Raw genomic sequence first — 128,543 nt, forward strand, 5'->3', positions numbered from 1 at the left:
TTAGTTTTCCGTGCCGTATATATGTAACATTGGCATGTAACAAAACACTTCCCATCTCCTGATGAGGAAAATGTGCTGCTTTCTCGGTGCTATCCCTGCATTCTGCAGTGAGCACATACATAGATCAGTCTGGCAACCCGTGCCGCCGAACGGTTCTCAGAGTCTGCAAGTCTATGAATTGATTTAATCATGCAGAGGATGGTCTCCCGAGTCACGGGGTGAACCACCAAATTTTTGTGTTTAGGATAACCATATAAGGTCCTATATCATTACCAACATTAGCAGGAACCGTGGTTGCATAGGCCAGTCAGGCAGTATGAAATGCCTGAGGCGAGATCTTGCCCGACTTTTTGCAAGACCGGACTGATGGGGCAAAATGGAGGAAAGACATAAAGAACATTCCTCCTCAGTGTAGCGAGAATCCATCTATTGCCACTGTGCCACATATTTTTGCAATGGTGATAGAGCCTGGATGCAAAACATATTGATATTCGGTGTTCCATCGAAGCACAATGTCATTAAATATTTTGTGATACAACATCCATTCTGTGTTGTCATGGATTTTTACGTGATGATACACCTAATGTCTTATAGGTAGTTGATACCATCTTTGAGTACGAGCATCAGTTTGTAATATAACTGAAGAGTTACTGAGCAATGTTAGTTCTGATAATACAAAGGCCCAAATGCACGGCTGAAAACGCAGCCGCTATATTGCCAATTACTCTTGATGAATAGAGGCTGCTTCATAACAACAAGGTTGTTCCAGGCTTTAATTAATTCCAATTGCTTACCGCAGGGCGGAGTCACAGCAAATTAATAGTTAAAGGTAAATCTCAATATTCAATAACTCTAGTTGGTATCAATTTAACTGGATGGATGCCGAAACAGTTAATTTTAGCAAAAGACAGTGTTTTAGAATCGTGTAGCTAGGCCATCACAAGTGTTTTTGAGCTCTAAGCAGTCCAAGCACCGGTTTTGCTATATTCACTTTGTCATTTGTACAAAAATAAGTATTACCAACTTGTAAATGGTCCACATACCCCATGTTTCGGAAAGAACCAGACCCTTCATGGTTACTGGTGGTCTAATGGTAAGCCCAAAGGCCCCTGATGCGGGTTCTATTTCCGTCCTTGATTGGAGAGTAGGACTGGCAGGGTACGTGGATTCCATATTTTTCCTGAAACCGGCTTGGGCCTTGGCCTAAAATCCCTCTGCCTAGCTTGCTGGCTGCCACCAGCTTGAGTGAACCGCTTACTGCCGATGGAGGCGTGGAGTGTATTGTCACCGAAACGATGAGGCTGTTCTCGTAGTTCGACAGTTTTAGTTCCCTTATGTTGGCCTCACCTGTTGAATAGGTTTACCTGAAGAGAAGATTTGGCAGCTGGTTTCCTGGGGTCCATGCCCCTCCAACATCACCCCTGATAACGCTGTTCACTGCCGGTACTTTCAGGAACTCCAGTATGTGCCACGGACATACACTGAGTTTGGAGTCAGTTACACAATGACCCCGACTTCTCCCTTGCTCAGAGAGGGAGACAGTGTGCAGCCCTGTACACAGGTGCTATTGCCGCGGGCCCAGAGGAGACCTGCGCTGATATGGCCCCTCCATGGAGCATACCATTGTGGTATGCTCCTGGCTATACCTCCGATCTCCGAGTCAGACAGAACTGGCCCCGACTGCTCCCCTCCTTAGAGAGGGAGACAGTGTTGCAGCCCTGTACACACGTGCTGTTGTCGCGGGCTCCGCAGACACCCGTGGTGATATAACTCCCTCCTTGGAGCACACCGTTGTGGAGCACCTCTCCATCAGGTGCTCCATGTGGGTTAAATGTCCGAAGAACGCTACCCATTGAAGGAGGGGATCCACTTCATCAGGAATCTTCCTGGCCCAACTTGTTTGAGTCTTTCTCCGTGGCTACCCTTCAAGCGGGGTTGCCAAGGTGATGCCAGCACCAGTCTGAATCCGCTGGCTCCACACCAGCGTCTCTGAAGGTGAATTAGACCGCCGGCGCTACCCGCACCACGGTCTCCGTAGCGGTCCGTGGCCGGGATTCCCCTCGTTCTGTAGCCGGGATTCCCCGCAAATCTGTGGCGGGGCTTCCCCGCAAAGCATCTGGATAAACAGGGTCTGATTAGGAACAGTCAACATGGATTTGTGCCTGGAAGGTCATGTTTAACTAATCTTCTTCAATTTTTTGAAGATGTTACTCGGGAAATTGATGAGGGTAAAGCAGTGGATGTGGTGTATATGGACTTCAGTAAGGCCTTTGACAAGGTTCCTCATGGAAGGTTGGTTAAGAAGGTTCAATGGTTGGGTATTAATGGTGGAGTAGCAAGATGGATTCAACAGTGGCTGAATGGGAGATGCCAGAGAGTAATGGTGGATGGTTGTTTGTCAGGTTGGAGGCCAGTGACGAGTGGGGTGCCACAGGGATCTGTGTTGGGTCCACTGTTGTTTGTCATGTACATCAATGATCTGGATGATGGTGTGGTAAATTGGATTAGTAAGTATGCAGATGATACTAAGATAGGTGGGGTTGCGGGTAATGAAGTAGAGTTTCAAAGTCTACAGAGAGATTTATGCCAGTTGGAAGAGTGGGCTGAAAGATGGCAGATGGAGTTTAATGCTGATAAGTGTGAGGTGCTACATCTTGGCAGGACAAATCAAAATAGGACGTACATGGTAAATGGTAGGGAATTGAAGAATGTAGGTGAACAGAGGGATCTGGGAATAACTGTGCACAGTTCCCTGAAAGTGGAATCTCATGTAGATAGGGTGGTAAAGAAAGCTTTTGGTGTGATGGCCTTTATAAATCAGAGCATAGAGTATAGAAGTTGGGATGTAATGTTAAAATTGTACAAGGCATTGGTGAGGCCAATTCTGGAATATGGTGTACAATTTTGGTCGCCTAATTATAGGAAGGGTGTCAACAAAATAGAGAGAGTGCAGAGGAGATTTACTAGAATGTTGCCTGGGTTTCAGCAACTAAGTTACAGAGAAAGGTTGAACAAGTTAGGGCTTTATTTTTTGGAGCGCAGAAGGTTAAGGGGGGACTTGATAGAGGTTTTTTAAATGATGAGAGGGATAGACAGAGTTGACGTGGAAAAGCTTTTCCCACTGAGAGTAGGGAAGAATCAAACAAGGGGACATGACATGAGAATTAAGGGACTGAAGTTTAGGGGTAACATGAGGGGGAACTTCTTTACTCAGAGAGTGGTAGCTGTGTGGAATGAGCTTCCAGTGAAGGTGGTGGAGGCAGGTTCGTTTTTATCATTTAAAAATAAATTGGATAGTTATATGGATGGGAAGGGAATGGAGGGTTATGGTCTGAGCTCAGGTATAGGACTAGGGGAGATTATGTGTTCGGCACGGACTAGAAGGGTCGAGATGGCCTGTTTCCGTGCTGTAATTGTTATATGGTTATATGGTTAAATCTGTGGCCGGGCTTCCCCGAGGTCACGACCGGGATTCCCCACGGTCCATGACTGGGACGAGGTCCATAAAGGTTTCTCCGCGGCCCGTCCCGACTTCGTCCCCAAATCCAGCAGGAAACTCTGTGAGAAGAGATTCCTGTAATGGAAACATAACCTGGAAAGTTTAAAACTTACCTTGCAGGTTTAAACTTACCGCTGGCAGGAGCAGCTCCTGCCAGTCAGCGTTGCGCCATGCGCCAGACGTATTGGCGCGCATGTGGGTTGACGACCTTCACGGAGTCACTTACGTGACTCCGAAGTAAAATAGCCATAATCAACCAAAAATGAAAGAGAATGTAAAGCCAAAGCAAAAACCAAGTAGCCTTTGAAAGAATAGTCGAACACCTAAGAGACTGAGAGCAATGTGATATGAACACAATAGGATTAGAAAAAGCAGTCACAATGACATAAAAGGAAAATTAGAAGATACTTACAGATGATAACAGGATTAACACAAAGCTGTCCACGGTTATATTAGACGTTTAGGCTAGGTTCTGGTAACCTTGCTACTTAAAAGAAATGCAAATGGGAATATACATTCAAAATGTTAAATAATTACCCTTTGCCAAACTCGATATTAAAGGTTGAGAATACCATTTCCAATGTGCCAGAGGAACTGATCATAAATTAAGGACTGGGACTCACTGAAGTTAACAAACAATAAAAGAGAATTAGACAAAAATAATGCAAAGACAGGACCAAATATCTTCAAACCTTGTGTTTTAAAGGAAGCAGGCATATGTTGCAGAAGATATAGCCATAATCTTCCAAACTCTCATGATTCAAGAATGATCCATTATATACAATAGTCTTTTATCCATTGGATCTGTGTTGTTGAGCATCAGACCCAGTCTGGACGGTTGAAGAAACAGAGAGAACGATTGTAAGGGTTATATAACACACACACTCCGGCCCACAATGTCCTTCCTGAACATGATGCCAAAACCAACTTTTATCTGCCTGCACAAAAGCCATTTCTTACCACCCTCTACATATCTATATGCCTATCCAAAAGTCACTTAAATGGCAATATTGTATCCTTATCAACCACTGGCCCCAGCAGGGCATTCCAGGAACACATTGTATGTAAAAAAAATAACTTGCCCCAGACAACTCCATTACACTTTACTCCTCTCATCTTAAAGCTATACCCTCTAATATTTGATTTTTACATCCTGGGAAAAAGTTTTGACTGTCTATCCTATCCTGAGAAGATTACGGAGAGTCGGCATGTCAAGGAGGATTCTCTTGAACTTCTACAGATGCACAGTAGAGAGCATACTGACTGGCTGGTTCGGCAACTTGAACATCCAGGAGCGAAAGAGACTGCAGAAAGTTGTGACCACTGCCCAGTCCATCACTGGCTCTGACCTCCCCACCATCGAAGGGATCTATCTCAGTCGCTGCCTCAAAAAGGCTGCCAACATAATCAAAGACCCACACCATCCTGGTCACATACTTATTTCACCATTGCCATCGGGAAGAAGGTACAGGAGCCAGAAATCTGTAAAGTCCAGGTTCAGGAACAGCTACTTCCCCACAGCCATCAGGCTATTAAACACAACATCAAATAAGCTCTGAACAATAACAGACTATTATTATTATTGCACTATATCTGTTTATTTATTGTGTATATATGGTCTATATCCACACAGGACTTTTATCTTCCATTTTGCATTATGTTTTCATATTCTGTTGTGCTGCAGCAAGTAAGAATTTCATTGTCCTATCTGGGACACATGACAATAAAACTCTCTTGACTTGACCCTTGAGGTAGATTTTTTTTCCAGAAAATGATGAGTACTTGGAATACAATGAGAGAGTGGTGGAAGCAGAGTTGCTGCCATGAGTTATAAGGTCATAGAGTCATACAGTGTGGAAACAGGCCCTGTGGCCCAACTTGCTCACACCAACCAAAATATTCCATCCACACTAGTCCCACCTGCCTGAGTTTGACCCATATCCCTCTAAACCTGTCCTATCTATGTGCCTGTTTAAATGTTTGTGTCCAGACAAGCACTTGAATCCCCTTCGCATAAAAGGTTACAAGCCATGAGCTGAAAGGTGGGATTAATATAGATGGGTGTATATGGTGGGCCTAATTGCCTGCTGCTATCTTGTATAACCATATAACAATTACAGCACGGAAACAGGCCATCTCGACCCTTCTAGTCCGTATGACTCTATAATTCTTCTAAGTTCAGCACCATGCACACCAAAGGGCCTCCAATGTATGCATGTATTTTGCACAATTAATAGTTTATTCTCCAGACTTTAAGATTGAGGATGACTTACTTCTACTCAGACGCATTAGTTCACAAGTCTTTGGAGCAGAGTAGGCTATTTGGCCCATTTAGTCTGGTCCGCCATTCAATCATGGCTGATCTATCTTTCCCTCTCAATTCCATTCTCCTGCCTTCTCCCCATAACCATTGACTCTTTCACAGATGGGGCAGGTAGTGGCTGACTGGACAGTGAGTGGGTGGTTTGTGAGCTGCTTCACTCCTTTAAGCTTACAGTAGACTAATATAAGAAATGGTCATGTTGTCCCAGGTCTCACCACATCCCTCTATTGCTGGACGCAGCACAAATTTTTAAAACAGCAAAAGCAATGCACAAATGATAGCAATTCACATTATAAAATTCACAAGATTCACAAGATGGTGCCCCTCTGAAAATATTTTGAGCACAGAGTTTACGATACAATATGATAGAACTTTATTTATTCCAGGAGGGATATTGATCTGCCAACAGTCATAAAACACAAGATGCATGAAACATGAAATTAAAGTGTTGAGAAGAAAGGATTGAGGATGTGTAGATTGGAGAGGGGGAGGGGGGAGATGAGTCAGTCTACCCTATGACAGAAGGGGGAAGAGTTGTATAGTTTGATAGCCACGGGGAAGAAGGATCTCCTGTGGTGTTCTGTCCTGCATCTTGGTGGAATTAGTTTGTTGCTGAAGGTACTCCTCAGGTTGACCAGTGTGTCATGGAGGGGGTGAGCTGTATTGTCCAAGATGCTCTACAATTTGAGGAGCATCCTCTCCTCCAAGACCACCTCCCATGAATCCAACTCCGCCCCCAGAGCATAGCCAGTCTTCCTGATGAGCTTGTTAATCCTGTTGTCTCAGCACACAATGGTGAAGACGATGGCACTGGCTACCACCGATTGGTAGAACATCAATTTTAATTATCTAGGTATCTAGTTACAGAATAATAGCTAGATTTTAAAACTGATTAAAAGTGACATGGAATGTCACTTCAATCTATGTTCCAGTCTCCTCAATGTATTAATGATTTAGAAATCGTGATGAATTGTTGTCAATAACAAGAGAATGGGTAGTAAAATGTTATAGGCAGGATCAAAGAATTATATATCAACAAAAATATTTTTTAATGTGACCAATCAAACTGTCCAAAATAAACCAGATGTTACCATTGTTTTGGACCAAATGGATAGAATGGAGTGTTTTTATAAATGGCAAAGTGCTGCAAACTGCAGAGATTCAGAAATTTAGGAACACATGAATGAAGCCCGACAACTGGCCCATCAAAACCTAACAGCCAAGTACAAAATATATTCAAAACAGCAGATAAAACATTCGTAATTTAAACTGATGGAAAACATAAAGAAAAAGGAGTTTTGGTGCAGTTGTACAAAAACCGAATCTGGATTAGACAATAGACAATAGATGCAGGAGTAGGCCATTTGGCCCTTCGAGCCAGCACCGCCATTGAATGTGATCATGGCTGATCATCCCCAATCAGTACCCCGTTCCCGTTCTTGCCTTCTCCCCATATCCCCTGAGTCCGCTATCTTTAAGAGCCCTATCCAACTCTCTCTTGAAATTATCCAGAAAACCGGCCTCCACCACGCTCTGAGGCAGAGAATTCCACAGACTCGCAGCTCTCTGTGAGAAAAAGTGTTTATAAAAGATTATTCATAACAGTTCTGGGCCTCACAGACTGTAATGGATATATTATTTTGAACTTTAGGAGTCCACCACAGATCCATGAATGATCGACTTTCCACTAATCCAAGAGATGTTCTTAGTACCCTTTCAACTTGGTTACACACCACACTGACTAATGTTTGAATCTGTAAAGGCTAAATAATTGGAGACAATGTCTATCACATATTATACCACTCTACTCTGCAGTCACGTCATTCTCGTAAGACTACAAGGTGGAAGATACTTCTTAGCAACCTAGAAGTGGATACTCTGACCATCTCCATTGTTTATGTTGCTCATTTAATGTTTATGTGTTGAACACTTGAAACAGCTGAGGATTTTTGGTTCTGATGTCCATTTAATTAGAGAATACTTTATATCATGTTCTCATAAGTAATAAAGTTAATAGAAACATAAATTAAAAATAAAGTAATGAAAATGCAAATGGAAACAAATAACTTAAATTATCCCAATGTTTCATATAAAATTACTATTTTCATCCAGATCACCATGATAGATGTAGAAGGGAAACACCATAGATTTTTCTTAACTGCACTATTCTGTTGTAAAATGTATTTTAAACATTCAAGACACCATAAGCTAACCCTCCATACCTAATGCTGATTCCAAATACAACCTGCACACCCTAGATATACTGGCACAAGCAAATGATAACGAACATCTTTTTCACTGCATAAGTAAATATTGTTCAACACGTTATTTTCAATCTTGCCGATTGTATTTCCTTAAATAGCGATTTAAAATAAAATATCTTTATTCCAATGTTGTCTTTTAAGGTTACCAGAGAAAACAGCCTTTATTTGAGAATCTACTTTTTATAGATATTATTAATAGGCTAATTTCATTCAGATATTTTTCACAATAACAAAACGTTTCCTCATATTCCAGGCACCGACATACGTGATCTGAATGCTCTATTATGTAACATACCGACACATTGGCTTACTTTGACTTAACACTTTCCCGTTAAACATTGAACGGTTTCACGCACAATTTATTTAGACCTCAACAATAAATTGAAGAAACGTTTTTTAGAAAATGTGAGTGTCTGGGCAGTAAAAGATTCTTATATTTTCACACGTTGGCATAGCAAATTCATCAAATAAAAGCATTTGCAAATATGTTTACCTTGTGACTGAAATATATGTAGTTAGAATTTCAAAAAATAAATGTAATTGTCAAGGATGCGATTGATATTGACATAATAGTGGAAATCCTAACAATAATCACGTTGAATATTCTATCATGAATGGCGTGGAAGTGTTTTAAGATGAGGTGCTGTGAAATCGGAATGTTTGCACGTTTCTTTCCCTTGCATCTGACAGAGTACATTTCTGTCCCATCGTTGCATCGCGGCTGAAACTGACCATCTCAGGCAGCAGCAGATCCTTCACGGGAGGCGGACTTCTTTTGGCCGCGCAGACTCAGACCATATGACATCAACTAACCACGTTACTACTTCCAAAAGAAAACGAATATATGGAGTGTATGATTCACGGGGACTGACGCTGAGATTCGCTCCTGCTTTAGCAGTACCCCCATAATTCAGAGCTGACGTGAGCCCTGTTGAACAGAATACACACAGTTCCACTGGACCTGCATCAAACATTGTGACTCAACCATTATCATTGTTTTTAACTCGAATGGTTGGATTCAACTGATTTCGGATCTAGCGAAAAAGAATAACTGCAGATTTTTTTTTTAAACACCCGTTTCACCTACAAAGGTAAGTGGATGATGCACTGGACTGAAGCAAAATGTTGCACTGAGCGCATGCTGATTCAGACTGCTTGTTTAAGAGCTGCGTTTTTATCGTCACCGATAGCAATGTTATCTCTACCCCCTTCCCCCTGTTAACCCGTGCAGTCTTGCCTAAAGCTCGCATCAGTAAATCTGGCATGTCTGTGTGATATAAAATGGCATTTATAATGACCGATATGTTGTTGGAGCAGGAATCATTTCAGCATTTCACTTTCTCATCAAAATTGAGCACGATTTCTGGCATCTTGAGAGTGAGCACGCTGCGTTAATTGTGTACATATAAGCATGGAGAAACCCCCGAGACGATGCATGATTACCCTTCTTTCCGTAAAGGTGTAGCGTTGGTAGTTGGACCATATTTATCGATGCAAGGTGCATGTCATTTTCCGCCGTAATTCCATCGTGAAATGTGATTCGCAGTCGCGTGCCTGCAAAAAAAAATCAACGAAGGATCCGGAACGCATAGACATCATTATTCATCAGTTTCCTAAGCCCTGGAAAAGATGAGTAGAAGCATGTCACCCAAAGGCTTAGAAGTGTATCCGTAAATAAAACTGCTTATTTTCTGTTTGATTTTTTTTTTTAAAGTGTTGGTCCCTTCACTGTCCTTAATGCAAACAGCAAAGCACAGGTTTGTGCAATTGCAAAGGTCGATGAAGTGATAATAATCCAAAAGCGACTCGTTAATGATCTCGTGGCTCAAACCTGAGGCGCGTTGCAACACTATCTATCCCCGCCTACTGCCCCCAGCAGGTTTGTTTTATTTCTACAAAAGAAAGCATATGTTGCTTGTTGGTGAAAAAAAAACCTGATGAAGCTTCATTATTTCTAGGGGCATAATATTTTGCCAGTGATGATAAAGAACATTATTTTTAATTTTGATTTGGTGCATATTATTAAGTATTTTACCAGCTAATAAGAAATGCGAACACATCAGTGCGTCGTTTAATAACTGGAAATAATTCAATTTCATCAATACAACAATGACTCGAGCAAAAGTTGATATGGCGTGGATAAACGTACCTCGTTTATAACATTTAGGTAAAATAAATAACATTGACATTTGAATTACAGACTAGATGTGGTTCTCCTGGTAATGTGTTGTGATAAGATACTTATGCTAAACTCCAAACAGCTTTCAGAACTGTGTATTTTAACAGTTGCTAAATCGGCATAATGTTGTGACTGGCGAGATTTGCTCTCACAACGTGAAGCCAGATTATATGAATGGTCAGTTTCGGCAGCGGAATGTTATCTAGAAACACGATTACGGTCAAGGAAACTGAAAGGGCACAGATTTGGGCATTGATCTGTGAGCCGATTTGATTTTCTATGAACCTACTCGTAATTCCAATGTTAAAGCGCCGATTTTCGACAATACTAAAAATATTATGAATGTATTAATCAATCTTTAAAATCGAATACCAAAGGATTTTAAAAATTGCAGGACTCAGAGAAATCATTGAATGTAGATATAGCTATAATTTATATATTATATCCCACTTTTAAACTGCAACGACTCATCAGTTACAAAGATGATTTTTTTTGTTGCTGTACCATTTTGATTTTATGCAAAATAATCTTTCTCTACTAAATTGAGTATTCTTCAAAGACATGTTATCCTTTTGGCACGAACAATAGACATGGTTTGTACAATAGGATAACTGGAGTGGGGATTTTATATGCGGCGTTAAACGCCCAAAGGAATTTTGAAAGTGGGCATGAAAGCGTTCCATCATGAAATCCTAGCATTGACAACATTGCGTACAACAAGCTGGATAATTTCCGCAATGCAAAATCCGAATGGAGGAATCGGAGAGGTGTCACAAATAGTGGATTTTCCAGATTTGGATAATCTCTTTAATCTGTGACATGCAAATTAAATGTTTACACAAAAGTAAATTTTCTGTTTTTTGAAAAATTGTCTTGTAATTTTGTAAGATCACCCAGAGATGACTTGGAACTTTTCTGATCTGAACTATGCAGATGGTAGTTCTCCATCTAGCAATGAGATATGAATGAGGTTTCAGATAATCTTTGCATTTTGTGCTGCAGAGGATTATATTACTTTGGTAAAATAAGACACTTTGTCCCACTGTCGATAACATTCATAACCTTGCTTCCATGATAGTGATATTGGACTTTTCTAAACAAAGTGAAATAAGCATATGCTGATTCTCTGCCTATCATAATTTTGAATTACATGCACCACAAATAAAGCCCCCTCCCCCCCATAACATTTAATAATGCATGTTGGATAAACATTCCCCCTGAAGAGGGCATGACTTGCTATAGAATAAAATGAGGAATTGGTGTAATCTCTAATATCTAGAAATATAACTACCTGCACTGTTTTATAACAACCTCTTTCAAATATTACTTCCATACTAAGCTCATGTCTATGTCAATATTTTATCAAATTATTTTGTGATTGTTACTTATAAGATCATGTTTAAATATGAAATAACTAGATTTAACTGCACTTTGCACATACATGTGAGATTACTAACTATTGACAATGATACATTTTTTACCTGTAACAGCGGATAGTCCCTGTTCGGAATCAGTCTTGCTTCAGAATGATAATTAGGGTGGCCTTTCCGCGCTCAGTTTGATATTCTCCACTGTATTCAAATACAGGACAACAATGTGAAGCGAAAAGCGCGTTTGTAAAATAAAAAGCAGGCTTCTACAGAAGGGCATTGGTTGGAACGTATGGGGAAAAAAAGTTGATTATACGTTTAGATGGTTTCGTTTTTATTATTGTGCTGTGTGATATATTGATTATTGTTTTGCTGTAATTCTTAAGTAAGTTATCGGAAACACATTCGTAAATTTACCGCATAGACATCAGTTATAAATACTCTAACTTTCTATTACAGCACTTCTGGTCATCCCCCTCTAGGAATTACGCTGCACTGTCTCTGAAAGATCTGTTGCCTCCATTAATTGCTATTAAATGAACCTGCATTTACACCGTCACTTGTCATGGCCTCAATGTCCTAGAACACGTTACAATCAATTAACTATGCTTAATAAAGACAACACAATGATGTTGTGTACCAAATAAACCCGGGAGTAAATGAACGTTTATTGCCAGGTAATCTGCATTTTTATTGGTTGGAGACTAAATGTTGGTTCTCAGAAAATCTCCCTCCCTCCTGGGTCAATACAATGCTATGGAATCTTTTATATACAACCTAGAACAAAGATGTGGCCTCTTATAACACAAATCAAAACAACTGCAGATGCTGCATATCTGAATTTAAAACTAAACAGGAACTGCTAGAAATACTCAGCAGGTCAGGCAGCATCTGTGGAAAGAGAAACCAAAATAATTTTTCAGACCAAATGCTACTTGACCTGCTGATTACTTCCAAAATATGCTGTCTCCATTTAATATCTGGACCTACCACAATGTAGATTTATTTTCACTTTTAACCCAGAACCTCGGGTCAAATAAGAAAGCTGTGGTTGAACCAAGAATTACTGCCATTAATTTGATGTCATGCTGAGAGATACAGCATGAAAACAAGCCCTTTGACCCACTGATTCCACTCTCACCACCAAACACCCACCTTTGCATTTGAACTACTAGCTGAGATAGACACAAAGTGCTGGAGTAACTCAGCGGGTCAAGCAGCATCTCTGGAGAAGAGGGATAGGTGATGTTTCAGTCAGGACCTTTCTTCAGTCTCAAGATAGGCTCTGACCTAAAACGTCACATTCATCTTCTCCAGAGATGCTGCCTGACCCACTGAGTTACTCCAGCACTTTGTGTTTATCTTTGGTATATACCAGCACCTGCAGTTCATTTTTATTACATCTGCTAGCTGTGTCATTGTGCCACCACCAATACTATTATAACATTTTGTAGCCCTAGTTTGAAGACCACAAGGTTTTCTCAGGAATTTTCATGCAAACAGCAATTGACATCCTACCACCAATACTGAAACCGTTCTATAATTGTACATTGTGAGGGCGATAACTTATCAGAAAAGCTCGGTCACAGCATACAGCCCAATGGCAGTGTTTACTATCACCTTTTGGGATGGGTGGGGGAAGGCAATGAAATTGGCATTTAAAACACATTTATTCATGCAGCAGTAAAAACAAGCTGGATGAAAAATTAAAAAAATAATAATCCACGTCTTTGGTAAAAGAATTGATGTTAGAGATTCATTAAAAACAATTCAGAAATGAAAATGCATTCTACCAGAAGTAGAACTTTGAGAGTTATAGAGAAGTAGACTTGTCAGACACTTCCCTGGGGAAATTACAAAGGAAACTTAAGTATAGTATATTTAAGAGTTTCTTTCCAAGCCTGTCTCCAGTCAAAATAAGTCTGAACTATATTCGAGAGTCGCAATTTGCAAGTAGAAAATGCAGCAAACTGTCTTATAGTGACACATCTAAAGGTGTTGAGATAAATTAGTTAAGGTTACCTAGAAGCACAAGGATAACAATAATGTGACTCTCCACCGAGTTGTATGCCAATTTGACTTGGAAAATAATACTATCCTAATCTAGACCATATGCATGCATCATTCTAGCCACATTTGTAAGAACATCTTCACATGGATTGCATCAGTTCGAAAGATGACCTACAACTGCCTTCTCGAGGCAAAGTAGCCAAATGCTTGAAGAAAAATTTAAATGCTCAAAAATAATGCATTATTTACTGTCCTGTTCAAGAATGCCATTTAATTAAAATTAATGACACTGGGATATAGGCTTCATTTCCAATTGTCCTTGAAAAGGTAAGTGGTGAGTCGGCTAATGAAGTGTGGCAATCCTTTTATAAGTATTCCTACAGTGCTGCAAGGTAAAGAGTTTTGACTTGTGATCCAATTATTGTGAAGCAGTCTGTCTGGATGATGTCTGCCTTGAAGGAGAGTGCAGGTGATGGTGTTCCCTTGACCCTGGTGCTTTTGCTCGATACTGTAGAGATCACTAACGTAGTTAACTTGAACAAAACATTGGTGATTTCCCAACAGTGCATCTGGTGGGGAAGTTAATTACTTGGAATGGCAGAATGCATGCTGATTAAGCAAACTAGAAGCTTTACTCTCATTTTACAATTGAGTGTCAAATGACTCATTAATTTAAAGATAGCAAAGACCCTTTATAGATCTAGGTCTATGATTAAGGTTATATCTAACAATTAACAATAACAATTAGCTAATTTTGACTTGGCAATGTTTGACAAATCCAAAGGAAACCACCAAGGCTAAGATGCTCCTTACTACTTTGCCTCCAGGACCAGAGTCTTGTTGTGCTGAGATTCCCCAGCATTACGTGATCCTCCTCCAGCCTGACTTGAAATTCCCATTGTTTTCAAGGTAGACTTTTAGGAAAAAAATCAGCTTACTTGGTTTGCTACCTAGTTCAATTGATGTCAATGTTCCATTGGTGTTTTTATTTTTTAAATATATTTGTAATAATTTAAAGCCACTTGAATGATAATATAAAAAGCTACATAATGGAGAAAGGTTATTAATCTCAAGACCTTTAGAGCCATGATTTTGCAGGCTCAAAGGGCCGAATGGCCTCTCCTCCGGCACTTATTTTTCTAGGGTTCTATGTTTCTATTGACGGACCTTGGTTTACAGGTACACAACCTTTTTGAGTAATTTAGAATGATACAGGTGACATGAGACTGTAGATGCTGTAACCTAGAATAAACAACAAACTGAAAGAACAGTATTTCGGGCAGTATTTATGGAGGCAAAGTTGGCATCTTGAGTCGGCATCAGGTCTGAAAATATAGAGGAGAGCGAGTCAATATTAAAGAGGGAGTACAGAGAGTTGTGAATTTATGGAATTCCCTGCCACAGAGGGCAGTGGAGGCCAAATCACTGGATGGATTTAAAGATAGAGTTAGATAGAGCTCTAGGGGCTAGTGGAATCAAGGGTTATGGGGAGAAGGCAGGAACGGGTTATTGATAGGGGACGATCAGCCATGATAACAATGAATGGCTGTGCAGGCTCAAAGGGCCGAATGGCCTCCTCCGGCACTTATTTTCTATGGTTCTATGTTTCTATGATGAGACCTTGGTACATGGTCTGAAGACCCACAACAATTGGACCCACATCCACATCAGGCCAGTAAGTACTTGGAAGAGTGAGTTTAATCAATGGGCAGATGGCAGAAGCACACATGCTTTTGCCCATTAACTAGATTAGTAAATTATGCACCTTATTACAGTAGAGAAATTAATAATGAATTTCAATATCAATAGAAATGTTTGTCACCACATCCCACTTGCCCAAATTGGTACTTTAAAGAGCCCATTTACTTACAAATTTGGCCTTTTGTATAACAACCCCTAATTCTAATTACAATATACAGAATATGGTTCCTATTTTAGCAGAAATTAATATCCACAGGAAAATGCAACTCTAACACAAGCATAAAAGGATTTTTTTTTGTCGATGCTATAAATGTAATGTAGTGGTAAGGAGCAGGATGTCTCTGGCGGCCAGAGTGATTATCTAATTATTTTTACGAAGATAGAGTGGTGTGACTGTACAATGATCCTCCAATTCCATAACCTCAGTACGAGCTTGGGGTTCCCTTGAAAATAAATCTGGACCAATTCTTCTGTGTAGTCTAACTGGACGCAAAAAGAACAGTCAATTTTATTATGCCTTAGATTTATTTTTAAAGTTGAAAAGCTTTTAATTTTCATTGCTCAAATAAATTTTTTTTTCTCTGTTTAAAAGAATGACTGTCAAGTTTTTCCCATGAGCTGCTAATGAATTTTGGCAATAATACATGTAAAGCTGTATAAACAGTATGTTATTGAAGTTATTGGATTTAACAATGCACAGAACAAAATACAAACTTTTTCTATAAAAATAAAAAATAAATCTGAGTGATGCTTTGGAAGTACCCATATCCTAAAAGAATCCCAGTATGGATAATTCAATATTTTATTGAATACACCCGGGTCACCAAGATCAAGGACAGTGACAATTATCGACCATTGGTTTGTAAACAATTCAAAAGATGAATAGAGCGGATTCTATTATAGACTGTGTTGTTTTTGTAATGTTATTGCTTGCCAAAAAAAATTACGACTTGAAAGCAAATTCTGAGCCAGTGACTCTTGGGTGTTCTTGTATATTTTTCATCATGCTATTCTGTTTAGGAAATAAAGCCTCATCAGGTTTTCTGCAAAACTCAAACTAATTAAGGTCTAAATGGGGAATGAGCCAAATTTAGCAAGCAGACAAATAAATTGAAATTCTTTATTTAGATTACTTGGATTCAAGTTGAACTTTTTAAAGGAAAAGGCAACTTTGTTCAACATTTTGCATAATAGAGAAAGGTTCAACAATTTGCATAATGGAGAAAGGTTATTAATCTCAAGACCTTTAGATTTTATTGAGTAATTTAGAATGATACAGGTGACATGAGACTGTAGATGCTGTAACCTAGAATAAACAACAAACTGACAGAAGAACAGTATTTCGGGCAGTATTTATGGAGGCAAAGTTGGCATCTTGAGTCGGCATCAGGTCTGAAAATATAGAGGAGAGCGAGTCAATATTAAAGAGGTGAGATAGAGGTGACGCAGGGACTGGCAGGAAATGGGTGAAACCAGAAAAGGTGCAAGATGAGGGGCAGATAGAGTCGGGTGGTGTGGAGTCAATGGCTGGTTGGTAGATGGTCAGAAAAGGAGAGAGTGGGGAAGGGAGGCAGATGGAGACAGGCTTATGGTGATGTGTGTATGGGGGGGGAGAGAAGTTAAGGGAAGGGTGAAGATAGCGATATAGCTGGAATGTGGCAAGTAGAAACACAAGAGGATGCCAATGTTGGAGTCTGATAAGTAAGGAAGGTGATAAGTGGAACCGGATAAGGGCGAATGATAAGCGAACGGAACCAGATGGAGGAGGGAATGAAACGGGCTGATTGGAAGTGACAGGAACAAAAGGAATGAGTAAATGTTGCTACTTAAAACTGGAGAGTTCAATGGTCATACCTATAGGGTATAGGCTACCCACGAGGAATATGAGGTGCTAGCATTATACAGCATTCTTCTTTAAAACAGCTTTGGAAAAGAGGTCTGAAACCCTTTAAAAAAATTAATTAACTTTAGACATACAGCGTGGAAACAGGCCCATCGGCCCACCGAGTCAGTGCCGACCAGCGATCACCCCATACACTAACAGCATCCTGCACACGAGGGACAATTTATAATATACAGAAGCCAATTAACCGACAAACTTGTACGTCTATGGAGTACAACTCCATACAGACCACCTGTAGTCAGGATCCAACCCTGGTCTCTGGTGCTGTGAGGCAGCAACTTTACTGCTGCGCCACTGTGCCACCCAATATCATCGGTTTCATTGCTTCACACTGAATCCTATATGATTTTTGGAATAAAAATAGCTACAGCAGACCAATGGCAACATTTTTCCAAGTAAATTTCTTTCAACACCCAACCATAATGGACCTGGTGTGTAAGAAAGAACTGCAGATGCTGGTTTAAATCGAAGGTGGACACAAAATGCTGGAGTAACTCAGTGGATGAGGCAGCATCTCTGGAGAGGAGGAATGGGCGACATTTTGGATCGAGACTCTTCTTCAGACTGACGTCAGGGGAGGGGGTGGGACAAAGATAGAATGTAGTAGGAGACCTTAAGACTAGTGGGAGAACTGGGAAGGGGAAGGGGATGGAGAGAGAAAGCAAGGGAAATCTGAAGTTAGATTTTTAATCGGAGGGAAGGAGGAATCACAGAGGGGAAGCAGTGAGAGAGATGGACCGGGATTGAGTTGAAAAGCTGCAGATATTGAGCTTAATGCCATCGTGTCAATTCTCTGCCTGATTATATCAGTAAGAAACCTTGTACGATTCTCCCATTTAATTCAAACAAAACTCTTAAATCTTTCTTGTTTTCCTGTTTCAATTTATACTCCTGTTTGATTGCCTGAACACCTTTTTTTCCATTTCACAACAATATAATTAGTTTGTTGACAGATATGAAATAATCAACTCTATGACTATCAAAATAGGATTAAAAAAAAGAAAATTTTAATTGGTTTTCTGATCTCCAGCTGACTTTTTGAATGTCATAGCTGCAATATTCTTGGTTTAGGAAATATCTTGTGTTGTGCTGATGTTGTTCCAAAAACACAAATTAGAACAGGTTAACAGAAATATGCTTTTTGTGCTGATTGGGCAACATAAATACCAATTGATTCCTCAAGGAGTTGTTCGAATTGCCAAATTTACACCTGCGATTTTTAGAAGTAATAATTGCAAAAATGATAATTGACCAATTCTCTGAAAGAACAATTCAACGGTCTAATTTATCTTACTCTTCATATTCTCTGCTTCCGTTTTAGTAGTTTGAAGATGTTATGACGAGGTCTTGCAGGTATCTGCTCAGCCCACAGTGAAGCCTTCTAATCCTTGAACTTGATATTCCTTGAAGAAGGGCTCGAGATGAAACGATTTCTGTCTATTCCCCGTCACAGATGTTGCCTGACCTGCTGAATTCCTACAGCATTTTGTTTTCACTCTAGTTCTTGGATACTGTTTTTTGCAAACTACTACTTTCAAGTACTTAAGTCCACAGTTTTCACCTACGCATCATATAACCCTAGTTCTTGACCTTGCCACAACTAGACTTTGCTTAAAATTGCACTCTGACCCTTTCAGAAATGAACTAATTCTTTGTAAGCCCTCAACTCTGTTTATGCTAGTTTTATTTTGTTGCATTTCTAAAATATTTTCTTGGGACATTCATGGCACTGGTGAGGTTGTGTTGTTGTCTATTGCTGGTTGGAAGACAGAAGTAAAGTGTGGGAACGAAGATTTAACCCACAGACCATGATGTTGTAATACCCACCTTATTTTACGCTTGCGAGACATAGACAGTGTACAGCAGATATCCAGATAGCTTAACCATTTCCAATGAACCGTCTGCACAGAATACTTCACATTAAGTGGCAAGACAAAATGCCACAGATTTCTCTCCCAGCCAAACCTCTGCAGCATCCACACGCTGTTGAAAGAATCACTATTCAGGTGGACAAGAACATGTCAGAATAATGTCTGATGCAGCTACATTTTGGAGAGCTGACTGAAGGTAAATATCACATGGTGGACACAGAAAAACAGAGACACATAGACTCTCTTAGAACATCCCTGACAAGTTTAAACATTTACGCACACCAATGGCAGCAACAAGCATGGATCGTCCTCTTTGGCACAGCCATATAAAAAAACTGGCCATTCATTTGAGGATGCGAGAATGGAGGAAGCAATGAAGAAAGGAGAATCTTGAAAATCAAGAACCGCTGATGTTGTACAGCATTCCTGCACCTCTGTCATGTGTGGATGGAACCTTCAAGCCCAGATTGGTCTTATCAGCCATCTTTGTATGCATGCTGCACTGTAGACAAAATGTCATGATCTTACTCGCGAGCGAGTGATGAACAACAAAGTTATCCTGAGGATTATTTTTCTTTTTTTTTGCAATTTGCAGACATTGTAGTGATGGTATTCCTATGTGATATTGAGTATGATTTTGCTGAAGGTTTTGTGGGATTATTGCTGTACCATTTTGCAACATTATGGCTCATTCCATGTTGTACTTTTTGCCTTTGGTTTATTGTTAGATATTTTAAGTGTAGCTTCTGTTCTTTCTTTGATTTATAACAAGGCATCTTCAGCCTTAGTCAAGTTCAACAGTTGTCTTTTATTTTGTCAGTTGTATCTCAAACGTTCCTTTTCAAAGTCTGTGCAGCCTTTTCCATGAATACACATTCCTAAATATTCAGACTATCCTCTATCCCTCCTCAGTGCACCTGGCCTACAACTAGTGGGACATTTTACGCTTGCCTTTTCAAACTTCATGTGATTTAGACATCCATGATTGTTTTGGATGTGTTCTTTATTTTAAAATGGGTTCAGCGCAGTGGTACAGATAGCACCTTGCAGCACCAGAGACTCGGGTTCAATCCTGAACTTTTTGTTAATTGTTTAATTAAATTCATCCTACTGTGGTAAGGGAGTGGATGTAGAAAATAGGGCAAACGTAGAATTAGCGGTTGAAGGCGTGCTTGATCGTGATTGAAGGCGTGTGGACTTGGAAGGCCTGATTCCATGCTGTATCTTTTAAAACAAATCATTCAGTTACTCTTCCATGATTTTTAGCAATCAAGTTGTGCAAAACCTGTTTCTTGGTTTTGCTGATGCACACTGCTATGAATATTTCCTTTTTTTTTTGTTTCTACTTCAAATTTCCAGCTTCTGCAGCATTTTCCGCTTGCAGCTTTGATAAAATAATTCCCTTCTTCATTATTCAAGGATGTTTTTATTGTCAACTTTCAATAGATTATGAACAGAGCAGTAGTCCTTCATACCAGGAACACGTTGATATTGCAGTCTAAAACAATTCAAAGCAAAACCCCAGAAGGCTGCCAGCGGTGATGTATCCCTGCTGCCTACGGGCTATTAAGTTGTTCCTTGCACCTAGAAGGTTAAAGGTGCAGGTGTTTTTAATAATTATATTTTTGTCTTTAAAATTGCTTGGCCCATACACATATTGGCCATATGGTAGATCTCTTTCTGCCCCATTGTGAAAAAAGATTAGTCTTTGCAAGAACCTCGAGCCCCAATCATACGATGTGTCGCACCTTGAGAAAGAGCAACAGGCTAATCATATTTCTTGGCACTCAGCGATCGTCCCACTGCCCACTGCAGTTTGTGCTTCTTCAAACACATCAAAATACAACTTTTAAAACGTCGTAAGGATTTTCTGCCTCAAGCATATTTTAAACCAACAGCACCCTCTAGGTGCAAACATTTTTTTCATCCCTCCAATAATCCTTTCAACAATTCCATTAAGTCATTGCATTTTAACCCTCTGTTTAGGGAATGTGTTATCCAACTCTTACCCCACCTCCCCCTTCCCCACCTACACATTTTCACTGGGCTGCCTTTTTTTCTAAATAAAACAGCCTCAGACTATTATTTTTTTCTGATAGGTTATGTTCCTCCTGACCTGTCAGTATCCTCCACAGTGTTATGTGTTCCTTTTCTACTTCCCTATTGTATAATATGACATTTTATTTTCTAGATTGAATTATTTTTACCACTTCTGTGCTGAATCCACTGACATCCTTCTACTTGTGAAGTTTTTCACCTCTCTGTCAGCTAGTTTTATTATCATGTACAAACCTCCTCAAAGGGCGACACGATGGCATAGTGTTAGAGCTGCTGCCGTACAGCGCCAGAGACGTAGGTTCGATCCTGACTACAGGTGCTGTGGAGTTTGTACGTTCTCCCGGATTGGTGGGATTCCTCTGGGTCGCGGCAGTTTCCCCGACCACTGCACAGGGGGCACAGATTTTGAGCGTTATTGGGGGGTGTTGTGGTTCGACGTTGTAATGTGGTGGGGTCCTGGTGCTTTAGGTGGTTTTTGGTTTGGTGGGGGCACAGAAGTTGGTTGGGGTGTGGTTAGAGGTGAGGGTTGTGTGGAAAAATTATGTAAGGAGAGAGGATGGGGGGTTATGTCGTCGGATGGGGTAAGAAAGGTTAGTCCTCTAGGTGATAGAGTTAGGTACTGGGAGATGGATTCTGGTGGGTGTAAGAGAGTGGAGTGGGAGAAGAGGTTTGGGGGGAGGGGATGTGGAGGAGGTCTCATGTGGTGAGAGTCAGGGGTGGGTAGTCAGGTGGCGGAGAGAGCGGTGTGAGTGGTTAGGAACGGAGAGGTGGTCGGATAGGATGGTCCCCTGGTCCCACCTGAGTGAGGTAGATAGTGTAGGAGGGGAGAGCTCCAGTGGTGATGTCCTGTGTTGGTGGTGTGGTCAGATGGCGAGAGAATTGTGGAAATGTGAGTAGGGGGGGTAGAGCCGGTGTGAGAGAGGGAGGCGGGGGGGTGAGGAGATGGAGTTCGGCCTGGAAGATCAGAGGCTGTGAGAGTGAACCAGTCTCTGAGTAAAGAAGTGTGGTTGGCCCGGGCGGGGTTGTCGTGGGGGGGTTTTAGGAGGGGAGTGAGGGGTGGGTGTGTTGGGGAGTGGGCAAGTCTGGGTAGGAGGTCCAGTTCTTTGTCGCCTGCCGTGGCAGGGGGGTGTGTTGGGGGGGTTGGAGGTCTGGTGGCGTGGGATAGGGTGTGGTGGAGGGTGACCCCGTATAAGGGGAAAGTAGGAGGTGGGGTCTGGGTGAGGGGGGGGGGGGGTTGGGGGGGTATGGTTTTGGGGGTGGGCGTGTGCGGTAAGGGTGTGGGTGGGGTGTGGGTGTATTATGGGTGGGGGAGTGAGGGGGGGTGGGTGTATGGAGATGGTGGGTAGGGGTTGGTGGGTGGGGTTATGGTGGGAGTGCCAGGGTGGGTGGTGGTGGGGTGGTGGGGGATGTTGATGTGGGGGGGGCGGTGTGGGATAGCTTGGTAAAGGGTGTGGGATGGTGTATTGGTTGGGTGGGGGTGAGATGGGGGTGTTGGTTGTGGGTCGGGCAGGATAAGGGGGGGGGGGGTAAGGTTGGTCGGGGTGCAACAGGAGGGTTGGTGTGTTGGTGGGGGGTAGGTGGGGGTTGTTGGTGTTGGTGACTACGGATGGGGGGGGGAGGTGGTGATGTGTGTGGCGGGGGTGGGCAGTGGGGGGTGTGGGGTGGGTATGTTGGGGAGGTGGGGGGTGGGGTGCGGGGTGTGGGGGGACGGGGTTTGTTTTGTTTTTTTTGGAGGGGCTGTGGCGAGGGTGGAGTGGGGTCGGGGGTGGTGTGTTTGTGTTGGTGGGGGTGGTGTGGGGGAGGGGATTGGAGGTGGTGGGGTGTTTGGTGGAGGGGTGTGAGGGTGTTGAATGTTGTGGGGGGGGAGTGGTGGGGGGTGTGTGAGACGGACGGGGTGGTGGGGGTTGGCGAATTGAAGAAGGGGTGGTTGGGGGGGAGAGGGTTGGCGGAGGTGGGTTTGCAAGATGAAAGGGTGGGGGAGGAAAAGGGGAACGGTGGGTGGAGGGGGTGGTGGTAAGGGAGAGTTTTTTTGGACGGGAGGAGTGGAAAAGGCGGGGTGAGATGAGGGGGGGGTGGAGAGCAAGGGGAGGTGGCACTGCGGACGGGGCGAGGTGAGGGGGCGGGGCGGGAGAGTGAGCCAGGAACGGTGGGGGCAGAAGAAGAACGGAGTAGAGGGGGGGGGGGCAGAGAGTGTGGAACAGGCAAGAGAGGGGAGGGGGGAAGAGAAAGGACCCGGGGGGTGAGAAGGGGAGGAGGAAAAGAGAAGTAGCCGGTTTTGCAAAAGGGAGGGGGGGAGAGGGGGAAAAAGAAAAGAGGAGAGGTTGATGGGGAACGAGGGGTGGGGTGAATAGGGAGAGGGGGAGGAGAGGGCTAGGGAGGTGTGAAGGGGGGTGGTAGGGGGAGGGAGAGGAATCTCTCGGGGGTTTATTTCCATATTTGTTTTTATGTTTTGTGGGTTGTTGGTTGGAGCGTGGTTTGTTGGAGTAAGGAGCAGGAGGGGTGTTTGTACGTTGGTGGCTGGAACACAAAGGGATCGTCTGCAAAATGGTTTGGGTAGGTTGGGGGTGTGGGTGGTCAGTAACTGGTGGCGTGCAGTTACATGGGGTGTGTGGGTGGGGGTGTCCACTGGTGGGTGCTGCCATGTGTGTGATTCTTGGGTGCGCGAGAAATTGGTTGTTGTGTGAATGTGAGGGTGTGTTTTGTTGGGGGGTCTTGCGGGTGTGGAGGTGTCTGTGGTGAGTGTATTGTGGTTGTGAGGTGTGTTTTGTGCCTTTGGTTTTTTCGCGAACATGGGGATAGTAAAAGGCCGGGTGGGGTGGGGGTGTGTGTGGGTGTGTGGGGGGATGGGTGGGGTGGGGGTGGGGGTTTGGGGCTGAATGAGGGAGTGGTATGTGTTGGTGTGTTTGGGGATGTAGGGTGAGGTACCGAGGGTGTGTGATGGTGTGGAGTGGGGGTGTGGGTGGTGTGTGGGGTGTGAGGGGGGAGGTGTGTAGTAGAGGGGTGTAGAGGGAGGGGTGGACAGAGGTCACTTGTTTTTTTAGTTTTGTAAAGTTTTGCCTTTTTGACAAACAGGTTTGTGGTGGTTTTTGGACGGGAAGGAGATTTCTCGGTATTAGTGGAGAGACTTTTTTTTTTTGTTGTCGCTTCGGGGTTGAGTCTAGAAAATGAGGGTGCAGGATTGGCCATTTGGTGGCTTGGTGCCTGCACTGCCATTCGAATGGTTATCATGGCTGGATCTTTTTTTTTTTGTACCCTTTAGTCCCTTTGCTTTTTCTCCCATCTTACGGGTTTCCGAGTTGGTTTGTCCCTTACAGCCCACGTGGCGGCGTGATCCAACTCCCCTCTTAAATTTTGAGCCAAGTGACTGGCCAGGAAGCTAGAGTTCTGTCATTTTTCTGAAATTCATGACATTGGTCACCATGTCTCTGTGTACAATGAAGTCAGCGGGAAATGTGGGGAGGGGACGCACGGAGCAATGAGTGAGCTCGAGATAGACGAGGGGATGGTGGAAGGGGAAGTGGAGGGGAGTTTTGATGGATATTTGTCTTTGCTTATCCATTGTTGCATGTATGTTGGGTTTTATGGTTTTGTTTGTTTTTTCGAGTTGGGGAGGAGAGATGTGTAGGAGGTGTGAAGAGGGGAAAGGAAGCGTGAAGAGGAGAAGGTGTGGGAGCTGGAGCGGAATGCACCAGGCACAAGTGAGTGCTGAGAGGGGAGGGACGAGAGGGAGAGGAGAGAGATATGTCCTGAGAAGAGGACGAAGAGGGTAGAGGAGAGCAGGGAGGAGGTGGGGATGAGAGGTCAGAAAAGAGAGGATATGGTGAGGCGATTAGAATGTGTGAAGGGGAGGCGATGGGAGAGGAGGGCGGGGAGAGAGATGAGTGGAGAAGTAGGAGCTGTGGGTATGGGCAACCATCTCTCTCACGCTCCCTCTATGATGTCAACCAGATCTTTGGGCTGCTTTGATGGTCAGGGAGATAGTGTGTGGGGGGGGGTGGGGGGGGGGGGGGGGGTGTTGGGGGTGGGGGGGGGGGCAATAGGAGCAGGGGATTCGTACGTCACAACGCAAATTGTTTCTTCTACTAAAGGGGGGATTACTTTCCACCAGGGGGTGCCGGCACGATAGTCCCCCACTCACCAGGAGCACTGGTCTGTCCTGAGCTTTTCATACCAGCTATTTTTTTTTATTTTTTAGTGGAGCGGGGGGAAAGTAATTTGTTAATGTTCCCTGGTTTGGTTTTACGTGGTGGGGGGTTAAGGGGTAGGGTGGGAAACACTTTGTCAATCTCCTACCTTGCAGGGGATGAGATTGTTTTGCCGGATAATATCTCCAGTCGCTCTGTGGCCTAACACCATGGAGCAGGAGGCCTTGATCGGGACTGACTTTGAGCCCCGACCCACGCGGAATGACGGACTCAGCATGGGAGCCTGATGACTTGCCTGGGATCATCCCTACGCAAATGCAGCCTACAGCATTTCTCTTCATCACAGTCGCGGGTAGAGACCGATGTCGGGAACTCAGTCAGAAGCAAGGTTTCGTCGACCATCCTCGAACCACCCGGGGCTGAGGGGGACCCGACGCGTAGGACTGTGGTTCTCCCCAAGCATGGGACTAGGTGTGACGCGACCCGATGCGGTGGGCCTCGTACCACCGAGCTACGGCCGCGATCGCAATCCGATCACCCCATTCTCGACAGGAAGAATCTCATTGCCCACGACGGGGGAGCGACAACAAAGGACGTTAGGTCTTCGCCTTTTTCTATTTTCATCTTCGAGCATCAACGTGAGATCTAGGTAAGCATCGGAGAACATCGCCGCACGGTCACTGGTATGAGATGGATGTTTTATGTTAAATGTATTATTGGGTGTGCTGTTTGCTTTTCACCGGTCTACGTAGAATCGACGTGTAGCGGCAAAATGAAATTCGTCCACCCGATTGTTTTGCAAAAATCCTTGGCTAATAAAGTATGATTATGATTATATTTTTCATATCGGTATTATATGTTCAACTGTGTCTCTGACGGGGACGAGTGGGGGGGGGGAAGTGGGCTGCTAATAGAAAGCAGGTGCGCCATGCTAGGTAGGTGTGGCAATATTTCTCATATGAGAAATTCCCTCCTGCCTATTCAGATACTCTGACTCTAAATGGAAAGTTCGAGGGATATTGTCACAAATGTAGAGAAAATGTGGGAACATTGACCCTCTTTCACAATCAAATATATTTGTAATTTGGTGTAGGATCCACTGAAATACCGACAAGGAAAGATGAAGCAAAGACCAGAACCGATACTTATCGGAGCCAGACACCACATGTCATGTTTTTTCCAGAAGCCCGTGTTACATACATTCTCACGCACTCAATCATAACCAGTGTGTAGATAAGTCAAATTACTGCCTCTGACCTTGGAGTTGTTTATTGAGCTCTTGTGGGTTGGACCACTTTTTAGTGAGCTGTTGGAGTCACCAGTGTGCTAGGCGTGCTGCAGAACCAAGGTGGCGTGAAGGTTCACATTAGATCCTGACGGACCCGCAGGTGCAGAAGATTTTTTGTAAAAAGCAATGTATTTCGCTCTGGTGAAAGAAATAAAATGTGCTAATGCGAGGGTGTCCACTCTCTTGTCCTTTATGCGCGGGATAGGCTCGTTATGCTATAATGTCTGTTCTATAAACAGGGTATGCTCAGCCTTTCTTTTGGGTATTCTTGCCACCATCAGGAGAGCTCTTTAAAGGTAGCCTTAATATTCTTTTACTCAGGCAAGTGGAAAAAAAGTGCCACCTCGTGATCGAGCCTTGGAAAAATACAGACTGCATCTCAATATGCATTCTGGATAAATCTATATATTGAGTTTAAAGTGGAAGCAGATATCGCAAAAGTAAAAATAGGAAAAGTAAATTTGCACTTCATGAATCAGTGACCTTTGAAAATACTATTCATTTGACAATTTCCACCACTACCCAAGTATAAGTACAACGCCCCACCCTCTTGCGCACAGATTCCTCTAGGCTCATAATAACGTGCTCAAATTGATTCAACTCAATTATATTTGAAAAAACATTATATATTCAAACAAATTAAAATTACTTTTAGGATTTTTTTTCAAAGTTTAGGGTTCCAATCCTCCTGACTCGCTAATTTGATTTGATTGTTGATTCGATTTGATGCCTTCTCTCCATTTGTCCATGACAGGACTGCCTTTGTGTACATTCACGATCCTGTGCCCCGAATAAAACTGCCTCATAACTTTGTTTGGGCCCCAAGCTTCATTAACGTACCGTGCAAAATATCTGTGGATACCTCACCTTGCAATGTTTCATTATAACTATTCCGTCAGAGTATGCATATGCTGTGAAGTGGCGGAAGTTCCAGCTGGTACGAAAGCCCCAAACTCGGAGCTCGTGAATTGGCTGCCGTTGTCCGACTGCAGGCTGGCCGGGGTGCCAAAGGTAGAGAAATGGCAGCGCAGCTTATCGACAACGGCCGAAGAGGTGAGGGAGCGCAGCTGGTCAACCTCGAACCAGTTGGAGTAGGAGTCGACGAGGACCAAGAAGTGTTTGCCTCGCCACTCGAAAATGTCAGTGGCAACCGCAATCCAGCTCTCTCTTGAAAGCATCCAGAGAACCTGCCTCCACTGCCCGCTGAGGCAGAGAATTCCACAGACTCACCACTCTGTGAGAAAAAGTGTTTCCTCGTCTCCGTCCTAAATGGCTTACTCCTTGTTCTTAAGCTGTGGCCCCTGGTTCTGGACTCCCCCCAACATCGGGAACATGTTTCCTGCCTCTAGCGTGTCCAAACACTTAACAATCTTATATGTTTCAATGAGATATCCACTCATCCTTCTAAACTCCAGAGTGTACAAACCCAGCCGCTCCATTCTCTCAGCATATGACAGTCCCGCCACCCCGGGAATTAACCTTGTAAACCTACGCTGCACTCCCTCAATAGCAAGAATGTCCTTCCTCAAATTAGGGGACCAAAACTGCACACAATACTCCAGGTGTGGTCTCACTAGGGCTCTGTACAACTGCAAAAGGACCTCTGTGTGCAGTTTTGGTCCCCTAATATCCCGCGGTCTAGGCATAAGCTTAGGAGCGACCGCGCCTTTGCGGTTGCAGCTCCTAGACTGTGGAACAGCATCCCCCTTCCCATCAGAACTGCCCCATCCATCAACTCCTATGTCAAAACTAAAATCTTATCTATACTCCCAAGCCTTTCCTGACATCCACTGAGCGAGGGCTATATGTATATATGTATGTAGTTTGTTTGTTTAGAGTCAAGAGTCAAGAGTCAAGAGTCAAGAGTCAATTTAATTGTCATTTGGATCCCTAGAGGTCCAAACGAAATGCCGTTTCTGCAGCCATACATTACACACAAATAGACCCAGACACAACATAATTACATTTTACATAAACATCCATCACATAGCTGTGATGGAAGGCCAAAAAAAAACTTATCTATATTATATTATACTATTCTTATAACAAATGTAAAGCACTTTGGCCAATGAGAGTTGTTTTTTTTAATGTGCTATATAAATAAATGTGACTTGACTTTGCTCCGATATTCGATTCCTCTTGTTATAAAGGCCAACATGCCATTTGCTTTCCCTGCTTGCTGTACCTGCATGATTTCTCTTCATGTTCACTTCTGATTTAATATTTTTACTTTTTTTTGTTCACCATCCATTTTCTTTACACTTTCTTTACATCATGTGGGATGGTTTAGAGACACACTTTGCAAATCCTTCTAATCATCAATAAAATGTGCAAGGTATTTGCACTTACCTTATTCTCATGTTCTGCTCTTAACAACATTTCTACTGAAATCCACCTATGTTCTCTGTTTATTGATCAGCATCTAATGCAACAATCATGTATGTATCCCAATAACTAGCAATAATTTTGATTATAGCATTTTCCATCAAATATTATTTTATTTTTGCAATGCTGCCAGACATTTGCCTCTGCACAAGTTAAAGCATTACTGCTGTTATCTGTTTCAGTTTCTGATCCCAATATTCCAGATCCAATAAGCCTCGTTTCATTTGCTTAAGTGCTGCTCCATAAACCTAGTTCTATGATGGGCATGTTATGTTGAATTGCAGGGATGGGATTGTCAGTATCATCACACAAATCATGTGATAATCCTGAATGTCAAAGTAATGTCGTGTGATTCAACAAGGACAAGGCCTTGAAATGTTTGCCCTGCTCCAAGAGAGCAAATCGGCCATTGTGGTCTTTCTGGGATCAATGACCTTTTCCTTACAAAGCTTTGGTTCTTATTACAGATTTCAGCTGGCAGGAAATTGAATGTTTGAGAGCCTAAGAGTAGAATTCCAATAATAGCATGAGAGCACTCTTGCCTCATCCCCTTTACAGAAGGGAATGGATGGATAATTCTACCTGAGAAACAGCTGGCTGAGAAATGTAGAGCAGAATTGAGAGACCATGTAGGCTTTCTCCTGGACTTCAGTCTGGGGGTTGTAGTGGCTCTTTCAAGGTTGGCACCACTGTCACTATGACTAAGATAGTTTTGCCTTTGCCATAGCAGTAGTCCATCATAGAACTAGGTTTATGGAGCAGCACTTAAGCACATGAAACAAGGCTTATTGGATCTGGAATATTGGGATTCGGAACTGAAACAGATCACGGCACAATAGGTCCATTCTAGATCTAGGTTATATGGAGCTCTGCAAGATTTCCCTAAAATACTGGGTTTATGAATTGAAGCAGATAACGCCAGTAATGCTTTAACATGGAAGAACATTTCTGGAGGTATAGCAAAAAAAACATTTTTTGTTCATATAAAAACATGATTTAAACAAGTATTTCAATGCAGGAGTCAGGTAGTTTTCCCGACCTGAAATGTTGTCTGCCCATTGCTTCCACAGATGCAAGCCCAACCTTGGCTCCAGCCTTGTTTTTATTTGTATTTTAATGCAAGATGTATTCATGTGCATGATGCTGCTGTACTTGCACTGAATGCCATCAGCAGAAGTGGGTGTCAAAGGTATTCCAAATTAAAATGACTGTTGCCTGACTACTTCCAAACTAAAATATTCAAAGCCTCTGTGGCAGATGAAAAAAATCCAACCCTATTTGACTGCTTAGTGACTATTCGATAATGGCATCATTATGCTGCCTGTTGAACTGTTCTTATTGAAGCAGCTTGAATGCCATGGAGAGACCAATTATTTACAATTCTGCAGATGTGCTTCTCTGCTACATGAATGTGAATTAGTTAATGGTTGCATAACGTGAACATCCTGCGAATTAGTTAATAGCTCTGTGATTCAATAGAAATAGAATGCCATACTGCTGCAATTCTCATTGTCTCTTTCAGATACTCCGTCTGTCATTCTGTTTCTCTCCCTCTCCTCTCCCTCTCCCTCTCCTCTCTCCCTCTCCCTCTCCCTCTCCCTCTGCCTCCGCCTCCGCCTCCGCCCCTCCCTCTGTGTCTCTGTCTCCCTATCTCTTCCAGACTCTATGTCTCTCTGTCTCTGCCTGTCTTTCTCTCTCTGTCTGACTCCTTGTCTCTGTCTCTGAAACATTGGTTATACTGTGAATTGTTAAATCATATTGAGGGATAATATTGGAGTTTGCATATCAAGGGAGTGCTGGTATTGCCACCAAAGTAATTTAAAGTAAAACAAATTGATCCCATAATTTAAGTCATTGCACTACTTTATTAGTTGAAGGTCCATTATAAAAGAATAATGACTTGTCGTAGACCAGCAGTTCATTGTGCTAAATTCCCTGATTTAGGACTGTTTAGTTTTCTCCTACTGATTTGATTCAGTATCCTGACATTTTATAGTGTTGCTTGCATAGTACTGTTTACTCCGAATGGCACAGCGAGACTTGGCTCGGCACGAGAGTGTCTATTCTGCCACCAGTTACCAAATCAGCAATAATCGTGTTGATCAGCAAGGACATCCAGCTGTATGAATATTGATTTATTTAACTTCAAGTAACCCTTGAATCCCCGTCCCTCCCCATCCTTGTCATCATATCAGTTTTACTGCCATCCTATTGTTCCTCTGTTTACTCGTTGTGGCTATGGTGTGCCCAACATTTCCTTGATTATTGGTGTCTTTTGCATATTTTCCATTCATTTCCCCCAAGTACTGTCTTTCTCTTTCATTCCCCTTTCCCCTGACACTCAGTCTGAAGAAGGGTCTCGACCCGAACTGTCACCTATTAATTTTCTTCCGAGATGCTGTCTGACCCATTGAGTTACTCCAGCTTTTATGTGTCTGTCTTCAGTTTCAAGGTTCAAGATTTTGAGGTCAGTTTATTGTCACATGTACCAATTAAGGTACAGTAGAATTTGAGTTGCCATACAAAGTGAAAAGCAACGAGACACAAAACCACATAAAAGTTAACATAAACATCCATTCCTTGCTGTGATGGAAGGCAATAAAGTTCAATCTTTTTCCACTTATTCTCCCGCGGTCGGGCCACTCAAACCATCCGCAGTCGGGGGGCGATCAAAGCCCCCGCAGCCGACAATCGAAGGGGTGATCGAAACTCCCGCGTTGGGGTGGTTGGAACTCTCTCCGCAGTATGGAGCTCCCTAGTCGGCCTCTTCAAACCAGAGACCGCGGGCTTCACATGTTAAAGTCCACAGGCCCCGCGGATGGAGCTTCAATCCCCGGGAAAGGGATCGCAAGCTCCGCGATGTTAAGGTCACGGAGACTCCCGTATCTTGGACCACCTGTTGGTCTCCAGGAAAGGCCGCCAATTCCACGTGGTGAAGCCACAGTGGGAACGGAGATACGATATGGAAATAAATCGCATTTCCATCGAGGTAAGAGACTGAAAACAAAATTCCCCCAACACCCCCCACCTCCCACTTAAAACTAACCAAGGGACACTAAAACTTACTTTTTAACACACACTAAAATTAACAAAAAGAAGAAAGGGCAGACAGACTGGTGGTGAGGCAGCCACTGCTGGTGGCGCCACCCGGTGTTTAATCCAGTATCTGCAGTTCTTCCCCACACGTTCAAAACCTGGCTTCTTGAAAAATAACTGAATTAATTATGGTATAGTAAAGCATTTCATTATTTGGGATGTATCACACTGTGATGCTGATGTCATGCTTGCATCTAACTCGTCTTTATTAACACTAGTTACACATTAAATGCACTCCTGCATTTTGCTCTCTTCACACCCACTTCGAAAGGGAACTAGTCTATTGATATCCAATCTCTGGAAGTATGGACACAGACATTGATTAATTTGAATAGATGCTAGAGAGACAAATCCTAGGTAAACAAACCATATGTTGGTTATTCCTACACTTGTCTCTTTATCACGTGCAGTATTCTGGATTTCTATAATACACCAGCCCTGATGCCTGTCTTCTTATTGACAATCCTAATTTCAACACAATATGTTGCTGGGCTCATGATTTCTGCTTCTTTACACCTCCCACCCCCACCTCCCTGCCACAGAGATTGACACAGATTAGAACCTCGGTACGTGATAACTTATACATAGAACTAAGCCTTTACACTTCCATAATTTATGCTGTCTGTTTTTTCAGACAATGCTGAACATGCTAACTAGCTAAAACATGTTTTAGAACATTTGGAACAATGATAAATGGTTTGACAAGACCCTGTGCCATCCAGCAAGGTTTTGGATTGACAAGGCTGCCCATTATTTCAATAAATTCACAAATAAGAAATTCTGTATCCTTCGTGGTACTTGGAGCATGTTGTTCTGTGGAAAGTGCTGCAGCCATGTACCTCTGCATTTGATAAAGTAGATTAGTCCTTGATGAAAAGAGAGAAGAAGCCACAAGGGAATTTGCGCATTGACTGCATCACAGGGTTTTCATGGTCAATTCCTTTTCCAATCAGAGCAGTATACATTTTATTTTCAGTTTTGTTAGCTTACCAGGCCTGTCTGAAACGTTGAACTGTACAGAGTCATACAATGTGGAAACAGACCTTTCGGCCCAACTTGCCCTTGCTACCCCATCTACACTGCAAGTCCACCTGCCGGCGTATGGCCCAATTTCATCTAAAGCTTTCTTATCCATGTGCTTGTCTTTTAAATGTTGCTTATATCACCTGCCTTAACTACTTCCTCTGGCAGCTCATTCCACATACCCACCACCCACGGTGAAAACGTTGCTCTTCAGTCTCCTATTAAATGTTTCCCCTTTTACCTTAAATGTACAGTATGTCTTCTGGTTCTTGATTCCTCTACTGTGTGTAAACGTTTCTGTGTAAAAGACTCTGTGTATTCACCCTATCTAATCCCTTCATGATTTAAATACCCCTCTATAAGATCACCTCTGTCCTGCGCTCCAAGAAATATTGTCCTAGCCTGCCCAACCTCTGCTAGCTCAGCCCCTCAAGTCTGGCAACATCCTCGTAAATATTCTCTTCAATCTTTCCAGCTTAATGACATCTTTCCTATTGGCAGGGTGACTAAAGCAGAACACAATATGCAAATTGTGGCATCAACAACGTCTTGTACAACTGGAATATAACATTCCAACTTCTATACTCAATACCCTGACTGATGAAGATCAATGTACGTCTTGACAACTGTACCTACCTGTGACAACACATTCAGAAACTATGTACCTGCATTCCTCGAACCCTTTGCTGTACAACACTCCCCAGGCCCCTACCATTCATTGTGTAGTCCTGCCCTAGCCCAGGATATTTATCTACATTTATATGCCATAGGACATTCAGCACCTCTGTATTTTCCTTAACATTATATACCAGAGCTATCTCCTGCCCCATTTTGGCCTCCTGATTGGATTAAGAATGCTCCTCAGTTCCCCAAAATCCACCAAGGATACACTTAATCCAGGCTGCCTATACCTTTCCCACCTCTTTTTTTTCCAGACCAGAGCTGTTCATCATCCAATCTTCCTTACTCCCACCTGCCTTGCCCTTCACTCTAAGAGGGACAGGCATGCCCTGAACACCTGTCAACCCACTTTATAAAGGCATTCCACAGCCTGGACGCTGAGGAAACTTCCTTGAACGCATTTGACAATTTCCACCCCATCCAAGATGTTGGCACTATGATAGTGCCAGTATATATTTAGAAAGTTAAAGTCCCCTACCCTGGCAATCGTATTCATCTTGCAGTTACCTGCAATCTCCTGGCACACATTGATAAATCTGTAGATAATCCTAACATTTTGGGAATTAAACTTTTATGATTCATAATGGTAGACTTTAAGATTGCACTCTCTATAACTGAATTATACAAATGACTTCCAGTATGAATTTTTCAGCTGGTCTTTTTTGCTCCACTGTTGGCTTTTTAACTCTCTCAAGAGTTAGTGTCAAGAGAAGCTTGACAATTTCTCATGACTCATTCATTAAACATAGATATTACAATTAAAATCTCACTTTTAAAGCCTGACTTTTTTACATATATATATGCATTATTGCACGGAGGAAGTCTGCAGACAACCGCCATCAGTGACTTGCATGCTTTGCTATTTCTTTCTTTCGTCCATTGAGCTGTGACTGACTATGTTGGGTCGATGCAAGGTCAACATTTCCACTCGTCTGGTCATCAAGTCTTATCATGGCATAAATTTCTCATTGTACAATGATCCATTGATTTGTACAGTTGCCTATCATAGCATAGGTTATATATTTCCAATATTAGGTAATTAAGCATTTTAATATTAAATATGATTATCAAAAGAGGTTTAATTTGAATTCATTTAAATTAACTAGCAGCTTTTGGATTTGTCACATTTCAAGTTTACCATCACCTTAATTTCTTATATGATTAAAGTTTCAGTAAATAATTGAACTTCCTGTTTCTCTTTCACTTAAGCCCCTGCCCCACTTAGGCAATTTGTTTGGCGACTCCAGGCAACTAAGCTGTCGGCACATGGGGTGACACCTGTATGGTTGTGAGTAGTCTCCTCAAGTCGCCTAAAGAGTCGGAACACTTTTCTGGTCGCTGCTGGATTTTGAAATGTTCAAAACTTTTCGACGACTGTGGGCTTGACGTAGCTTGGCGTACCTTGTCTTCTCCTGTTGTAGGTGCTGTCGTAGGTTGTCGCCAGGATGATGCAGGTTGTCGCCAGGTGACGTTGGTTGTCGCTGGGTGCTGACTTTGGTGAATTCCATTGGCGACTACCTATGTCAACCAGCGACAGGTACCAGCCACTGAATTGTCTTCAGTTGTCGCCGACAGGGTCGTAGCTTGTTGCAGGTGGACGTTTGTTGACTTTGGTTGTCGTAGGTTGTCGCCTGTGTGATCGTAGGCTGTCATAGGTGTGGTCGTAGGTGGACGTCCTAAGTCGCGACGATTGTGTCGTCGGTTGTTGGTAGCTTGCCGTAGTGTGACGTTGACTAGATGGTAGGTTGTCATAGCTTGTCGTAGACATTGTCAAAGGGGGGGTTCCAGTCGCCGCTATTTTAGCAACCTGCTACGACTGCGACAGTCGGCGAAAAAAATCAGGCCCTTTAGCAGCTCATTCCTTTGCTGCACTTAGTTTCCTCCCTCATTAAATTAATATTATAGAAATCCATTTTTTTCTCACTTTATTCTGCAGTGATTAGGGCATGAAATACATGGCTTGGGAAATAAACGCGATTGGTATTGTATGCTTTTGGGTCTCTTTGGTGTATTGCATGTTATTTTTCCCATCTATTGTCCATTTGACACATAGAAACACAGAAAATAGGTGCAGGAGGAGGACATTCGGCCCTTCGAGCCAGCACCGCCATTCATTGTGATCATGGCTGATCATTCCCAATCAACAACTCGTGCCTGCCTTCTCCCCATATCCCTTGACTCCACTGGCCCCTAGAGCTCTATCTAACTCTCTCTTAAATCCATCCAGTGATTTGGCCTCCACTGCCCTCTGTGGCAGGGAATTCCACAAATTCACAACTCTCTGGGTGAAAACATTTTTTCTCAGTCTTAAATGACCTCCCCTTTATTCTAAGACTGTGGCCCCTGGTTCTATTTATTGCCCTTGAGAAAATAATCTGCCATCTCAAGCCATTTCTCACGGTGCGACCCGACGTAAGACTTAACAAGAGTTTAACATCGTGGGAACTTCATGTGATAACAGTACGGCATTCGTGGACCACCGAGGACCTCCGTGGCGCTAACGGCAGGCAGTCGTGTAACTTTGTAAGGTCGGGAGAAAATTCAAACATTTTTGAATTTCTCCAAGAGTGACTTGAGCACTTTTTGGTGAGCGTTGCAACATTGTATGAACGCAGATGCCAGTGCGATATCCGTGCGATATCCGTAATGACTCTTGCGGGTACCGTGAGAACTCCTGCGAACGGTAAACCCGGAAGCTTGACAGAGGGGACATAAGGTGAGTAAAAAAGGTGGTCTCAATATCACCAATGGACCATGTGTCCATCAAGGACGTCCCACCTAATTGTCATTGTTTGAGAATCTTTGTCCAAATTGAGGTCTCCGTTGAAACATGGGCTTAACCCAGTGAGACTTCCTCTTAATCCTCTTTTTAATTAATCTCACCCTTCTGCCTTCACGCAAGCGTTTTCGATGCACATGTTGTGCTAATGCATACAGCGCGTCAATGAAAATAACAACCAGCCTGTACTGGAACCAACTTTGTATAGGCATGTCTGCAAATGAGCCAATTCTACGAACGGAGGATATTTATATAGTGTGTGAAAAAAAGTGACATCATTTGTGCCACGTCATTAACTACACTATAGTCCACGATGTTCATTCACGATTAATGGGAAAGATCGGGAGACGGACAAGTCACTCGCACAAATGACAGAATTGCCGAGTACCGTGGGAACTCTTTATCTACCCCCCGTTATATCGTGCGGAACTCGTGCTGGACCACGACCACTTCACTCTGGTGACATCTTGGGTCAGGTCGCACCGTGAGAACTGGCCATTAGGTGGGCACTTCCATACGAAGGATCAATGATGCATTTCCAGTCCAGGAAAGTGTGTTCTTGCAAATCATGCAATCTCCATATGCCTTTTTTCCTTAGTCAGCAGAGGTTGGCCATTTGGGACTTGCTGCAGAAATGCCTTTGTGAATTACTCCAAGTTGCCTTTTAGATGGAACCCCTCGTGGCGGAGACGGTGTGCTCATTTTGGGGTAACCAAATATTTAAAATGCCGGATGACATTTCAATAACGCAGCTTTCTCCTGGATACTAACTACTCGCCTTGTTAGATCAACACTTGTCACAGCAAGTGGAGATATTCTGTGAAATCCTAACAGTGCAAAGGTTTTGGTGAATTGGAAGGTGAAGCATTCTCTCCTGTCTGACCTGTCTTAGTAGCCAAAGTATTTATACATGTGTAGGAAGGAACTGTATATTTTCGCCAAAGATAGATACGAAAAGCTGGAGTAACTCAGTGGGTCAGGCAACATCTCTGGAGAAAGGCGTGTTTCAGGTCGAGACCATTCTTCAGCTGGTCTTATTTATATAGCCGGACTAGTTAAATTCCTAATCCATGGGGACCTCATCCCATCTCACCATTAGGTACTAAATAAAGGGACAATATTAATATCATTGAATGCTTAGAGTGGTGAATAGACTTAACAATAGTCATTGCCTTGCACTTGTATGTTACAAATTTTACTTATTCTCTCCTGCTTGAAAGTTGTGCAGATCTGTTGCTTGCAAGCAAGGTCTGCTTCATCATTGGAGTTGCAAATATAATAACACTGATCAGTCAGTGAGTCATTGTGAGTCACCATCTGGATAGGTGCTGGAAGTTACCAAAAGGGAATTGATGCAGTAGCTGAAAATGGTTGAAGGCAAGTTGCTAACCCTTGAAGCTCCTGCAACTTTCAATTACCATAACAATTATCCTCTTCCGTTACATCTGACTCCAGCAAGTAAAAAATATTATTCACGGACTCTTGTATCATCTTGTATTTGGATCCAGTGCCAAGTAATCTTGGCAAAATCCAACGGAGTATCTGTCAATATGTTATTGGTGAGGAGGTACTGATTGATGGTAGACTGCAGAGAGCAATTAGATGGAATAGATTTGTTTAGCTCTTTTTTGGACAAGACATACTTGGTCTATTTTCCATATTGCCAGATGGATGTCAAGGTTGCAGCTGTACAAGAGCAGCTTGGTTAGAAGCACAGCTGTCTTGGAGCGCAGTACAATGGCTGGCACTCAACCTTTTATGTGTCTGTTGTGCTCAAACACTTGTTGGTATTATGTGAATTGAATCAAACTGATTGGCTTCTATGAAAATGGACACTTAAAGACACTGAGATAGATCATCCACTTGGCACTTCTGGCACAGATGGATATAACTGCCTTGGCTCAGGCTTACCATTGTTATTGTCCACCATCTGTTTATGGCTGGATGTGACAGACCGCAGAGCTTTGTTCTGATCTAGTGGTGTGTGTGGGGTTACTATCTCTGATAATTGTATACAGTTTCTGCAGATAGACGTGTTGTGAATTTGGCAAGTTGATCTCTAATTTTCAAGTGTGTCTCCTGCTTTTGTTTTTCTGTTTGGTTTATTGCACTTGAGTTGCACTCAAGGTACTTGCCTTGATCGGAATGTTAAAGCACAAATGTGTTACGTCATGAGATTACTCACTGATTGCTATTTAGACTTTACTTTAGAGATACAGCACGGAAACAGGGCCTTCGGTCTGCAGAGTACCAGCGATCTCCGTGCACTAGCATTATCCTACGCACGAGGGACAATTTACAACTTGTACCAAAGCCATTTAACCTACAAACCTGTATGGCTTTGGAGTGTAATAATAATAATAATAATAATAACTTTATTTATAAAGCGCTTTTAGACAACATCAGTTACCACAAAGTGCTGTACATGGGAAGTCAACAAAAGTTATTACAAACTACTAAAACCATTAAGACGACAGGATTATAAAAACAGTAAAAATTAAAAGACATTAAAAGCACTAAAACAGGAACAATGTCTCAGCCAGTGTCGAAAGCCAGTGAATAAAAGTGAGTTTTTAGGGAGGATTTAAAGATGTAGGAGGAAACTGAAGCATCCGGAGAAAACCCACGCAATCACAGAGAGAACATACAAACTCTGTACAGACAGCACCCATAGTCAAGATTGAACCTGGGTCTCTGGCGCTGTAAGGCAGCAACTCCACTGCTGCACCACCGTGCCACCCATGATTCTGCTGCTCATGGTCCACACCTGAATCATGGATGCTTTGATTTTGGCTGTGAAACCTCTTCTGAATTCATCCCAGTTACCTGTGTGATTGTGGGCCAAACTTTTTACACAAAGGGTGATGGGTACCTGGAACACATTACGAGGGGTGGTGGTGGAGACAGAGATTATCTTGCCTATCTTGGCATCATGTTCAGTGCAGACATTACAAACCAAAAGGCCTGTTCCTGTGCTGTACAGTACTATGTTCTAGACTGTGCAGTGGTTACCTCCCGGTGTAAACTGAGGTGAACCAATATGTATTGATTTATGATGGAGGAATCTGAAATATTTGCTTTATTATGATTATGATTCTGTGACATTGAGGGAAAAGTGGGTCCACAAAATTACAATGGGTGGACAAGATTAAGGAAATCCCAAATAATTTTGTGACTATATTAAGGACAAGAGATACCAGGGGAAAAAATAGCCCAAAAGATAAGAGAACATGGGTTAAATCTTAAATTAATATTCCCCATCTGTATTCCCTGAGGCAAAGGGCATTGCAGTTAAAAACTGTAACATTCTGGAACAAGATACCACTACAAGGAGAAAGTATTAATTGGCTTAGTGGCCTTAAAGGCAGACATATTCCCATGGCCCAAAATGATGTATCCCAGACTGCTATGGGTGTTGTAAATCTTCATGGGTCATTCGTGGGGTGCCAGATAACTAGCAACTTTTATTGAAGTGGGGCAGCACGGAAAAGCAAGAGAGTTTAAAGTTGCTGGGAGGTGTATATTGGAAACTCTCTGAAGGGCAGGATTAAAGCACATTTAGAAAGGCAGGGTTTAATCAAAGATTGTCAGATCCAGCCTGACCAATTTGAATATATTTTTTCAAAAAGGTATCAAAGTGACAAGATCTCACATGGGAGCTTGTTCAAAAACATTGGAGCCCAAGAGATCCTGGGCAAGTGCAGCAGGGTGGTGCAACGATAGAGTTGCTGCCTTCCAGCGCTTGCAGCTCCGGAGACCTAGGTTCGAAGCTGATTACGGGTGCTATCTGTATGAAGATTGTACGTTCTCCCTGTGACTGCGTGGGTTTTCTCCGAGATCTTTGGTTTTTCTCCCACACTCCAAAGACGTAGAGGTTATTAGATTAATTGGCTTGGTGTGAATGTTAATTGTCCCTAGTGTGTATGGGATCGTGTTAGCATGTGGGGATCGCTGGTCATTGCAGACTCGGTGGGCCGAAGGAACTGTTTCCGTGCTGTATCTCTAAACTAAACTAAAGTGGGCAAATTTAATCCCAACGCTGACTTTGGAATATAGGGCAGAGGGTTATGGTAGAGATTTGCTTCTGATATTAGAAGCCAATGAGCAATGGTGTGCAACAGTGATCATTGCTAGGTTCCTTACTGTTTGTGGTAATGTGAATAATTAGTAAGTTTACAAATGTCAGGGCTGCCAACTCTCACGCTTTGAGCGTGAGACTCACGCCCTCAAGCAAACTCTCACGCCCTCACGCTCATCAGAAATTTCTCACGCTCAGTGGTGAGAAATTTTGTGATCAACGGAAATTAAAAAACTCGGATTAACTGCATGGTCCGCGGGTGTTGGAGAGCCGGGGTTGAGGGAGGGATGGGAGCAGAACCAGCGGCGGGAACAGATGCGGGGAGCCGGGACTTGCGAGTGTTTGCGGCGCTGTCGAGTGTTTGCGGCACTGATGAGTCGCTCGCTGCAGCTCTGGCCATGGAGCAATCCGGACAGTGCGAGTGTCCCGGGCCGTCGGAAGTGCCGCTGCCACTGCCGCGAGAGTCTCTGGGCCGAAGGGACAGACTCTCAAAGGGAGGTGAAGAGAGAGAGAGAGGGGAAGGAGACAGGGAGACAATGGGGGGAGAGAGGAGAGAGAGGGGAGAGACAGAGGGGGCGTGAATGTAAAGAGAGAAGAGGGAGTGGGGGGAGAGAGAGCGGTGAGTGGGAAGAGAGAGAGGGTGGAGAGGGAGGAGAGGGTTGGAGAAAATGGGGGAGAGAGGGGGAAGAGAGAGGGGTGGTAAAAGAGAGAGGGAGAGAGGGGGAAGAGAGAGAGATGGGGGGGGCAAAGAGAAAGAGATAGAGACAGAGGAGAAAGAGAGAGGGGGGAGAGGGCAAGGGGGAGAGTGAGGTGGGAGGGAGAAATGGGGGAGAGAGAGAGAGAGAGAGAGAGGGGGGAGAGAGAGAGAGAGAGAGAGAGAGAGAGAGGGAGGGGAGAGTCTGTAGAGAGGGGGAGAGAGGGAGAGATAGAGAGAGGGGGAGAAAGAGAGAGAGAGAGGGGGGAGAGAGGGGGAGAGAGATAAGAGGGGGAGAGAGAGAAGAAAGAGAGAGGGAGGGGGGGAGAGAGTTAGGGGAAAGAGAGGGGAGAGAGTTAGGGGAAAGAGAAGGGGGAGAGGGGGAGAGAGGGAGGGTGAGAGTAAGGTGGGAGGGAGACAGAGAGGGGAGAGAAAGAGGTGGAGGGGAGGAGAGAGAGGAGAGGAGGAGAGGGGGATAGAGAGGCAGGGCTGCCAACTCCCATGCATTGAGCGTGAGAATTACGCATTTCACCAAATTCTCACGCTGATAACAAATTTCTCTCGCTCTGTTGTGAGAAATTCTGTGATCAACGAAAATTTCAAAACTCGTATCAACTGCATGGGCCGCGGGTGTTGGAAGCAGAAGCAGCGGCGGGGACAGATGCGGACGGGGAGCGGGGCTGGCGAGTGTTTTCCGGGCTGGCGAGTCGCTTACTGCAGCTCTGGCCATGGAGCAGCCTCAGTGCAAGAGTCCCGGGACGTCGGAGGCGTCGAAGCGTTGCGCCGCTGCCGTGAGAGTCTCTGTGCCGAATTCGCCCAGGTGACCGGCATGGATCAGGCTGCGGCTCGGTGCATCCTGGAGGACAACCAGTGGCTGCTGGAAGTAAGTACCAAGCACTGGGTAGATACGGTGGAAGATAGTGGACTTCAAATGGGGGTGCTTGGTGAAAGCATCCTGCTTGCCTGCTAGATTTTCACTTACTGTAACTGCAGGAAAAATGTTCCCGATGTTGGTGGTGCTCAGAACCATGGGTCACAGTTTAAGAATAAAGGGTAGGGGGGGGGGGGGGGCATTTAGGACTGAGATGAGAACAAACTTTCTTCACGCAGAGAGTTGTGAATCTGTGGAATTCTCTGCCACAGAACGCAGTGCAGGCCAATTCACTGGATGTTTTCAAGAGAGAGTTACATTTAGTTCTTGGGGCTAACGACATCAAGGGATATGGGGAAAAAACAGGAAAGAGATACTGATTTTAGATGAATAGCCATGATCATATTGAATTGCAGTGCTGGCTCGAAGGGCCGATGGCCTATTCCTGCACCTATTTTCTATGTTTCTATGCTTGAGTATATGGCAATAAAACTCGATCACATGATTTTGAAGCATTCATGCATGGCGGAAGTATAATGTAGTCATAGAGTGATACAGTGTGAAAACAGGCCTTTCGGTGCAACTTGCCCACACCCGCCAACATGTCCCAGCTACGCCACCTGCTTTTGGTCCATACCTCCAGACCTGTCCTGTCCATGTATCAGTCTAACTTTTTCTTAAATGTTGGGATGGTCCCTGCCTCAACTACCTCCTCTGGCAGCTTGTTCCATACACCCATCACCCTTTGTATGGATAAAGTTACCCCTTAAAAGGTTACCTCTTAAAAATACTTCATACAAAAAACATTGAAATCATACTTCTACAGTGCACTAAAACATGATTTTAATACGTCAAATTTCAAAACGTTCCTACCCTGGGAGGGGGGGACCCCTTCTTCCATACCCTCTCCCCACTCGGTTGCTTCACTCCCTCACCTGGTACCCCCAAGGCCAGTGATCAGTGATCGCACAGCCTCCTCCCTTTCAAAAACGCTCCAATCCAATTTAAAGCATATATATTGCATTCAAGTGTAAGTTAAAAGACTCGCTACAGTATGCACCATATTGCACAATTTCAAGCTGAAAAATGCAAATGTTCCGCACCAATGGGAGGGGGACACTCTCCTCCTGGAGAAGGTTGAGGGTGAGTTGACTGAATTATACAACAAATATTAGAAAGGACAGATCGCAAGAAAATCTAGCAAGATCTAAATGAGCACTGAATGCCAAGGCACAGAAAGCTAGGAGCCATGCGCTGGAAAATGATTAATATTGGTGGGTACTTGATGGTAAAGACATGGTGGGCTAAAGGGCCTGTTTCTGTGCTCTGTGACTCTAGGACTCTGCAGGATTGACCTGCCTGCAGTTCTCCCAATTTTCTATGTAGGCAGATGTTTGTGAAGAGGATTTGCAGCATTGATTTGACTGTAATTACCTTCATCGTGTTTAAGGCATACGATGATGCTATTTTAATTGATGCAACAGATCTGGTGCGTGTGGTAGTGTCGTTGTTATGGCACTGAAGTGTTATGGCAGCTTTAAAGTGAATATAATCAGGTGTTGAAAATGTTGGTCTGGCACAATATTATCTTCATGAAAGTTGCAGGATTATTATAAATGTTGAATGGGTTCATTGGAACTTTATTCCTTTATATGTTGCAATTGACTCTTAACCATACAAACAATCAGACGGAAATACAATTATTTGTTGGGCCCAGTCACTGGGTCTGACCGACACTTCCAAAGTTCTAATGAGGAAGAAGACAATGATTGTTCTTACTCATCTGTATGGCATTGTTTAAAGTTGCTTTATGTGTACTCAATCAAGCTTTAAGTCTATACCCAGTGATTTTTGACTAATTTGGAGAAAGGCTGTTTAAAATATCAGTGTCATGTGACCATGGATGATGATTACAAGCAGGATTTGTATCCTGGGCAGCATAAAATGCCAAATCTGACATATTCAGACTTTATTGCTTTTATGGTGATAATAGATTTAGCCAAACTGAGCACTCGCATGTACACGCTTATCAGTAACAAGCTAACATTTCATCGGGAACCATCCACTAGGACCCAATTTGAATAGACTATTGAAACGTGTTCTTGCATTCAACTGGAGATTTTGATTGCTCAATGGACAACAATGGGGAAAATGGTGTTATAGCACCATCTCCATCTTAACCACTTTATAACCACATTTATTCCAGAAAGTGGGAGATAAAGCTATCCCCTATCACAGACCACTTTTAAAAAAGCATGATTGGAAAATGGTTTAAACATCAATGCAGTAAGCAATCTATCTTCGTAATTTTCAAGTTTTGAACTGTTTTGTATTAATGGCATCTGTGAGCATGATTATATATTTGAGCTAGGCTGCCTAACTGAAGCTGGATGGGATTGACTATGTGTTGGGCTTGGAAAGGGAGCATATCCTGATAAAATGTTTGGAGTTGGGCCTTTTCGAGGATAGGATTGATTTGCTGACAGCATGTTTCAGATTTTTTCAATTATGGCTATATTTTGTTTGAATTTGTCTGCTGCTGCTTTAAATGGGAGTTGGGCCACTTGAGGATGATAATAAGTGACTTAACTCACATTCAAGGACCCCTCTGGCATTTTCTTTCTCTCTGGTGAGCAGGATGCTATAGCAATTAGAACATAGAACACAGGAGCAGGCCCTTCAGCCCATAATATATGCGCCGAACATAATACCAAGACCAACTCTTATCTGCCCGCACATAATCTTTGGCTCAAAGTTCACATCATCAACAAAAGGTAAAATTTATTGCTTTTAAGTGTTTTTAGTTTTAGAGATACAGCATGGAGCCCACCGAGTCCGCACTGATCACGACCCCCCCATACACTAGGTCACAGAGACACTAGAGACAATTTACAGAAGCCAATTAACCTACAAACCTGTATATCTTTGGAGTGTGGGAAGAAACTAGAGCACCTGGAGAAACCCCATGCGACCATGGAGAATGTATAAACTCGATACAGACAGCACCTGTAGTCAGGATTGAACCCGGGTCTCTGTAAAGGGGCTGACCCACTGCGGTGACCTAATCCGCAAATTCAGAAGAGTGTCTTCCATCTTCAAGCTCAAGGGCACTCGCCTGAAAAACCTCGAGCTATGGGAGAGAAGTGGAGAGAAGGGGGGGGAAGGCGTGGAGACACTTTTAAGAAGCCAGACAACTTATAATAAAGTTTAATGGGCATTTTACTTACCGGTCGGCTTTCCTTGGTCCTGAAATCTCCAATGAGCCAATTAAAACACCCGGTCAGCGAAGGAGATTGCCTACGGCTGCCCTCGACTGCCTGTAACCACATAGCGACCCCACTCCACAGCACTACGAGTTAAAAATAACCATGCCAACCAATTCGTACTCGCGAAAAATTTATCAACATGCTGAAAAAATTGCTGCAACCTAGCTGAGGCCCCGAGTATTCGGGAACTTTCCTCGAGCATGAAGGAGAGTTCCAGTGACCTCATAGGACCTCCTAGGACCACGTGTCGACCATGCTGTGAGTTTGAGTCAAGGGCAAACTCGTCTAAACTCACAGATTAGGTTGCCGCAGTGGGACAGCCCCTTAAAGCAGCCACTCTACTGCTGCACGTCCATTTCTTGATAGGCTACTTTTCTCGGTGCTTCTGTAGAAATCGGTAAGAGTTGTTGTTGGAGACACGCTGAATTTTCTTTAGTCCTCTGAAGAAGTAGTGGCGTTTGTGTGCGTTATTCACCACACCATCTACAGTATGTGGTGGACGGAGCAGAATTTGGCTGCGTGGTCATGAGTGTATAGGGAGGAGCATAGGGGGCTGAGAACAAGTCCTTTAGTCTCCTCTGCCTACTGATGGTGGTCTAGGAGTCAGCAAGTCTTGGAACCAGTTGCAGAGGGGGTGCTGAGTCCTAGGTCCAGGAATCTGGAGCTGATTTTGGTTGGGGTTATGTTGTGGAGGGTGGAGCTATAATCAATAAATAAGAGTTTGATGTAGGTTATCCAGGTGTTGCAGAGATGCATGAAGGGCACCTTCCATGGACCTGTTGCAACATTAGGTGTATTGCAGTGGATCCAGGCTGTCTGGCACGCTGGAACTCACTATCCTGCCATTTCACATGGCCTTGACCATCTTCTCCCAGTACTTCATAATGATGGGTCAGAACCACTCTACGTTAGAACATGCCACCGTGCTTTTCTTTGCCATCGGAAAGATTGTGCTTTTCTTAAAGCAGATGTGATCTGTTTTATACCCTTTATACATATATTGTATATATAAGTCCTGATCTGAAACGTCACCTATTGATGTCCCACAGAGATGCTGCCTGACTGCTGAGTTACCTCGGCACTTTCTGTCTTTTTTTGTAAGCCAGCATCTGCAGTTCTTTGGCTTTATGCTGCTTTACATATGTACTTTATACACTTTCAAGTATTTTTATCTCCATTCTCCATCTCTTTTGTCCCCCAAAAGATTAAACAATCAAGTACAAATGTATTATGTAAGTCAAAAAAACATTCAAAATACTTGGTTCAAAATAATGGTATTTTATGCTATTGAAATTTACTCTTGTTGAGAAAGCATAATTGAACTAGAAAAATGAAAAATAAGCATTGCACGAGGTTCAAAAACAACTTGCATAACTCACTATAATAACAAATAAACCCACTTGCTTTGTAAATATCAATTGTAATAGGTTCCATTGAAACATCACAATGAAATGAAAGGAAACTGCTATTTAGCATTTAAATTTGTTTTTTCAATTAGGATATAAATCTTTTATCACAATTTTTCTTGTATTCTCCCTAAATCTTTCCAGTTCTTATTCACGCCCAATCTCTAGCTCTCAAACAAAGGCTTTTCACTGTATTACAGTGCACATGACAATAATAAATCAATAACACACTATCCTGCCATTTCACATGACTTTTGCACATTTATTGCAACTATAGTTGAAAATGCAGTCTCTTGTTTCTGTCTCTATACCCAGTTTCCCCTTTCCACTTCATGCCCCACTTTTATTTCAGTTTGCCTGGGAGGGGGTGGGGGTGCAGGAAAATTAAACACTCTCTTGGAAAAGTTCTTTCAATTCTGAACTTGCTGTTCATCATGCGAATGGGGTCAATGCAACATAGACTCTCAAAGATTTCAAAAATTTTTAAAAAGAGGACATGTTGCATTATTGTTAGAAAGCAGAGTGGACTACAAAGCTTTTCATGATGAACAGCACGTTCATAATTACAAAGCTAACAAAAATACTACAGACATTCAGAATATGAAAAATGATGTTCCTAGAATGGGATGTTTTACATCCCAGGATTTAGAAGGAGATGGATGAGAAGCTCCCAGATGCAGGAGCAGACAATGAGGTACATGGAGTTTAATGGGAAGGCAAATATGGCAGTTGGTTTCTGGAATATGGTAATATAAACGGTTGTAGAACATGACGCTATTACTATTCATGTCATCGGTAATTTGAGTCTCTTGTTAAGAGCTTTGAAGTAGGTTTATTTTCATGACTGTATTTTCCAGTAGCAACTATGCGAACCCGAGCATAATCCAAAGTCCGCTTAGGATGCATCATATTTAGTGCATCTTAATATTTTATTGTACCTACGAATCGCCGTACTCGTGTTTCTGACAATAAGCAATTGTCATCTGACAATTGACATATGTCCCAGATAGAATAATGACATTTGTACTTACATATTCTGTTATGCTGCTGCAAGTAAGAATTTCATTGTTCTATCTGTGACATACAGTGCTCTGCATAATGTTTGGGACAAAGGCACATTGTTTATTTATTTGCCTCTTTACTCCACAATTTGAGATTTGAAATAGAAAAAAGCACATGTGGTTAAAGTGCGGAGTGACAGATTTTAATAAAGGCCATTTTTATACATTTTGGTTTCACCATGTAAAAATTACAGCTGTGTTTCTACATATCCCCCCATTTCAGGGCACCATAATGTTTCAGACACATGGCTTCACAGGCGTTTGTAATTGCTCAGGTGTGTTTAATTGCCTCCTTAATGCAGGTATAAGAGAGCTCTCAGCACCTAATCTTTCCTCCAGTCTTTCCATCACCTTTGGAATCTTTTATTGCTGTTTATCAACATGCGATCCAAAGTTGTACCAATCGGGGTTTAACTAACCCTAAAGGTATTGCACTTCTGCTGATGAAAGGGAGAGACAGGAAACACAAGAGACTGCAGATGCTGGAATCTTTAACTCAAAATCAAAGTGCTAGAGGCACATTCAGGCAATATCTGTGGAAGGAAATGGACAGATGACATTTCAGGGCGAGATCCCTCTTCAGCCTGATAAAGATGGGGTAGAAAGCTGGAAGCGAGTGTTAGCAGAGGGTCAAACCCTTGCAAGTAATGAGTGGATGCAGAGTGGATGCAGGTGTGAGGGGGAGGTGCGATTAGCAGATGTGTGGACACAGTGACAAAATAGTGCCACCATCCTATGCCATATTGATTCCAGCTGTTTCCAGACATCCAAATTTGGACCCAACCAGGTTCTCATATACCTACATTTAATCCACTGCAACAAAGCAGTCTGATGAAGTATCAAAGCTAAAATGTTTCCTATCCATATTCTCCAGAAATGCTGCCTGACCTGCTGAGTTTCACCAGCATTTTGTTTTTATTTGTAAACCAACATCTGCAATTCCTTGTGTCTCAAGATATCCTGCGTTTAAAGGTTATTATACCTTTTGAGGGGTGGATCCATCATTAAGGATCTCTACTATCCGGGCCATGCCCTCTTCTCCTTGGTGCAGAAGCTTAAAGTTCCACATGACCAGGTTCAGGAACAGTTTTTCTTTCCTCCAATTATTAGATTACTGAATCAACCTGCACAATCCTCATCCTACCTCAACAACAGAGCACCTCTTGCACCCCCATCGTCTTCTAATTGTGTTTTGCAGAGTGCTTCATTGAGAAAGTTGACATGTAATTTAAGTATAATTTGTTTTTGTGTGTTTGTCTGACTCCATGTGCCTGTAATGCTGCTGCAAACGCAATTGTTTATTGTGCCTGTACTTCACCGTACTTGTGCAAATAACAATAAACTCAACTCATCTTGACTTATGCCGCCCACACTTGTACCTGCATGACAATATTAGGCTGAATCTGGAGAACCGAGATGCCATGCATAAAATTGCCAGTCAACTAAATACCTGGCAATGGACCACCACAGCCCTTTTACTTGGGAGAACTGTAAGATGCAATAAGTTCAAACATCTTAATTGTTCTTTATCACCCTGCTTGGAATGAGACAGCAAAAAATCTGTATGTGCATTACACGTACTTTTCAGGAAGCATATGTTCCAAAGTTACTCTCGCTTCATGATGAAGTTATAGTTTAAGTGCAATCTGACTTCACAGTCTTGGTTTTACTCTGGCTAAATTGTGAATGGATCATCTCCTTCACATGAGACTGAGCCAGTGCAGTGCAGAGAAGAATATAGACAGCAATATTTTGAGGGGAAAAAAGCAATTCAAGTAAATAGGAAAGGTAAGCTCACCAGGTTAATGGGCACATATCAGACTCAGCCATGGGACTTCAGCAAAGTAGTCCAGATCTGTCAAGATGCTAGGTTGTATTGGAAAACAAGTCATAACTGGTCATATGTGTCACGTGACCGCAGCAAGAGTATTAACTGTAGACACTGAAATATTACATAACGATAATTCAATTTTTGATTCTGATACAGAGAGAACTACTTGTTAAGATTCACAACCAAAATTATCAAGTCAAAAAGCTCCCACGTTCTAAGTACAGAGCAAGCACACAATTTAAGGAGGTAAATTAACTTCAGGAAACCAATCAATGTAGAGAATCTGCAACAACTGCATTAATAAACGTGTTACACCCATTTGTTTCTAAGGAGTGTGATATAGTTATGTAAATAAGTATTGCATCGGAGAACAGTCATGTCGTTACATGTGTGAATGAATGATTGGAGAACACTATATATAGCAAATTCCTAGATGTTAGAGATAGAATAACACCCTTACTTAGAGAATCTTTGTTTGGCATATGTAACAACAACTTACCAGAAACCAGTATAATCTAAGATTCACGTTAAGATGCTTCTCAAAGTGGGAGAAGAAAATAAATCTTCAAAGACATAATTTTAAGATGAAAGGGGCAAAGTTTAAATGGGATGTGTAAAGCAGGTATTTTGGTGGGTTCCAGGAGTGGCGGTGGAGGCAGATACATTAATGGCATATATGAGACATTTAGGCATACAGATATGCAGCGAATGAAGGGATATGGATTATGTTCAGACAGAGGTTAGTTTAATATCTATACATAACTAAAACTCTCATCATGTTATGTTCCAGTTATCGTTGTTTTTACATTTGAGCAAAACCGTTAGACGATAGTGCTATGAGTTTACACCACCGTACTCACCATTCTCCTGTGCTGCAAGTGCACCAAGTTTTATTCTGATCGGTAGTATATTTTAACCGTTATTAAGGTTTAAAAATCTTAAAAACCACGTATGCACAGATTGGTCTCCTCTCCTGTCAGTCACCACTGGGGTGGCAACACCCCTTCCTGCCCAATCGCCGTACTGATTGACCGCGTCTGCTGTCACTTTCCGGCGGCACCTGGCGCGACTTCCGGAGGGGTGATAGAGGGAGGGGAGAGGAGTTATGGAGGGAGTGACTGAGGGTAGGGGAAAGGAGAGATGAGGGAAGGATTGGGGAGGGTAGAGGGAGGAGGTGAGGAGGGAGAGTGGGGAGAAGGGGGAATAGAGGGAGAGGAGTGGGGGAGGTAGGGAATAGAGGGTGAGGAGGCAGTGGGGAAGGTGAAGAGGGATGGGGCGGTGAGGAGTGGGGAGCTGGGGTTAGAGGTATAGGAGGGCGGTAGGGAGGGGAGAGTTGTGGAGGGCGTGACTGAGGGTAGGGGAAAGGAGAGGGAGGGAGAGGAGAGGGGGGGATTTGAAGGGGAGAAGAGGGGAGCCGCGCCTGCTCAGTTGAGGGCTGTGGGTGAGTGGTGGTATATTGCGTTGGGGAAACGGGTTGCGTTGGGGGACCAGGCCTCCTGTGTGACAGGGACGCAATGGGTCCCACAGCTTGGTCATATAATAAAAATGAACTGCAGATGCTGGTTTATACCAAAGATAGACACAAAAGTAACGGCAGATCAGGCAGCATATCTGAAGAAAATGAATAGGTGATGTTTCAGAATGTTTCAGCTGACCCGAAATGTCACGTATCATTTTCTTTAGAGATGGTGCCTGACCCGCTGAGTTACTCCAGCATTTTGTGTCTATCTTTAAAGATTAGTCGGGGCACGAAATTAACGGTTGCCCAAGTGCCATTGACCACCCAAAGTGCAGCCGGGCAACCTAAACGCCGACTCATTGTGCCCGGCTTGGCACTGCAGATACTGGTTTATACCGATAGACACAAAAAACTGAAGTAACTCAGCGGGTCAGGCAGCATCTCTGGAGAAAAGGAACGTGACGTTTAGTGTCAGCGGCGGCTGTAGTGGGGGGCAAAGATACTAGGTGTGTGGTGACGAAGGGTCAAAGCGAATGATGGGCCCCGCACAGCAGCAGCAGCAGCCGCGACAGCGGCTCCATCTCCTCCTCCTCCTCCTGCACCCCGCCTGCCCTGATAGCGGCCGCTGCTTGCAAATCCACTAACAGCGCTTTCAAAACAAACCCTCTCGCACGCCGAGGTCGGGAGGAGGGAGGGAGGGGGAGGCCTCCTTCCACCGACTGAAGCAGCTACACGACAGATGCTATAGCTATAGGATCTTTGAGCTGCACCGCTTGGGCCGCAACTTGTTATTGACTGGCGGAGGAGGGGAGGCGGTGATGAGGAGTTCCCAACCGCCTCCCCCTTTGGCGGTGGACAGGGACGGCCAAGGCTGCGGGGCGATGTTGTCCGAGGAGCGCTGACCTTCCTTCCTCCCCACCTCCTCTGCCCCTTCCCCCCCCTCTCTCTCTCTCTCTCTCTCTTGTACGCCCCCCTCCACCCCTCTTATCCTGGCACCCCTCCTCTACATCCTGCACTGATCCCCATTCCCGCCTCTATTCAGTCCTCACTGACATCCCCTGTGCTCCCCTCCCCATCTACCCCCCCCTGAATCTATTCATCCTGCGCTGATCACCCTATCCACCTCTCATTGATTCTCCTGCCACCCCCCCATCCATCCTGTACTGTCCCCCAATTCATCCTGTACTGACCCCCCCTTCCCATCCATCCTGCACTTCTCCCCCCATTCATACTGCACTGATCATCCCATTCATCCCGTACTGACTCGCCCTCCATTTACCTTGCACCGATCCCCCCATCCATACTGTACTGATCTTCCCATTCATCCTGTACTGATCCCCTCATTCATCCTGTACTGATCCCCTCATTCATCCCGTACTGATCCCCCATTCATTTTATACTGATCCGCCCCATCCATCCTGTACTGAATCCGGGGGGGACATCCTGTACCGACACCCCCAGTCATCCTGTACTGATGCCTATTTCCATCGCTCCATAGATGCTGCCTCACCCTTTGAATTTCTCCAGCATTTTTGTCTACTCCATTCATCCTGTACTGATCCCCCCCCCCCCCCCCCCCACATTCATCCCATACTGATCCCCCGTGTTCTCCCCTCCCAATTTTACATACTCCAACCAACACGTACTAATTCACCTGCCTCAATCCGTCCATTCCGCCCCGATTGCCTTCTCACCCCCCCCCCCCCCCCCCCCCCCCCCCCGCCATCTATCCACCCCGCACTGATACGCACACCCCCTGACCCTATTGTGCTGGAAATGTCTTCAGAGCAAACATTGACTATGTTTGATAGCGTAATGCAATCAAATGTGTTTTAATTCCCAATGTTATTATTTGTTTTAGTCCATAAAGATGGATTAATTAAAATGTGAACACGTGAAACATTAAAACCGCAGTGTTCGATTGTCACTGCAACCATTGACGCATTATTACATAATTCATTTTAATGGCGAATCAATGCTCTTAATATGGAGTATCAGTACTGTAGTTATTTAATGAGCAACATTCACAACTATACGTTGATTTATCCAGGTTTTACTTCTACAGTCAGTCATATACATCACAAACTTGGTCAGGAGATATTTCAGTTGAGATTTTAACGTTAATTCTGAAGTGGGAATGATGGAAAAAGCGTTTATCAATTAAAAAAATGTAATTTGGTGCGTACAAACTGGGTATCTTCATTGCTGTTCACAACACATACATCTAATCAGAATGTCCGGTAATGTGGCGTCTTGACACCTTTAAATATATTACCAAAAGAACATTTGCTGCAGTTATGTCCTTTGGCCATCTCTTGTCAGTTAGTGTAATGTTTAACCTGTCAGATGGGTATAGTCGGTTTTAATAGCTATTATCATAAAATGCCTTTAGAAAATTCCTTGCAACCTGTATATTTTGTTATGGATAAATTATGTGGGAAGCGAGAGTGTTTCTGTACCAATAGCAATAACGACCCATGCTATGGCCATGTCATGGTAATTTTCGGTCCTTCACAGAAAACATGCTTGCATCAATCTGTAGTGTGCATGGTTAAGTATATATGTTACCATGGTCCAGGATTTATTGACACAGGTTGATCATACGCTGAATAATCCAACCACATTTTTGTTTGGATGTGGAAAGAACTAATAGAAATTGCATTCATTGCAATGTGTAAAAAGAGTTGAGATATTGTATTATAATTTTGCTGCATGTCATTGTGGATTATATCATGTCTTGATTGGTGAATATGTTTAGTTTGTGAGTTATTTGAAGCAGAAATAAGATGTGAATTTGTAAACAAAAGTGCTGGAGAAACTCAGCGGATGCGGCAGCATCTATGGAGCGAAATAAATAGACAACGTTTTGGGTCGAAACCCTTCTTCAGACTCGCTCCATAGATGCTGCCGCACCCGCTGAGTTTCTCCAGCACGTTTGTCTACCTTCTATTTTCCAGCATCTGCAGTTCCTTCTTGAACATAATATGTGAATGCTTCATTAAGGATAATTCCAACTGGTAACTACCGAGCAAACCGTCTTAAGTGACAACCTAAACTGTCATTTGGCAACCTAAAAAGCTGCCAAGGTTGCCCGGCTGGCAACAGGGAAAAAATGTTCAGTGAGAGCCCTGTTAGTTTAACTGAACATCATGTTTGTCATGGACATTGTAGGCCGAAGGGCCTTTTCTTGCATTGGAGACATAAGGAGCTGCAGATGTTGGTTTACAAAAGTGCTGGAATAACTCCTGTTCCTGTGCTGTAATGTTATCTGTTCAGTGTAAATGGTAGTTTACTCAATGCTGATTATTCTAGCAACTGAAGAATTAGTAATTGCAAAGGAGTGGTCATAAAATGAGGATATTTAGCATCAAAGCAATTGGGGGAGGAAAGATGGAAAATAAACTCTGTGTAAAGGGAGCAAGATAAATTAAGGTTGAACAAACCAATTAAAATTGAATGTAATAACCTTTTAGGTTTTTGTTATATTACATTCTCTTTGAAAAATTGCCCGTGTCATTGCATTCCTTCAAAATATTGGAGATAAAACCAGGGAACCCTCGACCAGCTGGCCTGACATCTGTTGTTGGGAAATTACGAATGTCTACAATTAGAGCATGGAATGCCTTTGAATTTTCAGCTGATCAAGGAAAGCCAGCGTGTGTTTGTAAAGATCAGGCGATGTGCGATGAACCTGATGGAATATTGTAGAAAGTGGACATCGTAGTTGACTAAAGATTTGCTGTGAACATTATTTATATGGACCTCAGAGATACTGACTGCACCAAAGATACTAATCAATGACTGCACCTCCACTGTCAAGCTTCTCAAGTTTGCAGATGACAAAATCCCGATTGGACTGATCCAAGATGGGGAGGAAACTGCCTACAGACAGGAAGTGACACAGCTGGCGTCCTGGTGCCATCGCAACAACCTAGAGCTCAATGCTCTTAAGACAGTGGAATTGATTGTAGACTTTAGGAGAGCACCCCCTCCCCTCGCCCCACTCACCATCAACAACACCACAGTCACATCTGTGGAGTCTTTTAAGTTCCTGGGAACCATCATCTCCAAGGACCTTAAGTGGGGGGCCACCATCGACTCCACAGTCAAAAAGGCACAACAGAGGATGTACTTCCTGCAGCAGCTGAAGCACAATCTGCCACAGGCAATGATGATCCAATTCTATACGGCCATCGTAGAGTCTGTCCTCACCTTCCCCATCATGGTCTGGTTGGCTCAGTCACCAAGCACGACATCCGGAGGCTGCAGCGAATCGTCTGATCAGCTGAGAAGGTTATTGGCTGCATCCTTCCCTCCATTGACAAACTGTACACTGCAAGGGCCAGGAAGTGTGTGGGTAAAATCATCTCTCACCCTGGCCACAAACTCTTTGAATCACTTCAAAGGCAACTCCGGACTGTCAAAGCTGCCATAGCCAGACATAAAAAAAGCTTTTTTCCATGAGTAGTAGCTATACTCATTAACCAAATTTTTGTAGCCTTCTTTTGACATTGTGGGGATTACCAAGTCGTGGCTACAGGAGGATCTGGTCTGGGAACTTAATATTCACAGTTATACATCCTATAGAAAGGACAGGCAAGTGGGTAGAGAAGGGGGGGTAGCTCTTCTGGTGAGGAATGAAATTCAGTCCCTTGCGAGGGAAGGCGTAAGGACTGATGAGGTAGAGTTACTGTGGATTGAGTTCAGGAATTGCAAAGGCAAGCAGACACTAATTGGTGTTATCTATAGACCCCCAAATAGTAGCCTGGATGTAGGGTCTAAGTTGCAGCAGGAGTTAAAACTGGCATGTAACAAAGGTAATGCCACTGTGGTGATGGGGGATTTCAATATGCAGGTAGACTGGGAAAATCAGGTAGGTTCAGGACCCCAAGAAAGAGAGTTTGTAGAATGCCTCCAAGATGGATTATTCGAGCAGCTTGTAATGGAGCCGACCAGAGAAAAGGCAATTCTGGATTTAGTGTTGTCCAATGAAGCAAATTTGACAAGAGAACTCGAGGAAAAGGAACCGCTTGGAGGTAGTGATCATAATATGATTAGTTTTAATATGCTATTTGAGAAGGAGAATGTTAAATCGGAAGTGGCCGTGATGCACCTGAACAAATGGGGTTATGAAGGCATGAGAGAGGAACTGGCAAGGTAGACTGGAAAGGAATACCAGCAGGAATAACGGTGGAACAGCAATGGCAGGAATTTTTGGGCATAATCCGGAAGACTCAGGATCATTTAATTCCAAAAAGGAAGAAAGATTCTAAGGGGAGTAGGAGGCAACCGTGACTGACAAGAGAAGTTAGGGGTAGAATAAAACTAAAAGAAAAGATGTATAACACAGCAAAGAGTAGCCAGAAGCCAGAGGATTGGGAAATTTTCATAGGACAACAGAAGGAAACAAAACGGGCAATGCGGGCTGAAAAGATGAAGTATGAGGGGAATCTGGCCAGGAATATAAAGAAGGACAGTAAAAGCTTCTTTAGATATGTTAAGGGAAAAATAATAGCAAAGTCAAATGAGGGTCCTTTTGAAGGCAGACATGGGTGAAATAATTATGGGGAACAAGGGTGGCAGTAAAGTTGAACAGGTACTTCGGATCTGTCTTCACGAAGGAAGACACAAACAATCTCCCAGAAGTACCGGAGGACAGAGGATCTAAGGGGGTCGAGGAACTGAAATAAATTTTCATTAGGCGAGAAATAGTATTGGGTAGGCTAATGGGACTGAAGGATGATAAATCCCCGGGGCCTGATGGACTGCATCCCAGGGTCCTCAGGGAGGTGGATCTAGAAATAGTGGACACATTGGTGATCATTTTCCAATGTTCAATAGATTCAGGATCAGTTCCTGTGGATTTGAGGATAACTAATGTTATCTCACTTTTCAAGAAAGGAGTGAGAGAGAAAACGGGGAATTACAGACCAGTTAGCCTGACTTCGGTGGTGGGAAAGATGTTGGAGTCTATTATTAAAGAGGTAATAATGGGGCATTTGGATAGCAGTAAAATGATTAGTCCAAGTCAGCATGGATTTATCAAAGGAAAATCATGCCTGACTAATCTTGTGGAATTTTTTGAGGATGTGACAAGTAAAATGGATGAAGGGGAGCCAGTGGACGTGGTGTATCTAGACTTTCAGAAAGCATTTGATAAGGTCCCGCACGGGAGACTAGTGACTAACATTAGAGCACATGGTATTGGGGGTAGGGTGTTGATATGGATAGAAAATTGGTTGGCAGACCGGAAGCAAAGAGTAGGAGTGAACAGGTCCTTTTCAGAATGGCAGGCTGTGGCGAGTGGAGTGCCGCAAAGCTCGGTGTTGGGGCCACAACTGTTTACCATATATATTAATGATTTGGAAGAGGGAATTAGGAGCAACGGTAGCAAGGTTGCAGAGTGAGCTGGACAGGTTGAGTGAGTGGGCAGATGCGTGGCAGATGCAGTATAATATAAATAAATGTGAGGTTATCCACTTTGGTGGCAAAAACAAGGGGGCAGATTATTATCTCAATGGGATTACGTTAGGTAAGGGGGAGGTACAGCGAGACCTGGGTGTCCTTGTACACCGGTCACTGAAATTTGTTGTGCAGGTACAGCAGGCAGTGAAGAAAGCTAATGGAATGTTGGTCTTCATAACACGAGGATTTCAGTATAGGAGTCCTTGTGATTGAGGCAGTGCAGTGTAGGTTCACGAGATTGATCCCTGGGATGGCGGGACTGTCATATGAGGAAAGATTGAAAAGACTAGACTTGTATTCACTGGAGTTTAGAAGGATGAGGGGATATCTTATAGAAACATATAAAATTATAAAAGGACTGGACAAGCTAGATGCAGGAAAAATGTTCCCAATGTTGGTCGAGTCCAGAACCAGGGGCCACAGTCTTATAATAAAGGGGAGGTCATTTATGACTGAGGTGAGAAAAAAACTTTTTCACCCAGAGAGTTGTGAATTTGTGGAATTCCCTGCCACAGAGGGCAATGGAAGCCAAATCACTGAATGGATTTAAGAGAGAGCTAGATAGAGCTTTAGGGGCTAGTGGAATCAAGGGATATGGGGAGAAGGCAGGCACGGGTTATTGATTGAGGACGATCAGCCATGAACACAATGAATGGCGGTGCTGGCTCAAAGGGCCGAACGGCCTCCTCCTGCACCTATTTTCTATGTTTCTATGTTTTGCTCTGGTAATTTATTTAATTCACATGTTTACTCGATAATGTTTTATTATTAATGTTTTATGTGTCATTCCTAACTATCACTGTATGTCATGTTGTCACGTGCGGAGCACTCAAGGCAAATTCCTTGTATGTGAATATTTGGTCAGTAAACTTATTCATACATTCAATCATTCATTCATTCTTTCATTCAATGTGAAAAAATCTTTTTTACCTGACTCCTCCTTCCTGTTCAGCACTTTATACTTTAGAGATACAGGGCGGAAACAGGCCTTTTGGCCCACCGAATCCTCGCTAACCAGTGTTCACCCCATGCACTAACACTATCCTACACACTAGGGACAATTTTACAATTTTATCGAAGCCAATTAACTCAAACTTGTATGTCTTTGGTGTGTGGGAGGAAACCGGTGCACCTGGAGAAAATCCACATGGTCACGGGGAGAATGTACAAACTCCAAACAGACAGCACCCGTGGTCAGGATCGAACCGAATCTCTGGCACCGTAAGGCAGCAGCTCTACTGTTTCGCCGTTGTGTCACACTTCTCCATCTGTGCATTGAAACATGTTGTCAGAACTAAGCTGCGTGCTGTATGCTGAAGCATGACCACATTGGACGTCATTAAATTCAGTCGTGGAGCATCAAAAGGCTAATGCAAGGGGGCAGCTGCAGTTTGCATCTGGCCCCTCGGTTTTACACCAGGTCCAGGCCACAACCACTTTAAGTGGAATTCCTGACTTTTTGGGTGTAACAGTAAAGAAGATGACGTGAGTAAAAGCACTTTAAAATGTATCTAGTTGAATGACTTCTAAACATCTCGGCTCATGATGGCATTCTGGATGTGAGTCTTAGAACTGGGCACAAGGTCAGGTCAGTAAGGGGCAGCTCTTTTTTAAAAATAATAAAGGCAAGTTTCTGCACCGTATTGCAGTGTGGGCATGGATGAGTGCTATATGTGTTCCTTCATGTGGATGTCTGTGCATGAATTATTTTAACTGGGTGAGTGTTTGGTGTCAGGATTGACCCCTGAACTGGTCGCTCTCCAGGAATCTGTAGTAATAAACTCGAGGGATGGTGTAGGTTTCGGTTTACTATCATCATGTGTACAGAGGTAAAGCTTTGTTTTCAATCAAATCAGATAATGCTATACATAAATACAATCAAGCCAAAGTCAAATACAATAGTCGAGCAAAGGGAAAGATATAGAGTGCAGAATATAATTCTCGACCTTATACAATAACAAATTCCTAAGGTTGTTGCTAAGGACAACTGAAAAGCAAATGCACAAAGCATGTATGCAAGTGCAGCAGGTAATAGGAACGTTAATGGTGCATTGGCCCTAATTGTAAGTATATATGCTAAATGCATTTCGTTGTCTCTGTACTGTACACTGACAATGACAATTAAAATTGAATCTGAATCTGAATCTGAAGTATTCAGAATGTAAAAATAGGGATGTCTTCCTGAAGTGAAACCGCATCGAGAATACTATCAACAATTTTCAGGGCAAGATATTATTTTATTAGAATGGCTTTAGAAAATGTTCGCTAGGATAATTGCAGGCAGGGAAAGGGAATTTTATAAGCAAAAGTTGAAACTCCACTCATTGCCTCTCATTTTCTAAATTACAATCTAATTGAAAGATATAACATTCTTTGGAGGCTAAGCAGGGTAAATGCCGAGAATGTATTTCAGCTCAATGAGAGTCCAAAGACAAAGGATGGTCTCAGTATGAAGTGTGCATTCAAGGTTGAGATGAGAAGAATTTCTTCTCTCAGAAGGTAATTAGTCATTGGAACTTCTTGGCACATAGAGCTGTGAGAGTGGAATCCCTGGGTATATTTTAAGGCTTAAGTGCATTGCTAAGCAATAAGTAAATAGAAGGGTTAGAGGAACGTGAACTTGAGGAATGTCAGATCAGCCAAGATTATTTTGCATTTTGTAGCAAGCATGAGCGCTGCAATAATATTTTCCTGGTCACACTTGATAGCATCTTAATTCCCCATCCATCATTACAGTACAATATCTGCATCAGAAGGATTGGAGCAGCTCAAGAGGTTAGTTCATGGTTGCTTGAGGACATTAAAGGATGTGAAATAAATGCTGGCCTTGGCCAGTAATTCTAAACTCACGTAAATAAATATAATATGAAATTCTAATTTAGCACGATATGATGAGTGGCGTTCCGTACGTTTGAGCTGCAACTATTTATTGAATAATCAAAACTATTTAGATTATGGGACAGAGAATCATGTTGATGTGAGTTTGCTGATGGCGTAACTATGGATGGCATAGTAAGTAACATTGCTTAAAGTGCAAAGATACATTTATGGTTGAAGCAAAACTGTGAGTAGATTTCCCTGCTGGCAAATATGATGTACGGTCATCCACTTTTGATGTAAAACTGATTAAAATAAAGCAATTTAACAGTAATGAAAAGCTAGAAATAGAAATGAAATTTGAAAAGATTTGTAGGTCCTTGTTCATGGGTCATTAAAATGTCAGTACAGATATAGAAAGTAACAAAACAAAGGCTACTGGAATGCTGGGTTTGAATCTGAAAATAGTACTTTGTGCTGTAATTGTACAGTGCCCTGGTTAGACCACATCTGGAATGCAGGAAATTCCAGGCACTTCATTTAATAAGGGTGCATTAGCTTTAGAGTACATCATATATTTCCCGGAACAATCCCTGGACTGAATAACATAGAGAAAGCGAGGCATGAAATAGGAAAGATATGTGGCAATCTATCAATCAGACCTTTGATTCAACAATGGCCAGAAAATTCCCTCGTCAACTTATCAACCTGAACACATCATTAGCGGACATTGAATCTCGCCTCCTTACTGTGTTTTGGTGTCCCTGTTTTCTAATCTGTTATCCGCAGACCTACCTCTCCTCCAAACCTGGATGGTGCGTGCAGATTCCAACTTCCCCGTCTCCAACTTGCCTTTTCTTTCCAAAGACCACTTAAATCCATGCTGAAATGTCCTTCAATTCTGTGTGAATTCTTCAAAACTGGTGTATGGTTCTGTGACAATATCCAAATGATGCTTGAACAAAATGGTGAATATTTTTTGTGACCTTGACCGTAGTAAGTTGTCTCTCCTCATTGGTAATTTGCCAATGCCCTTCAATGCTGTTGACTACTCTCTCCTCCTTTTAGTTTAGTTTAGAGATACAATGTGGAAACAGGCTCTTTGGTCAATCGAATCCACACTAACCATGATCACCATAAACTAGTTCTATCCGACACACTAGGGACGATTTACAGAAGCCAATTCATCTACAAACCTCCACGTCTTTGGGGTGTGGGAGGAAACCAGAGCACCTGAAGCCAACCAATGCAGTGACAAGGAAAACGTACAAAGTCCACACAGACAGCACCCATAGTCAGGATGGAACCCGGGTCCCTGACACTGTAAGGCAGCAACTCTACTGCTGCACCACTATGCCGACCATTGCAATTACTTGGTTGTCCATCTGTCCAATACTGTTGTAAGAACCAGAAACTCTCAGCAGGTCAGGCTTGAAGCATTGTTACCATTTTAGGTCAGCGTGGTCTCCTTAATGTAGCGGCAATCAAATATAGATGGGATTGGTTTGCAGTTTACTCCCATTCAATCTGTACAGTAACCCTGAACTTTCAGTTGCCTATTGGTTTAATTCTCCATCCCACTCGCAGTCTGACTGAGTCTTGGCCTCTGGCTCTGACAAAGCCCAACATAACTGAGGAACAGCATCTCATCTTCCAACTGGGCACATTACAGCCTTGAGAAGTCATCAGTGAATTCAACAATTTTGGGCTAATCAGCTTTACCAATTTGCAAGGCACCCTGGTGAAAGTTCATTGCCCTGGAATGTTAACTCTCCTAGCCTCTCCATAGAGATGCTGCCTGATATATTAAGTAGTTCTGGCATTCTCTTTTATTTCAGATCATATAGTGCAGCCACTTATTTTTCACCCTCATGTGTTCTTATTCATCCTCTTCCATTTTATGTCCAACTGCGAGATCAGCAAGTCTTCACCTCCCTCTCTCGGCCAGTGGCACTACCATTTATAGCATTTCAATCTCTTGATCTCTGATCCTTTAATCTCCCTACCCCTTTTCTTTCTCTGCCATTTAACCTTGTTTTCCCCCCTATTTTTATAAAGAGAATTGACATTGAACATAAATGGTGTTTTCATTGCCACAGGTACTACCTAACCTGCCTTATATTTTCAGTTTTATTTTCTTTTAAGACTTCCAGCACTTCAATGGGTTCCTTTTTGATTGGTTCCTTTCTCATTTATTACAATTTCACCAGAGAATTACCTGAAATGTTTCCCTTATCCCCAATCCTGTACCATTGCCCCTACTTTACTAAAGATCTAACCTTGGTACACCTCTGTTTCTTACCGACATCCTACCTCTCAACAGTTATGATCCAGACGATCAAGTAGTTCCATCTGTAAGCTAATAATGGCTTCTGCCTCTCCAGATGCATTGTTGGACTACCTGACTGCTTCATATGTGTTACATTGATTATAACACACACCTAATGCAGGGTGAGCCGAAATTTCCTTCAACTAATTCAAGGCCCTGTCCCACATAGGCGATTTTTTTTTGGCGACTGTCACAGTCGTAGCAGGTCATCGAATAAGTGGCGACTGAACCCCCCTACGAAAATGTCTATGACAACCTACATCCTAGTCTACGTCAAGCTACGGCAAGCTATCGACAAACGGCGGCCCAATCGTTGCGACTTAGGACGTCCACCTACAACCACACCTACAACAACCTACGACCACACAAGCAACAACCTACGACAACCAAAGTCGACCTACGTCCACCCTCGACAAGCAACAACTCTGTCAGCGAAAAGACAACTGAAGACAATTCTGTCGCCGGTTGACGTAGGTAGTCGCCAATGGAATTCACCAAAGTCAGCACCCGGCGACAACCAACGTCACCTGGCGACAACCTGCATCTGGCGACAACCTGCATCATCCTGGCGACAACCTACGACATCACTTACAACAGGAGAAGACAAGGTACATCAAGCCCACAGTCGCCGCCGAACAGCGGCGATCAGAAAAATATGACGACTCTTTAGGCAACTTGAGGAGACTACTCACAGGTGTCACCCCGCGACCATGTGAAAACAGCCTGGTCGCCTGTAGCCGCCCAAAAAAATCGCCTAAATGGGACAGGCCCTTAAGGGGAAGAATTTGTGGAAGCTTAACCCAACATAAACACAGCTTCTGGGAAAAGATCCCAATTCTTAGAAATGGTCAAAATCTAAACAAACAAGATATTTATTAATACACATTCCTCAATTACAAAAATTGTCCATCCATAACATCATCTTGCTTATTTCCTGCCTCAGTCCATCTGCTGCTGAAACACTGAGCTATGCCTCTGTTCAGATTCAGATTCAGATTCAGATTCAATTTTAATTGTCATTGTCAGTGTACAGTACAGAGACAACAAAATGCATTTAGCATCTCCCTGGAAGAGCGACATAGCAAATGATTTGAATAAATAATAATAAGTGTCCGGGGGGGTGGTGATTGGCAGTCACCGAGGTACGTTGTTGAGTAGAGTGACAGCTGCCGGGAAGAAGCTGTTCCTCGACCTGCTGGTTCGGCAACGGAGAGACCTGTAGCGTCTCCCGACTGCACCTACATGTATTCCCTTTGAATGTAGTTATTCTATTACTCTTGGGCCAGCCTTGAACTTTCTCTCTTGCCTGAGTGACTTCACATCCACAAAGCTCTGCCACCTGTATTTTAGCTTGTTCATTTCTCATTCACTTATTGAGTCCATGTGTGTTGACCTGATCCTGCTCATGAGGATTGATTTTCGAATCCTTGACCTCGTTTTCAAGACCGCGTTTTTACAGAGGACAAAATAGACAATAGACAATAGATGCAGGATTAGGCCATTCGGCCCTTCGAGCCAGCACCATCATTCAATGTGATCATGGCTGATCATCCCCAATCAGTACCCCGTTCCTGCCTTCTCCCCATATCCCCTGACTCTGCTATCTTTAAGAGCCCTATCTAGCTCTCTCTTGAAAGTATCCGGAGAACCAGCCTCCACCGCCCTTTGAGGCAGAGAATTCCACAGACTCACCACTCTGTGAGAAAAAGTGTTTCCTCATCTCCATTCTAAATGGCTTGCCCCTTATTCTTAAACTGTGGCCCCTGGTTCTGGACTCCCCCAAAATCTGGAACATGTTTCCTGCCTCTAGCGTGTCCAAACCCTTAATAATCTTATATGCTTCAATAAGATACCCTCTCATCCTTCTAAACACCAGAGTGTACAAGCCCAGCCGCTCCATTCTCTCAACATATGACAGTCCCGCCATCCTGGAAATTAACCTTGTAAACCTATGCTGCACTCCCTCAATAGCAAGAATGTCCTTCCCCAAATTAGGGAACCAAAACTGCACAAAACAGTCCAGGTGTGGTCTCACTAGGGCCCTATAAAACTGCAGAAGGACCTATTTGCTCCTATGCTCAACTCCTCTTGTTATAAAGGCCAACATGCCATTCGCTTACTTCCCTGCCTGCTGTACCTGCATGCTTACTTTCAATGACTGATGAACAAGAGCCCCCTGATCCTGTTGTACTTTCCCCTTTTTCCAACTTGACACCATTTAGATAATAATCTGCCTTCCTGTTTTTGCTACCAAAGTGGATAACCTCACATTTATCCATGTTAAACTGCCATGCATCTGCCCACTCAACCAACCTGTCCAAGTCACCCTGCATTCTCATAGCATCCTCCCACAGTTCACACTGCCACCCTGCTTTGTGTCATCTGCAAATTTGCTAATGTTCCCTGAATCCTCTCATCTAAATCATTGATGTATATTGTAAATAGCTGTGGTCCCAGCTCCGAGCTTTGCTCTACCCCACTCGTCACTGCCTGCCTTTCTGAAAGGGACCCATTAATCCCTACTCTTTGTTTCCTGTCTGCCAACCAATTTTCTATCCATGTCAGCACTCTACCCCTAATACCATGTGCCCTAATTTTGCCCACTAATCTCCTATGTTAGACGTTATCAAATACAATTTTAAAAAAAACGTTTAATTACAAACATCTGAAAGAGCTGCACATGTATTGCCTTCTAAACCTGTACTTAAAAATGATTTTTGTCATCATGTGCAAGCCAATGACGATCAAATGGTTAAATGTAGATGAATGTTAATAAAATTATGTGGGGTTGTTTAAAAAACTCCAGAATTTGATGTTTTCTTCTCAGTTCCATACTTATTATGCAACTGTATTTTTATTGTGCAGAATATAGTGTTGCAGCGCCAGAGAAAGTGGAGATAAAAAGTCCAAGGGCCATAATTTAACAATATAGATTTTCATTGAATGGTGTACAGTGAAATATTTCACTAAAAGTAATAATACCTAATGACTAACATTTTTCAATGATTATCTTTTACACAGAAAATTCTTACTTTGCACACGATGGCTAAGCTAGAATTGTATATTTTCTGAGAGAGGGCATCATTTCATCGACCTGTTTTGCATCACGTTGGTTGACTGTGCATTGTAATAAATACTCGAACTGACAACTAATTGATTTTATTCCATTAACTCAAGCAAATATACACTCTGGGAAATCTGAGGTCGTTTTTTGGCAACAAACTAGGCAACAGTGATCCAGATCAATCATAATTATGTACTTACAGCAAAGCATAATGTGGTTTCTTTCTCTGCCTGCTGCAATCATTGAAAATAAAATTGTTCATGGCACCCTGAATGAGACTTGATTAACTTAGAATTTCTGGGGAATTGATTTGAATCATCCACATCTTTCAAATCTTTTCTCCTCCTCTGAAACGCAAAATAATTTGTTCTCTGCTTCTTTGTTCCCCTTCTGACAATAGGTGCAGGAGTAGACCATTTGGCCCTTCGAGCCAGCACCGCCATTCAATGTGATATGGCTGATCATCCCCAATCAGTACCCCGTTCCTGCCTTCTCCCCATATCCCCTGACTCCGCTATTGTTAAGTCCTATCTAGCTCTCTCTTGAAAGCATCCAGAGAACCTGCCCTCTGAGGCAGAGAATTCCACAGACTCGCCACTCTCTGTGAGGAAAAAGTGTTTCCTTGTCTCCATTCTAAATGGCTAACTCCTTATTCTTAAACTGTGGCCCCTGGTTCTGGAGTCCCCCAACATCGGGAACATGTTCCCTGCCTCTAGTGTGTCCAAACCCTTAACAATCTTATATGTTTCAATGAGATCCCCCTCCCCTCTCATCCTTCTAAACTCCAGAGTGTACAAGCCCAGCTGCTCCATTCTCTCAGCATATGACAGTCCCGCCATCCCGGGAATTAACCTTGTAAACCTACGCTGCACTTCCTCAATAGCAAGAATGTCCTTCCTCAAATTAGGGGACCAAAACTGCACACAATACTCCAGGCGTGGTCTCACTAGGGCCTCACTAGGGTCTCACTTCTGCAAACATGATTACCAGCACATCTCTACTAGTAGCACATTCTATTATATCGCCTCTATTTTTTGCATTCTTTAGGTGGGTGGATGGCGTGGTAATTGGTGGCATCTGTAATTATTCCAGATCCTTGTGGATGTGATATTACAGGCCAAGCACTAAAGTAGTCACATTGCCTTTTATAAATATAACTCAACTACAACTTGCAATGTGGTTTGCATTCTGGTCATTGTCATCACTAAAATATGTATTTTCAGCAGTAAAGCACAAAGCATAATATTATTATTTTTTTTTAGAATCATTAAATATATGTAAGAAAAAAATTAATTCATTTTAGCTTGATTTTGTAGATTTTACAAACAGGTTTCCAAAAGACTACTTCCATCACATTTTTGAAACATTTATTTACTTAAATAGCATTTGTCTTGTATCTTTATTCGATTTTGAAAGCCAAAGTGAAAGAGGTTAATGCTGGATATCTGTGTTCTAGTACACAGCATACTCAAAATGTGCCAGGTGATCAGTATCGATCATGATGAGTTTGATGTGAGACATCAAGCACAAAAAGGTCAGAATCTGACATCAATGAAATTTCTAACCCAGCATGCTATCTTTCCTATAATTTTCAGACTACAAATTTGGGCATCATTGCTTTATTTACATTCTTTTGCACCACCTCGCTTTTGGTTTTTATACCTTAGAGTGTGAAATCAACCATTTGTCAATGGAAAATTAAAATGCCAAGAATAAAATGTGTCTTGCTATATTGTTTATACAGTTGATATTTTATGCTTGAGGATCCTGAATGAAGAAGATGATTCATCATCTCTTTAAATGTTGTTCCTGTTCTTTTCAGGGACAATGGGGAAACAGAACAGCAAACTTGCCCCTGAGGTGATGGAAGATCTGGTGAAGAACACAGAATTTAATGAACATGAACTCAAACAATGGTACAAAGGATTTCTTAAAGACTGTCCCACTGGTAGGCTGAACCTGGATGAATTCCAGCAACTATATGTAAAGGTATTTCAATAAATTAATTTTGTTCATACTAACATTATTGTGATAGTTACAAAGAACTGTCTTATAACAAAACTTTGTAATATCTGTAAAACTGACTGATCACCTGGTTTTGTTAATAATAATTGTTGATATGATGGCACCTAGAATTTTAGTAAGTGTTTCAAGTCAGATTGCATATTTAAAAAGGTTCACTAGTACAATGTTTAACTGCTATCAATGTTACATGTCGCATGTAACATTTAATAGTTTATTGAAGTGTATTGATTTATTTAAAACATGAACAAGTTAGGGCTTTATTGAACAAGTTAGGGCTTTATTCTTTGGAGCGCAGAAGGTTAAGGGGGGACTTGATAGAGGTTTTTTAAATGATGAGAGGGATAGACAGAGTTGACATGGAAAAGCTTTTCCCACTGAGAGTAGGGAAGATTCAAACAAGGGGACATGACATGAGAATTAAGGGACTGAAGTTTAGGGGTAACATGAGGGGGAACTTCTTTACTCACAGAGTGGTAGCTGTGTGGAATGAGCTTCCAGTGAAGGTGGTGGAGGCAGGTTCGTTTTTATCATTTAAAAATAAATTGGATAGTTATATGGATGGGAAGGGAATGGAGGGTTATGGTCTGAGCGCAGGTATATGGGACTAGGGGAGATTATGTGTTCGGCACGGACTAGAAGGGTCGAGATGGCCTGTTTCCGTGCTGTAATTTTTATATGGTTATTATATGGAACTTTGTTTTGATAGATTCTATTGGGATTCTAGTTTCCTAAAGTAAAAATAAATTGCTTGCCTATTAACATTAAGGCCACTGTTATGAATTGCGAGTTAAACATCATACATGTGAATCTTTCGCAATCGATATATTGCAGATTTAAGCCCCTGTCCCACTTTCACGACCTCTGCCGAGTTTGCCCTTGACATACTCGCAGCATGGTCGCCACGAGGTCGTAGGTAGGTCATAGTAGGTCATGATGCTAGTCGTAGGTAGTCGTAGATGGTTGGAGGCAGTCGAAGGTAATAGCTCCAGGGTGAAAAAAGGTCAGTAGAAAAAAAAAGGTTATTTAAACAGCAGAACATCACCTCTGTCACTCCAAGCATGTTCATTCATAGCTGGAGAGTTTTTTGGAGAGGAGACTTGTGTTTTAGAGATGGCACCACTTCTTGTGCTTCCTCTTCACCCTGGCTCTTCCCCTTCTGCCTTTCTTAAAAGACTGCTGAAGCAAAAGGGCTACTACAAACAGCAGTAAAACCTACATGGTCGAAGACGATCTTCAACATAGTCGAAAGAGGTCTACTTCATAATCACGGGAGGTCTTCAACATAGTCTTGGGAGGTCTTCAACATAGTAGTAGTAGGTCGTAGACATAGCCGTAGGAGTACACATATTCGTGGAAGGTCATAGGAGGTCGTAGGTTACCGCGAGCTTGATTTTTTTTAGGTTGTTTAAGGTCGACAGAGGTCGCGAATTAAGTCGTGAAAGTGGTACAGGCCCTTTAGGACTACCATAAAGGCCAATTTTGAGGTTGTTGATTTTCTTGTCCCATGAAATGCTGAAATTGTATTATTCTTTCCAAATCACTTTCATCAAAGTAAAGTGTGTAGCCAAAAACACTCACTTATGCTTTAATTAACTGAATCTAGGAACAGTTTTTTTCACTTTACACAAAAGCTTAAACTATAGTTGGAATATTTGAAAAATTATTTAGAGAAAATAATTAAAAGCAAGAGAAGAGGTACATTTGATGTGTTGATATAACAAATGAATTACAGTTAAGTAGAAAGATTTTAAAGTTGTGGTTCTGTTACTCCAGACGAGATGTTTAGTGGAGTGACCTAGATATCGCAAAGGCTTGGTCGCACTATGGCCAAGCTTTGTTTTATAAACTAATATTGGGGTTTTGGATACATTTAACTTTTTCTGTGTAGTAAAGGGCATGTCCCACTTACGTGTCCTTGGCACGCAAATTACGCAACCTCGCGGTCGCATTGAGCCGCAATGGTCCCGCGAAGGTCGGGCGCGCTTTCATGCGTACGCACAGCCGTCTGGAGCGCGTGACGTCGTTTGAAGATGGACACAAAGCTGGAGTAACTCAGCGGGACCGGCAGCATCTCTGGAGAGAAGCAATGGGTGATGTTTCGTGTCGAGACTCTTCTTCAGTCTGAAAAGAAGGGTCTTGACCCAAAACGTCACCCATTGCTTCTCTCCAGAAATGCTGCCGATCCCGCTGAGTTACTCCAGCATTTTGTGTCTATCTTCTGTTTTCTTGGCCCCGCTCTGGGAGTAGAAGTGGGGGCGGATCCGGACCGCAACGACCTTGAGTCCCAGGCAGAGTTTGGCGATCGTTTGCCTGCTTCTACTGCTGTTGGAGGTGAGATGTTGTGTCGCGCCAGGGTCTTGGCCCTGTCCCACTTTGGCCGTCAGTTACGCGACAGGCCGTTGGCGCGCGAAGATTTTGTTCGCTACAAACATTTCGGAGCCCCGCACGGTGTTGCACACAGCCACATACCCCTCCACGTTTCTCAGTGGGACCGGCCCCGCGTGGCCATACGATGCCCGTGCACCTCAACGTGACCACGAGGTCACGTAATTTGCGTGCCATGGACACGCAAGTGGGACAGGCCCTTAAATCATCTCCGAGTACTGTGTTTACAGACCGGTTTCGCTGCTGCAAGTAAGAATTTCCTTGTTCTGTTTTCAGTACATAGTACAACTAACTATTAACTCTTGAGACTTCTAAGGGGTTGTGCTAGGCAATGTTTTTTCTCCTGCGTTTGGTGCTATGGTAGTAGGAAGCTGCGCTTCTAAGTGTCACAAAAATAATTCGATGTATTTCATGAACTATTGTTAAATTAGAACTGGATAATTGTCTGAAAAGGAGGAACGTTAAGTGGTTGTTGATCGAGTGGGTTTGGGTTAAGTGACTAACCAGCGGAGAAAACACTGACAGGGGTTTAATGGGGCTAATACCCTTTTTCTGTACTGTGACATTCTGTCATTTGTTATAATGTCTCTATATTTGTTTCTAGACTCTTGTACTACTAGGGCACAAAGCAAATACCCAGCAAAATAAAGTGGTTAAAGTTGTATAATGGTAGTATGATTGCTCTACATACAAAAGTCCTTACTCTTTGATGTTCATCTGTGAATTCCTGTGCTCTAATGCATCTCATCTTATTATTCCATATCAACTAATATGCCATGAACCAGTTTGCTGAAAAGTTGTGTTTGTCCATGAAAATTACAGCAATTTGTGATCAGGAAATGCTGATTAACTGCACATCAACAGCCGTTTTGGGCAAGGAGTATTCCAGATTTCCACTTATTGTATATATATGTGGAGCAATATAACTTACTGTTATATATGTGGAAGGGAAAATTCTTACTAATTTGTTTCTGAATGCCTTAGTTCTGTATTGAAATTTTTCAAGGGTTGTTATTTCAAATAAAATCTATAGCAATTCATACTACTTATATAAAATATATTTTTGTTCCTAGATTCAGTTAATTAAATCATTTCCTGATTTTCCGTTTACTTAGAAGATCATGAATTCTTACATGAAATAGTGTCTCTGAACATCCAAAATGATTTTTCAATAATGTAATATTGTTGTCTTACGGCATAGCAAGATCCCATAAATAGCAATGTGATGATGAACAGATATTAGATATTCATCTTGACTGAACGTAATCTTGATTTGATAAATTTAATATTGAGACAAAGAATAACTCAATGGTCAATAAAATGTTGCCATGGGATCTATTTTGCAAACAATTGAGCAAACTATCATTGATATGGTTTAACATTTCTTCTGAAAGATGGTACCTCATGACATTTCAATATTGGCTTAGTTCATTTGGATTAGTTTAGTTTAGAGATACAGTGCAGAAACAGGCCCTTCAGCCCACTGGGCCCGCGCCGAGCAGCGATACCCGCATATTAACACTATCCTACACACACTTGGGACAATTTATCAAGTTACCAAGCTAATTTACATACATACCTGTACGTCTTTGAAGTGTAGGAGGAAACCAAAGATCTCGGAGAAAACCCACGCAGGTTATGAGGAGAACGTACAAACTCCGTACAGGCAGCACCCGTAGTCGCGGTCGAACTCGGCTCTCCAGCCGTATAAGGCAACAACTCTACCGCTGTACCATTGTTAGCTTGGATTTTGAGTCCAAGGTTCTGGAATAGGACTTCATTCCACAGTTGACTCAGATGCTATTAGCCAAGTACTGGCTGATATAAACCAAGTTTGTGCAAATTGCAAAACAGAAGATATCATTAAAAGAGGGTGATAAAGGGTGTGTGGAACCTGCAGAAATTGCTGGTGAGATTTGCTTCAAACAAGTTGCACAATCTGGAAAGATTGTACCTTTTTGCACTGCAACCTACACACCTGGTAGTTGTTAAGGAAAGAGACACAATCCTGGAGTAACTCAGTGGGTCAGGCTGCATCCCTGGAGAACATGTATAGGTTACATTTTGGGTCAGAACCTTACTTCAGACTATGAAGACTGATAATGGTAGACTGATATTAGTTATTAACCTTTTAAACAGAAATATCCAGAAGAATAAGAAGTATGTGTTGGTTTACCAAAAAATGGTGTTAACAAAAAATGATCATGAATTGTCTTGCTTTACTTGAATTGCATGAGTTCACGGATTAGCTATCGATAAGTGAAGTTTGACAGTCTGAGTTAAAATCTAGTCAATCTGTTTTAAATTGAATTAGAAATCTGTTACCTGAAAGTGAGAGGTTATATTATTTGAAATTGTCTCGGAAAAGCATTCACTGTGTGAAAGATATCCCAGTGGACTGTCCTTCCACAAAAGCCATTGGAAGTCTATACACTTAACTTCGCAGTGCTGATGTGTCAACCATGTTTTATACTATTGTGGACACAAATGCTGAAGTAACTCAGCGGGTCAGGCAGCATCTCTGGAGAAAAGGAATAGGTGACATTTTTTGGGTCGAGACCCTTATTCAGACAATTGTACTTGCACACTGGGAAACTGTTCCCCGATAGACATTTTTATACTGTAATCGTTCTTTGATCTGAACACTTGTTAAAAGACTATTTATAGAATGGCCTGTGTCCTCGCTTCCTAAAATCATTCCACCTTCTATAAATAGGAATGTGATGGAATATTCTCCACTTACCAGAATGTGTATAGTTTTAATAGTACTCAAGAAGCTTGAACCATCCTAAACAATGCAGCTTATGTAACTGCCACCTTATCCACCAGCATTCACAATGCTAACCGACCTGAGTGGCTACTAAGGCGCATAATGACCTTTTCTGGCAGTAACTAGGAATGAGCCACATGTACACTACCCTTGTTAATGCAGCCACAATCCTGAAATTATTTATTTTTAAAGTTCCTCTGATGTTGCTATTAACTACACGGAGGTTTGCTTTTGACACTATTCATAGTTGTTTACTGTGACCTTGGTGGAAGATTGGTAGACAACTGAGGTACATTTTGCAAAAATCTTTACAGCTGACCTCGGAGAAATTATGGTGGGCAATGAGGAGAGCTCCCCAAAAAGATGCCCACTGCTGATTTAAATCTGGGAATCTTAATTTATACTACATCCAGATTTCACTCACCGTTTCACTCACTGAAATTGTGTGCTTTTTTAAAGCACATGGATAATTTTCATTTTCAGCGTAGGAAGAAAACTAATAGTTGTGATTTGGATATCTCTTAGACACCCATCTGTTTATTCCCCCCACACACATTCACACCAAATGTGTTTAGTACCTCCAGACGCACTTGAGAAATTATCTCTATTTCATATTAAGCAAAAACGCTTAACAACCAAATGGTGTTTGATTGCTGGGATAATTAAGAATTTTCTTAATAAACGTGTATCCGATGAGTTTTAGTTTGTGTGGGTTTGTATATTTGAATGTACTTCAATTAGATCATGCAAAATGATTACTCATTTTCACAGGAACATAAGTCGGGCAGCGATTATAATATATATTCTAAAATATGATATGCAGAGTTTGTCTTTTTTTTTAGAGATACAGCGCGGAAACAGGCCCTTTGGCCCACTGAGTCGGCACTGACCAGCGATCCCCGCACATTAACACTATCCTACACACATTAGGGACGATTTACACATACAGCATGCCAATTAACCTACATACCTGTACGTCTTTGGAGTGTGGGAGGAAACCGAAGATCTCGGAGAAAACCCACGCGGTCACGGGGAGAACGTACAAATTCTGTACAGGCAGCACGCTCCTCTCCCGTAGTCGGGATTGAACCCGGGTGTCCGGCGCTGTAAGGCAGCAACTCTACCCCTGTTCCACCATGGTCGCCCAAATTATATCTTTATTATCGTGATAATAAAGCTGTTACAATACATGATTAATTTACCAAAGCCTATATTTTATCTGGGAAAATGATTGTTCATATTCTAAAACTTGATGGATAGACTAAGAGATTGTACTTGCATCTAAAAGGTTAAAGTAGGTAATTTTAACCTAGGCTATCCGGTAGGCAGCGCGAGTCACGTCAGCAGCGGCCTCTGCAGCCCGTCCGCGTTTTTATTATTTTTGTCTATGTTTTTATGTAGTTTTTGTTATTTTTTGTGGGGGGGTGTGTGTGTGGGGGGGTGGGAGTAACTTTTAAATCTCTCCCTGTACGGGAGACCCGACCTTTTCTAAATCTCTCCCTGCACGGTTGGGGCTGCAATGTGGAGCGGCCTCCAACAGGAGAAGACCGGGGACTCTGGTGCCGACGACTCACCTCACCGTCGCGGAGCTGGCCGAGTCCGGAGCGGGTGGAGCGGTGGTGGAGCGCTGCTGCTGCTGCGGCCCGACCTCCGGAGATTCGGAGGCTGCAACTGCGGGTCTGGCGGACGGCGGCACCAGGAGCCCGCGGGTCCCTGGAGGGAGACCGCTTTTCAGGGCTCTCGCAACGGCGACTTCTCCCGCCCGAGTTGCGGGGTTGAAGAGCTCCTGGAGCGGGGCCTGACATCACCGCCCCGCGCGGCTTGGAATGGCCTGCGGGACTCTGCGAGCGCACGCCGGGGGCTAAAACACCAAGACCCGGTGTGCGATCTTGCATCACCCGGCGTGGCTTTAATGGCTGCGCGGGACAATCGCCATCGCCAGCCGGGGGCTTTGACTTTGACTCATGGGGGGGGGGGGGGGGGGGGGGGGGGGGGAGAGTGCAGTGAGTGGAGAGATAAGTTTTTTTGGCCTTCCATCACAGCGATGTGATAGATGTTTATGTAAAATGTAAATTATGTTGTGTCTTGGGTCTATTTGTTTGTAATGTATGGCTGCAGAAACGGCATTTCGTTTGGACCTCAAGGGGTCTAAATGACAAATAAATTGAATTGAATTGAATTGAATTGAATTGAATAATTTGTCCTAAATTACATAGTGCAGAATTAACCCAAGACTATATCCAGAATATTCATTAAATTTGGAATATTTGTTGTTATAGTGAATTTGCTGCTGACAAATTCACTGCTGTGTTGGCTGCCTATTAGCCCAAATGTTCATAGAATGGCACAGAGGTGAAACTGATAGACCTGCTGCCTCATGGCGTTAGAAAACTAGATTTAATCCTGACCTCTGGTGCTGTCTGTGTGTAGTTTGCAAATTTTCTGGGTGACGATGTGGGTTTCCACCCACATCCCTATCACGTGCAGGTTTGTAGGTTAAATGGCCTCTGTAAAATACTTCCCGTGTGTAGAGAGTGAATGCAAAAGTGGGATCATATAGAACTAGTGTGAACAGGTGGTCGGTGTGGACTCAGTGGGTTGAACGGCCTGTTTCCAAGCTGTATCTTTCAGTCAATCAATTGCAATGGTTAGTTCTTGTTCGCACCTCTTAAAGGAAAGACTTTGTGGTTGCATGAACTGGTTTGTATATATTTTATGATTTGAAACCCGTACTGTACAATAATATTCTGAAAAAATAATATTCCCAACAATGATGTGATTGAATTACATGAGTATTTTATATTGTACTGATTAATGTGGTGTCAGTAAGCAATTGACAGCAGAAATAATTGGCAAGTATAACCCTATTGACAGACCCATGGAATTTGCTATGTTGGTTCATGTGAAATGCATTTTATTGCTTTTTTTAAGTTTTCAGTTTTATGGTCTACGAATAATTTCATCCTTTATTGTCAGTGAAATTAGAATAGAAATTGTGGCTTTGCACATTTCAGGAATGTGAAATACTCAGATGTAGAATAAGTATTTTCATGTTTTGTATAATATCACCCCAATCCATGAGCTAGGAGAACTTCCTCATTTCTTTATGCAATTAAAAAAGTTGGGAATGGTGAAAATGTGTTTAGCATAAGCAACAATAGCTAAACGTACATGGTGGTTGCTGCTACAGTGAAAAGACAAAGAGATATTCTTGCCAAAATTCCATGTAATCCTTACGGCATTTATTGTAGTGTTACAGTTTAATTTTGATGCAGTCTAGGATGTGTTTCATAATATAAACAGTTTCTGGCAGGGTGCAAATAGAGAATATAATTAATTCAGAACAGCAGTAAACAATAATTAAAAAGACAAGGAGAAAATTATTGTAAAAGTATTCCACAGATGTATAAGTACCAAGAGAAGAATTAAGATAAAGATGAACTGCTGGAAAATTAGTTAAGTATATTCACAAGTGAAATCAAAATGACATTGATTCTGAACAGATTCTGATTAATTCTGTTCACACCTTCCTTTAAAAAGGAGGAAGATTGTGAGCGGAACCAGGTTGGATTGGGGATCGATCATCTAGTTGATGTTAATGCAGCAGTTTGTTAAATAAATCAACCTTTTATTGAAATTCATCCCCCGCTGGTAATGGTAAACATTCTGTGCCGTCGAATCCGTGCTTTATACTCTGCCTCTGAAATTAATTTCATTGAATTTCCAAGGCAGGGTGCCTTGAGGCTTTAAATGTGCAAGAGCAAATTAAGAGCACAACAAAAACCTAGTATCTGTAAATGTCTCCCAGGATATTACAGCAAAAATATCAAAGAGATTTTGTTTTTTACATAGAAGCTCTTCCATTTCTGAAATCTTGGTTACATTTTGTTGTATAATTGTCATGGCAAGTCCTGATGTTTATTAAGCAGCTCAATTTTAAATATATTTTTGAAAATACATACAACAGTTACTCTGGCAATTTTTCAGTCCAAAATTCCTTTGCAGACATTGAATTGTTATCATAATGGGCAGTATTTAGGAACTTTTGTCCCAGTCCCACTGTACTTGTCCCTGACATTTTATTGCTTTTTATTCAACTGAACCTGAAAAAAAAAATCCCTCCAAAAGGAATCATGAGATGAGTGGCAAACAACAAAAAGGCCAGTCTGCTAAAAGGATATTTTGTTTGTAAATGTGTGTCAGGAATTTAGGCTTGGGCAGTCCACAACTTTTTCATTAATTATCAGTCGGTAAAATTTGGGAGAACTACCTTCTCTTGTGTCTTCTCTGATGATTCCATGAACCCATAGTTTTTTGGACTGACTGTCTTTTGGAAGCACTGTTAAACAAATCAGGTTAGAAGATCATAAACAGTAAGAATTTTACATTACTGGAGGAGAAAATAGACCTACAATGTTGTTTGGCCTGCAAGAGTTACCTTGAACTTACAGTTGTCCGGACTTTTGATCCACCATCCCACTTCTACTCTAAGCATCTACACCTTTTCAATGAGGCTCAATGCATAACTGAGTAACTGATGCTATCTTCCAATGCAGCACAATATTGTCTTCCAAGCTCATTTTCTTCCAAAGATCCATAGACTTATACAGCACAGGTAATGGTAAAAAAATGTACATATTTCGACAGCGATTTATCCCGTGGAGTCCAAAATTGCCTTATCAGAAAAAGTCATGCATTATTTCTCGAGTTATTAATCAACATGTTCAAGAATCCGAAATAACATGGAAAATAAAACCGGCTGGTTGTGACTGATGACGCAATGACGTCACAATGGGTATGCGTGCTGTGTTCCACGTGCTGCGAGTGATGTCACTCAGCCCCCCAGGGCCAACAGCCGCCTGGGGCCGCCCACCCCGCTTCCCTCCTCCTCTCCCCCTTCCTCCTCTGGGGGGGGGGGGGGGGGGGGGGGGGGGGGGTGGTTGTGTGTGTGTGTGTTTGACACAGCAGGCCACTCCCCTGCAACCTTGAGGGGACGGGACCCAATGGGTCCCACTTGGTCTAGTAATTATTAAAAGTCTGATCTTGCATGTAGGGGTGTGTGTGTATAATCACAACTTTGCGAAAAATCTACTTATCTGAAAATGTAATGCTTTATTTCTCGACAGAGAGAGAGAGAGAGAGAGAGAGAGAGAGAGAGAGAGAGAGTTGTGTGCGTGTGTGGGGGGGTTATGTCACAACGGGAACCCGTCAGTTCCGCCTGCGTATTTGGGGGCTGTGGGTGAGTGGTGGAATATTGCGTTCAGGGACCTGTCCTCCCATGTAACGTCGCGCCCCCCCCCATGTGACTCTCGTGTGTCACCCCTACGCCTCCTTCGCTGTTGGGTAAACAGTCCCAACCTATCCAGTCTCCTTAGAACTCAACTCCTCCAGTCTAGACAACATTCTTGTGAATCTTTCCAGCACCATGTATACTGATGTCAAGCAACATTTATGCTGATTTAAAATAAAATCAAAACTTTGAATATCTGTTACTTGGATTGCTTCCTGTGGGTGGGACGTGATATTAAGCTGCAACTGTTTAAAATTTCTTCAGAATTGTTCAACAGATGGAGCAGGATGCTCATCAGCCAAATACTTGAAATTCTCAGTGTTTCCTTCCTTAACAAACAATATTAGCAGGTAACCACAGGAAACGTGTCCAGAGGGAATATTAACATTCTGGCACCAATGCCACCCGCCAGATTGTTCTGGTGAGTGTACAGATACATGGGGATTATTCTTCTACAGGATTCCACTCAATACAGTTTTGTTGTCTCAATACCAAACACTCATCTGCTTTCTCTTCATTATGCCTGTGTTGTCAGGAAGGTAAATATCCCTTTGTTTGTGTGTATTTCATATTGAGACTACTAGAAGGATGTTATTGGTATCTCAATTTAGAGACCCGCCCAAATTTGTCGTCAGGTACAACTGGTGACGGGGTCTTCCAGAGAACAGCACAGTTATGAGCCCTTCACACCACAATACCTGTGCTGAACAAGATGCCAAACTCTTATCTACCTGAATATAATCGCTATCCCTCCAGCCTCTGGATGTCCCTGTACTTATTCAAAAGTCTCTTAAATGTCATATGTGTGTCCACCACCAGGTAGTGCATTCCAAGCACTTCTGTATCATCTAATTTTTATTTGAAAATTTGTCATTAACTTGGTCTTTACTGAACAAATGCCATCATCTGGAAACTGTCAATGACAGAATGGTGGCTTAGAGGCACAGCCGACAGACAGAGCCATAGTGATAAGAGACCCTTTAGTACGGGGACAGATGGGAGATTATGAGGCAGCAAATGTGACTCCAGGATGGTGTGTTGCCTCCATGGTGCCAGGGTCCAAGATGTCTCTGGCTGGATGCAGAACATTTTCAAGGGGAATGGCGAGCAGCAGGAAGTTAATGTGCGCATTGACATAAATTACATGGGTAGGAAAAGGTATGATGTCCTGCAGAACAAATATAGGGAATTAGGCAAAAGGTTAATGAGCAGGAGCCTGAGGTTGGTAATCTCCAGATTACTCCTAGTGCCCTGTGCAATGAGGGTAGGAATAGGTAGGATGGGTGAATGCAAGGTTCAGGAGTTGGTGCAGGGGTCAGGTATTCCAACTTTTAGGCCGTCAGTATCTATTCGGGGGAAATGATGACGTGTACATGAGGTGATGGGTTGCATCTGATCTGGAGGGAAAAGTGAAGATATATGTCCAGTGTTTCAATTGTACTTTATTGTCACATGTACCTAGGTATAGTAACATTCCATTTTTGCATACAGTTCAGTAAAATTTAATACCTTGCATAAGCACAATTGTACTAAGGTATTAGAGTGTAGACATAGTAGATTACACTGAAACAGTTTGCAGGTTTCCAGCACTGTATTTGTATGATCCAAGTCCAAAGATCCAAGTCTAAATAAAATACAAAGTCGGTGTTGCAGGGGTCGATCTGGCCTGGTGATGTTGTTCTGCCCATCCATTCCGCTGCAGGCCACATCCAATCCATGCGGCTGCAGGCTGCATCTAATCCATGCGATCAGCCTCTTGGAGCTGTGCCTGATCCACTCAAGCCCCAGGCTGTTGCAAGGTCTCCAGCGGCCCACTGCACTGACACCTCAGTCCGGGCACATCAACCCCCTTGCCTCACGTGCCCACCGCTCAGCTTCCATGCCCCGGGGGTGGCTCTTACAGCCGACCCTGGAACACCCAGAGCACCTCTGAGGGAGATAAGACCACAGTCCGCTAACCGGCACTGTTCTTTTCCTCAGTCTATCATCATTGCCCTCTTGTAATCATTGTAGTGAAACTGATGAACTGAAGTGTGTTTATTTCAATACATGGAATACTGAGGGAAATTCCTGAGGGAATTTGGAGTGTAGATGTTGGGACTATGATGTTGGTCTAGTGCAGGAACTTGGTTGAAGAGAAGAATATGACGGGTTGCTCAAAGTTCTGGGTTTTTGATATGTCGGACATGATCAAGGAGGGTGGAGGTGGAGGAGTTGAGCTATTAATCAGGGAGACTTGCATTTTCAAAGTTTAACCAAACGGCTAAAAGGATAGGCGACGATAGACACAAAATGCTGGGGTAACTCAGTAGGTCAGGCAGCATCGCTGGAGGAAGGGAATATATGATGTTTCGGGTTAAGACTCTTCTTCAGACGCAGGGTTGGTCATGACATCCTGTTCTGCAGAGACATTGTGGACCAAAGGGCCTGTTCCTGTGCTGTTATGTTCTATGTATCTAGTCTGTCACATGATTATGTTAGATGAAGAAACTGGATAGCAATGACTCGCTTTAATTGACTCAGTAGAATTTCCTTTTTTTAATTTTTAATTTTTTTATTTAAATTTTTATTAGAAGCAATTGTACAAGAATAAAACATTTGGCATGTAAAATTATACAGTTACTCTACAGCTTCAATTTTATCCTTTTAACCTGGAAATCAGGGAAAAGAAGAGAGAAAGAACAAGAGAGATAAAAAGTGAAAAGTGAAAAGATAGGACCCCTAGATTACCAAAGTAGTGTGGCCAAAGAGTGAATAAAGATATAAGAGAAGATTAAAAAAAAAAGAAAAAAGTGGATATATGCCCGCCCCTCGTCCATGATATTAACATTTGAATCCCAGTAGAATTTCTTATGGTACATTTTAATTGCTGCAGTTTAAAATGAGTTTTGTAAGGTTTATTTTGGAACAAAAAATTGTTGACTTCTTCTGAATGTAGAAGAAGAATAATAACTAACACTTGAAGTCTAATTTGACGGGAAACTAAAACCAAGGGACTGAAATAATAAGACTAATCTAATATCATGGTTTGTAAGAGGTTCCAGAAGAATAAGTAAGATTAGATGGGTATATTCATGAGAAATACATTGATTATTTAACAGAGTATGATTTGAGTATTGAAGGGCTCCGTAATTCTGGTGATTGACCGATAATCCATAAGGTAGTTATGGCTATAGAGGAAACAGCAGCAGGTCAGAATGAACTCCAGGCAATACATTTAAGCAATGAATAATATTTTTTAATTTTACAATTGGTAGAAATATTATTATGCTAATGCTGTAGAATACAAAATTAAATATATTAATTACCAGCAAAAAATGCTGGTATTAACATACCTAAATATTTGCACAATTTCCAAACTGACTATGCAACTGCATTCTGCGAAAAATCAGTCAAGTGACTTATTTTCAAGTATGTCCCACATTACTTGTCAATTATTGAAAATTCCCTGAATTACATTTTTATCTCCCCTTCTTTCAGGCGAACATGTGTTATTTTAGGTTTTAATTTAAATTGAGAGGAAATAATTCTAAATTGTTGCATACATTTTCTCTACTGCCATATCTCACTCTGCAAGAATCTTTTTTGTAAAATAATGAGGTATTTACATTAAGCTATTTTTATTCACCATTCTGAATTCAGTGTTATAATGAAGTACACTGATGTGATTATTTTGGCACTCACCTGAAGCAGCACGGCAAGTACAGCATCTTGAATGTGTCGATTATAATTCATTATAATAACAATTGCAATCAGAAAGGAAAGCAAATCTAAGTAAGAACATATTTTTAACATTAACATCAATTAAATTATAAGACGTTAAGATTGTTAAGGGCTTAGACACACTAGAGGCTGGAAACACGTTCCCGATGTTGGGGGAGTCCAGAAACAGGGGCCACAGTTTAAGAATAAGGAGTAAGCCATTTAGAACGGAGACAAGGAAACACTTTTTCTCACAGAGAGTGGTGAGTCTGTGGAATTCTCTGCCTCGGAGGGTGGTGAAGGCAGGTTCTCTGGATGCTTTCAAGAGAGAGCTAGATAGGGCTCTTAAAAATAGCGGAGTCAGGGGATATGGGGAGAAGGCAGGAATGGGGTACTGATTGGGGATGATCAGCCATGATCACATTGAATGGCGGTGCTGGCTTGAAGGGCCGAATGGCCTACTCCTGTACCTATTGTCTATTGTTCTTTTGTGGCTCCCATGGGTTAATAAAAAAAGGTTTACGCATTGTATCAGGTAAAATGAAATGAGAACAATTAAAAATGTATTTTCATTTAAAAATATGGAACCTATTTTGAAGATTTCACAATAAGACAATCATGGCATTTTTAAAAAATTATCTTATGAACCTGTGATGCCATCAGTTGTACAAAATTTCTTAACGGTTCTTTTAACTGTCATAAGTAATATGAAAAATTAATTAATTGCAGTAAAAGCATATAACAAACGAATGTATAAGTTTATAGACCAAATAGTCACATACAAGGAATTTGCCTTGGTGCTCCGCCCACAAGTGACAACATGACATACAATGACAGTTAGGAATGATACATAAAACATTAAAAATTAGTAATAAAACATTATTGATTAAGCATATGAATTAAATAAAATACCAGAGCAAAACGAGGCTACAAATGTTTGGTTATTGAGTAGAGCTACTACTCATGGGGGAAAAAGCTGTTTTTATGTTTGGCTGTGGCAGCTTTGACAGTCCGGAGTCGCCTTCCAGCGGGAAGTGATTCAAAGAGTTTGTGGCCAGGGTGAGAGGGGTCAGAGATGATCTTACCCGCTCGCTTCCTGGCCCTTGCAGTGTACAGTTCATCAATGGAGGGAAGGTTTCAGCCAACAACCTTCTCAGCTGATCGGACGATTTGCTGCAGCCTCCGGATGTCGTGCTTGGTGATTGAGCCAAACCAGACCGTGATGGAGAAAGTGAGGACAGACTCTACGATGGCTGTATAGAATTGGACTATCATTGCCTGTGGCAGATTGTGCTTCCTCAGCTGCCGCAGTAAGTACATCCTCTGTTGTGCCTTTTTGACTGTGGAGTCGATGGTGGCCCCCAAACTTAAGGTCCTTGGAGATGATGGTTCCCAGGAACTTAAAAGACTCCACAGATGTGACTGTGTTGTTGATGGTGAGTGGGGTGAGGGGAGGGGAGCTCTCATAAAGTCTACAATCAATTCCATTGTCTTAAGAGCATTGAACTCCAGGTTGTTGCGATGGCACCAGGATGACAGCTGTGCCACTTCCTGTCTGTAGGCAGATTCCTCCCCATCCTGGATCAGTCCAATCAGGGTTGTGTCGTCCGCAAACTTGAGAAGCTTGACAGAGGTGTCCGTGGTGGTGCAGTCATTGGTGTAGAGAGAATAGAGGAGAGGGGAGAGTACGCAGCCTTGCGGTGCTCCTATGCTGAGGGTTTGCGGGTCTGAGATGTGCTTTCCCAGCCTCACATGCTGCTTCCTGTCTGTCAGGAAGCTGGTGATTAATTGGTTAGTTGAAGTTGGTGGTAAGTTAGTTAAAATTATTCAAACTCATGAAAATGAGCCACTAGCAAATGTATTGATTTCCTCTGGATGCCAGAGATAAAGAATGATAAAACAGGTTGTTTTTTTTCCGTGGAGCACTGGGGAGAACAAGCACATTCAGATCATATTTTAGTAGAAGAGTAGAAAAATGGTTGTGTTTTATTAGAAATATAAAACACATAATTATTTGGGTATGTTAATTATCTGTCTAGATAGTAGATGTTCAGTTCATCTCAGCACTACTTATCAGTAACATTTCCCAGATGTGTGTATGTGTGGAGTATATAATAACAAACACGATGATGCTTGCAAGGTAGGGTAGCTGATGCCTCTGTCAAGACCCATAGATGCAAGAATGCAATTGTATAGGTATCTGGAGAGAATATTAGATATATCATTAATATAATAGTTTGACATATATTGTGGGCAGTGGGCAGGTGCTATAGACCTGCACGGGAAGGTAGACGCTCCAGCCCCCACGAGTCTCGGGCAGATGGGGCTCGTCAGCCTTGGAAGGCAGTCCATCTAGGAGTGAGAAAACGCTGATTTGAAACCTCCATTGCCTTGTGGTCATATCCAGTCATGGAAAAGGCTCCAGGAGTAACCCTCAAGAAAATCCGGAGTCAGAGCCCCTAAGGCAGTTCGTTGTTGTCTACAACCTCGCTCAGGCAGCTCCTGCAACGGCGTTGGTGCCAAACTGTAACGGCCCCGCTGTTCCTTTGGATCGATCAGCGACGTGGAGAGGGGGGACGTGCTGCATGGCCAACAGCCTGTCCTCCATTTGACATCGCCCAGGCGTGCATCCGATCAGGATGCATTATCCCATGATCAGTCATGACCGAGGGGGGGCCTACTACTACTAATATTTTGACAAAGATGCAGCCAAAAAAAAAATCAGTGATGTCTTGAGAACAGGATGGACTGATCTTGTTGACAATGTTGTGGCCATAATTCATCTGAGCTAAATCAAATTTGATTTCAGAAGCAATGTAGTTAAATATGGACAGCCAGAAATGTTCTTTAAAGATAGATCCAGAAGTAGAAATTATCACCTCTGTTCCAGACAAATACTTTCAAACAAGGTCAAAATCAATAAAGAATAAAAGGTAATTGTAGTCTGAGCTTACTCATTAAACAAAAATAGATGTTGTTTCCACAGTGTAGATGGCAGGGAAACAAATGATATAAATAGATTAAAGAAGTGACTAGATACCCCCCTGGAGAGTAAAGGAATTGAAGAATATATTGAGGTGAGTTAAATGAACTGAGAGAATGATTTTAATTAACTGAACGACCTTTCCATCTTCATAAAAGATTATATCTTTTTTAAACTAATTTTTGCATGCACTTAATTCCCTAGCACTGACTAATGATTCACTTATGGTTCCATATTAGTGCTGTAAATCTATTACTGCCCTGCTGCTTCAATAAAGGTGATTTTTTTTTCAAACCTGACATTTCCAGTGTAAATGAAGCACTGGTAGCCCAAAAGGCACTGGTTTATCATTGCCTTGCACATGTTGTTGCCAAATCCTGAAATGTGTACCTGGCTTAGACATTTGATTCCTGTGAGAGTCTGTGTGGGATTCTGTGATACATCTGGGATCAAGACTGATATTTCAAAGTTCATACAAACTGTGCCCACTGGTGTATTTGCTACCTGTCTTTTCTCTGCCTGCAACTAAAATTAACTGGATGAGGTTTTGATGTTTTCACTGAAATTAAGAATGAAAAAAGTGACTCTTATTAAATGTCTGGTCCAAAAATCCAAGTTGCAGAAGTTGCTATTTTGTGGGACATTTCTGTTTCACAGTGAGCAATGGTGTTAGTGTTGCTTGTTGACTCGTTTCAATAACTCTGCTCCAGTTTGAGACAGTCTACAATACAATAACTTCAGTTTTCACTCCACTTGTTCACTTGCATCCTCCCATTATCTCTACAAGGTCCAGAATTCAACTTCTAAGCAGTTCCCTACTCAATGTTGAACTAAAGAATATTCCAAAACTGAATTCTTTAAAATATCTGGAAACTGACATTCTCATTATGATTCTTGGAGCGTACGCAGCAGTCCATTTTAATTATGCTTTTGTTAAAAAAATTGCAAGATGTAAGATTCTAAATTAACACTGTACTGTTGCTGTACAAGGTTCAGCTACAAACATCAAATATTCATCTGATCCTGCATTGTGAATTGGTTTATTACTTGCATGTTAGCTTCAGGGCCTTGTTCTGTTTTCTCTCATGGAACCGTAGATTGAGAGCAATCTGTAGTACCAAAAGCATAGGGGGTGATGCATTTAGATCATCAGGACAGTACCATCCAAAAGCAAACTCTGAGTCCAGTGGAATTGCATAGTTTTCCTATCATTAAATCCCCCCTGTTGCCTTCTGCATTCCGAGCCAATTTTGGATCTCACAGGCTTTGTAGAATGATATTAATCAAACATTCTTCTAAAGTCATGGTAGAGGATATAAAAAAATCTACAATCTTTGTTGCTACTTCAAATCCTCAGATAGTCACTCCAAAGTAACATTCATTACACTGAAGTAACACTGGAACATGCCGGCAGTACTCGCCAGTTCAGATAGCATGTGTGCAAGGTAAAACCGAGTTGGTGTTTCTGGTTGATTATTAAAACTGAGAAAAGACCAAGATTAAAAGCAGAACAATGAGGGAGTGGTGATGAGAATGAAATAGAAGATCTGCAATCGGGTATAAGGCAGGGAAATTGAATGGCAATGTGTGTAAGAAGGAACTGCAGATGCTTGTATACTACGAACATAGGCACAATGTAACTCAATGGTTCAGGCAGCATCAATGGAGAAAAGGAATAGGTAATATTTCGGGTCAAGACCCTTTATCAGTCTGTTGAAGGGTCTTGACCTGAAATGTCACCTATTCCTTTACTCCAGAGAAGCTGCCTGGCCCGCTGAGTTACTCCAGCATTTTGTGTCTATCTTGAATGGCAATGTGTTGGAAGAGGATAAGATTATATCTGCCTCACAATTTTAGTTATCAGATTGAGGTTTGTGTGATCGAGAACTGCTGTGGATTATTTATTTAGTCTGATTCTCTTAAAGCACCCCCAGCAGGAGAGAAGCTCACCTGAATTATACGCTAGGAAGAAATGAATCCGGAATCTATGATTTTCCTAACACCTTTGTTCTGTGAAACTGCCATGTTTCTTAAATGAAATTTTACATAGCAAATTTATACTTGAATATGCAACATTGATAGGAAAGAGCAGAATGGGTGAATCCAAAAAAGCCAGTGATGAATAAATATACTCCAGATTATGCAAGGTACTTAGCTACAAAGTAAAAGTGTGCGTATTCCGGTTCCTTTTCATGAGAATAAAATACTTGTACTTAGACTTGTTGACATGTTAATAATACAAACAATAAGATGTGATCATTAATTAACCAAACTCTGTAATGATCCTGAAAATACAGGTATTCAATTAACAGAATTAATTTAAAAATAATGTAAATTGTGTGAAACTTGCCTGTCCTTTGCAGCTGTTCCTCTGCATTGAAATTGGAGGTCACAGATCATGCACCAGCGTTAATCTATCAGGTTCATAGCAGATTTTCCTGTATGCCAATTTTTAAATAAGAATTTAATATATGTATTGCACTTGGTAGTTGTTCAAGTTAAGGTGATGTAAAGGATATGGGTTGTAAGTATATAGCCTGTGAAAATGAATTAGAAACATTGAAACATAGAAAATATGTGCAGGAGGAGAGCCAGCACTGCCATTCATTGTGATCATGGCTGATCATCCCCTATCAATAACCCATGGCTCTTCATATCCCTTGACTCCACTAGCCCCTAGAGCTCTATCGGACTCTCTCTTAAATCCATTCAGTGACTTGGCCTCCACTGCCCTCTGTGGCAGGGAATTCCATAAATTCACAACTCTCTGGGTGAAAACATTTTTTCTCACCTCAGTCTTAAATAACCTCCCATTTATTCTAAGACTGTGGCCCCCTGGTTCTGTACTCGCCCAACATTGGGAACATTTTTCCTCCATCTAGCTTGTCCAGTCTTTTTATAATTTTATATGTTTCTATAAGAACCCCCTCATCCTTCTAAACTCCAGTGAATACAAGTCTAGTCTTTTCAACCTTTCCTCATATGACAGTCCCGCCATCCCAGGGATCAATCTCGTGAACCTACGCTGCACTGCCTCAATCACAAGGATGTCCTTCCTCAAATTAGGAGACAAAAACTGTACACAATACTCTAAATGTGGTCTCACCAGAGCCCTATACAACTGCAGAAGAATTGTAAAGTGACACAAGTTATGCTAGTGTACAGTGCAAGCAGGTTTTCTCTTCAGAGCTCTGATGCAAATTGTGTTTAACATATATATTCAAGGAAAACCAATAGTTCCAAACAATATTTTAAATGAGCTAAACTTAACTAAAATAAATTTATCAGCAAAGTTGCAGTCAGAGCTTAAAATATTTATTCGAGTACAAAATGAAATGCAATGACTGGAATAAAATGTTAGTATTCTTTGATACCATAATGATAACAACATTTAAAATGGATAGGTTAATTTTGAAAAGACCTTCTCTAACATAATGTTGGCTTAGTGTGAGTAAATTTCTGATTTAAACCACGTATCATCCTGACTACATATAAAATAATTTAAATTTCCTATTGATCGATCAAGTAATTATCCAAAATGTAGCCTTTTGGTTTTTGATTTTGATTTTGATTCCTTTATTGTCATTCAGACCTTTCGGTCTGAACGAAATTACGTTGCCTGCAGTCGTACACAATAATAATAAATAACAAAACATACAATAAACACAAATTAACATCCACCACAGTGAGTTCACCAAGCACCTCCTCACTGTGATGGAGGCAAAAGTCTTAGTCTCTGTCTCTTCCCTCCTTGTTCTCCCTCTGCGCTGAGGCGATCCAGGCCGAGGATGCCGCCCTCCAGTGCAGCGGACCTCCATGGTGATGTCGAAAGCCGAAAGCCGGAACGCCGTCTTCGCTCCGAGCCAGCCTGCCACAGCCTCAGCTCCGAGTCGGGCCGCTGCCGAAAGCTGGAACGCCGCCTCAGCAAGTCGGGCCACCGCTGCCTCAGCTCCAAGTCCCGCTGCCTCAGCTCCGAGCCCCGCTGCCTCAGCTCCAAGTCCCGCTGCCTCAGCTCCGGGCTGCTGCCGAAAGCTGTAGCGACACCTGGTGGTGGCTCTGTGTAATCGAACTCTCGTGATTGGCTGGAGAAGTCACATACGCACGGTTGTTTTATGCTCAGGCTTTTTGCTGTAACGGGTCATTCTTGCGCCACACGTGTAGAACCAACATTGGTGTATTTGGCTGCCTTTGGCGACTCGGGTAACTTCTTTATTTTTATTCCCGAAATAAAGAGTTTTTGCATACCCATCGTCTCGACTCGCCAAACTGGTGACCCCGACGCTTCCAACTGCTTTGGATGTTCAACATGCAAGCCGCCGCCATCCCCGATGCCCAGCTAAATGCTGTGGGCCTCAAGCTGCCCGTGTTCAGGGCAGAGCAGCCACAGGTCTGGTTGGCCCACACAGAGGCTCAGTTCCACCTGCGGAACATCGTAGTCGACGACACTAAGTATTTCCACGTGGTCGGGGCTCTCAACCAGGAGACGGCCTCGCAGTTACTGCCGTACTTGCAGAACACACCGGTGCCGTAAAATACGACAGCCTCAAGGCCCTGCTCCTCCATACATTCAGGCTCAGCTGCCGAGACTACGCCACTCACCTCCTACACATGGACCATCTGGGTGACTGCAAGCCGTCCACCCTGATGAGCGAGATGCTCCCCTTGATGGACGGCCATCGCCCGTGCCTCCTATTCGAGCAGGCATTTCTTGAACAACGCCAGATGACATCCGCTTGATGCTTGCCGGGTCCGACGTCACCGACCCCATGCAGCTCGCTGAACGGGCCGACGAGTTATGGCTCAGGAAGCAACAGGACAGCGGGTCTGTAAAATGAGTGTCCATGCCCGCATGCCAGCCGCCGCGCAAAGGCCGCGGAGATGCTCCGCCCACCGCTACCATTGCAGAGCCGCAGCTGCACGTTGGAGACCAAGGTAAGTGGCAGTGATGTTTTTACCATCTCCGCTGGGGCGCTGAGGCCCGCCGGTGCCGACCACCCTGCACGTTTTCAGGAAACTCCTCGGCCGATCGTCAGTAGAGGCGATTGCGATCGGCTGCAAACAACCGTCTCTACGTGCGCGACCGTCACTCTGGACTACGTTTCCTCATTGACTCCGGGGCCATCGTGAGCATCCTTCCCCGACTGGGCTGGACACCCATGCTGGTAAGCGGGGTCCTGTGCTCACGGCTGTCAACCACAGTACAATCCGCACCTACGGCACGTGGATCCTCTCCCTATATTTTGACTCCCGCCCATACAAAAACACCTTTACCGTCGCGGACATTGCGCAACCGCTCCTGGGCCCTGATTTCCTCTGGCCCTTTTCCATCCTGGTCGACGTGCGGGGCAGGCGCCGTCGGCACACCCCAGCCCGCAGCTGAGCGCGGTGGCTGAGGTTGTGGGTCCCTATGCCTCCCTCCTCGCAGAGTTCCCGGAGATCCTCACCCCCCGTTTCCGCACGGCTTCCCCCAAGCACGGGGTTGTGCATCATATCCCCACGCACAGGTGCGCCGGCTCCCACCAGCAAGCTGCGCATCGCCAAGGAGGAGTTCCAGCTGATGGAGGACATGGGGATTGTGCGGCGCTCGGACAGCCCGTGGGCATCCCCATTACACAAGGTCCCCAAGACATCTGAGGGATGGAGACCATGTGGGGATTACAGGCACCTGAACGCCAGTACAACCGCGGACCGCTACCCCGTTCCACACATACGAGACTTTTCGGCCCATTTGGAGGGCGCTACCTTTTTTTCCAAGGTAGACCTGGTCCGCGGTTATAATCAAATCCCTGTACACCCGGATGACGTACCAAAGGCCGCAACCATCACCCCGTTCGGGCTTTTTGAGTGGCTTCGAATGCCATTTGGTTTAAAAAATGCCGCACAGGTGTTCCATAGGCTCATGGACATGGTCGGTAGGGGTTTGCACTTTGTTTGCATTCACCTCGAAGACATCCTGGTTGCGAGCCGCTCCCAACAGGAGCATCTCACGCACCTGCGGACTCTGTTCCAGCGGCTCCAAGACCATGGACTTATCATCAACCCCTCCAAATGTCAGTTTGGCCTCCGCTCCATTTCGTTCCTGGGGCACAACGTCACCTCAGGGTGCCACCTGATTATCCTCTAAAGTGGAGGCCATCCTGCAGTTTCTCCAGCCACGCACGGTAAAAGGGCTACAGGAGTTTGTCGGGATGGTCAACTTCTACCACCGCTTCGTGCCGGCGGCGGCCAGAATCATGCACCAGAATCATGCAACCAGCATCAGTGCCTCGCGGGCAAACCGCGGGAGCTCGTTTGGTCCACCGATGCGGAGACTGCTTTCGAGGGCGCGAAGGCGGCCCTAGCGGGCACCACCATGTTGGTACATCCGCGGGCTTCGGCCTCGACGGCTCTCACGATGGATGCCTCCGACTCAGTTGTGGGCGGGGTGTTGGAACAGCTCATTGATGGTCGCTGGCCTTTTTCAGCTATCAGCTGTGGTCCCCTGAACGCAACTATGGTGCTTTTGACAGAGAGCTCCTCGCTCTATACCTGCTCATCCGGCACTTCTGAAACTTTCTGGAGGGCAGGCCGTTCACGGCTTTTACAGACCATAAGCCCCTGACTTTCACCTTGGGCAAAGTGTTCGACCCATGGTCTGCTCGGCAGCAACGACACCTCGCCTTTGTTTCTGAGTTTACAACGGACGTGCAGCACATGGCCGGCAAGTGCAACACGGTCGTCGACGCCCTGTCCCACCCGGCCCTCCCAGCTGTGGCGGCCTTGGATCACGGTGTGGATTACGGGGAGTTGGCTGCAGCGCAGCACAGCGCACGGATGATGGGATGGCGGACTACTAGACAGCTGCTTCTGTGTTGCGGTTGGCCAACGTTCCGTTCAGCCCCTCGGGCACGGTGGTGCTGTGTGACATCTCCACAGACCGACCTTGACCCATTTTTCCCGTGGGTTGGCACCATCGGATTTTCAACAACTGGCCCATCCTTCAATTCGGGCGACCTCCGCGCTGGTGGCAGACAAATTTACCTGGCAAAGCCTTTGCAACAGGTTGTGGCCTGGGCTCGAGCCTGCATCCCCTGCCAAATTTCCAAGGTGCAGCGACATGTACGGCCCCCGGTGCAAGACTTTGCTGTCCCTTCGGGCCGGTTTCTACACATCCACCTCGACTTGGTGGGCCCATTGCTGCCGTCCCGCAGTGCCACACATCTCCTCACGGTGGTGCATTGTTTCACAAGGTGGTCTGTGGCTATTCTGCTCTCGGACACCTCCGTGGGCTCTTGCGACCAATTGGATTGCTCGGTTTGGAGTTCCGGCAGACATTTCTACCGATGGGGGCGGCACAGTTCACGTCCTCATTGTGGACTTCACTGGCAAAATTGGATGGGGCGCGGTTGCACCACACCACCGCCTATCATCCCCCAGGCTAACGGGCTCATTGAGCGGTTCCACCGCCAACTCAAGACCGCGCTGAAGGCACGGTACACGGATCCGGACTGAGTCGACCAGTTGCCTTGGATGTTATTAGGTATCCGCATGGCCCCCAAAGCAGACTTAAATGCATCATCCGAGTTAGTGTACAGCTCGTTTTTGCGGGTGCCCGGGGATTTTCTCTCTGCGGTTCGAGGGCAGCCGGAATCTGCCTCGGCGGCGTTTGCGAGTCTCCGGGAGCGAGTGAGCGGCCTGGCTCCGGTGCCTAACTCGTGGCACGGGACAACCGCAGTCCACATGCTGCCGGTCCTGCAGAACTGTTTATTTGTTTTTGGCAACACCTGTTTCATCGGTCCCCACTGCAGCGGGTCAACGAGGGGCCTTTCCGGGTGTCGCACCCTGGCATTGCAACTTTTACCATGGACGTGGGGGGCAGAGAAGAGATTGTCTCCGTCGCCCGGCTCAAACCAGCTCACCTGGACATCGACAACCCGGTGGTGGTGGCGCAGCCTTGGCGTAGGGGCTGTCTGCTGGCCTATCCGGGGGCACCTCTTGCGCCTGTTTCCCCCACTCTAGTTACTTCTGTTCCTCCCACCCTGTTACAGTCCCCTGCCTTTGTTCCGCCAGCCCCCTCTGTTACACCCGCCTGTCTCCAGTTACCATATGTTCCGGTCGTCGTGTCCGGCCCCCCGCTACGTTCCATACCTTGGGTTCTGGGGTGAGGGGAGGGTCTTGTAGCGACACCTGGTGGTGGCTCTGTGTAATCAAACCCTTGTGATTGGCTGGAGAAGACACATGAACGCGGGTGTTTTATGCACGGGCTTTTTGCTGTAACGGGTCATTCTAGCGCCATGCGTGTGGAACCAACAACCTTGTTGTATTTGGCTGTCTTTAGCGTAACTTCTTTATTTTCATTCCCAAAATAAATAATTTTTGTATACCTACCATTTCGACTCGCCAAAGCCTGTTATTAAAAGGCTATTAGTAAATGTTATTTTACTTTGCTTTAACTGCATTAGTGATGAATCACAACCTTTCTTTTGAAAACCCCAGTTCTGTTAAAAGGTTTTGGGCTGCAGCATTGACTGTTTCTGATGTCTGACTGCTGAGTGTTTACTTTCATTTTCTGTCTTTATCTCAACCTTCCTGTACTTATTTCTGTATTTCACAAATTCTACATTGACCCATGGAATCCAGATTTAATGAGAAATGGAAGATATTAGTGGGACAAGACCTGTATTATCCATTCTGATGGACCGAGAACAATGCTCACTGAGTATTGTAACATTTCGTTGAATGCATTTTTCTTTGTAACATTCCAAAAAAATTGCTATCTGAATGCTTTGAAAATAGATGGTACAGTGACGCAGTTAGTAAAGTCTCTGCCTCACGACCCAGGTTTGATCCAGAAGTCTGCTGCTGTCTGTGTAGAGTATGCACGTTCTCCAGTCACCTCATTGCCTCCAGGTGCTGTGGTTTCAAATGACATGCAGTTGATCGGTTCTTTAACCACCCTTGTGTGTGGCAGCATCTTGGGTGGGGGGGTAATTGGGTGAGGGGACCTGCTCACCAATGGCTCAATGGTACTTTATGGCTCAATGGTACTTTATGGTCACATGTACATCATTACTGTAAAGTTCCATTTTGGCATACAGTTCAGTGAAATTCTTACTATGTATGGATATAATCATACTTAAGTACAAGAGTGTGAGAATAGTAGATTGCACTGAGATAGTACACGAGTCGCTGTGTTTCCAGCACCATCTTGTATCTTTCAGATTCAGAGTTGTTAAAAATATAGAATTTTAACTTAGCAATAAAGGCCCGTTGACCTGGCGGCAGCACGGAACTGTAGTTACAGGGTCTTCTTGGTCAGGCGATGTTGTCATTACCCTCCTCTGTAGCTCCGTGCCACTGCAGGCTGTGTCTGATCCACATGCTCGGCCATTTGGAGTGACGCCTGATCTAATCGTGTCCAGTGTATTTGTCATTGACACAGCAAAGCACAATTGCAGAAGTCAAAGTGGATTGAGCATTGGACTGGTTGACTTGAGCAGCCATCCAGGACAGAGGACAATCCAGTCTGATGGACAAATTCAAATTTGTATGTGAGTGAGTGGGTGAATGTTGGCCTCAGGAAGTGAACAAAGCATTTGCTCAACAAGATGCTTATGTGAGTTTGTGTGGTGGAACTCCCTGGCAGCAATATTTAATCACAGGTGGCTGAATGTGCTGTGCACAGTGGAATAAGCCTTGCCAAGTGAAATCAGACTCAATGGCATTTTGTTGATCGGAAAAATATATAGTGTGTCGGAGGGGGGGTGGGGAGGTCACAGGGAACGTATTGAGATTTGACCAACAAATGGTAAATCAGATCTGGGATGTCGGATGATAAGGATTATGCTTTGTGGGAACTGAATTTTTGAAGTCACGTATACTTTGGAGAGGTTGTCAGAATCTCAAATGATGTGTCCAACAGGAAGTCATGGTGATTGGGGTAGGACCTTGCAAAGCCTTAAAGAATATACCTATCATAACTAGTATCAGGTCACAATTCTCAAGATAAGATCTGCTCTACAGATGTGCAAGTAATTTTACAGAAATAATATTGAAATGTATTTGCATGTCATTTGAAAGTACAGGCAATATACCCAGAACACCTGGACATTTTTTTAAACGTGATTTACCACACACATTGAACAAAATCCTGTTCACAATGGGGTTATGAAGATATCTTGCCTTGCAGAGTGCACAAAAATGTAATATGCCAAGAAATTGCAAATGTTTAAATAACCTACATTATTTTGTGTTTCGTGGAAAAGTAATAAAATAATGAAGAAAAATGAACAATAAAGAAACACAAATTCCAAGACTCAAGCTGGAGGGGGCAATTTAACTCTACGATATCCAACATTAAAAATCAAGAACTGTTTATACAGATTTTTATATATTATATTAAAAATGCTATCAAAGACACAAGAGATTGCAGATGCGGGAATCGTGTGGAAATTGCTGGAGGAACTCAGCAGGCCAGGCAGCATCAGCTTAATTTTAAGTCTGTTTATTCTCACAAATTGATGGGGAACAATACCAGTACAGTTCCCTCCAGCAGGTTGTCTTTTGCATTAAAAATGATACATTTTCATCTAATATGATAGGTAAAAAAATGTACTTTGCTTGTACTTTACATTAATCTGAATGTTTTTAATCATTACAAAATTGACTGGGTCAGATTGTCGCAGATCTGCCCTGCTACCTGAACCCCCCCAGCCAGCCTGCCTGGCTGCCTGCCTGCCCGCTGCACTAGTTTGCAGAGGGCTGCCTGCCTGCCCGCTGCCTGCTTGCAGAGGGCCGACTGAGCTACCATGCAAGATACATCTTGCATCGTGGACAAGTTCTGCATTACAAACAAGGTCGAGGGGCCAGATCCCAATGGTCCAACAAGGAATTATTTTCAAACCTTTCTGATAGCCAAAAATCTAAAACTTTCAAAATTAGATTTAATTTTAAAAGCAATTAAGACCTGAAAATGATAGCAGATGATTAAAACATTTAAAATTAAGGAAAATGTTACTGCCAGTTACTTCTGTCAGTAGGGCAGTTGCAATTTATTTTCCAAAGTAAAAGATTCATCTGCTCCAGCAGCTTCCCCGCTTTATCTTTCACTACGGGGAGAGTGGAGAGTTTAGTTAGATTGGTTATCATACTTGTGCAGGAAATGTATTTCTACTGCAGAAAGATCAATATATATAAAGTTGAAATGCCTACCTTTTCACAATCCTTTATAAATGTCATCTCATGGAATCCCTTTGTGCCGACACCGGTAGGCCTTGACATCTTATATAACGTCTTGAAATATGGACCCTAAAACTGGAATTTATAAAGGCTTAGAACTGCTTCCTTTCTTTTATTCCCTTGAATAAAAACAGGCATCCCACTTGCTTTGTTAAAATGAGTTTCTAATTCATCCGACCAACCAAAGATTTGTATTCAATAACAGCTATGTCCCTCTGTTCCTCTCTTACGATTGTACAAGTTAGCTAACATCACCTCTCCTGAATTTTCCTACAGAAACGTATTATTCCACTGCCCTCTGTCTGAAATCTCATCTGCCATATACCTGCTCGTTTCACTCGAGCATGCTGTCCTGAAGTCTGTTGCAATGACGAAAACTTTCACCATCTCTCTGAAGTGATTAAAGAGGGCAAATCATTATTATTTTCTACTCCCCAGAAGGGGGTTGATAGGGTGAATGTATAGTATTTTACCCTGGGTAGCAGAATCAAAAACCAGAGGACACAGATTTATGATGAAGGGGCAAGATAATAGGAACCTGGGGAGCCAATTTTTCACTCAGTGGGTGGAACGAGCAGCCAGAGGAGGAAATTGAGGCAGGTTTTAGTACTGGACTAAGATCGAAGGGGGCGCTGTCTTGTGTACGGTTGCCCAGCCAGCAGCTGTCCTGTCCTTTCATCTTTTTTTTTCATCTTTTTTTCTTATTTTTAGTTAGTTTAGTGTTTTGTTTTAGGAGTTCTAGCTTTTTTTTTATGTGTGGGGGAAGGGGAGGGGAAGGGGGAAACTAATTTTCAGGGTCCCTACCTGGTCGGTGATGCAGCTTTTCTCCGGGCTGCACTCTCGACCCGTCCTCATGGCCTAACAGCGGGCCTGGAGCGGCGTTCCTGAGGGGACCGCCCAGAACCTCGGCATCGGCACCGGCGGCGGCATCGGCACCGGCGGCGGCATCGGTGGCACCGGCATTGGCGGAGCTGCGGGTCTGAGGACGGCGGTGCAGCGCGGGAGCGCCATTGCGGGGCGGGTGGTGCCTTGCCTGGGTGGCTGAGCTGGAACTGCGGTGAGCTGGGTCTCGATGAGATTGCCAGTTGAGCTCCATTCGGCGTGGCCTTGTCAGCTCCGGAAGCCACGGTCTCGAGTAAGGAGGCGGCCGTTTCCAGGGTTCCCATGCCGCTGAGAGGACTCTCCCGACGCCGGAACAACATCACCCGGCAAGAACGGCCTGGAACATCGGGCCTCCGTTGAGGCAACTGTGGAGGCCTCAATTGGCCCGACTATGGGGGAACTGAGGTCGGGGACTGGACTTTGTGCCTTCCCTCATAATGGGAACCATTGTGGGGGGATGTTTTCATGTTAAAGTTCTTTAGTATTGTCATGTTTGTATTCTTTTTTTTTATGTGCTGCATTGGCATAACAAATTCCACCAGCCTGGCTGTGTGGTCATTAAAATAATCAATCAATCAATCAAGTGGGACCCGTTGGGTCCCTGTCACACAGGAGGCTTGGTCCCCATCACAATATTCCACTACTCACCCATAGCCCCCAACTGCACAGGCACGGCTCATTTCCCCTCATCCCCCAGCACTCTCTCCCCCTCCCCTTCCATCTCACTCTTCTTCCAAATCCCTCCCTCTCCTTTCCCTTACCCTGAGTCACTTCCTCCCTCCATAACTCCTCTACCCTCCCTACCCCCCTTCCTATTTTTCTATCCCCCCCACTCCTCACCTCCCCTATCTCCACCTCCCCTCCCTCTATTCCCCACTCCACCCTCCTCTACTCCCCCCCCTCCTCCCTCACTCTTCCTCCTCACTTCCTCCCTCTTCTTTTCCCTTCTTTCCCTTCCCCAATCCCTCCCTCTCCTTTTCCCTACCCTCAGTCACTCCCTCTCTCCCTCTATAACTCCTCTTCCTTCACTACTTCCCTCCTCTCCATCTATCTCCTCTCCTCCCCCACTCTCCCTCCCCAAGATCTCGAGGTTGCTGCTCCTCTCCCTTCTTGCGTTCCCCGGAGGAGCATCAGCCGTTGGCACGGAGCATTGGCGGTGCGTTTGGGACTCGCAGCGGGCGCTAGACGCTCTCCTCCGCCGGGATCAGACTCTCCGCTTTCCTTTTGGCAACACCTTTGACTTTGGGCCGGGGGCCGGGCCACTACTGGAAAATTGCATCCAGGTGGAAACCTCCGCTGGCCTCCCTCAGCTCCAGTAAAGACGTGATGGCGCAGGAAGGGGCGGACATCCCGGGAAGTGGCAGGAAAAGCAACCAATCCATGCGGCGCTGACTGGCAAGAGAGGAGATCGATCTGCGCACGCACGGTTTTACAATTTTTAAACCTCGCTAACTTTTACAACATTTTACCGTTCGGAACAAAACTAGGTGCACTCGCAACACACGTGAATGGTGAGTGAGTTGAAGTAAAATCGTAGTCTTACCGCGTACTGTTACGCCAATAGATAGACCGTGCAAACCGGAAGAGCACAATCAGAGTTTTAGTTATGTATAGATAGGTAGAAGATGGATAGATATAAGAGACTTGGACAGGTACATAAATAGGACAGTTTAGAGGGATTTGGGCCAACACAGGCAAATTGGATTTGTTTAGTTGGTGCATCCTGGTTCAGCCGAAGGGTCTGTTTTCATATGTAGGAAGGAAATGCAGATGCTGATTTACACTGAAGATAGACACAAAATGTTGGAGTAACTCAGCGGGACAGGCAGACAATAGACAATAGGCAATAGACAATAGGTGCAGGAATAGGCCATTCGGCCCTTCGAGCCAGCACCGCCATTCAATGTGATCATGGCTGATCATCCCCAATCAGTGCCCCGTTACTGCCTTCGTCCCATATACCCTGACTCCGCTATTTTTAAGTCCTATCTAGCTCTCTCTTGAAAGCATTCAGAGAACCTGCCTCCACCGCCCTCTGAGGCAGAGAATTCCACAGACTCACCACTCTCTGTGAGAAAAAGTGTTTCCTCTTCTCCGTTCTAAATGGCTTACTCCTTATTCTTAAACTGTGGCCCCTGGTTCTGGCTTCCCCCAACATCGGGAACATGTTTCCTGCCTCTGGCATGTCCAAGCCCTTAACCATATAACTATATAACAATTACAGCATGGAAACAGTCCATCCCGGCCCTTCAAGTCCATGCCGAACACTTATTTTCCCCTAGTCCCATCTACCTGCACTCATATACCTATCCAATTTATTTTTAAATGATAAAATCGAACCTGCCTCCACCACATCCACTGGAATCGTATATGTTTCAATGAGATTCCCTCTCACCTTTCTAAACTCCAGAGTGTACAAGTCCAGCTGCTCCATTCTCTCAGCATATGACAGTCCCGCCATCCTGGGCATGACTGTCTATTCCGCTGCCTGTCCCACTGAGTCACTCCAGCATTTTGTGTCTATCTGCGGTGTAAACCAGCATCAGCATCATCGGGTGGCACCACGCGCAGCAGCTTCAACAGCAGTTTGTCTGTCATTTCACCCTTTTTGTTATTTGTAGTGTGTCAAAAGTGTGGTTTTGGAGCTTTCTTAGCCTTTTTTATGTGGGGAGTTTTCTCAGTCACTTCCTGGTCGAGGATGCGTCTTTTCTCCAAGTCGCATCATCGCCCCCCCCCCCCCCACCCTCGCGGCCTATCATGTGGATTGGCGCGGCCTTTCCTGCCGGAGACCGGCCAGAGCTTCAGCAGTGGCGCAGCACTGAATTCCATCGCGGAGCGGGGCGATGCCTTACCGGGGATCGCCTGTGTTGGAGCTCCGGAGTGTTGGACCTGCTGCTTTAACACCGTGGAGCTGTGGTTGCGGAGCTTCCAGCCACGGGCAGCGCTGACTTTAACATCGCTGAGTCCTGGGATCTTTTGCCGAGGGTCGCCAGCATAGAATCTCCGTCCAGCTCGGCCTCTGGACTTCGGGAGCCGCGGTCTCCGGTAGGAAGCGGCCGATTCGGAAACTCCAAGCCGCTGAATGTGTTCTTCCATTCCGACGACGGGGTTCCGATCATCCCGGAGAGGGCCTGAAACATCGGGCCACCGTAGCGGCAACTGCAGAAGGCTCAAAGGCCCCGACCACGGGTGAACAAAGAGGAAGTTGACTGAATTTTATTGCCTTCCCTCACAGTAGGAAATGTTGATTCCACTGTGTGGTGATAGACATAGAAAATAGGTGCAGGAGGAGGCCATTCGGCCCTTAGAGCCAGCACCACCATTCATTGTGATCATGGCTGATTGTCCCCAATCAATAACCCCTGCCTGCCTGCTCATATTAAACTCTATCGTAAACTGTATTGTATTCTTTTTATTTGTATGGCTGTATGGAAATTATAATCTCACTGTACCAATTAGTGCATGTGATAATAAATGTAACTTGAACTTCCTATACATCTCGTCTGCTCCACTACGAAATCTCAAGGTATGCCTACTTTGAAGAAGTTCTCCACCTCTCTCCGACAAGAGTTCAGCAAAATTCTTCTCTCGCTGCTCCCCCTCAGCTGCTCCCCCTCAGTGATTCCTCCTGCTCTCCGCTGAGTTACACCAACATTTTGTGTCCATCTTTGGCCTGTTTGCATGTTGGATGACTCTATGAGCCAAGCAGAGGAAGAACTAAGGAATTTGGAATGCCACGTGATGGCAGTGAAGATGTCAGACAAGATAAGATAGACTATCTCTGAGGCAACTGTAACAACACTCTGAACAGAGCTGGGTGCAGTGAACAGAGCATTTGTATGCAAAGCTCATAGGGGCAGGTTTTTTTTAAGCAAGAACTCCAATCTTCCAATTGATATATGGGACGATATGTTATTTCCTGACTTAAAGACTTAAAGGTAAACAAAGAAACATTAAAAAAAATATAGGTGCAGGTGTAGGCCATTCGGCCCCTCGAGCCAGCACCACCATTTAATATGATCATGGCTGATCATCCAAAATCAGTACCTTGTTCCTGCTTTATCCCCATATTTCTTGATTCCATTGGCCCTAAAAGCTATATCTTGAAAACATCCAGTGAATTGGTCTCCACTGACTTCTGTGGCAGAGAATTCCACAGATTTTCACCTCTCTCTCAGCAAAAACTTCTTTCTTCATCTCAATCCTAAATGGCTTATTCTTAAACTGTGACCCCTGGTTCTGGACTCCCTCCAACATCGGGAACATTTTTCCTGCATCTAGTCTGTCCAATCCCTTAAGAATTGTATATGTTTCTTAAAATTGTTAATGTTAAAGACAAGAAATTTGGTTTGGTACAGTGAAGAAATTGCTGGATTATTATGGTATTCACAATTGCTGATTCGTTAACATGATTTGTGCTTCTGATGGGTGTTTTAATCTTAAATGTTTATAAAGCTGAGGTGTTTCATTCCTGCAAGTACTGAGCTGTTGCTATTGACATTTTTCATAGAATATTTTTATCAGCCTTGTCTCCTATGTTATTTATGTACCTGTTCACTTTGGAATGCTAATAACCTTTTACGGTAATGCTCTTTCAACAACATTTTCACTAATTATTAATTTGAAATGTAATATTAATACATAGAAACATGATGCATTGTTAGATTTAGCATACTTGGAAGGAAAATGGTAATTTTGCATTGTTGCTTCCAGGTCTTTCTATTATTGGAATTGTCCTTGTCTCCTTTCTGTTATTCAGAAAGCAATGCAGTGATCTGTGTGATATTTGCAATCAAAATCGCTGGAGTATTGATTAAAAGAAAACAGCTCTGTCAATGTCAGAACTGGTATTTAATGAATATCTTGTCTATTATGTAACTGTCAGGATGCACACATTGGCTATTCCACTGTTTCTGATCATGTTAGACAGCTATTGGCTTTATTGTTCGTGGGTCAAGATGATCATATACTTCGCACATTATGGTTTCACTTGTTATTTTTGGAAAATGATACAGAAATGCCACAACTGCTTTTCTTTTAAATTCTTCGTTTTATTTGTCTATCATGTACGTGCTCAATTGCTTTTTAACGTAACAAGTTGCACTGCTGAATGTGTAGGCTTGTACACAGGGGATCAAATAAAGTGCGTGCTCATTTAAATTTCTTTCTAGATTGTTGATTGGTGCAACTCAGAACAGGTATGATCATGGTCATAATGATGGAGAGATTTTTTGGATTGAATTGATTCAAAGGTGCAGCATGGAAACAGGCCACTCGATCCACGTGACCATCGATCACCCGTTCACACTAGGTCTATGTTATCCCACTCCCGACACACAAGGGGAAATTTACGGAAGCTAATAATCTACAGATTAATTAATTTACAGAAGTTAATTAATCTTTTAGGATGTGGGAAGAAACCGGAGCACCTGGAGGAAACCCACGTGGTCACAGGAAGAACGTGCAAACTCACACAGACAGCACCCGCTGTCAGGATCGAATCCGGATGTTTAGCGTGTTGTAAAACAGCTCTACCAGCTGTGCCACTGTACTGCCCTTCTGTGCCACTGTGAATTCCCTTGGGAGATAAAAGAGGTGGCACTTCACTGCAAGATGTTCTAGGACTGGAGACCAGGATAGGACATGACCGCTATGTCTGAGCTCCACAAAGAGTTTACCGTGAAACCTTCACCTCTGCCCTGCCATCTGGTTGATATAATGAATGGAGAAACCTTCAGACTGGAGATCTGGGGAAGCTAGTGGTGAGCCATGTCTCTGCGAAACAGAACACACAGCATTCGATCTCCCTTTGGTAAAACAGCCTTGCTCTCAAGTTCTCAACCTTATTTTCTAGAGACTTTACATTGGTTAGTAGAATACAGGTGCACAACCTTTTATCCGGTGTTCCGGAAACCGAAAACCTCCGAAAACCGGCCATTTTTTCCAGGATGTCATCGGCACACCAAAGTTCGCGTTTGGCGCCAAACTTGACCCGAAACGACCCACGGTCAACCCAGGTCTGTACTACTGTAGCGGCTGCCTCCTCCCCGGAGACCGGGGAGACACTTAAACATCTGTAAATCATTGCTTAAATGTTAGTCAGTTAGTTTGGAAGGCTTTTATGTGAAGGGGGGGGTTGAAGGGGTAAACTTTAATTCTTAGTCCCCTACCTGGTCGGAGAGACGGGGAGCGGTCAATGCCTTACCGGGTCGCCGTGCAGTAAGCTCCGCAGCGCTGTGGCCGCCAGCGGGCGGCGCCGGTTGTAGCTCCGACCCCGGCAACTCTACCCCTGGCTGCGAGACGCTCCAAATCCACCGCCGCCCGCGGCCGGACGCCCCCCACCCCAGCTCCGCAAATGTTGGGAGTCGGCGGCGTCGCAGCGCTGGGATACCAGCGCGGACAATGCCTTACCGGCTCGCCGTGCAGTAAGCTCCGCAGCGCTGGGATACCAGCGGGGAGCGGGCAATGCCTTACCGGGTCGCTGTGCGGTAAGCTCCAGGGCGCGGAGGCCGCCTTCTCCCAACATTCGCGGAGCTGGGGCCGCGGGCGGCGCTGGATTTGGAGCGCCTCGCAGCCAGGGGTAGAGTTGCCGGGGTCGGAGCTACAACCGGCGCCGCACGCGGCCGGACGGAGCCCCCAGCTCCGCGATGTTGGGAGTCCAGGTAGGGGACTAAGAATTAAAGTTTCCCCCTTCACCCACCCACCCCACCACCACCACATAAAATCCCTCCAAACTAACTGACTAACATTTATGCAATGATTTACAATGATTCCCCGGTCTCCGGGGAGGAGGCAGCCGCTCCAGGCGTTTCAAGCCGCCCGCGCTACCTACCTAATCTACGCTAAAAATCTTCCATTCGGAAATCCGAAAATGTCTGAAATCCGACAAGTGTCTGGTCCCAAGGCTTTCGGATAAAAGGTTGTGCACCTGTACTAGGGAGGAGAGGCACCTAGGTTCATTATAATGAAACCAAAGTGATCCATGCCTAGTCAAAGTTTTGGACTGGATCAGGGAAGCTGGATTTCGAAAATAGACAAAAACACTGGAGTGGGCAACTTTATACATATGTTTGTCTGTTATGTTTTCAATTTTTTTTTTGAGAAAAACTTCGACCCATGGAACTCTGAATACAAACATTGCATTTTGTTAAACAAGCAGCTCAAAACTGATATAAAAACAGAAAAATATTCATGCCTGCCTCTAAAAGTTTTTAGTTAAAAAAAAAGTATTTAAAGATGACCCGGACAAGAAAAACCCTATTATTATTATTATTATAGAGTTTCCATCAGACAACATAATTCAATGTTGGACATTCCTATGTGAATGAGTATGCAAAGGTAACTTCATGATTTCGTGATGGTTTACCGAGAAACCAGTATGAAACATTTCTGGTCAGAATTCTCTAGCTTACTTTTTACAATCCTTTCCAAGTAATTCAGTTAGGCACGTTGTAAATGAAAAAAAGATAATATGGTCAATTTTCCTGCACTTCCAAATTTGAATCCTGAACGATTTGGTCACTTTCAACCATGAAAGATTCAAAACGCATATTGTGTCTGGTTAACTTGATTTTTTTTTAAATCACAGTGAAATTCAATGAGAGAAAGTCAGCTGAAGTGTCTTCGTCCATTTGTAATATGGGCGTGTGTTGGTGATATTGTTTTGCTTTGACCACTGCCATTGAAAGGCTGTTAGTCCTAGTTGGGCTAGGAACTTGACCAAGTCATAGAAAATAGGTGCAGGAGTAGGCCATTTGGCCCTTTGAGCCATATTGCCTGCTTGTGTTTTGCAATAATACTTGAATGATGTTAAACATTATTAGTGGAGTGTACAATTTGTATACAGCACATGAGGATGTTGCTAGGACTCGAGGGCCTGAGATAGCTGGCCGACTTTTCCCTATTACTTTATTCCTTGGAGCACAGGAGGCTGAGTAATAATCTTATAGAGGTGTATGCAATCATGAGAGGAATAGACGGAGTGAATGTACAGTCTTTTGCAGGGAATGGGAGGCAAGAACCAGAGGATATAAGTTAAGGTGAGTGATGCAAGATTTAATAGGAGGGTGATGGGTTTGTGGAACAAGTTTCACTCGAGGGTGATGGATATATGGAACAAGCTTCCAGAAGAAGTAGTTGAGACAGGTATAATAACAGCATACCATTGATTGGTTGAAAGCTAAACAGGCCCAGAGAGTCCACATCAACCATCGATCTCCCGTTTACACACATTCTATGATATTCCACTTTCACATCCACTCCCTTACACACTAAGGGCAATTGTTGAGACCAATTAACCTATATATCCAAAACCAGAAACCAGAGCACCCCAGAAGCAACCCATGCAGTCACTAGGTGACGTGCAAACTCCATACAGACAACACCCGAGGTCAGGATCAAACCCAGGTCTTTGGCACTCTACCAGTTATGCCATTATTTAAAAGTCACTTGAACAGGTAATAGGATTGGAAAGGTTTAGAGGGATATGGACCATACATGGGCAAATGGGATTGGCTTAGATGGGGCATCTTGGTCGGCATGGATGAGTTGGGCTGAAAGGTCTGTTTCCATGCTGTATGACTATGACATGATATTTTCCAAATTTAACTGTAATTTATGAACCTGCAAGTAATTTTATCTTGATCCAGTATAATTACATTATTGGTCAACATTCGGGAAAGAGAATGCCATGTTAATGTGATGTACTCCAGAACAAAACAATAAAATTCAAGTGTTATATTATGATCTTTGGCACAAATTAAACGATGAATGGAAGATATACTGTAGCTTAGAAATACTAAATCTGCCATTTTATATTGGTTTGTATTTAAACCGGATAATTTCATAATGATGCCATCTTCTGTGCTGCACTATTCAATGGATCTGTGAAATCATGTCTCTCCTAAAATATGGGTTGGAAAACTATTGAGTCTTATTGCAAAACTAAGCCATTTTTAAAAATCCACTTGCAAGGCTGGACATTGCGACTGAATCATCTGTTGGCATCTTGGTAGATGTTTATCCTTGCATTGATACTGCATTTCCTTTCCATGCACTTTGTGTATGCCTCTGATCTTCTGGCTTGAAGCAGTTCAGAAAACAGGATACAAGTAGAACATTAAGTTCACAGTCGCTGATCTCATTTCTTCAACACCAAGCAGACCAACTATCTATTTTAAATGTTTAGCTTATGTGATCAACAAAATAAAGTGAAACCTGTACCTCACTAGACATTAACTGATGTTTTCCATAGACACAGCATCTATAATCCAGAGACTCGCTCTTTTCCTGAGTTTGTGCATTATGTATTTTTGGCCTTTATTACCTTCAAATTATATATATTTTTTAAAGCTGTGGTTACATGTGATGAAGAATATTATATCATGATCTGGAATTATTCCTAATAAGCACCTTCTAATTCCTGCCATGTATTGTTCCTATGCATGGAACTATATGTATAGAAATATATAGATTTGAATTATTTACTTAATGTCTGCATTCCTTTTCTCTCTAGTTTTTCCCATATGGCGATGCATCTAAGTTTGCTCAGCATGCCTTCAGAACCTTTGATAAAAATGGTGACGGGACAATCGACTTCAGAGAATTCATTTGTGCTCTCTCCATCACTTCAAGAGGCAGCTTTGAACAGAAGCTAAACTGGGCCTTCAATATGTATGATTTAGATGGTGATGGTAAAATAACAAGAGTGGAAATGTTGGAGATCATAGAGGTAAGACACATGCCGCTGCAGATTGTGCTTTTCAATGACTGTCAATCTACAGTATGTCACCAAAATCCTGATGTACATCAAGTGCGTCACCCCCTCTTGGATTTTGCTCCCACAGTTTAAGAAAAAATATGATAAACAAACTTGATTTCTTTAACAAGAATTTAATTAGCAATAAGTGGGATTGATTATTCTTGAGGTGATACAAGCCATCAGAGATCCAAGTTGCTGCCCACAACATGTGCACACTTGCCAGGTTGATGTATTTGTGAATGATTATCTGCCAAAGCGTTGGGCAAGGACCGTGAATCTGTATTACGGAGTGCTCTGACGTACCGTCATTTGAAGGTCAGCAACAAGCCAAAAGAGCTCGCCGCTGACCAGAGAATCCAGAGCCTATATGCCACTCCAGTATGGAAATTGCTGTGATTAATACCACCCAGAACAAGGTACTAGTAAAGTAGACAATACTTACCAATAGCATACAATGTAACCAATTATCCCCACAGTGAGGATATTACAATGCAGATGGACTACTGATGATTCTTAAGATTCATACTCTCACTCCCTTTTCTATCTGAAAACAAAAAGATATCAGTCAAAAGAATCCTAAACTGGAACGCTATCTGTCCATCGCCTCCACTGATGCTGCCAACCCACTGAGTTACAAAAACAGTTTATTTCATTTGTTTTTTTATTTCCGGCATCTCTTTCTCCCTCCTTGGCTTCCAAGCAGGCATTGCCCTCCTCCGAATATTAGTGTTTCCACTAAAATTGCTACTCTCACTTCCCTTTGCTTCTTAAAGCTCGCATCACTCTACTGTCATACCCACTAAGCCAATGTATCAGGTACCAACTAATCTTCCTACCTATTTCATAACATCCTCCCTCTCTCCTCTCTTCCTTAGGCACTCCTTCCCTTTCCTCTTTCTGCCTCCCCTCTCCCTTCATCCCCATCCCCCTTCCTTCCTCTCACTACCCACTCCATACCCCTAAAGCCCCTGTCCCACGATAAGAGTTTAAAAAAATCAAATTTGTGGTACTTCATCACAAGTATTTTTTTACTCTTGGACATTTTTCACAGTGTTGAAAAAACATCACGAGTTACCATGTTTCCCGAGTACCTGCCGTTAGCATTACGAGCCGTTACGAGATGTCCACGAGCTCCGACGTACCTGCTATGTAAATTCTACATACTTACCACGAGTTTGATTTTTTTTTTAAACTCGGGAGAGCTCTTGGGTAAACTCGCATTGTGGGACAGGGGATTAACTCTTTCCCAATCATCTCCCCTCTCCTCCATTTCCCCTCCGTCCATTCCCTATCTCTCTGCCCCTCTCCTTTTCTCCTTATTCTATTCTTTCTTCTACCCTTCCTCCATTCCCACTTATTTATCCCTCCCTCTTCCACATCCTTATACACTCCCTCCACCCTTCAACCTCCCTCCAATCCATCCTTCCTCCCCATTCCTTCATTTCTTATCCCTCCCATCCCCCTTCAAACTCCCTCCAATCTGCCCTCTTCTCCCCTTTGCCCCTAACCCAGCCTCCTGCTCACTCTTCCTTCCTTCTCCCCTCCCCCCCCCCCCCTTTTCTCCTCTCCACCTCCACCCTCTTTCTTCCTCACTCGCCTCCTTCCCCTGCCCCTCGGTCTTCTTTCCTCCCTACTCCCTCTCTCCATGACTCCATCCCTACGACTCTCTTCCTCTCTCATGGACTGTCTACTGGTCAATGCAAAACGTGTTGTGCAAATTAGTTATTTTTCTTTCCCCACAATCATCAACTTTAAATATTTATTCTTTACTTTAAGGCCATTTATAAGATGGTAGGAACAGTCATAATGATGAAAATGAATGAAGATGGTTTAACGCCAGAACAACGGGTCGACAAGATTTTCAGTAAGATGGATAAGAACAATGACGACCAGATCACGTTGGATGAATTCAAAGAAGCAGCAAAGAGCGACCCATCGATTGTGTTACTCCTGCAATGTGACATTCAGAAGTGAGCCAGCACTCATGCATATAATGGACTGCACAAAATTCTAATGTTTCATTCAGTTAGCAGCTGCAGCTACATCCATACACACACTCGAAAACAAAGTGCTTGGACTATCTTTAAATGGACTTGCTTCTTGTGTTGAAACACTTGTGTGCATGAGAATGTCATATGCAAAAAAAAAAGTTTAAATTAATATAAAAACTGCCAAAAGTGAAGTGTGCGCAATTTCATTATCATATAAACTTCATTCCTCAGAGGCCTGTGTATTGGTATCGTGTTGCATTAAATGATGCTATTATTGTTCATGTTCCACTGGAGCTTGCAATGTGTTTCACTTATGAGGCATGAAACTTTGATGTTTATAAGAAATCACTTTTTCCTCCAAATATTGTAGCAGATCAGAGATGAGAATTTTGGAAAATATTGGCAGCAGATTCTGATTAGTAAAAAAAAGACAGTAGGCATTGTGTAAATGTGTTTGTTTAACTGGATACTAGTACCATTCATTTTTGTTGAGTTTTTTTTCAATTCTTTGAACCCTTTACAAACAAAAATAAGGACTAAAATACCTCAAAAAAATAACTGCGGCAATTTTTAACACATAATGGATTCAGCATTTATAATTAGCATCTTTCTCAAACATAGACACTCAAGATTCAACACAGCAAAGAAGAGTTTGTAGTTTTAGCAAATATTTAAAAATACCCAGAGGTAAGAGTTCTCCAACATTTACTGTATACCTTTCCTACAATAACTAAAGTAGCAACTGCCAAGAAATGGTTATAGTGACTTTTTTAAACGCTTTTTTAGAGCTTTTCCACTGGTACCTTATCGGTAGTTAGAAATTACATTGATAGAAATCCAATAAACATTAACTGTTACAAAGAAAGAAGAAAACTGTAAAACTGCATTAGTACACATTTTTAAAAGGAGAAAGAGGCAACACAAAGAAGACCTTTTTCTTTACTGCTTTATTTCTTTAAATTCTTATAATTGGGCTTGTGATCTAATATCTATTGTAGTACTATGCCATAACCTGTGATTCATTTGAAAACCAACATTCTCCTAAACAGTAAAAAATTATATTTTTAAACTACAGTCTGCGCAACTACCCCCCAAACTTAAGTCAAAGAAATAAAAATAACCAAAGTTTTGAGTAACATCTCAATCATTCATTGTTACTGTTTCATGTTTTAGGTGATCTGCCTGCAACCAATAGGCTTACCCTCCACAATAATGAAGTGCGAACTACAGTCTCCATTCATTTTTGAGCAAAGTTTTGTTAGCAGAAATTTGGGATTCATAAATCTGGCTCTTGTGCATCACTGGCATCAACCCGTGCTCAGCAGAAAGTTATGGCATTGTTTCACAAAATCATTCAGAATATATTGCTCAAGTTTCCAAAGTCAGCATAAGAATTACAGGAGACTTGTACTGCTGAGTTTAAATCCTTATTAAAGACTGGTAGGCATACCCACATTGCTTTCTAACATTTTACCATTTATCATAGACTCAAATCCTAAAAGACATATAATTTGGTGATTAATGCATGGGCATTCAGATAATTATTTATATTTTTCTTGAATCTGTGCTCTTCCTGCAATCTTATTTATTCTGCAATATATTTTTTTTGGATGCAATTTTTCTTTGGCATTGCATTTTCATCCATCTTTTCCATCACTTTTTTTTACTATCTTCCACTGTAGGGAGTTTTATAATAGAGGTGACAATCCCTGCTTGTTAGTGGAAGATTTCCAAGGAATTCAACTGCTTAGACATAGGACAAGCCACAATCTTAGTCCAGCAAGGTATTTTGACAGCAGAGGATCATGTTCTCAAGGTGATACCGAGTTGCACCAGTCATTCAGAGTTGTTGGAAGTCGAAGAAGCCTACACATAGTGACCTATTGTGCACATTGCACACGCCAAAGTGCGTGTAAATATGCGACTGTGTATTGTGTTAGATTCATGAGGTTGTTGTCTGATACAAGGTCAAAGAGCAGATACTGATGGTGTTGACCATACTGCCTGCTGTTAAAAACATCATGCTCCGGGAATGCTGCTCTTCAGGTTAGTTTATCTTTTTGACACTAGCATAATTCCTTTGGTCATTATTAACAATGAGTTTAAATACCACACCACTATATCTCTTCTTTCACATTCGACTATCTTCCCTTAATTTATAGCCAATCCTTCTCTCTCACTTATCGCTGACCAAGACTGAAGGATACGTGATCATCATTTTGAAACTGGACAAATGCGGGAATAAATATTCATCCACATATTCTGGTACATTTAAAAGTACACCTCTCTTTAATTTTAACTTTAATTGTTAGCTTTTTCTGCCTAGAGAAGATGAGTTCCACACACCACCCGTTTCCATGTTCAACAACAGATCTAAAGCAGCCAGCTTCATAAAAGATTGTGTGCAAAGTCTAGGATAAAACCACAGATACATTTGAAGATACTTTCTCTGCGATGCGCTGATTATTGGTCAGTAATTTAAATCCTTAAGTGTAGAATGTGATGGTTGTATGGTAGATGCACCAATATTACAACTATAAGATTATCAGGCAACATTGAATCCAGTGGGAACATCAGGTAGAATTGTGAGCACATTCAACATGTTCAGTATGAACTTTCAGCTGGTGAGGCTCTCTTGTGACGGATTGTAATTGGGGAAACTATCTTTTAATAAACGATTTTGAAACTTAAATGTTTTCTTAAACCAGAACAACGCTTCATCTATTCTAACAAAAGGACAATGAATAAAAGCTTACCAAACCTTTCCCGTTTATGTATGCAATGTAAACAAGATGTTGGTGAAAGTGTTCGGTGCAGTACCTATATGTTTGTTATGGCTTTTATAAATGTCATGAATCAATACGTAAATCATTCAAAAATAAATTGTGCAGAAAACAAAACCCAGATCTGTTAAAATGAAATTGTGCTACCATGTGAAACAAAGAAACAGTGACATGGACATACTTTATCACGGAAACTATACCTGTCGTTTCTTCCAGTTCACACATACAAATCTATCTTGCAACAATTGACGATCCAACAGTAGAATTAGAAGCCTGGAACATTTTATCGAGCCCCATCTATTCATATAATATATCAATGACGTCCCAATCTGTTGGACAAAATAAAAATGGTTATCAGATACTGTTTTGTTTTCAAACAAATTAAATATACATTGATGAATTAGGAGTGACAATATTAGCAAAATTTAATAATAGAGTAAATAGCACAAGGTAATATTTCCTCTTAAAAACCACACCCCCCTTCCCCCTCTTAATCTAGTATGTACAGATCAACATATGTACCAATTAAAATACGTGTACTTCATCTAATTTCCTTTTGGTTGCACTGGGCTGGATTCATATCTTCACTGTTAAGTAGTGGAGCACTGTTCATTGTTGAGTCTTCAGTCACTTATGGTTTTTTTTTGCTTGGATCACACAGGCACCACAATGGCCCTTTCCTTTGTCCTTATCGGGAAATGCAGGTAATGATCAGAGTGGTCTTCAAGACCAGGATCCAAAAGGATGTTATGTAGCTCCTGTCTACGAAACAAAGCAATATGCCAGGCCATCTCAATTCATTGTTGCATCTTGACCCTGCAACTGTTGTATTTAGCCCTCCTACCATCTGTCTAATTATGTAGAGTGAAGTAAGGTGGGATACAGGAGAAGATTGGGGAAACAGAGCTGCTCTCTTCCAACCTTGTTCTGCAGCTGAAGGGTGTAAGTGACCATAGTTTACCCAACTGTGGGTTTGGGGCTGGAGGGGGAAGAATGCAAGTTTTACCATACAATGTTTGCCTCTTGATCCATTGCTTTCCCCATGAAAATGTGGATACTGATTGAATTATACTACTTGCACATGGTGCCAACCCTGTACTCCCATTGCTGGCTTACTGTATATAGATCTTTCCAACCAATAAAAATACATAGCCAGGAACATTTTAGATGCATTTTCTACAGTGCTTTCATTTTGACAAAACAGGAAGGCAACATTGAAAGAGTTTACAATGTAAAGTTAATCCCTCAGGTAATATGCTCAGACACATTAAGTTAAATCATTGGGATAATTTAATTTAGGAGAAAAAATAGCCTGGTTATAAAATTGATATTCACTTTATTTATAAAGAACAAACATCAACTCTTGCATTCTATTGACTAACACAACATTTAAGAAACATTTAGACAGGTACATGGATAGGATAAATTTAGATGGATATGGGCCAAAAGCAGGCAAAGGTGGAATTAGTGTACATGGGGCATCTTGGTTGCCGTGGCAAGTTGGGCTAAAGGCCCTGTTTCCACGCTCTATGACTCTACAACTATGGAACTGGTCAAGGAAAATACCATGATAAACCATTTCATAAGTTATAGGAGCAGAAATAGGCCATTGGCCCATCATATCTACTCCGCCATTCAATCATGGCTGATTTATTTTTCCCTCTCAACCCCATTCTCCTCCCTTCTCCCCATGTCCCTTGACACCTGTACCAATCAAGAATCTGTCAATCTCTGTGTTAAAAATATCCATTAATTTGGTCACCAATCATTTTGTATGATTGGATGTAAATGCTTTACAAATGGCAGTAGATGAAAGCACAATTGATGGTCTAATTAAGGCTGTTTTATGATCTTTGTCTCGTGCAGTTCTCTGTTCCCTTAATGGTCTGGCTTTCAAGTTTCAATCTCCTTTGCAAATATTGCTATTACCATTGCATCCAGTACCTCCTGATGGGTGTGTTCAACCTTCACAGAATCTGCTGTGAAGAATTCTCTCAGCTTTACACTTAATCACCTCATGCAGAATCCGGAGAATATGCATTTTCCTTTTTCGATTTAAAAATGTGCCTTCAAGCTAGACCAATGTCTTACATTTAACCAGCTCAGCAAATGTCAGTATTTCACGATTCTTCATAAACTAAAAGCAGAGCCGCAATAAATATTCTTACTTTTACATTTGTTGACTGAAGGATTTGAAATAGATTTTAAAAAATTGACAATACAATGCAAAGATTTTACCTTTTCTATAAGGAGTAAAATATTGAGAAAATTGCTTCATCAATTGACAATAAAAATTGAAGCAGCAAATTGGATTACCTCGGCAATCTGTGGAACGGGAGAGTTTAGATTTCAGGTTGATTACCTTTTTATCAGAACTGTTGTTTCAGGTTTCCAGCATCAGTATTTTCTTGCCTTTAACATTAGCAAATTGGTTTAGTTTTAGTTGCATCCAGCTCTAAATGTGTTCTCACAAACTTACTTGATACTAAATTACCCAATATTTTTTTTTAAAGAAACTGTGCAAAAACAACATATTCTTATAAAATGTCACCATCGTAAACCCAGAGAGTTAGTTAGTTAGAATGTTAAGTTTGCCCTCGTCCTACTTGTTTTTGACAGAATATTTTTAGTTCAGAGATATAGCATAGAAGTAAATCCTTTGGCACATCGACTCCACACCAACCATTGATCACTCGTTCACACTGGTTCTATGTTATCCCAATTTCTCATCCACTCCCTGCACATTAGGGGTAATTTTACAGGGGTCAATTAATCTCCAAATCTGCACATTTTGGAAATGTGGGAGGAAACTCAAGCACCTACATGGAGAGGGGAAACCCATAAGGAGACAGGGGGAAGGTGTAGACTTTACACTGACAGTACCCGAGGTCAGGTTCAAAACCAGGTCTCTGGCACTGACGCAGCAGCTCTTTCTGCTCAAACAGCTTTACCAGTAGTATTTTTCCCAAGTTTATTGTAATACAGGATTGCTGTCAAAATCAAGTATTCTTTTCCAGAAAGTTATATGTTATATAAAGTAGTAAATCAAACATGGCCATGTCTGGTGAAATGCATAGATTGCAGAGCTGTTAGTGGCAAGTGGATCACAATCTGGATGAGCTAAAGTGAGCTCATTGACACTACTTTCTCCAGCTGCAGCATGTAGGAAGCCAACAACCTAGATGGATACAAAATATTTGAGTGACTCGGTGTAGATAGGGTGAAACACAGAGGATTTTACCCAAAGTAGGAGAATCAAGAACCATAGGACATAGGTTGAAGGGGAGAGGGGAAAGATTTAATAGGAACCTGAGCAGCAACTTTGTCACGCAGAGGGTGGTGGGTGTATGGAATGAGCTGCCAGAGGAGATAGTTGTGGCAGGTTCTACATATAACAACATTTAAAAGACATTTGGACAGGTACAAGGATAGAAAAGGTTTAGAGAAGTACGAACCAAGCACGAGCAGGTGGCACTAGTGTAGATAAGGCATCTTGGTTGGCATGGCAAGTTGGGTCGAAGGGCCTGTTTCCATGTTATATGACTACGACTCTAATAAACACATATCTACGATAAGGTTAATAATTTACTTTCCTTCAATTTTAGTTATTTAAAAAAGTCTCTGAATGACAGATTAAAATATGTTAAAAATCCATGCCAACTCTGACAGAAGGGCCACCATCAAATATGCTTTCCATCAGTTCACTTTAGTTTATTGTCTCTTGTACTGAGGTACAGTGAAAAGCTTTTGTTGCGTGCTATCCAAATCAAAGGTGCAGATCCTCAATTCTACATTACCCATGGCCTGTTCATCATTCAGACCTTGCTGCTGAAGGTTGCAGGAACCAATTAGATCAGCGTCAGTATCTGGATTATGTCGGGACAGGCGATTGGAGACAAGTGATGGAGATCCGAGGCAATGGGACAGGTTCAGTGAAAATCACACCATATGGAAATCAAAGATAAAACCCTCCACTGTCTGCAGCCATAAACATACATAAAGGATGACGACAACAGTTGTTGGAAATGCATTATTTTGCTCGGTTTTCTAGCAAATCTCGGCTTTCCCAATTATACATTCATATCATTAATGATTTTTTTATATCCTAAAAACGTGTTTCTCCTCGAAGACAGATTCTAATCAGCAACCAAGAAACTTCAATCGAAAGATACATATGGATACCAACCATAGAGAGTGTTTATAATTATGTGGGATGGTTCGAGTCAATTTTAGGTTTAATTAAAAGGACTTCTGGACAGATTAGATGGGTAAAAGGAAATTAAACAATTCCTGCAGAAACTGCTAAGTGTCAGCCATGCAGGAAGTGTATATATCAGGCATCCTGACTTTAACATCATTGCCTGTATCTTGGACACTTCAGATGGAAATTAAAAACTGTAGCCTCATGTGCACATTGCACTCAGCAATACAGAGCCCAATTAATAATTAACGAATGCCACATATTCATTCTGAACATCAAATTCAATTTGCACTTCTATCCAGTCTCAAGCCAAGGTCAGTGCATTGACTGACAACAGAGGCTACTGTTGCACAGCAGCCTGTCCAATTCATTTCATCATATCGTGTCAGCGTGGGATCTGCACAGGCGGCACTTTCAAGAGTCAAGAGTGTTTTATGTTTATATTTCCCAAACAGAACAATGAAATTCTTAATTGCAAACATTGTAAACATAGGACTCTGTAAACAATATAATAAATGAAGAAACAAAAAATATATATATAATTAAAAGTCTCATACTTCCTGTCTGCGCTGTATATTGATTTTAGAAAAAACGCTACCCTGTATCGCTGTGATTTTTGGCCATCTTACAGTCCTCCCCCGCTGAGCCAGCCCCGAGGATTTTTCCCATCGATGAAAAATATAAAAGTTATGAGTGTTTTAAAAACCTTGAGATCAGCTGATTGGTCCTCTCGCCTGTCAATCACCGCGGTGAAGGTAACGCCCCTTCCGGGGGGGGGGGGTTGCAGGACTATAAAACCCCGGATGCCTGGATGTGAGTCAGTCACTCTGCAAGATCGCGAGGGAGAGGCCATGACTGTCATTCTAAGCTGTGAATCAACTGAACTGTGAGTCTGCAATGTACTTGCAATAAATGATTTGTTAGCCGTTAATGACAATGCCATGAGTTGTTTGGCCTGCTGCCCTGCCTGTGCTTGAAACTGCAATGCTTTATTAGGTCCGACTGTGTTTGGAAGGAATAAATGCTTTATTAGGTCCGACTGTGTTTGGTAGGAATAAATGCTTTATTAGGTCCGATTGTGTTTGGAAGGAATAAATGCTTTATTAGGTCTGACTGTGTTTGGAAGGAATAAATGCTTTATTAGGTCCGACTATGTTTAGTCCAAAAGTCCCGCTCATTTCGTGACTTCCGCTTACTGGACATGTCGTTGCTGATTGCCTAATTTCCGGTGAGTGCAGAGGTCACTCTGATTGCAGAAGTGACGCTGACTGCGGAAGCCCCACAGTGGAGAGGCCGCGCTCAGCCGTGTGAGTAGATTCAAGAAAGTTTACTGTCATATAAATGGTGGTGTGTGAGTGTGTATGTGTGTGAGTATGTCTGTGTGTATGAATGTGTGTGAGTGTATGTCTGTGTGTGTGTGTGTATGTATGTGTGTGAGTGAGTGTGTGTGTGAGTGAATATGTGTGTGAGTTTATATCTGTCTGTGTGAGTGTATATGTGTGTGAGTGTATGTCTGTGTGTGTGAGTATGTGTGTGTGAATGTATGTGAGTCTGCGTGTGAGGAACACAAAGGTCCAGGTGCAGTTGTTTTTAACTATTTGACAGGGATTTGCACATTGGAATTCTTTGGCGGTGACAGATAAGTGAAAGAAAGAGGATGGTTGTTGGCAGGAATGTCAAGGTAGTCAGCCAGACGTAGCCCAACAAAAATGTAATTGGCAGGAGTTACAAGAAAGTCTCTTGCAGCCAACAATACTGCGGGTCAGATACCACTCCGGAGAACATTTTTCAAGGTCCCGACCCGAAACATCACCTATCCATGTTATCCAGGGATGCTGTCTGTCCTGTTGTGTTATTCTGGCGTTTTGTGTCTTTCCTTGTTAAACCAGCAGCTGCAGTTGCTTGTTTCTAACGCCTTGTTGCTTTACTGTGCTTCTGATTCAATCAATGTTGATATTGGGAATAGACATCCTTGGTTGTCAATGTAATGCAGGCTAACTGTAATGCCAGGCTTTATTACAGGTTACTCCAAGGTGGTGCAAGCACATGAACATATGTTTTCAACATTCAAATACTGCACACTGGGCATCTTTATCATTGTCCTCACCATGTGTGCTACAAAGGTGTAAAAGTGTCACTAGGTTATGGAGAACACCCATGGTCGCCACCCAAAAAATGCCTTATCCCAATAACAAGGTGCTGCCTTGCAACAAAGGCATCATGTCAATACAGGGGAAAACAAGCATTCACTTGCATGATATGAATCAAATATTCCAAAAATATAATCACCTCCTCATGGTCTAAGTGAAGAGATTGATGATGAGCCCAAATTAGATGCAAGACTTTACTCCATATCCAGTAAATCTGTCACAACATAAAGTGATCAGCATGGAGGAGATGAAAGGGCTTACTCCAGCAAACTATGCATCAGCTACATGTTTATTACTGTATGCAGTGCAATTCTTTACCGTTAACATTAACAATGTCCGTGCCAGAAGGTGCAAGCTGGTCATGTTCCAATAATTGTCTGAAGAAGGGTCCTGACCTGAAACATCTCCTACCTATTCATTCCACAGGTGCAGCCTAACCTGCTGAGTTACTCAAGCGCTTTATTTAAGATTCCAGCATATAGTTCTTTAGAGAGAAAACAGGCTAATATATGTTACAAAGCTTATGTTGCAATGTTATAATGTTGTTCGTTTCCTTTCCTACATGAGCCTACGAGAATGCTTTTTAGAACAGCTTTTGGTCGAGCCCACTAGGGAAAAGGCAATTCTGGATTTAGTGTTGGGTAATGAACCAGATTTGATTAAGTAGGTTAAGGTGAAGAAAACTCCTAGGAAACAGCGATCATAATATAATAGAATTCAACCAGCAGTTTGTGCGAAGGAACTGCAGATGCTGCTTTAAACTGAAGATAGACATAAAAAGTTGGAGTAACTCAGCAGGACAGGCACCATCTCTGGAGAGAAGGCATGGGTGACGTTTCGGGTTGAGACCCTTCGTCAGAATGGGTGATGTTTCGGGTCGAGACACTTCTTCAGAAGAAGGGCCTCGACCCGAAACATCACCCATTCCTTCTCTCCAGAGATGCTGCCCGTCCCGCTGATATACTCCAGCTTTTTGTGTCAACCTGCAGTTTGACAGGGAGAAGCTGAAATTGGTTGTATTGGTGACTAAAATTAATTGGAGGGAGACCCTTGCAGGAATGACCGTGGAGCAACAATGGCATGAGTTTCTGGAAGTAACTTGGAAGACACGGGATCTTTTCATCCCAACGATCTAGAGAAATTATCTAGCAGGTTGACGAAGCCGAGAGTCTGGGAGTGATGGTTTTGTGGCCAAGTTTGCGGATAATGTCCTATCCATGTACCTGTCCAACTGCCTCTTAAACAATGGATAGTCCCAGTCTCAACTATGTCCTCTGGCAGCTTGTTCCGTACACCCACCACCCTCTCTGTGAAAAAGTTACCCCTCGTATTCCTATTAAATCTTTTCCCCTTCACCTTGAACCTATGTCCCCTGGTCCTCGATTCCCCTACTCTGGGTATAAAACCTACCAGATCTATTCCTCTCATGATTTTGTATACCTCTATAAGATCTCCCCTCATCTTCCTACGCTTCATGAAATAGAGACCCAGCCTACACAACCTCTCCCTATAGCTCACACCCTCTAGTCCTGGCAACATCCTCATCAATCTTTTCTGAACTCTTTCAAGCTTGACAATATCTTTCCTATAACATGGTGCCCAGAACTGAACACAGTATTCTAAAGAATTCTAAAGTCTGAAGAAGGGTTTCGTCCCGAAACGTTGTTTATTTCCTTCGTTCCATAGATGCTGCCTCCCCGCTGAATTTGTCCAGCATTTTTGTCTACCCACAATATTCTAAATGCGGTCTCACCAACATCTTATACAAATGCAACATGACCTCCCAACTTCCTATACTCAATACTCTGACTGATGAAGGCCAAAGTGACAAAAGTATTTTTGACCACCTTATCTACCTGCGACTCGACCTTCATGGAGCCATGCACTTGTACTCCTAGATCCCTCTGCTCTACAACACTACCCAGAGGCCTACCATTTACTGTATAGGTCTTTTTTTTTCTTGTTCAACATCCTAAAATGCAGCACCTCACACTTTTCTGTATTAAATTCCATCAACCATTCCTCTACCCACCTGGCCAATCGATCCAGATATTGCTGCAATCGTTCACAACCCTTCACTATCTGCAAAACGACTAACTTTTGTATCATCAGCAAACTTTCTAATCTTGCCCTGTGTGTTATCATCCAAATCATTGATGTAGATGACAAACAGTAACGGTCCCAGCACTGAACCCTATGGCACACCACAGGCCTCCATTCTGAGAAGCAACCTTTCACAATCACCCTCAGCTTCCTTCCATGGAGCCAATTTGCTATCCATTCAGCTATCTCTCCTTGGATCCCATTGGACCCAACCTTCCAGAGCAGCCTACCATGCGGCATCTTGTCGAACGACTTACTCCATGTACACAACTTCTACAGCTCTGACTTCATCAACCTTTTTGCTTACATCTTCAAAAAACATGACTCAGATTTGTGAGACATGACCTTCCATGTACAAAACCATGCTGACTGTCCCTAATCCGCCTTTGCTCATTCAAATGCCTGTATATCCTATCCCTTAGAATACTCTCCGGTAACTTACCAACTACAGATGTTAAGCTCAGCGGCCTTTCGTTCCCAGCATTTTCCCTGCAGCCCTTCTTGAAAAGAGGTACAACATTTGCCACCCTCTGCTGTATTTAAGGACGACTCATAAATTTCAATTAGGACTCCTGCAATTTCCTTTCTAGTTTCCCGCAATGTCCCCGGATATATCTGATCAGGCCCCGGAGATTTGTCTACTTTTAAACATGACAGTACCTTCAGTACTTCGTCGACGGTAACCCTGAATGCTCTCATGACACTTTCAGTGACTGCTCCAATTTCCTCCGTCCTACTGTCTTTCTCCTTGGTAAATACAGAGGAGAAATATTCATCGAGGTCCTTGCCCATCTCCTGTGGCTCCACACAGAGGTGACCGCTTTTATTCCAGAGAGGTGCCACTCTCTTTCCAGTTGCCCTTTTCCCCCTAAAATATTTATATATCTTTTGGTATTGTCTTTTATGCTACCTGCCAGAGCTATCTCCTGGCTCCTTTTGGTCCTTCTGATCTCCTTTTTTAGTTTGTTTCTTAGTTCCCGAAACTTCTCCAGGGATGTATTTGATCCCAGCTGCCTATACCTGTCCCATGCATCCTTCTTGTTTTTGACTAACGTCTCTATTTCCCTCGTCAGACAAACCTTCTTACGTTTCCTGCGTTGCCCTTCACTCTAACGGGGACGTACACATCCTGAGCTTTCTTCAGTACCCTTTTAAAATCATCCCACTTGGCCGATGTTCCTTTCTCCTCAAATAACCTGCTCCAGTCAACTTGAGCGAGACCTTCTCTCATACCCTCAAAGTTGTCCTTACCCCAGTTGAGAATTTTAACACATGGACACAGGGCCGGCCTTAAGCCGATTGGACCGATTGCTCCCAATTGGGCCCCGTGCCTAAGGGTAGAGTAATCCAGAGCTCCTCTCTAGGCTCTTTGGAGTAATCTACTCTCGGCTCGGGTAGATCTACCCCGGGTGGAGGGGCGAGAGAGGGGTGGAGAGAAAGTAGAGGTGTGCAAGGGGTAAAAAGGGGTAGACGGGTGTGAGGGGGATGAGGAGGGGGAAAGGGGGAGGTCCCACACGGTTTAGGGGCAGAGCTCCCACCCCTCCAGTTGCCATGCTTCACGCACACAGCCCCGGCTCCACCCCCCTCTCTCGCCGGGGAGACGCGGTGAACAATACAGGGAGGGCCGGGCCGGGGTTTGGAGCAATGTTTACAAACCTCGGCCTCAGCTCACATGCGTTCATCCGGACCCCGGCATCCGCTCCCGCTGCCGGCCCTCTCCCTCCTTTCTCTCTTCTTCCCTTCCCTTCCCTCCCTCCCTTCTCTCCTTTCCTCCCTCCCTTCTCTCCTTCCCTCCCTCCTTCCTCTCTCTCTTTTCCCTTCTTTCCTTCCCTCTCTCCCTTCTTTCCTCTCCTTCCCTCCCTCCCTTCTTTCTCTACTTCCCACACTCCCTTCTCTCCTTCCTCCCTTCTCTCCTTCCTCCCTTCTCTCCCTCCCTCCCTTCTCTCCTTCCCTCCCACACACAGACAACTAACACACACACACACACGCACCCGCACCCACTCACACACCCACACGCCCACACACACACCCGCACCCACACACACCCACCCACACACACACACACACACGCACACACACACACACACACCCACACACACCCACACACACACACACACACACCTACACACACCTAAGTTAGGATGGGGTAGAAGCCAAAATGTAATGCCTGGACTGGTTTTTCGCCAATAGTTATTGGTTTGCCAGGATCTAGTAAATTAAATTACTTGTTTTTCAATTCACAGTCACTAAAACAAGTGGTATTGCAACTATGTACTTTTCAGAGGTGATCTACACATTTTGTTTGTTACTTGTAGGCTTACATCTATGCAATTTTATATTAAAATGTAGCATAGATCTGTTCGGTCCATTAACTCCAGGCACTTTTTAAGCGCACATTTTGATTACTTTCCATTCTACCATAGAGATATAAAGTCTATAATAGACTTTATTCATAGTTCTATGATTCTACAGACCTTGGCTGGGAACCTGGGCTCACCAAAATTGGTTCCAATTGGGCCCCGCACCTTCTAAGGCTGGCCCTGCATGGACCCTCTCCGTCCCAATCTATAACTATCTATAACCTACTCGAATTGTGGTCACTTGTCCCAAACGACTCCTCTGCAAACACTTCATTAACTCGTCCTTCCCAATTTCTCAATACTAGATCCAGCATTGCCCTCTCACATGTGGGGGCCTCTACATACTGTTTAAGAAAACTCTCCTGAACACTTTTGAGGAATTGCACCCCATCTAAACACTTCACGCTATGATTTTCCCAGTCTATATTGGGAAAGTAGAAATCCCATACTACAAAACCTTATTTGACCTGCAGCGGTCTGCAATCTCCTGCCACATTTGCTCTTCTAATTCCTGTTGACTATTGGGGGATCTGTAGTACACCCCCAACAAGGTGACCATCCCTTTCTTCTTCCTCAGCTCCACCCATATAGCCTCACTAGACGAACCGTTCGTAATATCACCTCTGAACGCAGCCGTAACATCCTCCTTAACTGACAATGCAACTGTCCCACCTCTTTTTTCCTCACCCTGCCTCTCCTTATCAGGTCAGCAGCAAAACAAAACACAGATCAAATCAGCAATACTATTTGATCTACTGGTTGCATTCCTGAGACACAGAGGAAAGCAAATTGTCAGCTGGGACGAAAAGTGGAATGGTGATATTCTGCTATCCATTCTGCACTGCTTTCACTCAAGCTTCCCCACCAAAGTTGGAAAGCCAGATGGTCAGCTAACAAGGATGAACGTAACATTTGTAATTAGAAATTACTTCCTATGTCGTTTGTATTCACTGTATTCAATTTTATATTCACTATATTCACCTACCTTCTCACTTATTTTCTTTCAGTGCTTTGCCCAGTTGGTTGTCCACAGATGTCATGAGAAATAATTTTATGCTAGTAAATTAAATGTCAATTAAATTAAAGCAAAATAATTTAAACGTCCATTGAAGTCTAAGTGTTGTGTGATTTTAAGTTACCTCGGTGAAGGGATGAAAGGATTAAAAGCAACATTAACAAATTTGCAGATGACACAAAGCTGGGTGACAGTGTGAACTGTGAGGAGGATGCTATGAGGATGCAGGGTGACTTGGACAGGTTGGGTGAGTGGGCAGATGCATGGCAGATGCAGTTTAATGTGGATAAATGTGAGGTTATCCACTTTGGTGGCAAAAACATGAAGGCAGATTATTATCTGAATGGTGACAAGTTGGGAAAAGGGGAAGTACAATGGGATCTGGGAGGTCCTTGTTCATCAATCACTGAAAATAAGCATGCAGGTGCAGCAGGCAGTGAAGAAAGCGAATAGCATGTTGGCCTTCATAACAAGAGGAGTTGATTATGATTATAGTGGAGAAACAAGGTATCTCATATATATTGATAACATAGGTAATTAATGGCGTGACATATAACAATTACAGGAAACAGGCCATCTCGACCCTCTCGAACCTTCTAGTCCGTGCCGAACACATAATCTCCCTAGTCCCCATATACCTGCGCTCAACCCCTTCTGTAGTTGTACAGGGCCCTAGTGAGACCACACCTGGAATACTGTGTGCAGTTTTGGTCTCCAAATTTGAGGAAGGACATTCTTGATATTGAGGTAGTGCAGCGAAGGTTCACAAGGTTAATTCCCAGGATGGCGTGACTGTCATATGTTGATAAAATGGAGGGGCTGGGCTTGTATATTCTGGAATTTAGAAGGATGAGAGGGAATCTCATTGAAACATATAAGATTATTAAGGGTTTGGACACGCTAGAGGCAGGAAACATGGTCCCGATGTTGGGGGAGTCCTGAAACAGGGCCCACAGTTTAAGAATAAGGGGTAAACCATTTAGGACAGAGATGAGGAAAAACTTTTTTACACAGTGGGTTGTGAAACTGTGGAATTCTCTGCCTCAGAAGGCAGTGGAGGCCAATTCTCTGGATGTTTTCAAGAGACAGTTAGATGGAGCATTTAATGATCGTGGAATCAGGGGATATGGGGAGAAGGCAGGAACTGGTTACTGATTGTGGATGATCAGCCATGATGGTGCTGTTTGAAGGGCCGAATGGCCTACTCCTGCACCTATTGTCTATACAAGATTATTTTCATCATATGCTTCAATTTTAACAGTTTTTAAATGGCAGTGAAATGAACAATAGAAAATTAAAAATCAATGGTAGATTTCAAAGCTCAGCTGGCAAAGCTCTGCTCCAGCATGGCCTAACCTGCTACTTGTATTAAAAAAAGTAATTACAATATATATTAAAATCCATGCTTTATCTACACTCAGCACCATAAAAATCATCCGTTATCAGTTTCATTTGATTACATATCCCCCAGAGCTCAGGAATGGAGCAAACTAACACAATTCAATTTAATATCCTCACAAAAACTGCAACATTAAAGTGCAACTTGGTTCAGTCAATCATTCTCCTCATTATAGCCACAAATGGAGATCTTTAGAGAAAAAACAGCCAGAAAACTGACTTTGATTGTCACAATTTTTATTTAAATCTCATCAATCAATTTAGCAGCAATGGATTGCTTATTTTTAAGTAAAACTGTTCGCAAATCTGTATGGGAAATAATTAAGAAAATTAAAAGTGCTTGTTTTACGTGTTATATAATCGCTCCTCTAGAGCCTGAATATAATATACTTCACACAGTGAACAACCATTATATTGAAAGTACAAGCCAAACTATCAGCAGCGATTTTTGACATCTTCCTGGTGCTAAGTATTCCATAATTGTGTCTATTCCAAATAATTTTAGATACTGGTATTCCAGGACTACCACTGGCATGAAGCTACTCTTATGTACAGTGTGTCATCCTGCTGTGCGACAGGTAAAAAAGAGATTATTGGTTTGTAAAAAGGCAAAAAAATGCTGGAAACCCTCAACACGACAGGCAGCCTTGTCTAAGACATGGAGGAGACCAGGACCAATTGTGGGATATTTAATGTTCATCAAATCAAGGTACAAACCATTAATCCATGTGCAACAAACAATATTCTTTTGTACTATCATTGAACTGAACTATCACATCAAACTCTGATGCCACCCACATCACAGCACAACACTGTGATATCATCAAACATAAATACACCATCAACTATGTCAACTCCTGCTGACAAAGTGGGTAAGTGCATGAAAATAATTATACACCTTCCTGAGCAGTATATCTAATTAATATTGTTTATAATTTACAGTTTTTTCCTGTAAAAGAAACTCAGTAAAAAATGAAGGAAGAGAAATTTTCAAAATACATCTGCCTTTTACACCATAAATGTGATTGGTAAATTCACACATGTTAATTTAGGGTCTTCTTGCTGAACAAAAGTACCCGGATTTCAAAATCTGTTGCATCGGTTTGTGTCTGTAATTATCACAGCATAATAAATACCATAGCCCCTTCACATTTCCATTATCAAAGCTGAAGTAGGATATTTCAGTTTGATGCAAATGAAAATGTGTTCACACTATAATTAATAATATTTCATATCATCACATCTAGTTAGTTATTAACATTATGTTACCATAAAAACATATTGCCATGCAAATGATTTCACAATTTTTAATTCCTTGACGTCTCACTGTGGAACTTTTACACAAAAAGCTGTAAACTGTCAACAGATAAGCAGATATCTTGTTCAGGAAGAATTATTTATATGCACACCCACTATTCTCATCTATTTAAACACACACAAAACGGAAGACGAAAGGGCCAGTCCCACTGTACGAGGTAATTCAAGAGTTCTCCCGAGTTTCCCCTGATTCAAACTCGGAGAATTAAGATAATAGCTGCTCGTAGGTACTCGGGGCTCTCGTGGACATTTTTCAACATGTTGAAAAATCTTCACGAGTCTTCACAAGCTTATCGCATTTCCCGAGTACCTGCCGTTAGCGTTAGGAGCCGCTAAGAGACGTCCCAAGCTCCAACGCACCCGCTACGTACATTCTACATGCTTATCACGAGTTTGAATTTTTTTTAAACTCGGGAGAGCTCTTGAATTACCACGTACAGTGGGACAAGCCCTTTAAAGACTCTTTCATCCTTGACCTAAATCAGTAACAGTTTCCCACTCCAGAGTCGTTGTCCTATCTGTTGAATTCTTCCCACCCAGAATGTTATGGTTTTGCATCCAGCTAAGGAGATTACCAGAATAAGTAGTATACTGGAAAAAGAAACAATAGAAATAGAATTCATGTACAAGTAGCAAACCAAGAAATAGAAATAGATTCATGTACAAAATAAGAAAAACCAAAGGAATAAAAATTAGCGAGGATTAATGGCTTAATCAACTATCCTTTCAATTGATTTATTTCAAAGGGAAAGATTTTACTTTGGAGTCACGTGAGTGTCTACGTGAAGAACCCGCCAGCCTGCATGCTCGTCATTACGTCGACGCATGGCGCGACGACTGGCTGGCAGGCGCGTTGCTCCTCCAGCGGTAAGTTTTAAATCCTAGAGGTAAGTTTAAACTTACTTTTCAGGTTGTCATTGTTGCAGGAATCTCTGCTCGCATATATTGCCCATGCCTTCTTTGGTTCACCTCTCCGTACGAGAAAATGTAACTGACTTATCTAACTGTGTGGTCCATTTCGGGTATGATATTCCCCCAGTGAAGGAAAAATTAAAAGAGTTGCTGGTGGCGGTCGAGTTGTCGCACAAACACTTCTTCTCCCTGGAACAAAAGACACTGGATATCGCCGGGGAGATCGAAGAAATCAAGTCTCCACTTTGGTGGGACCTGGAGTCCTGGATCATAGTTCCAGCATGGGTCCGCATCGTGTCTCATGTTCTGATCATCTGCCAGATGATAATTGTGCTGTATTTGCTATGCATGAATTGCAAATTTAAAAGGCGGAGGAGGATGGCCAAATTACAACAGCTGGTAAATCGAGCCGCCCGATGTCGCTGTAATGACACCTCGTCACTGTAAAATGTCTGTACTCTATTGCAATGGTTTTCGTACATATGTTGTGATCCCTGCATTTTCAGGGAATGGTCGTGATGGTACTGTATGGTTTGTGGGATTGATTTAAAGTAAAAGGTGTATAGTGTAACTTAATGTGCTTTGAGGGCCTAGTTTAGCAATTAACGGGTCTTTCGGGGTACATCATTTTACCATCTCGCCAGGAGTGTTTACAGCTCTTGAGGCTGGAGGAGTTGCCCACTAACTTTGTCAATCGATACGGTCCGTGCAAGCCTGGATGTATCGTAGGGGCATGTAAGTTATTGGGGCAATTCCTCCAAAATTATGGAAGAACTCAGATAAGGACATGGACATTTTTAAACCAGGTTTGCTAGCTGCAAACGGATAAAACCCCAATCCACAAAGAAAGAACCAGTTTCGAACCTGTCTGTGGGCCTGGGCATTACACCACTGTGCGAATGGTGTGAGCAGGAAAGGCTGAGACGGAGATAACGAGTTTATCTTGGAAACACAAAGGAAGGTACCGAGCCTCAGCAGACGGTGGTAAACAGGCCAGCAGCAAGCACAATCACCATTGTGGATGACCCATCCATCGGGACAATGGGAGCCCATCTAGGCGATGGGATAACGATCAGGCTGAGGGATCATGACATCAACAAACCCCTTATCATCGGAAGCCTATTGTTCATGCCAGATCGAAACTGGGAATCATCAAAAGACCCTTTTGTCCAGAGGACCACCTGGGGGGTTTCAAGGGAGAAACTCAGGTATAAAAAGCAGGAGTCAAGCCAGAACTTGCTCTCTTTCTGCTCTGCTGGACAGCTCGTGACCCTGCATCAATCTAGCTGTAAGTGCCCCAGTGACCTGGTGAAGTTCCCGAAATAGGATAGAGGTTGAGAGAAGAAGGGGATGGGTGGGGTGTACTTGCACGTAAAATTGTGT

The 128,543-nt window shown here is 43.0% G+C and overlaps 1 protein-coding gene across 1 annotated transcript; it reads left to right on the forward strand.

The window, feature by feature from the left end:
• The first annotated feature begins 8,886 nt into the window (after positions 1-8,886).
• LOC129697110 (visinin-like protein 1) lies at positions 8,887-110,057 on the forward strand. The gene is made up of 4 exons (XM_055635340.1): positions 8,887-9,177; positions 67,739-67,905; positions 106,685-106,900; positions 108,707-110,057. The coding sequence occupies exons 2-4, from the start codon at positions 67,744-67,746 to the stop codon at positions 108,902-108,904; spliced, it is 576 nt and encodes a 191-aa protein (XP_055491315.1). The 5' UTR covers positions 8,887-9,177; positions 67,739-67,743; the 3' UTR covers positions 108,905-110,057.
• Positions 110,058-128,543: the final 18,486 nt, after the last annotated feature.

Source organism: Leucoraja erinacea, chromosome 5, assembly GCF_028641065.1.
Source record: "Leucoraja erinacea ecotype New England chromosome 5, Leri_hhj_1, whole genome shotgun sequence".
NCBI classification, from domain to species: Eukaryota; Metazoa; Chordata; class Chondrichthyes; order Rajiformes; family Rajidae; genus Leucoraja; species Leucoraja erinaceus.

Excerpts from the sequence above, each read along its gene's own strand:
- LOC129697110 (XM_055635340.1), top strand. The coding sequence starts at position 67,744 with ATGGGGAAACAGAACAGCAAACTTGCCCCTGAGGTGATGGAAGATCTG. Across the intron at positions 67,906-106,684 it reads TCCAGCAACTATATGTAAAG|TTTTTCCCATATGGCGATGC; the intron begins GTATTTCAATAA and ends TTTTCTCTCTAG. Across the intron at positions 106,901-108,706 it reads AAATGTTGGAGATCATAGAG|GCCATTTATAAGATGGTAGG; the intron begins GTAAGACACATG and ends CTTTACTTTAAG.